Raw genomic sequence first — 144,179 nt, 5'->3', positions numbered from 1 at the left:
TTTATCCAGAAAAGGAAGGGAAGGACATTTTTGGATATCAAAGCCAGAGGTTTAAAGGACAAGTGCATAATTGCCCAATTCCTGCTCATACTATCCAGCTGTCTTTGTTTTTTAATCAACAAATTGATATTTTTCCATCACATAATTTGCTGTCCCTGCTTTGAATTGCTGTGTTTTTGCACTTCACCCTCGGAAGATTAAGATCTGTAATTGGAAATTGTCTGAGAAGCAATATCGTCACTCTCCGTTGTAATCACTTTCAAGAGTAAAGACAATCAGATCATCAGAGGCTTACTGCACTCCGTTCTGTCTCCGCACTGGAGTCACATGCAGTGCCTAGGAAATGGTCAAATTTGAATTAATGAAAGTACTATATGTTAGATTCCCCCTCCCACCGTTTTATAATGTAAGTAATTGCAGACTTCTGTTGTGAGTTAAGAAAGAAATCAGAATATTGAATAAAATGTTTGTCACCAGGGTTCTTAACCTTAAAGCCCAGAGTTTCCCTAGTTCAGTAGAGTCGACCCTTATCCAAAAGAAATTCAGTACCATTTAGCAAAACACAACCACAATGAACACACAGCTGCAATATCTCAATAGTCATTTAATTTCCTTCACTACTTTCATTGAAGTATATACTGTATACTATACAGTTCCCCTGGTGACAACCTACATATTTTTCTTTGCATCTCATATACCTGACTTTTACAAATATCACTGTTGTAGAACATATTACGTGGAAAGTTTTGCTCTCAAGGTCATTCAAGGCCACGTCTCTAATAAAAAAGTGACTCATGTTTCTTCTCAAAAACCTGTTGCTGGTGGATCACATTTTTCCTAACGGAACTAGAGACTTTATTTTCTGCTTTTCTGTGCAAATATGGAGATTCATCTTCTAAAACCCCTTGTTCTTGGACTTCAGTTCTAGTTTTTACAGTATGTTCTATTTTAATTCTACTTTTATATTCTGGTGTTACGTAAAGGCGTTTGACCACTCATTTAAACTGAACAGGTTTCTGTTATCGGTGTTTCACATGCTACCAAGAACATAGTATCTTCTGAAGCATGAAGCAGGTTAATTTTAAAAGTCTAACTTTTTAAAATGCAAATGGCCAGCAATATCTGATTGTAGATAAAGTATGTACCTCGGTGTGACTGCATGGACTCAGGTGTTTTGTGCAAATGTGACTTTAGCACTGTTTAAAATAACAAGTTTTTAACACTTTGTTGGGGAGTGGGTGACAGATGTGCCAGTGAAAACATTAATGTTCCAATTAACTTAAATCAGGGCTTCCAAGTGTCTCAGCCTGTAAGGTCACTCAATCCAGACAGGGGGTTGTACAAGCCTGGGTCAGGTCAGTAGCTATTTCAGTGTTTGGTTTCCAAACCAGAAGAGGCCATTGTGCATAAACTTCCCTCCTGGGAAGCATGTTCCACACTCTCACAACCCTTTGGGCAGGTGCCTCCTGTTCCCAGTTTTAAATGCAAGTCCATGTACAATAGTTTCCACTAAGGTCTACTCTACAAAATGCTTGACTGCAAAGCAAAAATAAAAATTGTGGCTTTGCTGCCCTCCTACTCATGCAGGGCACTGTACTGTATAACCATGATCAAATTAGCAAAGTAAACTTACACAAATGTAATCTCTAGACAACTTGCTTAATGTCACATCACTGAATTAGGCTTAGTTTATATGATTACAGGTCATCTCAATGAAGCCTTAAAGAACTTTAATGGTCAAGACATCAAGTCCTGTTGCATGTCTCCTTGAGAGTTACTCAGCATGTTCTAAAAAGAGCGTTTTGTAAGGAAGCATGGTACTAATTGTGTGGGTATTATGTCTAATTGTAATTCCACAGAGTAAAATTAAGTAGGTACCAGCAGCTTTTGAATATATTAATGAAATGATTTTTATATCTACTGCACAATCATATTATCACTTAGCAATATACAGTCATGTTTAATGTGCAGGTAAATAATTCATGCTATTGCCTTTCTAATATTCTATTGTAGTTATAAATTAGCCTAATTAAAATGGTACAGTTTATTATGCATTTCGGTGACTGAATTTAAATCAAGCAATTAAAGTGTAGTTTTTGGAGATCAAATGTTCTCTCTTCCTAATGATGTAGACTGATGCATAAATTTGCTTTTATTGTCATTTATTACAACAACATAAAGGGAACTATAGGGCAGTAAACCTGGTTTAAGTAAGAGTGGCATGTTAAGGGTTTTGTTCAAGTTGTAGTGCCTTAATCCAACGAAAGGTTTAGCATGAAAACATGTCTATGATGCTGATACACATGAAATGTTTAGCTGGTGGCCTTAAACGTTGGCTTGTATTAATCTAGCATACCTCTAGAAAATCAGCCCATTTATAGAACATAGTGTTGGTATTTTTACAATCAATTGTACAAGTCATGTTTCCTAGGAATTACAGTACTATTGAACGCCCAACACCTTTTAAAGTTAATTGAGACACATGGAATGTCTCTGCAAACTAAAGGGGATGCACACTACAGCTCAGCCATTAGAATCAATAAGGTGAGGCTTTTGAAGAGCCCAGACAGTCAATACTTGTATAAGCCAAATCACCATACCAGTCATCAGTCATACTTTAATTACCAAATAGGCACTTGAAAGAGTTCCTACTCAGTGTCTCTTATCACATATTGTTACTTTTTTGCTTATATCTTCTAATGGGTATATTGACATCATTAAGCAAGCTACAGTTGTCGCATGAACTGAATGGAACAGTGATTTTAATTGAATGCAGCAGCCAACAAAACACAAGCAATACACCACCACAGTAGAGTAATACTGTATGAAGCATTAAAAAATAGATTTTAAAAGTACCTGTCAAAAACATACTATTACTTTTTTTTAAGCCATCAATAGATTGGAAGCACCCTCATTTCACATATTCAATGGACTATGAAGTGAAGAGACCAGATTTGTTTGATAAAGGGATGTTAGGTTGTATCTTGAAAATATATTTTAGAAATTGATGTCCCGAAACGTAATAAAAGCAGTGAAAGAAACAGTGTTTGTTGTGAAAAATGATAATCAATTTGGGGCCTACTAGATCTTTTTTGGTGTGTGTGCTTGAAAAAACTTTTTGAAGATTTAGAACTTCAGGGTGCAGTCATGACATCTGCACAAAACCTTTGAAAGTAGAGCTCTTACAGGTACAATATGCTTCCTGATATCAGTGCAGTAATATCAGCTTGGCACTTTAACCTGTCCCATTTTTACCTGTTTGGACACCTGGAAGGTCAGGCATTCCAAGCTTATCTGCACTTTAGGCTTACAGTAGATGATGGAGGAAACCTGTGAAGGACTTCAACACCTGTGTCATCTGGTGGATGTTTCATACAATTTTATTTTACTCAGTGGCCAACCATCATGAAGCACAATATTGTAAATGAGGTCAAATGAATAATTTAAAGTTCTGTTCCTTGATTTATATTGTACACTTATTTTTGTTACATACGTGTGTTTTAATATTCTACTTGCCATTTGCATTGTTCTTTTGTATTATACAGCACTGACAAATGTGTCAACAAGCGCCTTCAAGATCAGTGTTGCCCATCTTATATCTTAATATATACATTAAATGTCGCCTCTCTGTAGTTCTCTTTTTTTATATGTAACCTCTATAGTTTTTCCTTTAGCTTGGTACCATCTTCAGATTTGACGAGTTTACTAACTACACCAGAATGGATCATTAATAATAAATTAGGAGGCACAGCAGTCCCAGTACAGTCCCCTGTGTCACTACATTAATTACATGTATTAGTCAGTTCTTCCAAAGAGATACATTACACTGAATACCTATGACCTGCACTTTAAAAATCTTTAATGTGGAATTTATCAAAACCATTCTGAACACATAAATACTGTATACTTTCTAGAAATCCATGCTGACCTTCCCATTGTATCCAATTACCAAACAGATAATCCTGTAATTTATTTATAATTTTAATATCATTTTTGCAATACAAGTGACAGAAAAAAAACTTAATAATCTGTAGTCATGTGGTGACTGTAGTCTAAGTCTTTTATCACTCGGTTCAGTGTTTCCTTTTTATAAGTCGGCCCCACATTAGCAATTTTCCAGTCAGTCAGTGTTGCGCATCTCTTGAGCAAAAGCTGGAAGAGTTTTCCTAAAGACGGAATGAATAACATTTCCTTCTCTAAATGCAAAGAGGTACTGATACAAACACATCTGTACCTGGTAGTATGGCCTGCTATAGAGAAGTCTGATGAAAAAACACTTAGATGATTCCTCTGTTATTGGGAAGCACTTGTTTCAATATAGCAGGGCCCTGTAATTGGGCCTCAGAGATATTACTCATTTTTGCTCACTGTGCTCTGTTGCATTTGTGATGAGGTTCCCCCGTGTGAAAGAGAAGGGGAATAAAGCAAGAGAGAAGAATGTTAATGGTGTGAAGTTTCCCAGGAAGACACACTCCATTTGTTCATCATTCCCTGAAAGAGCCTTGGGTGAGGTTTTCATCTGTACTCACCTTTTTGACAGGTGGATCGTGTTAACAAGAACCACATCCCGGCCGGAAGATGTCTTCATGCTGCGGTCGCCCCCGTGCTGTCTGAGCGCCTTGTTGACTCTGCATGCGAAGGACGGAGCAGGAGTGCGCACAGAGTTTGGCTGTGAACTCAAATGCATCCTCCCCAGGATTGTGGAAAGCCCAGAAGCCTCAAAGGTATTGTGCTGGATCTTTTACATCTTGTAATTTAAGTGGCGAATCTGTTTTGTGAGACCATGAAAAATTAATTTAAATGACTGTTGTTGCTTTCCAAAAGGGAGTGAGTGGGGAAAACAAGTTAATCACCAAATGCGTGCCGTTTTATACTTCTGAGCTGAATCTCTCATTGCTTGTTTCTGGACGGTGGTTAAAAAATTAGGCCCACTCTTATTCTGCCCCTTGTCTTTCATTCTTATCGAGTGGTGATCATTATCAAGAGGAATCTGGAACCTAAAGTCATCTGTGCCCACAAAGACATTTATTTAAAGAAGTGGAAAATGCTGTTGCTGAACAAATAGCCCTACTTTGGAGTAACTAGAAAATTGCGTGTGGATGTTTATTTTAATTTTGCAGATCTATTATCTTGTGTTTTTGAGGCATTAGGACCGGCTAAACCCTATTGACCATGATTTGAGCTTTTTTTACCAACACTGCAAAAGAGTGAGGACATTGCTAATGGTGTGTACTGTATGTTAGGTAATACAGAAGAGAAAAAGTAGAAAGCACAAAACTGTGGTGTGAAATCTAAACCAGTGACAAATACAGTATTTGTGTTTTCTTTCAACGCTGTAGTCCTTGTTTGAACGAAAAGTTCAGACATTAGGATGTCAAGGTTTCTGCCTGATTGGATCAAATGGGCTCTATGCTGTAGGGCGGCAGTTCGTGATGATTTGCTGCTCCATTAAATTGGATTTGGAGGCTCTCGCAGGCGCAAGCATGCTTCACTGTGCTCAAACACCACCACAAACCCATCCTCATGCCTGCGCACTCCCACAGCGCCTTTCCTGTGGCGAAAACACCTTGATTTCAATTTAATCACCTTACAGTATATTTTAGAAGAACAACAAACTGTGGCACGTTTCCTCCTGTGAGATGCATAAATCCTAATTTTCCTTGACAACTGCGAAGACACGTGGCAAATTAAAACTCTCAAAAATAATACTTCGCACTGTCTCTCTCAAAAGAAATTAAATTCCCTATTTTAGACTGAATGAGAGATAAGTGATTTAAATTGAGCGGACTACACGGAGGTCCCCAGAGCCAGATAGCTCTTTGGTGGCTTCTAGCTGTGATGATCAATATGAGCGTATTCACAACAGAACCGTCTGGCCGTGTGAAATACAGTATGTGTTAGCTAGGAATCATGTACTGTACAGGAAGACTTGGACTACGACACATAATTACAGTACTACTGAAATACTGGAGGTTCCAGATGCTTCATGTTGGAGTAAAGGGATTTCAGTAGATGTTAAATGCAGAAAATGTGTTCAGTATTCCTAACTTTCAAAGAACACAAAGAACCCCATGCTAAAAGTAAAACAAAACAAAGTGCACAATGTTTCAGTCGCAAAGCTTCTACAGGAGCTGTATGTTTTGTGAACTAAACATGTCTCATCCACCCGGCCTTTCCACATTGTCACAGTTACAGCTTGTATTGTACTCGTACTTGGATGTTTGCCACACATGATTTCTTGATTTTGGATCTCTGACCTCTTTTTTTTCTTGAAAATTCTATATTTTGCTCTGTATTTTATGAAAACACGGAGCTTCATCACATCAAAGTAGTGGGGGTTTTACCACAATGCACAGGATTGGATGTGTTCATGTCTGCTCTGTGTTGTGCTTGGCATGTTGTAAGATGAGCTCTACTGTATGTGTGAAAACCTCTCAATATAAAACTGCAGCTTCATATTTATACTATAGGGAGTAAAGACAGATGATTTTTCATGGACCCTCAACAATAACATGGCGCTTTCTCCCCAAAACTTCCTGCTTCACTCTACCCAGAACTTATCACAAATAAATACAGCATGGACAGATAAGAGAGAGCAGTGATTATGTGATTGAGGACAACAAACTTCGAAAACTGCTTTTTTTGGAGGGTGATTTATTTTAAAATGGTGAGGCTCTGTGTTTTTTTCAATGCACGCACGGTACATTATGGATGAGGCTGCAGTAAAATACAGCCAAAAGAAAGGAAATCAAGATCTCTGCCTCCAAAAAAAAAAAAAACAGTTGAATTTCTCCGAGATTGCTGATAGGCCGAGTAGATCAGCCTCTTGGATAATTCGAGTTAAAATCTCCACGGGGTTTTATCAGTGGACTTCTTGGCACCGGGCTGTATCATTTACTTGCGTATCTCTGAGCCAACAAATACATCTAGACCCCCAGCACTAAAGAAGAGAAGCAGCAGATGCTAAATGCAGTCCCAGGAGATTCACTGGTGCTGGGTCATAATCGTATAAAAACTAGCTGTGGGTTCTTCCTATTGCTTACAGGGGTTCATTAACTAAGCCCCTCAGTTCCTTCAATTCATTTTTCCTCTTCTGTTCCTGCTGCTCATTTATTTGTTTTCCGATCCATTAGGTCAGTAAAGACACTGAATGCTATTTTCATTACCACTTTGGAATATTCCCTACACAACGGTACCAGATAACCCTCTGAGAAATGCATAAATCATCAGGAAATTTCCTTCAGGTTTCTGTAGTCGGTGACTCGTTACATCAAATAAGTATACTTTGGAAAGCTATGATTTTTCTCGCACACTTTCCATGTTTTAACTTTTTGGATGAAAGTACTTCAGCTGAAAATTAAGAAAACCTAGTCCACTGTATGGCATTAACCGACCCAGAGAAAGGCTGTATGCTTGTTTAATTTAGCCCTTTCATTTTAACTGTGTGATTTAAAATTAGTGGATTGCGTTTTAACCTATCTCCTGTAATATAAAATAAATCTTTCTTTTGCACCTGCATCAGGCAGGTAATTTAATTCATGTGGAATTAAATTAATTGCATTGTTTTCTCCTATTAAGATATAATACTCATTTGCTCTTGTTGGTAATTGAAAATATTGTGGTTCATTACATTCCAAGGACAAAATCTCAGCATCCTGGCACTACACTACCTGTGAATTGTATTTTATTTTTAAAAAAAACTGTTTCATGAAGTAGATATTTTGAGAATTCTTGTGGCTTAATGAGCCATTATGGATTGACTCTGGGTATCGTCTTGCCAGTCCCCTGCCAAACCCTGTGTGAGAAGACGCAAACCACAACACCATTCAGGTTGTCTTGTGCAAACAAACTAAAACTAGCTATGACACACTCACATCTCTGCCTCAACTGCCTACTTAATTACTTGTGCATAAAAAAACATTTTTCCCATTGAAAGGGTTTTGTCAAGTGAAGTACCTGGATACAGCTGCTTACCTCAGTCCTTTGGGATCGTTGAAGCTTCTTTTTTGAGCAGACAAGCTATCATCTCCGAACATGAATTTCAAGAATTATTTATTTTTTCGACAACAGCGACTCTTTCTATGATGACAATATTTTAATGTCACATTAAGTTACATTGCAAGCATATTGATAACTAAGGATGGTTTTGCATTTGGCTGTCATTGTCAGCTCTACTCACTGTTCATTTCTAGCACACAGTTGCCAAAACTAATTTACATTTTAAATTTATTGCTGACATCTTTTCAAGCATTTGCATGGCAATTCAGGAACTTACTCAGGAAAACTAGTAAGTTTGCACTTTTTCTACTGAGATAATGGCTTTAGAAAATGCTTCCTATATTATACATATCAACAGCCTGTCTCACATTCTCTCGATAGCCCTGCAGGCAATATTGCATACTGGTTTTTGCTAACTATTTGCCTACAAGCAATTATTGCGAACACACTGCCAGCAATAATGGCTAAGTATGAGCTGCGTTCTAGAAAATCATTTTACTTTGTACATTTACAAAATGTACTAGTTTTACACAGACAACTAATTAGCTTTTTCTAGGCTTTAAGACGTCACCTGCCTCTGTCTAATTAGTGTTGTATGAAAATGAAGATGCACGCTGTCAAATGCATGAGTCTTGGTAAAACAAAAATCATGGCATAAAGTTTAGGAACATGATGGTAAATTAAAAGAACTTTAGATCCAGAAGCACAATTAAAAGGCTACAGGACAAAGCATTACCTGCGTCCAGTTTCTTCAACAAAAAGGAGACTAGACTATAACCAGACCTGGGACAACGGCAGATGTGTTCATGTTAAGGTGTCCCCTTACTCCTGTGTCCTGACCTTTTTTCTCCCAATCCATCACCGTCTCAGCACCTGGGAAACACAGCGTTGTGACAAATCTGTATGTCAGGATGAGTCTTTGGCAGCACAGGTTGGCATTTTAACTAAAGATGTGAACTTTCCAACCTGCTTGCCCTTTGGAAAACAATTTTCCTGGTGATTAATTAACAGGTAGGCATTCCTGTTTGACATAGCAAGGTGGCCCCATTATTTTTCCTTTAGCCTGAAGTTCTTTATAAAAGGAAAATTTACTTTCCCTCAGATTGAGGTGCCTGAGAAATTTTTGTTCTGTTGGCTAAGTGTATTAATGTATTAGTGTATGAGTGGAGTGTCCAGAAAAGGCGATATATAAGTGTAAGGAATTATTATTATTAGCTGTAGCAGTAATACTGATAGTTGGAACAGGAGTGTTCAGCAATAAGATTAAAACATGACATTTGTACGGCTATTATCGTCTCATCCCTGGCGATCTGGTGAACAGGGGTGTTTGGTTTCTGTGAGAATCCTATAATTCTTCTTGGGAACCATTAACTAAGGGCTGTTCAATAATATTCAACAAAAATTTACTATTAGTATTAACGCATTCTGACATAATTAATGCAGTGAAAGAGAAAACAGGAGAAAAGCAGAAAATGAGCAAGAATGAGGTGGACCAGGCAGACTTCCAATAGGACTGCTTTGCCTTTGAGATGCGTTGCTCGGAATGCAGAGACGTCGGCCACAAAGCCAAACCTACAGTATGGGAACAGAATGCAGGTATTTATGCCCCCTGTTTTACAGTCTTACAGCTCGTCTTCTCATGCTGTCTTGCTGCGTGCAGATGGAGAGGGATGACCTCCAGCCTCCAGCCGGTCGGTCTGGGGCTGAATGACAACGTAATAAATACTGATACACCCCCACCAAGCCCCTCCACAACGCAGCCTTTCTCAGGTCCTCTGTGCTGGGAGAGGGGTGGCTGCTTTTAGATACAGTACACTCTGCAGCCCAAGACGGGTTTTCAAAATGATCTTGGGGTGTAAAATAAATCCCCTCAACCCGCTTCTTCTGTTTTAGCTGGCAATAGGATTTTTTGTGATTGTTTACATTTGATGCTTGCAGCTTGGTTAATTTAATGTACTGTACTGCGCAATTAACTGAATCTTAGGCCTGCAGGATACTTAACAAGTTGGTGTTAATGTGTCTTTGATCTTCTGTTTCCCATCTGCTTTCTTCTCCCATAAAGATGATGGGTTTTGCTATAAATAAGTATTTTGACTGTGATGGTATTTTTACATTTCTTTCTAAGGACACCTAGACCAAAAGCTTTGCAAGACTCTTCTCCTGATCTCCTGGGAAAAAAATTGTATATATGAAATGTTTGTTGATGAATTAATATTTTTTACACAAACACAGATTATTTGGAAAAAAATAAAACAAATAATTGCATATTTGTAGTATTATAAATATCAGGTTTTAACAGGAACCTGATGAGAACTGCATTGATATTTGTTAATACTGTTAATTTTTTTTTTACAAAATGCAGTAGCTACAGTATATTTTTATTTTGCCAAGTAGCATTCATATATAGACTTTCTAACAGTGACAGAAGTAGACCGTTATAATAAGAGACACCCAGTGAAGAGTAAAAGGTGTTCTATTACCTGACATTCTTAATGCACTGTCATTTCCACACTTTCGGGTGATGAACACAGACAATCGTTCTGATTTACGTTTTGCTGCCCGTTGTCAGTTTTGCATAAAAGGTCCATAACTCAGTCCCAAGTCTTCCACTACCATTAGGAATCAAAATGAATGGCTTTAGTGCAGGTCAGCCCTTTGGAAACCTTCTGATGGTTGTGTCACAATGTCTCATTTCCTGAAGATCCCAGTCACTTTAGAGAGAAAGGTTGTGGAAACGCTCTCTCCCAGATCGATATGCCTGAAGTTGCCATGAGATTGATTATTAGAAATCATTGCATAAGGGGTGCTTACAGTACATTCATTTCAGAACTTTCAGAGTTCATCAGTGAGGGAAATTTCTTTAATTAAATTGCCTGGCAGCTGCCATACAGGCTCGGCGATTTAATTATTTAAAGTGAGCACATCATCAGTACTATATAAGAAATTAGTTGTAGACTTGCTAAGTCCTGTAAATGTTTTGGGAATTTTACACATCTTTTAATAATGGATGGAACCTTGCTGGGACTATATATTTTAAAATGTCTACATTTGTAATATTAATGCTTGGAATACTTTAAAAAGCCTACTTTTTCCCACTTTTTAAAATGTATTATAGTTTTAATTACAACCTGCACATGTGTGCTGGTCTTGTAGGTTTACTCTTTATTTTGTTTAAATATTTAAATTACTGCATATTGTGGTATAAGAGGTTCTTACTATTTTTTTTCTGTTCATATAAAGACATTTTATTTTAAAGCTCAAAAAGTTTGAAATCTCCTTTTTAAAAATAAAAGACTTTCAATAATCAGTCAAAGCTTTCCACTTTAAGTCATGGCTCAGAAAGCAGTGAAAACTGTCAGAGCATCATGAAGATGGACAATTCTATGCGAGGAGAGATGCATATTACCCAGACTCTTTGTGATGCATGACCCTGATGTGACAAAAGGCTAAATCTCAATTCTTTCTTAACAAATAACAGTGCTATAGCTCCTAAAGTACTGCATCTGTTACAAAGCACCCTCAAAAAGACAATTCCAAGCCACTGAAATTCAAGCTGAATCAGTTCTACAGCCCAGACTCACAGCTGATCACAGATAAAGCCTGCACAACCTCAACCCTAAGAGTCTACAAGAGAAAGAGTATGGCGCAGTGGTTGGTAGTCAGCTGTTGATTTGGAGGATTCTTCATCATTGCAACAGGGTGATTTTCACATCTCCAGGGCAAAATTTACCTTATGTTTTCTGAAGGGCAGCAGCTTAAAACTGCACGGAGGTCAGAAATCTTGTAAAGCTTGTTTTCTCCTAATTTAAACTCTCTGTGTACGTATTCAATTGCAGATGAAGCTAAAAGTAATTCTCTAAATGGATGACAGATTAAGAAGCACTATCACGATAATCCAGCTGACTCTGATTTTGAGGGGAAGGAAGGTTGCAGTCTTATCTCCAAAGCCTAATTACTTTCCGCAGTTGTCACCTATGATGTGTGTAGCATATTGCTAAGGTGCCATTAAACCGCTCCCCTTGTTACTGGGAGTCTAAAAAAACTGCAACATTAGTTAAAATGAATTTCAAATACTCTCACTCAGAGCATAACGTTTGCTTCACATTTGCTCTATCACTATTAAGCACTATATAGCACATGTGCAACTCATGTCAATCGCCTTGTTGTGATAAGACAAAGCAGATTAGAGATGCAGTTAGGCAAAGTGTGGTCCACCTGCAGTATCTTTAACCATAGATAGATGGATTACTGTATGTTTAAAATTTAGGAATGTTTGAGAGCTGTGAAGCGCAGAACATAATCACAAACTAAGAATTCAAGAAGTGCTTCAATGCAGCTTCTGGCTCAAACAGTAAAAGCACTTGTTCAGAGTGCAGGATGAGCTCTGTAATCCAGACATCACAAATCAAGAGTCCAAGAATAATCCTTTTAGAATAAGATTGTAGGGTGACAACATGCAGTAATACTACATTATACTTAATATAAAACATCGTACTGTGTCATACAAATGTTCAACAGAAATACTATGCTATTTAATGCTACAGTATGTAATAAGTACATTTTAAGCATCCTAATCTTGCTATCATGTACAGTAACAAGACACATGAGCTACAGTAACTCTTGTTAGGAATTTATTTGGGAAAAATCAAAAATTAAATTTAATATTACATTTTAGAATTGTAGATGTTTGGAATGCTTTTCTATATCCAAAGTAGAATCAATAAAATGCATTTTCAACAGATAAAAAAATTGCAATATTGTCCTTTAACCAAAACCATTTACAAGAACAGTTCAGCAGCTAGACTGTAAAGCACCTGTCTGAGGAAGCTTTTAATAAATGACTCTTCTAACGCCAGAAAAAGAAAAAAAACTTCTGTGAGAAGAAGAAAAAGACTTTTCTGTGAGAAAAGTTACCAGTAATAAATCTTACAAATCAATATGACAGCCCCCACATAATCAGTATCAATGATTTTAACCTGAAATAACTCCCTAAGGGTAGATGATAAGATCTTATATCCCCCACCCCTGTCCAAAAAAGAACTAAAATGAAAGATGGACAAGTAAAAATATCCTGTAAATTCTGAAGGCTCTCGGCCATTGTAGAGGTAAAACTGGCAAACATTCAGTGAAGTGAAAATCTTGTAAGTGGCTTTTTTTGCTCTCTTTGTGTTGTTTTTATAAAGAACTGCAGTGCTACTTGGAAGGGTGAGGGCATTTAAATGCATATTTAATGCATGAATTTTTCATCTCGAGTGTAATTTGAAACGGCATTGCTAATACTGTATATCTTCCTTAACAATTTTTTAATAATTCATTAAAAATGCCATCATTTTAAACAGGAAATTACATGACCTACCTGCCCTTGTCATTTTAAGCCTGAGAAATGACTTAATAAATATTCCACCGCTGGAGGGAGAGACAGTCATGGCCGCAGATCGAAAGCAGGTGACCAAAGCTCAAGGCAAGCCCCCAGACGACCTGGGCCACCTGTGGCTTCCAGACGACCTGGGCCACCTGTGGAGCAGTAACTGGCTGCTGGAGCTACGATGGAGGGTCTGTGCATCACTGCACAAGCTCTGCAGACACAGATACCTGCACTGCACTGAACAAGAGGACAAACAGAAAACTAAGAGACACCAGAGGAAGGCTGGAATGTGAGGCTGGCCACACCTGGGATCAGGTGTCATTAGGATAGTCCTCACTGCACTGCAGGCAAGCAAAGAGGCTCAGCCTGTCTGGAAAGGCTTTTACTCGCTGTTGCATGCTTCATGAGAACTGTGTCGGAGGACAACACGATTTGCACAGTGCACTGTATACTTTCACTGTTTTTGGCATTTCATTTTGTTGTTTTATCTCTCTAAAGTGGAACACGGACTGCCGATTTACTTTATTTTTTTGCAAGTACTCATTAAGGAAACAGTGTTAAAGAACCACAATCAAATCTTCTCTGTGCTTCATAATGTCACTCTAAAACAACAATATCTGACAGCTTGAATTTCAAGCCATAAGATTCTAGACAACTCAGTGATGCAAACAGAAAATATTTTTGCATATTGTTACTCATGCCGGTTAACGAATGATGTGTATTCTGTACATAACAAATAATTCCAGAAGCACATTCTTTAAATAGTCAAGATGCAACATACAGTATGCTCTATTTCATTTACAAATACATTCTGTATGAGATAATTCAGGCTAATTACTGTAGACTTCAACCCCAACCGAAGATAAACTATAGGCATTGCCTTTGGTTATGCTGTGATGTGATTAGAATCTGTATGAAATGGTGCAGGCTAGATTCAGGAATAAAGTGACCAGAACTGAAACAGCATCAAGATGTGACAAGAAAGCACTAATAGGAAAATGTCCCTATAGGCCTACTGTATATACAGTATAGTTTAAACCCATCACACTATGAGGTTTCTATGACAACTGCAGAGATCCATTCTTATAAACCCCCAGCTGGTAAATAAGGCAGAGAGATAGGTGGATCCCTATATCCTTAATGGAAATGTATATTTGTATTTAAACCGTACACTAGTAAAAATATTTTGTAGTTACTACAATAAAACCCTTTAAAATAAAATAGTTTTCTAAAATAAAACACGTAACATAAAATATCATGATGAAGATACTGTATGATTGAGTTTTGATTCGAAGACAAACGACCATGAGCATAAGCACATAAGAGATGTTTCAAACGACTGGAGGTCCTTTGGTCCATCTAGCCTATTTTTGCTAATTTTAGGGTTTCAGTAAGAAGTAGACATTTTCTGATGGATTTGCTGTGCTTTAGGATGCATTTGAAATGCAGAAAAAATGTTGTTTTGTTGTTTCCTCAAGAAATAAATTTGGACAGATTTTGGAGTTTTTGCTAAGCTGCGCAGCTATCGCTCAAAAATATCAAAAGTTTGAAAACACACATTCCGCATGTGAAATTCTCTTGTTTCTTGCATTTAATGCCAAATACAATGATGAGGAGACAGGTGTGGCGCTTGTCCCTGTGGCTCTGCCAGCCCTCGCTCAGTTGATGCCATGATGACATGGCTCGCGGGACGTCTCTGGCCATCAGTGATTGTGGGGATTGAGACCCGGGTGGAGGCTGTGGGTGGCGCATGTCTAATGTCATCTTTATGTCATGTCTGACATCATCAATGTCATCAAATCCCAGGGCGTTTCTCGGAAAGAGTAGGGGTGTAACCTCGGCGTCCTGGCCAAATTTCCCATTGGCCCTTATCCATCATGGCCTCCTAATAATCCCCATCTTTGAATTGGCTTCATCACTCTGTTCTCCTCCCCACTGAGAGCTGGTGTGTGGTGAGCGTTCTGGCGCACTATGGCTGCCGTCGCATCATCCAGGTGGGGCTGCACATTGGTGGTGGTGGAGGGGATCCCCATTATCTGTAAAGCGCTTTGAGTGGAGTGTCCAGAAAAGCGCTATATAAGTGTGAGGAATTATTATTATTATTATTCTTTGGTTTCTCCACCACATCCTCTCTCTCCTCATCCTTTCCTTCTCGCCATCACTGAGGGCCTATATTGTTTCGTCAGTGCCACCTCAGTTAATTCCTCGTGTGACTGTACAGTCGGAGCTGCTCGCCTTCATTGCCCCCCCCCCCACCTCCAAAGCAGCACGCAGTTACAAGGAGGCGCTCGGGAGCCTGGGAAGTCAGACACCTGCTCACACCAGTGTTTGGCCCAACAGACATCCAGCATCACATTGGTGAGCAGTCTGAGATGTTGTAGTTTTCCCAGCAGTCAGACTTGTCCATGATGCTGGGCGGATGTGCGGTTTTACCCTTATTTATACTACATAAGCAGAAATCCATTACTAGGGCACGTACATCCTTTCTCCTAAACAGAGCAAAAAAATGAAACTCGGCTGTAAGAGAGAGAACAAGAGTTTAGAGAATGTATTCTTTTCAATGATATTTTAAAATTAGAACTCTTTTCTCCTTTTGATGGGGGAATCGATGCAGAAAGCCCTGATAACTGCACAATAAAGTAGTGTTTTCTTTGTTTTTAAGCCAGAATATTATCCTGTTTAATTTTAAACCGATGTGGAGAGTGGAATAGACTCAGATGGAGTGTGTTAGGTACAGTAATCTACTTTCATACCTGTAAGCACCTAGTCATTTCTCCTGCAATATTCTTGTCATAGGTTGCTGTTCAGTTGGAACCTTCATTTTTTCAACTGTCAGAAGGGCAATTATTCAATAGCAGCATTATCACCCTCAAGCCTGATCTTGTCAAATTTCAGAAGCAAAGCAAGTCTGGGCCTTGTTGGTATCGGCACGGGAGAGCTCTAAGGAAATCCCGGTTGCTACTATATGTGGTGCTGATGGACCAGCAGCCCATGACTTCTTCACCACTACCCTGTGGACAAAACTGTACAGTGACAAGGGGTTCTGTGCTGTAAGCAGTACTTCCCTTTGGATAATTGAACAGAGGTCCTGACTCCTTGTTTATTGAAGATCCCACGACACATATCATAAGGGAATGCATGGTAACTCTGATGTCCTGGCTACATTCTGGGCTTGTACAGTATAACCCGACTTCTAAAATCCAATCCACACCAGTGTAATATATTCTGTAACCTGCACCCTACTTGCAGAAACACGCTGCCTATGTCTGAACAGAAATATGCACTGTTATAGGGTAAATGAATCATAATTCTCTTCCTTGTCCATTGGAGAGCTATGAAATTATTTACATACCTCATCGCTTCTTAATTGGACTATTAGGGCTACAGGCCACGTATTGCTATGTAACAGTGTTAATAAACTGTTTCTTACTAGAGATGCAAATTACTTAGATTAATCTCTGGAAGCTCCAATGTTCAGATGCCAAACAAGTATTAAGTATCATGTTAAAAAGGACAGTAGTTACTAAACTACTACTATTGAGTATTCTGTTACTGGTTGGAGTAATAACATTATTTAATACAGGGATCCACACATTCAGTGTTAAAGTGCTCCTTATTCAACATGACATTACTCCAGTCGTATATGAGAAATGATTTAATAAAGTTTGTCATAAACATATGATGTGATCCCACCTGTAGGTGCCGATCTTGTTTCATAGTAAAGTAACACACACTGGTTAAATGGATTAACCAACTTGACACACTTGTTAAGTAACATTAAAATGATATTCAACAACTTTAATGATTTTATGGAGTTCTTATGGCATTATGTGTGTACCTGAGCCAAACATTAGTTCCTAAAATGTTGGGGAATTGAAAGTTGTGCTGAAAATTATACCAATTTTATTACTGATGTTATTAATATCAGTTGTAGTGATCATTTAATTTCAAAGCAACATTTCTCAATAGAAACAAAACATATAAGGCCGAAGATCTACATTAGATACTTGTTCAGAACGACTAACATATAAGTAACAGAATGTTATAACATTAACTTGGGTAATGGAATTAGTGGAGTACCACAGGGATCTGTATAAGGGCCACTGCCCTTCTGTTTCTATCAGTGTTCTGGATTATGGCATAGTTAGCAAAAAAAAATGAAGTTAACAGATTATATCAAAATATTACAACTATCAAAAACTGTAGAAGCAGCAAAGTGATTTAGGCAGAATTCAAGAAAACACCTGGCAGATGTCATAGAATATACTTTAGACTAGTGCGGTGTATCATATCCAGGTACAAAAACATAGACTATAGATGAAAGGTGAGAAACACTGAGTTTGAAGAAGCTGCTTACGGTATGTAAAAAAATTAAGTGTTAATGTTGACACATCATTTTCTTCTGCTAGATACTACCTAGAAGAAATAAAAAGGGCAAACAGAATATGTGGATATGTGGTTAAAAGTGTAGAACTGAAATAAAGGGAAGATAAAATTATACAATGCGGTTTCGAGACCTAATACTGTATAATGTACAATTTTAAGCCTCAAGTTGCCAGAAAAGTGTAAACTAACACAGTATCCTCTGGGGCTCAAATTAATGTCCTACTGTACACCCACACTACCAGAACAGAACTTTTTAAACAGACTAGACTAAAAGGGGACCTGGTTCTAATATTAATGAAAAAAAATGCTTATACAGTATGCTTTTGTCAATGCCAGACCAACAGCTTTAAAATAATTAACAGTGAATCCAGAATTAGAGAACACAGGGATACTCTGTGCAAAGACACCTAAAATTGAGAACGTGTCACTTCTTAACACACAGTGCTGTAGAATTCTGCTATCAGTTAATGTACCTACAAGCAATCAAACATGCTACAGTAGATACACCAAATGGCTTCCTCTTGTTTGTAACCTTCTTTCTGAGACAATAAATTATGTTTGAATTACTCTGCATCTAAAACCCAGGTCCATATTTCAACCAACAGTTCTGACGTCATCCTTCTACAGGAGAACAAAGACGTGATTTTCACAGGCTCTTATACTGACAGTATCTCAGGTGAATTCACTAGCTCCATTACAAGACATTAGGAGACAAGGGGAAGGTACTGCAATCATGGCCAAAAAGGAAAAATATTATCTTGCTTGTTTAAAATAGTTCAAAGTAGGATTTATGAAAACTCTGGTTATTCACATATTTTTCATATTCACAAGGAAAGCCAGTTTCATTGCTTTTACAGGGTGTATCAAAGACAAATTTTTGCACAAAGCTCTGTAAAGTGCTGGGATCTTAATTCACTGAAGCAGAGTGCTCTCCTTTCATCCTAATTAAGTAGGTAGGTTGGCTGATGTGGCCATTGAGGGCAGAGACAGAGGGCACTCCAAAAAACATTTAGAGTTGCCGGCATCTTTTATCTTTCTTTATTTTGGTTCATTTTCTACTGCTAGAAAAGGGTAGGTGTGTGTGTGGAGCCTATTAAAAAACTCTCAGGGAAAAGTTCTTGGATTCTCACAGTCCATGAAAAGGCATTCTTCAAACGAAAGGTGGTTTCTTTCTTCTTCTCTGTACCTTACATATTGCAGACCCGGTATAGCATTAGCCTTTCAAGAGCAGAAAGTTTGTCCTAGATGCAAAAAAAATATCCCCTTTGTGTAGACAAGGTGTCTTTCTTTGCTTTGTATCTTCTCAGATATGCGGTTTTCAAAGCACTGATGAAATCGCTTCAGAAAATAAATGAAATGCATTAATTCATGAATAGGGCCTATGGCCTACAGTATGTACAACTCTTGCTCTTGCTTCCATTTTTCATTTCCTTGAATGGGAAGGCCAGTCTCTACTCAGACACACTTTTTAGTTTATCTACAATTCAAAGGTGGTCCAAACACGACTAAATTTTTACACTTAGTCAAACTACCCTACTTAGTATTCTTTTATAGAAAAGCAGAAAAATGTAGCACTGCACAATGCAATTAGTTTCTTTGTACTGGGATACTGGGATATACAGTATCTAGAATCAAGGGTACTGAGTGAAGCGTCCTCAGTCAATGTAACATCATGTAATTTTATTAGGATTTCCAGGATTTTTTTTTTCAGAGTTACTCTTGGACAGAAGGTGAAAAAGCCTAGTGACCCTAAAATCAGAAGGGTTTAAATAGCCTTTTGAAAACTCAGCAGTGTATAGAAATACATGTCAGTCAAGGAAAGAAACATTGCTGTGCAGCTTTTGTCAGGAGGCTGCTTTCATTATAAGTGATCTTAATCCAGGCTAATGTCTACAAATCTGATGCAATGTCACACCAGGAAAGATCCACGATTCAATTTCAATTTCAATACCCATTTGGGTAATGATCCAGGAAATTTCAATAAAATTATATGGCAAACTTGTGTTGGTGTGAGAGTACTGTAAGTACATATAAGCACACACCAAAAGCTACAGTATGAAAAACATGAATAAAAGGAAAAAAAGACTTTCTGACTTCCATATTTGACTCATCGATTATGTTGAATGACTGAACCAGACTAAAAAAAAATGCTTACTCTGTGTAAGCATTTCTTGCAAGAGAAAAAAAATAACCATAAACAGCACTGAATCCCAGTCAGTGGTCTCTCTGTTTGCTCTAGTGAGAGCATTTTGCACAAAGCAAATTTAGGTCATCGAACAGGTAAGGCACCCACAAAGCTTGATCAGTCAAGTTTGAGTCAGAGGCCTGTGTTGACCAATTTGTCATGTCTGCACAGTCTTCACTTCAGTTTCTGAAACTACAGTACATGGCCAGTAAGGTTACCATTGTATCGCAAAATGGTTCATTTTAGGGTTTGACACAGAATTCTGTATACTGATGCAGCAACAGCAATATCTTCCCCAGTATAAAAAAAATTACCCATAAATCTCAAATCAGGAAAGTCAGCCTGAGAGCAAAAAATTAGAGTATTTATTTCCCACCTTTAAGCAAACTGCCCGCATGATGCTGGGATTTCATTTCTAGTTATGTTAATGAGACATATTTTGAAAACAACAATCACAACAACTCATATGGAACATAATAAGTTGTGTTAATGATGAGCAACAGTTGCAAAACGTCCCCCTGAATAGCCTTTTCTAAAATGAACTAGAGAAGAATATAAAACACTGCCAAAGTCGTGCTGTAAGGCTTGCGATTGTGTGAATACAAATGCCTAAGCACACCCTGCCTACACTGTCTTTATAATGTATGGATCCAGTGTACAGTAAGTTCTAGCAATCTGCATTTAAAAGTTATAAAAACAACACATTTAGCTTTATTTTCAAGAAATCACAATGCACACAGCATGTTTTACTCTAAAAAAGCACTGTCAGAGGCCTCTGGGCTACACCAAAATTCTTTGAATCAATTTAATTATAATGTACTTTCTTTAAGTCTGAAACTTTCACAAGTTCACGTATCAAAGTTTAAGTTATTAAAGGATCAAAGCTATTTGAAGGGGTTATTTAAAGTAAAATGATTTTCAATTGTGAAACATTTGGTGGAAGTCATATCAACTATAACAAAAGAATCCATTTTAAAAATAAACCCTTAATATAGTTTAATTCAAATCATTTAAGTGTTTTGCTAAATCTCGTAAGTCTTTCTCATTCTTCTTAATTTGTGTCCTGATTCAGCAGCAAAGGAGTATAAAGCCCTAATGTACAAGTACTGTATGAATGTACTAATTACCAAACAGGCTACTGTAGAAGGACGATCTTCTCTCCTTTGTAACCCTAGCCTGTGGCTCGGTGGCTTGTTCCACTCTCCCACAACCTTCTGGGTAAACCTTCTAATGCACTTTCACATAGTTTCCACCTGTGTCCTCTGCTTCATGTTTCACTGTTCATTTGGGGAAAAAATCCACTGGGTTGGCTTTGAGGGTATTGAATATTTGTGGTACTGTATTCAAGATCCTCAAAGGCACTGACAATAGTTTTGGAAAACATTTTTGAATATGATTTTGAATACCTGCAGTATTCAAAAGACAATTCAGCTTGCTTTTGCAATCCCCTTACTTGAAACAAGTCCCAAAGCCCCTTTGTAGTTCATTAATTAAAGCCTCGGGATGCTTTGAATGTGTGTTCTTCTCTCTAGAGGATGACAGATGTGTTTCTGTTTCTTCTAAACTGTCCTCCATTCTTCCAGAAGTGCAAAAATTAAACTTAAATTTAGGGATGTTAAGAAGCGTGTGTGAAGAGGGACATGGAGGGTACTGTACTTCGAAATGTACTGCGTCGATTATGGATGGACACACCAGAAACCATTGTGATAATTGTTGTTTATTTGCTTAGCACCCTTACCTCATAATAACACACACAGCACAGCCGCTGTTGCAGCTGCAGTTAATTACCGAGTCACAATACTGCACTCTGGAGGTACTCAGCCTTGCTGCTTGAATGAACCCTCTTAAAGACCGACTTTCCAATTTCAACGTAAAATCAAACTGGCAGAACATATTTCTACTGCAGGTCATAAAGTGTTCAAAGCCGAGTGTTGACACGTTAGACTGGACTTGGGGTGAACGGTTTTGCCTTTTTTTTCTGAACACTCCCTCAAGACCCCTGGTGCCCTTGCTGCAGTCTACTATAGCTTGCATATAGACGACAGAGCATGCTAAAGCTTTGTGCTGTTTTCCCATTTCCAACACTAGAAAATGCTGTAAATGTCTTGTGTTTCTCTGTGGACTTTAAGTAGCCAGGTGAGGCACGGCCTTTGCTGATTTCTTCCGTGCAGTATGTGCCAGATCTTTTAAACCACACTTATTTATAAGCAATGCTTTACCACTGCATATGGGCACATCGCAGGGACCTATTCAATACATTAATGGGTAGCAAGTGTTCCTTAAGGAAGAGATTAAACAGTCTTCGTTAAATATGAATAACCGATACTAATGGCACTTTCAACTTTGTGTCTGACATTTTTATTTTACCCTGATGGTTAGCTGTAAATTTAAAAACATGTAGCCATTAATGTGCTAAACAGAACAGATGCGTCATAACGCTACACAAATCTTAATACCCAGCCGATAAACACAAGATGATTAAAGCAAGAGAGTTCTCCTCAATGTTTGCAGGAGCTGAGAGTGTTTTTAACCCGTATGTTAATGGAGAACTTGTAGAATGTTGACAATGCCGAGAGAGATACAAAAAGCAATGAAAAGACTCACAATACTGGATCTTAGACAATAAGTGTGATAGGTTAACATACAAATATGAATTTGACATGAACATATTTCACTGCAAATAAAAATAAAAGTCTTTTGGAATACTGCTCAGGCTGCTCTGAATGATTTTATTTTTTTTGGATGCCTGCTTCTTTCTTTGTGTCACTTCTCACCTGATATCTTCCCTGATTGCTTCTAAAACAAAGTGATTTGTCATCACTTTAAACTGCCGAGACATAATCCTTGGAGCTTCTTTAAAATACACCTCTGGGTAACCCTTTAGCTTCAGGGTTGAAAGCAACACTTCATAAAGGAGCAATAAAGACTGGCTATTGCTACTAAGCATCCTTTTGTTATGTGGAAGGTTGTAAAGAATTTGCACCCCTTAACCTGAAGTGTCTGCCGTTCTAGTAGGCCATTTCAACTTTTACAGTTACTTATTAATAGTTAATTATCGATAGTGTCTTTGGCACTTATTGTAAATAAGCATTTGTACCTAACCATTTAGTTCACATAAAATTAAATGAAGTTATGGGGAAAAAAAAATAGTAATGCTCCGAAATCATTGATCCATAAATCACATAGCGGCATTTCAAATGTTTAGGATAATTGTGATTGTCACGGATGTCGGAAAGGGCATGCCGTGGAATGGCCAGGAGGGCAATTAAGACCCTATGCGTAGTGGCAAACCGGGGAACCGCCTGGGCTCAAGAGGTCAGATGATGTCGGGTAGAAACCCGCAGGCCATGGAGGAGACGACCTGGTGCTAGGCGGGTCTCAAGACATCCGAACCCTCAATGCTGAGCCAGGAGGAAAGCGTGACCCAGAAATATATAGCCCCACACAAAGACACACCGCAAGGACAAACAAAGGACAGGGAAACTAGGAACAGGACAGAGTAGGAGCGCCCTCTAGCTGTAGAGGGCATGATAGTACCTCCCCCTTCACGGGCGGCTCCTGACGCCCAAAAAACAAATGAGCTACACAGCACTTGGGGGAGGAAAAACCTCATTTAACTGAAAGGAAACCTCTGGGGACCCACGGCTGAGAGCTACCCCCTCCACCAGGGTAAAAACCTTTATCGGGTAGAGGAAAGGAGGGCCAGGCGGGGTTCCAGGGAGCGAGACAAAAAAAAACCAAGTACAAAAGTACACACAACAAAAATAAACCTGGGAGACCAGGGCAACAAATCACACGAGCAAGGAGGAAAGGTTGACCTGAAAATAAATAGCCCCACACAAAGACACACCGGAAGGACAAGCAAAGCACAGGGAAACTAGGAACAGGACAGAGTAGGAGCTCCCTCTAGCTGTAGAGGGCGTGACAGTGATACCCGTGCAAATGTGGGCTCACACCCACCAGGGCTGTCCATACGCAGTATCGGTGGTTATCAGCTCCCTCTGCCTCTGATTAACAGGTCCTGACTAAGCCTCTGCTCAGTGCTCTGTCATAGGGTTTTCCCGAGAGTCTCCACTTGCTTTCTCCAAGCTTTGCTGTGTACTGACCCCTCGCTTCATTCCCCAAACAAGTTCCCTGATCCTCCCTGGCTTGTTTGCATCGTGGCTGCCTGGCTCTGTACAGTACCTTGCCTGTCTGACTCCGGATTTTGGAGACTCCTTCGGATCCTGCCCACTGTTCTCCCTCTTCGGCTCCCCATTTGTCTCCACCTTCAGCCTCGGCACCAGCCGGGATTCCAGTCCATGCCTCAGAATCATCGCACTCCGACTGCCACGATATTACAGTGATATTCTACTTTTTCTACTCTTTTCTCCCTACATTTTAATATGAATGCATCTTACTTTCACTGCACTGTCCAGTGATTTACCAGCCCTTCAGCGGTGTGGAAAAAAATAATCCCTGATCTTTCTATAATCTGCAGGTTTTCATGATGGAGCAATTAGATCGAAGAGAAAACCAAGAGTATTGAATAATTAGGGGACTGCCATACTGTACAGTAGATGCACAGATTAAACAAGCTCTCTTCAGTCTGAACCAGATTGTGAGGAGGTTTGAACGATCTCAATCATTTGTACAAAACATTAGGGGGTGTAAATAGGGTCAACCATGGGGTTTATTTCACACTCGGCAGTGAAAACTAGGACAGGGGATCACAGCTGGAAGCTGAAAGAAAATCCATTTAGAATAGAGAGTCACAAAACTATTGTGTCAGACTACCACACAAGAAAAATGAGATGAAAGGTGTTTTTTTAGGTTTGCAACTTTTCTTCTGTTCTTTACAAGTAGGCTTGCATGTGCAGTACAGTAAAGCTACGTCTTTTCTAAACACATTCATGTTCTCACAGTAGCCCCGTAACATCACTGGGATTTGTTTCTGTTTCATGTTGAAGGTATTAGATATGTTTTTAATTTACAAGACCTCCCTCCCACTAGATGCATTACCATGACTTATTATCATGCAGCTGGGAGAGGAGTGTCTGAAAGTCCAGTGGCATTAACTCTTGAACCTGCGTCACAGTTAATCTGGAATCCGAACTGAAAGCAGGTGTATTGTTGGTTTCGCATCTTTATCTTCCCTTACCAGCTGGATAGCTTCCTGACTCTCAAGTATATTTTCAGCCTTACTGCTTTGTCAGTGAAACTCATGACTCGACATTCATCGCCACTCCGTCAAAGCTAAATCTGCTCAAATTCACATTTTTTTAGGCTAGACATATCAGCTCTTCGTTGCTGTGAATTTCTGTAGAAGTCAAAATTTTCTGAAAAGCAGAATGTACTCTGCCTCTGTGATTCAGTCAACCGATGCATTAACACTAGGTCTCAAGTTTTCAGTCCAGAGTGGGTGTGGTGCTGTGTTTGTGCCGGAGAGCCCTGGCACTTTAAGAGGAAACCACAGCTTGAGCCCTTTTGCCAGTGATTTAGGCAGGTATGTGCCACTGAACTACATTTGGAGCCCTGCCCCATTAATGATTATTGTGGTCAAGCCTTTTATTTTAAAGTACTGTAAATACCAGAGAAAATCCTCAATTGATGTCTAGAGGACACGTCGTACAGTGTTTCACTGCGGTCTTGATCATGAATCAAAAATCAAAGCGAGGTTCTGTACCGATTGAAGGACAGTGTTTTAGTTTAGCAGTGAACAACCTTGCCTGCTGAAAAGATTCATGATCTGGGCCGTGATTCAATCGCTATGGGCTACGATACTCTGTGACTTTGTTAGCTAGGATAACATGAGGATCGGTGCTAAACGAGACCTGCATAATTATAAAGTTTGTAGATCAGGAAAAATCTCTAACAACACATTGTTATCAATGGAATGTAATTTATCTTGTTAGCATCATAGGCAGAAACAAAATGTATCAGTGTCAGTTATCAGCTGACCTCCCTCCCTGGAAAAAACAAAAAGCTTGCCAGACACACCCTCCCTCCTCCAGTGGAAGGTCAACATCATCTATTGGCTTTGGAAAGTTTGACTGATGGATGCATAAATGATTTAATATGATCTATTGTTCTTCTGTAACAGAATTAGGGTGAATATTCTATTTTATGTGGCTGGAGGATGTTGTGTCATGGCGGCGTGGCAGTTAGATGTGTCACAGCCCATAGGTCCTGGGTTCAGTTCTGCCCCTTTGCTCGGTCCCTGCTGAGGTGCATGTTGCCCCCACGTGTGGCGGTCTCTCTCTGGGTGATCCGCTCTCATCCCACTTTCCAGAGTCAAGCTGGCTGAATCAGTTGGTGTTTCTAACTTGTCCCCGGTAAGAGTGCAGTCTCACCTTTGACCTTCTGGAACAGGACATGGGCTGCTGTCACCTTGGTCAGTGTCAAGCAACAATCTCATAGTGGATGGATCAGTGAATGGTTTAGAGTCTCAGCTGTGGTTTCTGAGTCTCCTTTCTGGTGTTTTATAGTCATTAATTTTAATTAAAATAAATTAAATTAATTTTCTACTGGAAAATAGACTATTTATTTTTCATTTGGGTTTGTTGCCCAAAGTGTTGACCAGAACACCACCATTCATTTTATGTGGATAGATAAGAGGATTTACAAAGTAGACATGCTGTGTGTATTTTAACACAGTACGTAGACAGAAAACAATATATTTCCATTGTTACCCTATGTCTAATAACAGGCCACTCTCGACATTTGCTTGACATAGAGTTGCTCTCTATGCTGACTGCTCCTTTGTTCAGGTTACAGCCTATAGTATCAGCTCTTCTGCATTTTTTCACATCTAAAATAGCACATTTGAATCATTGCTTTCCCCAAGACTTGTGAAACAATAGACTGGAAAATTCTCCACTGACATAGGTCCAGATATAAAGTCAACCTTTCTATCAGTGAAAATTCAAAACTCAAGATTTTAAGATTAGTTTAGGTTCGTATTTACTGTGCCTGCAATGAACTGTCGTTCCATCCAGGGTGTACCCTGCCTTGTGCCCATTACTTGCTGAGACAGGCGGCTGTGCATTGGATAGGAAATGGATGGATGGATTTGCCATGCTTGATCCATGCCAGGGTTGTTCTGCTGTGCCCTAGTAAAAGCAGAACAAAGACTGATAGTGATCCTGGTCATGGGAAACACAAGACAACCTGAGTAAAAAAAGGTAATCTGAAAATGTAACTTTGTCAAGAGTCAATATGGTTACAAATGAGGTGAAGGCACCAGGCCTAGCTTTCTCATTTTATTCTTATTAGATCAAATGATATCCAATGATATCCAAGGAGCATTAAGATGACACCCAAGACACCCAAGAGCTAGAGTGAGATTTAGCTCAATGCATTTACAGTAGCTGAGGACCTGCCCCCTGGCCAGGCCAGAACCAGCTGCAGAGAGAGGAGGGACCAAGGGGCAGCTGCACAGGAGGAGCTGAGGAGGAGGGATGTGAAAAGAGAGGGATTTGTGCAGGACATACAATACTGTATATGGCTTTGAGCAATGGGAATGATTATGATTTAGAACACATGATATAAAAGAGTCTTGATTGTCATTATCCCTCCTGAACTTCAGTTGAGAACTTCTATTTCTTGAAAGAAGCCAAAGCATCAGTTTTGTTAAATTGAGAATCGGTCTTGGTCAGTTTTTGTAAGGGGCAACCTCTTGTGGTCCCATTCCAGGGAAAGCTGTTGAGTTTCTAGGATATTGAGCTCAACAGATGTCCACTCTGGCTAAATAATACAGTTAAAATGTCTGATTTGCTGAGGACATACAGTACTGTTGTAGTTATGACATCCTGTTCTGCCAGCTATTATCTGTTGTGCTGGCCAAAGATATAATAAATAAGAAAGGCAATCTCTTCCACAGGATTAAGGGGTTTTACTATGTTACGCCTCAGAGATTTTTAATTTCAGTTTTAGTTTAGTTTTTAAGCTGTTATTTTTTTTTACTGAGGCATCTTTCATAATGGTTAGTGTTGTTGACTTTGTTGTTGAGTCTAATGTCTAGCTTCCACATTGTGGAGTACTGGGGAGGTCACGCAGATTGAGTGACACATTGATGATTTCTGATTCTAAATTTAAAGTTTGCCTTTTATTTCTTCCATATTGTGAAGTTCAGATTTGCCACACAAAGGAGGGAATAGTTAAACAGCAGTTAAAGACAGTCTTTCTGACTGAATATTAAGATGAAACTGGTCCTGCCCTTGACAAGTTTAGGATCTACTGTACAACAGTAAGTCTTGCTGTAAGCTTGTGTGTGAACCTGATCTGCTTTGGGCAGAATTGCACTGCAGAGACTACAGACGTTCTTAGGTATTTCCTCATGTGGCCTACTGTCCTCGTTTACATCAAAACAATTAAACTAGAGCATGCATAAATAGAGGAGGATCCAGTGCACAGATGCACAGTTATTCAATCTTGAAATGACATGGACTGTGCTGTGTTCATATGTTTGCTACCGCTATCTCAGTCCTTTCAGCTCCCTCACAGATGGGTTTGTACAGTACGTCCTGTCCCCGCCTGACAAATCAGACTGTCCATCTCAAGCTAAGTTGTTACTTTACAGGAGCGTCTCTGGCCATGCAGTCATGCCTTTGCCATTCTCTTCTCTTCTAGGCTCTCCATAGGACACCTGCGTTACTATTTGACAGGTGTGGCACCCCGGTCAACCTGGCTGTCTCCCACTGTCCCAGGCCTGGAGCAGGTCAGGCGGCAGGAGAATTCCAGCCACTCACTCCCAGGGCTCTCAATGGTCCTCTGTAGGTTAGTAGGGGAACTATAAGAGAGCTGATGGCCGTAAATGGGTTTGAATCTTCTCGAGCCACACATTATAATCCAAAAGAGCAAGTGGTTTTAAATCGGGTGTAAAACTGTGTAAATGAAGGGGCATGGATGTACAGTAAAGGTGTTTCTTCAGTGCAGACAAAATGAAAATTTCTACCAGGACTAAACAACACACATTCTTTTATTCCACATTCTTTTCCTCCCGAGTTAAACCCACTGTTTAATCATCCAGAGCAAACCAGCAAATGGAGCACGGCTACAGTTTATTAGAAAAGTCTTGAAAATGTCAGTGAGATTCTGACTTTTGAACCCAATTGTCATACATTTTTACCCTTATAGGGAAACACAGGCTTAATAAAAATAACCAAGAGACATTGCCTTTGTGATGTTGGGTTTTGTTTTTGCATCTTGCAGCATTAGAAGAAGAATTAGAATTAGTTTTGTCAGCTCAGTTTTCAGGGTTTGGAACTGGATCTAGGATGCTTAGGATCAGAATCCATGTCGTGTGACAGGAATTTCTCTCCCTTTCACAACCATCGGAACCAATCATCATAAAAAAAGTATGTTTTTATTTTTTAACTTTAATGTCTGAGTGGGGTTTGCGTGTTTACATTTAAAAGGCAATCTGTGAGGCCAGCACTCAGACCAGCTAAGTAGTTATTTGAGTATACTGTGGCAGGATGCTTTAATAAATCATTGTTTCTCCAGACTACAGACAAGGGACCATTCATCCCCACTCAGAGCTCAGACAGGTAGCACAGCATCTTTATTAAATGCTTTTACGAGGTCATAAAAATATGCTGAATCCTTTACAGTTTTCTGATGGTCTCCTGATGACTCCATATGGTCCAAATTCAAATTTGCAGGATGTAATAGTTATCTTATTTTTTAATGCCTACCTGGAAGCAGGACATTAATTTTTCACAACCCTTTGGCGTTGCCACTTCATTAAATTATGGGCACATAGTATGTTTCTATTTTGCAATAACAGCAAGTTGCATAATTAAATATTTTTCAAACATCAAAATGCCTTTTAAGTTTAGCTGCCTTGATGCTCAACATATGAAAGCGTCTAAAACACCAGCCACATCTGTAATTGCAGAAGATGTGCCTTGAGCTTTGTGACTTACTGTGTATATCAAGTTCAGTTTTCAGTCTGAGAAGGTCATTAGTTTTCTTTCACGGAGTGGGGAAAACAGGAAGTGTTAAAGGTCTTTAACATTTTCAACCTCTAAATGGTTTTGACTCGGTGAAAATTGAATCTGACAGCTTGTGGAAGCCTCCATTCCCTTGGAGGCCTTTTGGTGTAATCAAAAATGTTACTGTAGCGCGGAAGAGAATATGAGGACAGCTGTGTTCATGAAGTACTGTAAATACTTGAACAAAAAAGACAGACTGAATGAACTCACTGGCTGTTGTCAAAGAACACTTAAAATGCTTGAATGGTTAAATCTTCCTCCTAAAGGGAGAACAAAGCCCACCCTATGAATCCTTTTACATGTGCATCCAATTTTTCTAATCATTGTATTTTTTAAAAGAAAAAAAAGGGGGTGAAGAGGTAAAATGTTTCCTCCATATTTAGCTGTTCCAACTGTCAGTACTTACTGGAACAGGAGTCGAAGCCTGCCAATTCTGCAATCCTTTATTGAGTGCAATCGGTTATGGTTCTCAGTTCTCAGAAACAGTGCAGTTGGTTTCTGAATTTCAGACTATGAGGAAGCATATAAAGAACTATTGTACAAAAGGTTCTTTTGTTGGTACCATGCGTGACTAAGATTAGAAAACAATTGCTACAATTTATTCTAATTGGGTTTTGTCAAGAACAGTTCTTTCCGGGCCCTATGCAGACAACACAATCCGGATTTGTGAGGAAACACTAGGAAAAAGTCATGCAGGAGACGGGTATGGAGACAGGGGGGTGTGTCCTTGCTGTGCAGGTGTCCAGGGGAAGTGAGTCCAGGGCGAACAATCCAAGACGAGGTCCAAACAGGGAATCCAAAACTGAAGCATAAGTCCATGGCCAGGCGATCCATCCAGAGGATTAAAAACGAGAACTGGGTCAGGACCGGCAGGGGGGAAACAGGAACAGCAAGTTAAAACCATAATGGAGCCAGACGCAGCAGGACCCGGGCTCTCGTGAAACGGAATTCAATGAAGAATGACGTCTGCGTCTGGCTTTTAAGGGGGAGCTGAAGAGGGGCTGGAATAAGGAACAGGTGCAGGCAATGGGACAGAACAAGGAAGGGCTGGAGCGCCCTTAAGAGGAGGAGTAGCGATCGTGACAGGTTTATTCTGATAACTATTCTAATAGCAGAATGAACCTAAACAAGAGGAAATAATCCTTTCACTGACAATAAGACTTTTAGCAAGCTCATTCCCCACAGCAATAGTTTTAGTTCTTGTCCAAACTAAAATACTGATTATGTTGCCAAAAATAACATGATCAGATGTGTTGAGTGTCTGGGGAGAAAGAATGAATAATTCTGTTGGGTGATTAGTGTAACGAGGGAAACTGTGAGTTTGGTCCCAGTCATGTCGTGTCCTTAGTATTTGTTGAAATACTAAGGACAGCAGTGAGCATTATGTTTGCAATTTATCCTTCCTTTTCTCTTGGGCCTATATGTGGCAACACTCATCACAAAGATGAAATCATTTTATATGTAATATATACAGTGGGATGCCAAACAGGAAAATAAATGGATGTGTATAACAGGTCTTCTTGTGCAGTACATAGTGTATACTGTATGGTGTATGGATTTGTAATGAAACTTGGAATGTATTGAAACTGAAAGAATGAATCAGTTTGCATTATTCAAGCAGACACTGACGTACAGCACTGCACCCCAAAGTGGGTGATAACACACGGCAAGCTTCTGTATGTTTGTAGTGACGTGGCTATTTGCAGTGGCTAGATCCTAGAAATGCACTGTGGTTATCAAAAACGCTAGTAACCTTTCCTAATAGGGTTTCTGCACAAAAAGGAGAACTGAATATTAACAGCTACAGCTGGTGCTGTGCACCTTTAAGCTTCCATTGTGAAAGCAGGCAGGATGAGCTTTGTACCTTTAGCGTGTTGTAATTTGTTTTTTGGGTTTCTTGCATAGAGCCTGCTATGTCGGGGAGCTACTGTGAGATTTGAGGGAATGCTGTGTTTTTGATCTTGCTCGGATGGGGTTTGCTATAGCTGTCAAAAGCAGGCGATGGGAATCTAGGGCGCAGGAGCTCTGCTTTCGGAAACCCAGCTAATGAGGCCACAGGAGAACTGAGAGGAGCAGCAATTGCACAGCTGTGCTTTCAGCACACCCGGCTTCTCTAAATTTCAAAGGTGCAGCACACCTCTGCGCACCGCAAAAAGACGAAAATCCACATGTCCACAGGATTCCAAGGCCAAGAAAACAAAAAGACATTAGTGTTCCTTTAGGCACCAGAGGCCTATGGTACAGTACAGTAAAGAAGTCTACAGTCCACAGCACAGTTCAAGCCACGCTACTCTGAAAATAAATGCGATTGTGTTGTTTCTGTCACCCTCTCTTAACGAGCTGCTTCTCTTTTGTTTCACGACTATACATGAAATGCTAGAAGATGACAATTTGGCAGCTGTCCTGGAGTGTCTGCTGCTATGAAGCTGTATCCAGCTCTTTCAGAACACAGCAGCTCAAAGCCTGTTAGCTGCTCTAACTGGGGGGGGGGGGCTTGCAGATGTCTGGGAGAAAGATTATGTGGTTGAATAACAGAGTGCCCTTGTAACTGTGTTTAAAAACACTGTTCCAAGCATCACGGAGGATGTCTGTAGTTGTACCAAGGGATTTTATGCAAATCTGCACCTCTGTTACCCAAAAATAATCTGTGTTATGCAATAAAGCACAGTATTGATTTCTTTAGAAGCAGGTTTGTGGTAATAACTCAATATTTGTTTAAATGTTTACAGTTTACTATACTACTGCTTTTGTTTTTCAGCAGCTTTTGAGAGGGTTTTTTTAGTGGCAAAATATAAAAAATTGTGGGACACTCATTCAAGAGACCAAAGCAGATTCATGTTTTTTCTTTTATTAAAATTAAAAACACAACAATAGAAAACCCAAATGTACACAGACAGTCTTACAAAGCCCCTTGCTAAACTGTTACAAACTGCAAAGCAAATCCAGGAAAAAATTAAAACTATTTCTTTTACTTTTTTTCTTTTTTTTTTCTTTTACAAGCTGTCTATGGCTAGATTTGTGACTGTTCTATAGTACTACAGATATCTCTGGAAGGTGCTTGGATATGACAGCGAGACAGAGGAAGGCCGAAAAGAGTTTCATCTTTCAAGGCTGAGTGGCTCAGAGATGTCCACAGATTTATATTCGGGTATATCTGTCTAGACCCTAGACAGTGTTTTCAGAGGCAATGCATAATTAGTCTCTGCATATCGGGAAAGAAATACAGACATACAGCTTCACACTTGCACACAAAAACAACATTTGTGAATGAATCAATAACGACACAGCAATGTTGCTTGACACATCGTCTTTGTTTTTACAGCATTCAGTCAATACATTTTCATGCTCTGTAAGGTCAAAGAATTTAGTTTGTCAAACCGAACATGGGGACCTGCCAGTCTACCAGTGTTCTGATGGGGACCGCTGTCGCACACAGGCTGAAATGTGCTCTTAAGGGAACCTGACTGGCTGTCAAAGCAGAATGATTTTCAATTACTAGACTGGTGTGAGCAGAATTCAAACAGAAGGTCCTGAAGTAAAGGGCTTAAGCAATATTAACATTAATCTGTGCAGCTACTGACTAACCCATTTCAAAACCTTTAGTGCCCAGAACTTGCATTCCATCTCCTAACTTGCATAGGGTTAGCATGTTTGTAAAGTTCTGTTTTATTCTTCTTGTCTCCTTCTTTTAAGGTTTCAAAGTTTATTTTTCTTAAATCAGTATTCAATCTAAAATCCAAATTACCGCACTCTTTAATATGGTGCACCAGAAGCAAAATCATTGAGGAAATAGATCCTTTCAGAAAATACCACCAACCTTGAAGCAGCTCACACATCTTTCCCCCTGTTATCTGAAGGTCCAAGCCTGCTTAAAATGACTTCCTTTTCTGCCTCTGAAAGTTGTTGTTATTATTGCAGGCTTCTAAACATGTTAGACTGGGAGGTCCAGGCAACAGAGAAAAACCCTCCCTACTAACAGATTCCTCATTGATCCTCAGTATCTGCCTTTGTGATCTACTCAGACAAACACACTTCTACCCCAGCTCTCATGTGAAATCTGCTATTGCAAGTGACACTGCAGCAGTGGTTGTTGAGCTTTATCTCCTTGTCTCTACCAGCTCTCTTGGATGTGTCTGCTAAATGGCCACGATAGGGCACTAGTCCGAGATTTGAGATTCCTGCTTGTGTTTATTTCGTTGACCGTTTCTAGACTCGTACAGGTAGTGAAGTGAATAAACCAATATTAAGGGCACTGTAAAGTTAGCCTGTTGAGTTGTGTTTAATGAGAAAGTTGTGCACCGCGGAGCAGTGAAAATGGGTTGTATTCCCATGGACAGCAGCAGCGGACACGAGAGGACATTAACATCACCAGGGTCCTCTCGAGGACTCGCTGCACATTCTCGGCTGGCACACAGCTGGTGAGTGGGTTCACTGCCCATGCTACCCCGATCCTTTATGCATCCGGATGCAATTTCAGTGCTCCACAGTCCACAGCTCTCACATTACAGTCTTGAACGGGCCGACTAACTTTATAAGCCCCGTGTACAGGAGATTTTGTGGAAGGTGGGAAGAACTGACAAATGTTTCATACTTGGATCTCTGTCATTCATCAGGAAAACCATTCTTGATAGAATGTGAATTCCGGTCTTCACTTGTTAATGCTGTTTTCCACATTTTTTGGTACTTACTGAGATGATAATGATACACTGATTATTGCTTAACGTGACAATGCGACACACGTTCTGCACCAACAGAACCCTAACCCAATGATCTTGTTCTTACAACCAGACTCTCGTTCCCTCAAGAGGGTAAAGTCACAGCAAACCTAAATCCAAGCCCTTTGGGGTTGTCCAAACTCACAGTCTTCTTGATAGAACTCATAACTGAACATTCCTTGTTGGTCAGTGTCCTAACGATGGGTAGATATCCTTTAAGTGAGACATAATTTAAAGAGAGTAATTTTAAAGACAGTGAAAATCTGGTCTCTTTATCTTCAACAGAGAAAAAATTAGGATAACCGTCTGGAAGGGTTAAGCAGAAACATTTCATCTGTACAAACAGTAATACTGGAGCTCAACAAAGCATGGCTAATGTGATGACTTAATGGACTAATAGCTTAGTGGAACAAAGACATGATCTTACGAACAGTGGCAGAGAACATGCACAAATTATGCTTATATGTTGTAGCTGATGTAGGATAATTGCAGTGGATTCTTAGATTTTATGTGTCATTTCTAGACACTAAAAATTTTCAAAGTTCTTATTTTTTGGTAATTTTTTAAATTGTGTACATTGTAAAGGCTTTTTTTTTCAGGCGGTTGTGATTCTTTTGTTTAGGAAGTCCTTAATGCTTGTAGATTGAAGTGATATTATGCATTTATGAAAAGATTACAAAGATAAATGGAAATATTAAATATTCATGACCAGTTTGAGTACTTTAATAATGTTGTGTTTTAGTGCTCAAAATAAAAATGTTTTAAAAATGCTATAAAAAGCACTGTACATACTGTATAATGGCAATGGGAATCGAAAATGCTACAGGTATCAGGTAGAAGGAATTTAGTACTGAGATTGTTTTAAAATAAAAGTGCAAATAGCAGAAGAGAAAGAAGAAAGTCTTCCCCCAGAGGAGATGAGGAACTACAGAAGGGTGAAAGAAAAACTGAAAAGAAAAAATTGATTTTTTTGATTACTTTTGTGGCCAGTGGAGGTGTTTGAGTCAATAGGAAACGGAGCTCTGAAATACTGTCATTATTTGTAAATCATATCGTAGTTCAAGGACGGGGCATTCTACAGTATGTCGAGTTTAACTCCTACCAGGGAAGATTTTTATTAATACAGTTGCCCTTGAACGTTCTCCAGAGCCTGTGCCATGCAAACAGCTTCTAGGAAACAAAACAATGAAAGTGTGAGTGGAGATGTACAGTAAGCTGATGTCTTGTGGAGTTAGAGACACAAGGAATTTGCACAAGGAAGCCCCTAAAACCTGTAGTCGTTTTTCAGGTCTTTAGTGTCGTGTTGCAGGCCCCAGTTTAGCATTTGCTCATTTTCTAATCTTTTTCTATGATTTAAATGCCTTAATCAGCACCTTTAACTGCAACTTGACAAGCAGAAATCTCTGTCTTTTCACTTGTCCACTGATCATTACTACTGTATATCCTGGTACGACTGATGGCCAGACTTCCCACTGCACAATTGTCTTGCAGCTAAATATTCTGTACTGGTCCTGAAATATTGTTAGGTCACTGTGTGCAGGCACAAGTAGAAATAGAACAAGAAACCTTAACACTGGTCATTAAAATTCACCCCATGTAACAGAAATTGATTTGCCTTTTGCCATAGCTATTAAAGATTCACACTCCCTGTAATTCAAAGTCTTAACAGAAGCATCTTAGAGTGTAATGTAAACCACGACAACTTTTAAATTCAGGATTCAGAGGAAAAACGTTAATTGATTGATATAAATGTACCCTGTGTAATGGGTCATGACAGTGCAGACCTCACGGTTCAATTGGAAATGTGTGTTCCATGTTTAAAATATGATTAAGCAAACCTGACAGATCTATCAGATTGAATAAGCTAGAAGGAGCTTGATGAAATAAACATATTGTAAACGTTCATGCAGAGATGATTTTTTAGATTTACAGTATATAGCACTTTTAATCCCAAAGGATCCGAATGCGCTCTGCATACCAGAGGAGACTCTCTTCATACACCACTGACAAGAACACCCTGCTGTAGGGACTGAATGATTTAATTTTATTTTATAATTCACTTTTGTAATCATTTGTACTGGAATGTCCATTAATATCACAGGTTTTAGTGTATCAGGTTTAACTTTTGATTCTCAGATTATTAATATTATATACTTCATTATTATTTATATACAGTATACAGTAAATGTAACTGTACTCTAGAATCATCCCAGCTTGTACCTCTGGTTAAAGTTACATGAAAAGCCGTGTGCTGGCACTGCTAATCCAGCTGCCTGGCATCCCACAGTACAGTCTGAGACACCACTGGGGACTTGGGCTGCCTCAGAAGGGATGGAAGGGCTAGCAGATAGCGATACAACATCCTGATAAGAGCTGGTTTGAACTGGTTTGGAGGGTACACTGGGGGGGGGGATATTCTACTCCCTGCAGGTTGAAGGAGGTGACACAGAGTTGAACATCCCCGTGTCCAGGGGTTGCTATAGAGACCTTCCATATATTATCTTAGATTCCAGTGATGAAGGTAAAGAAGACTAGGAAGGAGTGATATGGGATGTAAGCCGCGAGGGTAGATGGGAAGATCAAATGGTGATCCTTTTTCTGTACTCCGTAACTTATTAACCAAGTAAGATAGACAGTGATAGTGTACTGTAGGTGGGGGAATAGTCATCCACCCCCACCAGAAAATGTCTTTAATCTCTGACGCTTGCTTTGTGCTTTGTACTTCGTACTTCGAGTTCTACTTGGACGGGTTTTACTTGTGTCGCGGAGCTCCTGTTGTGCGCACATCATGAACAAAGGAAAGAAAATTCCTCTCACTGCCGCCTCTGGTCTGGTTCGCCTGGGACTGTCCTGACCGCCGGCTTGCACTACGGTATGTGGGTGGCACACACCACAACACAACCACCGTTATTTGCATGCAGGCCCACTACACAATCAATCGATCAATCAATGAAACTTTATTCATGAAATGCACAACGATACAGCGTGCAGAAATAGTTGCTGGCAGTGAAATGTTTTTTCTACGAGCTCACTGGGGGGGTAAAAATCACTAAATGAAGGTATTAATTACGTAATAGAAATTGAATGAAATAAACTCAGACAAAACTCAATATAGATAGAGCTGCTATGTGTCCATGGTGTATGCAATATATTATTATGTCCAAGTGGTGCAGCATGCACAATACAGTGAAAACTGTACAGTATGTCCATGTAGCCATTATAGGTGATGTGCTAAAGGAGCTGCAGGTTGGCTATTTAGCAGTCTTATTGCCTGGAGGTAGAAGCTGTTCCGTAATCTGCTGGACTTGCTTCGGTACCGTTTACCATGTAAATGTGTCAAACATTCAACATGTCAGGTAGAGGAGTGTGAAATGGCTTCACGGAGTAAATGTGGAAATGTAAGGCAGCCCAGTGTGTGCGAATCCAGGGGGCAATGTAGCCAGGACACTGGAGGTTTAATGTGTCGCCTGAAGGATGGCTCTCGCCTTTATGTTTAAGGTACTTACCTGTTATAAATGTAGGTAAGCCCAAGCACACTGTGCCTTAATCTGACCCTTGGACCAGCTCCTAAGGGCATGATTCAGGCACCCCATCCAACATTATTGACTACAGGTCTGTCTGTGACGGCAGGTTGATTCACAGGCTGCCCCTTGTGCACCTTCTTCACGTCCTGATGAGCAGGCGATCCAGCTTAAACTGTTAGGGAAAAGTGCTCACGATCTGCTGGGGGAAGATGTACTGCTCGGGCGCTTAACTCAAGCCTGCTGTGAAGGTCTGTTTTCCCTTTTCTTCAACACATCCAGGGAAGGTGATTCTCTGCATAAAAAAGCATGCAATAGTCATGCACAGTGCAGCCTGATAAAGAAGAGCCTGGCATTCATGTGACCTGCAAGGATAGAAATAGTGCACTGCCTGGGTCTGCAGTTATCTGGTCTAGAATTCATTCTGGCACCAGTGTGATAGCCAGCACTAAATTTGTATTACCTTTGTGCTTCTTTAGTAATGAGGTGCACGATGAGGGGAGGGAACTGCCAGCCTTGCTTTATTAAAAAAAGGATAGTATTTCCCTGGGGGGTCTTGCAAAGGTTTTTTGTTCTAAATTTAGCACTCATTTATTCTCATTGATAAATTGCATTCCGTGGAATAATAACGCAATATGCCTCACATTTCACTAACCAAAGCTTTAATTTGCAATGCGTGGGACAGGGATGTATGCTTACACTGTAGCTTTGTGGGGGGGAAAAAAAGCATCAAACTTTTCTGCAAGTAGAAAAAAAAGAAAAGGAGACAATTTTCCAGTTGCTTGCATTGTTGGCTGATGGAAGGAAAGAAGGATTCGCATCTTACAAAAAGGGGAAACAGGCTCTAAATGCAATAAACTGATCCATGTGATTTTGACACTTCACTGATTTCACTGTACTATACAGGAATAACAAAAGGTTGTTAGTTTCACCCATCGGTCCAGCTATTATTTTCTATTGATAATTCTCACGATTTCAAAATCGTGTTTTTCCTAAATAGAAAAAAGGATGTTTGTTTTTCAGTTTCTGCCTTGTAGGAATTAAGCAGATTTACAGGCAGCGTTCTAGACATCCTTATGATGGACATGTTAAAATAATGAATTGTGGTAGCTGAGGATGTCTATTTTTCTTGAAGCAGAAGATAAGCAAGTGTTGTCGTTCTCTAATCTGATTTGCAAAGTTCAAATGCCACTTTAATCAAAGCCTGAGCCTCCAAAATAAACACAAATCAATCAAATGGCGTATGTTTAATCCTATCAATTGTATGCGCAAATTGTGTTTGGAAAGTATATTGCCTCCATTACTTATCTCAGACAGTATAATTATTCTTTGTCTTTAAGGGTTCTCCTACGCGAGCCTGGCGCTATCTTTCTTTGCACAGAGCCATGGCACAATCAGGACTGGGCTCTCGCAGAGTTTGATGAAGAGCGAGCTACTGTGATGCTACTGACGTGTTCAGATGTCACTGCAGCCTTTCAAATCTTCCGGCTTTGCTGATTGTTTTTCTTCTTGAGCGGAGTGCCAGAGGCTTAGACGTGACTTCATTTTGCTTGTGCTGGGCTTAATGTACATAGTTTTACAGCAGGAACTACACCTTCCCTCTTCCCTGTTTTAACTTTTGTGTAATAATGTCCTCAATAATTAATTTCCAGAGAAACTGGAAAAAGTTTTAACAAAATGCATATAGCAAAAGTAACGCTGTGCAGGAATTCACCAGGGGGCATAGTATTGTGGGCACTCAGGTAGACTGGTGTGCCTTTGTTTTCTGTGCAACAGCGCCCCCTATGGAGTTCTCTGAGCTTCTGTAATTTAGACATGCTGTCAGAGAGAGCTGCGTCACTCCTCCAGGTGATGCTGATTCAGCTTTGGATGTTGACTAGGAGTGAGGAAAACACGCAGCATGACATGCCCAGAACACAGCGCTGGGTCCAGACAGCACAGCGCTGGACACTGAGAAGCTGGTGACGAGTCACATGATTCAGGCTTGTGTAGAGGCAGGAGTAAGAAGCTGTCACTGTACCAGTGCATGTGAAAACAGAATCCAGGGAAACACTGGAGCTCAACAAAAGGTGGGGGCAGAGGAGAAGAGGGAAGGCGAAACCAGTAGCGCTCATGTCTAGTGAATAGCTGGGGGGTTTATTGAACACAGAGTCCACAGCTCTGAAACTGTCAGCCATGCCAAGCCTTCAAAAGTAAAAATAGACCGAAACATGAAATCCTAGAATAGCTGCTGATCCCTGGCATGTGAAGTGATCAGTAGGGGTATCAGCAGTGTGGCCCTGTGAGGCAGAATCTTTGCTTTTCTGTCAGAAGTGGGAAGTGGGCAGAAGCGAGCTCAGCTGGGGGACACGGCCACAGCCGACTGTGGGGACACTGCTGCTGGGCGCACGCAAGCTGCTCGGGCAGAATTGCCCCCCCTCCTCCTCACAACACCCTGCTGAAGCACTCACTGCCCCGGCCTGTGCAGCGTCTTCAGCAGTGGAGTCAGGAGTCCTTTTTGCTGACCTCTACTGCAACACTCTGCAGCAGAGGAAATTAGCATTTTAGCAGTTCTCTTTCCTTCAAAGTTATTTTAAGTCGGGGATTTATAACAGCCGGAAGCTTAGTGTGAAAATAATAACCTCCTCAGTCCTGAAGTCTCCCTCATATTTATTGTTCTAAATCACCTCTGTTCTCTAGCCCACAAGGGCTGTGCTGAAATTCCACTTAAATTTGAGATTCTTACCTCTGCAGTTCCTTAATTTCACATGTACATATCTTAGTAATTACAATGGATCCCCAGCCTGAGGAAGATAATCCAATTTTTCTTTTTTTGACTGCAAATAGCCCTTTTCATACAATTTCATGGACATTTTAAGGAGTGTTCTCACACAGAAGAAATCAGAAGCCCAGTGAACATAGCAATTATTGCAAACATAACATTTCTGTGGTAAAATAAGGACCTTCTAGTGTTTCCTATTGTGGTCAAGTCTCAGCCTAATTACTAACTCCTAATTACTGCATTTACAATGCAAGCTGTATAACCAGGGGGTAAATAAGGCTCTGGAAGGTTTCCTCTGAACAGCCAACTTAAGATACTTTTCTTCCAAAGTCACACAATTCATGTTGTGCAAATAGTTGATGTTTTGCAGTAGTTAGCGAGTGATTGAAACTGTTGAGAAGAGCAAAAGTCAGGAAACATCAACAAACACAAAAGATACACAGAACAAAATACTTCAACTACAAACAAAACTGAATTCTAAACATCCAGACACTACCAGTAAAGCAACAGCAAGTAACTTTATTCATGTTCTAGTTTAAAATAAACTCTCTTGCATTCCTTAAAAGAGAGTAACAGGGGTGGTTTTAAGAGCATGCAGATGTTATTTGCTTTGAAGAGAGTGTCTAAGAGCATAAAGCATTTTTCCTACAGTATGTAGTATTTTATATGCGTCTAGAGGAGATTAAAATTTGTATCACGTCTATATAACTAAAATATAGCTTTTTTACTACAAGTAGGCAAAACTCACAGATCACTCTTCTCTCCATTCAGCACATTGGGATGGTGTGAGCCAAGCACACAGATCAAAACTAACTGGTGCCAAATATTAAAAAAAATATTAGGGGATTTCACCAGTCTTTACAGTAATTTCCAGTACTGGTTATTCTGCACTGTTTTTTTTTCTAATTGGTTTTGTTATTGTAATACCTGGTAGCGTTTAATTGAAATGTTCTGAAATATTTCAAGGTTTCACTAAGTCGCACACCACCACCACACAGTTTGAATTGTTGTGTACATGCTGCAAAAAGCCCCAGATCAAAGCAAAGTTGACTTTGGCTGCAGTCCGCCTGTGTACTGTAGGTGGCACCTCAGATGACTGCATTCTATAGCCATACCTTGATCGACTGCAAAGGGATGCAGAATTTATTGAGATGCAAAAACATGCATCATTCCAGACTCACTCTGAACTGAGATAGCGTAGACTAATTCCTCTAAAATCCTTGTCCTGCAGGGGCTACAATTCTGATTAACATGTCTTTTACTCAAGGGCACATGATGCCTCCTACACTGAACATTTCTTCACTACAATAAGCGTTTTTATTGCTTACAGACTAATGCTTCACTTTTGAGCAATGAAACACTTTGCTTTTGTTTCCTGTACTTTACAAATGTGCATGCTGAAGTGAAGAATTTGTTCTCTGACAACCACAACCACTGTAGTGGACTCCAGACACTAACACACGCTCTCAGATTTGTTAAAGAGCTTCTCTAAAATGTAGCAGTTTGTTTAGACTGCGCTCAGCATTTGTAAGCTTAATAAACAACTGTATGACAGAAGATGCACATTATTGTACTTGGAAACTTCACAGGCGCCAAGGCACACAAGTACAACACAAGTTTTGAAAAAGCTTGCACCCACTGGTATTGCTGACATAAACAGAAAGAACAGTCTCCATTACAGTTAATAAGAAACCCATTCTGACTGTGCGACTTAATTATTTTCTGCCTCAGCTCAGTGTTTTCATGTCTACTTTAATTATAGCGAGTATGTCTTCTTTAGTTTAAATTCTACATGTGAAAACATTTAGCGTTGTACTTAAGAACCAAATAAGCAGCAAACATCTATTCAAAAACAAAAAAGAAATGGGAGTAATGACAATAAGAGGTTCATAGCACTTGTGGCAGAATCTGGCTTGAATGCTGTACAGAGGGCCCTGGCTCGAATCTGGTTCGTATACTATGACTAGAGGACATATCATAGGCAGAACCCCCCAAAACAGCGGTTAAAAACAGGGCAAGTATGAGTCCGGGATGCTTGAGAGGGTCTTCGCCAGGTCAGTGGTTTGAAGCTGTGATGGGGGAGAGTCAGAGTCTGATGCCACACCTGGCTGGACGCCAGCGGAGGGGCATTAGAACAGGAGGACGCCCATCCCTCTGCCAACACCTGTGCCAGCATGGGCGACAAACAGAGTGCCCAGACTGAGCTCAGACACTGTGTGCTCACAGCCCTGGGGAGGAGTTAGTGTCAGTGGCTGGGAGGGCTCCGACGGGGAAACAGGGAAGGAGGACTGAGGACGTGGAAGACACAAACACCGCAGACTGGGTGCGGAGGGGTTGGACGCCAGAAGACAACACAGCGGAAATCCAGAGAGAGAAGTAAGGAGAGCAGTTGAAGCGGGGAATGTGGGAAGGGGTATCGTGACGAGAAGCTCTGGCCATGCCAGAGACCTGGAAAGGGCTGACATCATCGGGAGAAGAAACCAGAAGAGAAGAGTGAGCACCGTGGTGACAAAGTGGAATCGCTTGTTTTCCGGCAGCACGTGGGAAGACAGAGTTGGAAGAGATCTCTGGTTCGAGGCGGAACAAGCAGGTGACACCCTGCCCTGACCTGAACAGTGGAAAATAAGGGAAGGGCTTTTGAAACCGAGAACATGAGTTTTTTTCAATAAACTAGCTGCCCAGCCATGTTTCCTGGCTTCTTTCAAGAAACAGTTGGATGAGATCCTTGGATTCATTAGCTACCAGCAACCAAAGAAACTGTCTGGGCTGAATGTTTAATTTTTCTGATATTCTAGCACTTTTGTAACATTTTTAATGATTCATTGATTATGGTGAATCTCAGCTGTCGGTCTCTGACTTTTAGCAGGAACATGTTTATTTGGATTTCTTTTCAGCTCTGGACACTGGATTTTCACGGACATGTAATGAACAGACACCAAGGTGCATGAGCGGGAGAAAATGGCAACACACAGACCATTCATTTAGGATTTGTATTAAGTGGGAAATCAGATTTTTGGATGGCTCAATACACAGCATTATACAATACCCCGTTTTCTGAAAAACGATTTACTCAACGCGTCCTTCATCCTTTCTGTTGCTATGGCTTGATGAACTTTAAGCTTATGTACAATAAGCCAAGTCCAACCGCAGACAAGGACTCAGGTGGCCCAGGATGCACCGGTGTCAGGGCCAGTCAGCTCTTTGTGTGGCGTGGCAGGTGCAGGAGAGAGAGCACAATTCAAGACACCACGTCAAGGTCTGGGGCCAAACCCTTCGCCACTAGCAGCAGCACAGGGCATCAGACAGAGAGACGACTTGTGAGCACAGAGACCCCTCCTTCTTGCTGACATCTAGAATTCCTCCGGACATCTCAGGAGTGAGTTGCAAAAACAAGGAAAACATCTCCGGCAGGGTTCACTGTTCACTGCTAAGGCCTTGTGCTTTGGGGGCTTATGTTATGTGCAGTTTGATAAGGCACAGCCTTACACAGCAGCTCCAACAGCAAAGACCATGAAAGGATGTGGTTCCTTTTCCTTGTATAATATAGCAACTGTTTGAATGCCTTCTGTCATATCCTAAACAAGACGTGAATAAATAGCGCAGTATAGCCTCTGAATTTCACAATGTGCCTACATCCACCCTGCAACCCTGTAATGCTGAAGTATTTCCCTCATACATCATTCATGCCAGCATCATTCCCACATATCACAGACTTCAGAGTTCTTCTTTGTTCTGTTTCTTCCCACAGGTGCATTAGTGCCATGCCTTCCAGCGCTTTTCTGCTGGCATTCCATTCAGCTGGAATAATGAGCCTTTAAAATGGAAATTCAATACTAACTTGATTTTTTTAAGTTCCCAAGTAGTGCGCAAATTAGTCTTTTTACAACGTTTCCATTCAAGCAGTGAAAACATTTTGAAAAAAGGCTTCAGCAGCAGAATAGCAGACTTCAGATTTGAGATCTGTTTACCCAGAACTCCAGATTAATTAAATTTTGTAGCAGAACACGAGGGGAAAAGACATACAAATACAGTGGGAATGTTTTAAAGTAATTAAATTACAGTATATCTTTTTTCTTCACTACTTGACACAGTTTATCGGAGATCTCAGGCTAGCTCTTAAGGAGTTATGTTTTAAGTATTTTCCAACAGCTTTAAAGTCTTGGTTTTTGCAGTGGAATGATACTGCTCTTGGAAGACAGCTGGCAATGCTTAATGGGGAATAAATTATCTTACAAAAGAAGATCAACATACAAGACTTCAATTCCTTGTTTTTAATTGTTGCCCCTTCCAAAATGTCAGAAATTAAGTAACCCAGCTACAAACCCTTTTAATATCACTTTCACATGTCGCTAGAAGGTTGTGGTCTAGTAATGGGAGACAATTTGCCTTAGGACAATTTTTAACCAGCCCAATGTCATTAGATTTCAGAAGCTAAGCAAGCCTGGGAACCTGTGTGCTGTTGTTAATGGTGCTGGAGGACCAGTAAGTGGCGCTGTCCCCTCTGAACCAGCAATTCCAAACCAACACCCTCAGTGGGTGCTTCGTAGATTAAATGTGCTGTGAGATGAAACGTTCTATCCATCCATACCATCCATCTTCTAACTGCTTCACATACTGTACTGAGGGCCATGGGGGGAGCTGGAGTCTATCCCAGCAAGCAACGGGCACAAGGCAGAATACACCTTGGACGGCACGCCAGTGCATCGCAGAGCCCACACAGATACAAACAGACGCTCACATCAGGGCCAATTTTCCTAGAAGTCAATTAACCTACAGTACCAGTATGTTTGGATTGTGTCTGTTTTTTATTCGTATCAATTGTGGGAGGAATCCAACACAAACATAGGGAGAACATACCAACTCTATGCAGATAGCATCCCAGGTCCAGAACTGAACCCAGGGCCCCAGCGCTGCAAGGCACCACAATGTTGCCCTTTATTTAAATACAATACATTCTTCTTATTTGAAGCAATATTCTTTTCTGTCATACTAGACACAATTGAAACGATGCTAACATATGTAAGAGTCACTGTCGAGCCTGTATGGTTTTATAACCCATTGTTGTGGATAATTATGAAGTACTCAGTAAAAACATGAAAAAATCTCAAACTGAAAACTAAACATTGTAGCTGCATTTGGTTAACATTATACCACAGGCAGGACAACACTGGAGAATATTTTAACTACATCCCCTGAAGTTTTCAAATTAGCACTGCTCCTAGACTTTTGCATGGAAACTGCAGTTTCTTGTATCATTATCACAGAGTTACTTGATTATCTGGGGAAAGCTGGAATTTTTTTTTAATTTGCAGCCTCCAATACAGTGCACTGACAGAAGACAGAACATGGAATATGCTGACCTGGCTGTTTAGACCTGTGTATTCTGAAGGTTACTGTACATAGCTCTAAAAGCAGTGATCTCTCTTGCCATCTGCTGTAAGTGCAAATCTGATCAGACTGTCCTTGCATAAGTACAGTATATAGAAAACCCACCTGATTTTGCTTCACTAATGACCTTTACAATCTCAGTTTTTACAATCAATTACACTTAACTTAAAGGAGACCAAAGATGAATCACCGGACAAACAGTTAAACTCTACTTAAAAAGTGACAGTAATATTCAGGATATATTCTGCCACACAGAAAGCAAATTATAGCTGAAAGCCCTAACCTTGATTAAAACATTTACCTTTTTAATTTAAAGTGCACTTGCCTAATGAAATGAGGTTGTATTAACAGAAGATATGATAATACAGAATATAAACTACAAACCTGAAACAAAACCACACTGCTCCTTTCTAAGATGAAGTGTCCTTTCTTCATCAGTAGTTTCACAGTCATTCATAGAAATCAAGGAAAAGATGTACAGAATGACAGTCTGTCTGGAGAAAACTCCAGAGTAACAGGGCTTCCCAGCTAACTGGTGTCACAGACAAAAACGTCTCTGTGTGTCTGTGTAATAGACTGAGGCCCTGTTGTAACGAAAGCATTCTTTCAGGACCCTATGCAGACAACACAATCCGGGGAGGTGTGAGGAAAACACGGGGAAAAAAGCATGCAAAGGGGCTGGAAGGAAAACAGGGAGCGTGTCCAAGGTGTGCTGGTGTTCTGGGGGGTGAGTCCAAGGCAAACAGTCCAAAGAGTGTCCATAGGGAAATCCTTGACGAGGCAAATGTCCAGAGCAGGGTGGTCCATCCAAGACAAAGACAAACGGAGTTAAAAACCGGAGCGGGATCCGGCAGAGGGTCGGGGGGAAAAGGGGGGAACGGGACCAGGCGCTCCCGGATCCCGGATTCGGCTGGTACTGGAAACCAATGCAGACCCCAGAAGAGAGTGAGCGTCTGGCTTAAGTAGGGAGGCAGGAACCAGGAGCTTGTGGCTCAGGAATGGGCTTGGGATGGGCATGACTCTTTCTAAAAATAAAGGGCTTTCTCGTCATGAATGGATGCATCCTTTTGTACCTTTTTGTATTTCCAAAAATCCAAATACACAAATCAAGTTCAAACCAAGGTTGAATAACTGATATCAATGTCTGTTATGATCATTTTAAACCTAAACCCAACTGCACACTGACCCTTATCCCAAACTGAACGCTATCTCAACATTAGCTTCAACTATAGCTGTGAAATACAATCTATATAATTACAAACCAGATGATTTCCTGACATCAATTCCTTCATTTAGTTGCATCCCTTATTGAACCATGACTGACGCCAGTTTTTCTTTGAATCTGAGATCTGAAGCAAAGGAATTAGTTGTCAAAAAACTTGGTGGTGGAGGTTTTGCTATTTGCTATTAGAATACGATGAATAAATGTAGTTGTGAAAGGAGGAAATGATTTCAAGGTGACAGACTATTTTATTCTATGTATTCTGGTGACTTCAGTGAAATTGTGGTATCAAATTAAATTGTACATTGAGAAAGTATTTGGATGATAGGATCTGAGGTTATGTTTGGGTTGACATTGGAGCTAGAGATCCCCTTAAATGCAGTTTTCATTAACATTACCGTACAAATTTTGTATGTTTTACCTAGGTGTAAAAATACCAGCTGAGGTAAATTAGTCTGTTTTTTTTTGGTGGGGTCATTCTGGCTGCATGCGATGTTCCAGTCTAACATGCTACCCCAGCTCTTGCAGGAATGGACTGCAGGATACGCTAAGTGAGACTCGGTTCAGAACATTTCTTCTGTTGTTAGAGGACTTGAAAAGTGTTCTAACAGTGTAGCATACTCAGTAATTGCTTTGTACTGTATCTGAAAAAAAATATTGGCAAAGTTCCTTATAAACTTAGTGACAAAGTACCAAGTCCATTATCACCCCACAAGATAAAGCAGAACAATTAAGCAGCTACAATATCAATTGTTTGGTGTTAATTGCATTACATGCGCTGCCCACTTTAAATGCTCGACCACTCTCTCTGGCTCACAATGATTCCCATTATTCTTTACAGGCAAGGTTGCAAAACAACGGAGCAGGAAGAGTGAGCAGTGGAGTAGAGACACTGAGCACACTGCCAAGTAAGAGCACGCAAACACAAGAGAGTAGACTGCTTGCTTTTCCTTCCATGGCACAACACAGAGGCCTTGTAGTAATGGAGAAATTACCAGGCCTGCCCCTTTAACTTTGCACATGTGTTTTGGGTCTAAATTTGGAAGCTGACCAAATGCTGTAATTCAAACTAGCAGTGTGGTGCAGAATTCAGTCACTGAGCAGCTTCGGTTGAATCTGCTGGATAAAGGACTCTGAAAACTCTCCAGGAATTTCCTCCAGCTTGGGCAGGGACTTGGCTACGAGTCTGTTATTGGAAAATCTGACAAGAAGTGCTGCCTGCAGTCTGTCAGGCCAGGCCTCATGCAGCTTTTTAAGAAACACTCAATCTTCTTCATCTTCCCGACACACCCCGAGTTCGTAAAAGCTTGGTAAACTGGTAGAGAAAGAGGTAAGACTTCTGTTTTTCATGCTTTCGTTGTTTGTCTGTTCCATAAGATGCTTTTCCTACTGCGCTTCTTGTTGAGAAACAGTAGTTTACTATCTCTGACATGAAACACAAGGCAGAAATTTTGTGTCTTGTGTGTCCATTTGCTAATAACAGCAGGAGAGTGCAAAGCAAGCAGTTATCACAGGAGTTACAGTAGTTAAACAGCTGTTCTGAATTGGGCTCAGCATGTTACAAAACTATCAGAAGTTGCGGATGTTGTGCTAAACTTGCACTGAAGAGTTTCTGTTTCTGTCTCACAGAGTTAAAGGTTATGTGAAGGAAGTTGAGACCCCTTGAGCTGGGGGAGGATATTGACAGTTGTGAGCAGTTTTCAGACAGGGCTGAGCCAAACTCCCTGAAATAAGAATTCAAGGGTGGCCCTATGTCTTTAGTTTAATTTTCAGTAGGCACTCGATCCAATTTCTTATATCGCTTTCTATTGGCATTTGTTTCTTGTTATCGTACTCCTTTGGGGAGAAAGGGGCTATAAATAATACAGAAGCAAACTGTTTAGTAAGAAATCTCAGTTTCCAGTCAAAGCATTTTAGTCTGGAACAAACTTGCAGTCAGTCACAAAGAAAAGCAAACTTCTTTTTGCATTTTTATGGCTTACAAACGGAGGAAGTTTAGAAACACTTATCAAGCACCAAGCTTGCAGTGCAGGTTAGCGTCAAATGGGACTGTGTGTGTGTGTGCTCAGACACAGCCCTGCGCGTGTCGCGTGTGCCGTTGTAGGGGGGTGGATGTTGAAGTCAAACGCAGCTGTTTGAAGTTTTGCTGCCTGACCCACCTCGAAGTGAGAGAAAAAAAACAAACTGGTCATGGTCACAGAACACGTTTTAATTATTTTGTAACGGAAACGACATTCCTCTTTCCTGTTGACCCAGTCTATTCAATGGAACATGCAACACAGTTCTACCTATAATCAAGCTCCCTTAAACATCAACCTAATGACTGAAGAGGCAAGCTGTGGGCCTTGGTTACAGAGCTCCAGACTTGCACAGGGGCCTGTGCTCCTCAAGTGGACACCCACCCTCTCCCTCCCCCACACACCATGACCCAGCCGCACTGTCTGCCTGACTGCCTGAGCCATGCTGAAGTCAGACGAAGAGAGACTGAGGTGCTTCTGCTTTTCATGTTCACTGCTGTTCCACTACAGTATGTACAGCCTCTGCGCCAATGGGGGGGGGTTGATAAACACTATCTTAGCTTTTGTCTCACTCTATAGACAGCATTAAATAAACAAGGGCCTGTAAGAGTGTTTACAGAACCCTGAGATGTGGCTGTTTGTTTTGCAACAGTGCGAGTTCTGTTGCTTGCCGGCTCTTTAACTCAGACGTGGCACTTCAGAGGAAACGTGCTCTTTCTGAGCCTCACTTGCAGGTTCGCTGATGTTTTCCGTCTCAACAGGAGCTTTCGCCTGAAAGGACTCCTCTATTGGATGATGTGATTAAGTCATTCTGCATGTTGCACAATTAAACTAATTGGCACAACAAAGACATCATTAATGAAAATACGTACGTGTGGTAATTACGTATGGTAATATACGTTTTATATTACCACAAAATGCTCACTCAAATTGGGAGTAATACAATAATAAACTTTATTTTATATAGCGCCTTTAAAGGTGGCTTCTCAAAGTGCTTTACAGAATGAGAACAACAATAAATAAAAAGAATACACAAGATAAAACACAATTACAATATAATCATTGAATCATATCACATCTACAGAATATCACAGTAGTAGTTCTTTTGCCAAACATAAGCACTGGGTCTATTTCTATAATGAAAAATAAGACTTAATTATTATTATTAATAATAATATTAAGATCCATGCTGTTTTTGAGTTTAATGGAGTGTACAGAGAAAAAAAAGGAATTCTAAATTAAAAATCATCTTATCCTGATCAAACAAGCATGCCATTTTCTCTAATAACAACCGTGGGCTTACCTGTGATTATACTGCTATACTGCTTGGTCACATCATTTCACGTGTGACACTCACATACAGTGCAGCAGCTTTGGATAGTTTAGCACACTTACGTACCAACACTTCCTAGCAGAATGACGGCGGAACAGATGTGGAAATGCACACCAGGACTGGGAATTGGAACAGACGCCTCAGCAGGCACAGCACTGTTTGAATGGACAGCCTTTCTGTTTCCACCGGAAAGAAAACAAAACATAACCAGGAGGTTTGGAATCTCTGATTAAACAACAGATTGCATTGATCTGTGGTTCTCTGGCGTCAGAATGGAATGCTTTCACTTTCAGCACGGCTATGCGATTGCGGAGGGCACAACTCACATGTTTAAGTCTGATGAACTTTTATTTTGTCCAATTATTTGTTTAAGCCATCAGTAATCTCCTCTTCTCAGCTTCATGATTGTCCTAAGGCCAAAACACAGAAACCACACATATTAATCCACATACTGTACTAGCAATTTTAACGAGGCATTAAGCAACTATCATCATCAAAGCATAAAATACACAATGCAATATTAAGATTTAACAAATAATCTGCATTACCAGCTTCTCTGTGAACATGAGATACTGTGAAGGTGTTTAATATTCAAAAGATTTCTGCCCACATCCACTGCTACTCAGAAAAAAGAAGTTTCTCAGAGACCTGGAAAATGCACAGGCTGTCAGTTATATCTTTGAATTTACTGGACACTTTTAGGTTTATGGGGGTTGTATTTTGATAAACATAAGAATATGTTTAATTAACCTCAAAAGTAGGTGTTCCACAACAACAGGGCCTCAACCCAGAGTGGAATGTGCAGATTTCAACACCCTATCTTTATTTCTATGGTCAAAGAAGTCTCTGTCCAAATTTAATACATATCATCCCTTTGATATTATCCCCATGAGCTGCTCTCATGGTTTTGAGGTTTGCTTTTTATGTCTTGTTTATTGCAGTTTGTCAAAAAAATAAAGAATAAACAATGCAGTGAGGGTAATCTTAAAAGAAAGCATTCCGATTCAGAGAATTTCCTGCTGCCTTCACTACTGTCTTCAATAAAGATGGTGAGTCAGTTTCAGAGGCAGCCATGTGTGCCCAGACCATGATGTCACCCCCACTTCTTCTGGGGGACAGGGGTTGTTATTGTCAGTCAACATGTAGAAGCTACAGCTAGCATTTCCAGACTGGGAGGGTGCAGCACATAAAAACAATATTAATAAATCCAGTAAAATGATTGATAACAATGTATCCAAGCGATTTGAAATCTACCAGATGACTATCTGTCAGAGAAAGAACTCGAGTACATTCTTTACTTAGCACTTATTCGGATAAGGTCAGTACGACATTTAAGCTCTGTCTAGGTAAACACTAACGATCAAAGCTCTGTGTTGCAGACACAGCCATCCTGTCAATCTGTTAGAGATGCAGCACTCTCTCAACAGAGGCCTCTCACAATGGTTATCGCATTCTTGTTATTGGAGAGATGATGGAAAGGCACGTGAACGGGATAAAAATGAGAGGACCTTTATGGTAAAGCAGTGAATAAACACAGACCTGTCCACCTGAGAGGCCGGTGTATAAAATTCTGCTGTGGTACAGGCACCATGCATGGATACGCACAGCACCTGCTAGGTGAGACTCGTCAGGGTGACTTCACTGGGATTGCACAAACATCTAACATCATGCAGTATACGTTAAGGGAAAAGAGCGATACTATTTTCCATAACATGATCCTGATGACTTCAATGGTAATTTCCTAAGAAAGCCACATCACCACTGTCGTTTAAAACACCCGATGCGATCTTTTTCTGTTTTGGTCGCTGGCCTGAAGCAATCCATGGATACGAACATTATAAAACACAATCAGACTTGCGTTTGAACGGTAAAGAAAGCCGTTGTCATTTTATCAAAAAATACCTCTCGCTATTTCGAAGCAAAAACTATATATAGTCTATGTTTAGCAAAAACAGTAGAATACAGAACATGTTTCTAGATTAAATATAGTTGTGAACAATCGTTATAAAAATATTACTGATGGTGATCCGACATGCTCTGCAGCAGTGGCACAGACAAGTGATTTTGGACACATTGTCAGAGTACTGTATGCATGGTTTACCTTTGAATGTTTTAGTTAAGTCTAAAGGTGTCACTTGCAGCTGAATATATATAAAGTTCCATTGGAAAGGTTCACCAAAAGTAGTTTTGCATGGGAGAGTTAAGCAAATGTATACATTTTCCCCAGCATCAGTGCACTTCTACTTCACACCAGACCCAGAAGTGAAAGTATCCTGAAGGCTAGTTCCACTTTCTGCACTGTGTGACTCATCTTTCCCAAATAACTTTCAAACGCCTGTCAAAGAAAATGGGAAGTGTGTGACATTAATCTTTCTTTTCCTATGAAGAATTTAAACAAGTAAAGGAGGTGGGAAAAGAAAGATTAATACATGACGACTAGTAATGATTATTTGGGTGTTAGACCACGTTCTCTTTAAGATAAGGGAAGATCACAGGGGAGAAACTGTCACCTTGAGGCTGTTTGGGAAACATTATTAATCTCTTTAACTCCAGTGATACAGAGCAGAGGTGTCAGAGGGAACCGAATGGATCACATAAAAGGGGGCTTTGTGAAGATGAAAAGAAGCATTTAGCCATTAGGCTGTGGACGGCCTTTATAGCCATAAAATTGTAAAATTCACAAACAGGCAAGGTAAAAAAACACAAACACCCTACTACAGTTTGTAATTGGATTTAGCATAAATGGCTGTGCAGAAAATTTAGACTAAATTTAGACGAAATTTGGACTACAATGTGAAGAGTATCAGCTGTGTGCATATTTAGAACAGGGTATGTGAATGTTTTTAAATGCATTCCTAAATGTGGCACCACAAACTAGTACTAGTTGTTTGGTATATAAAAGTCAAAATTTCTTGGACATGATATAAGGTAATTCCCCCCTTGTGTTAAATAAAAAGCACTTCATATTTGAGTCCCAAACTAGGAAGTAATTCTAGGTCCATTAACAGCTGAGCATTGCAGTAACATCTGTGCTGGACATGTCCTGTCCTGTAGATCCACAGTCCTTAGGGCTCTTTGTCTCTTCAGTTGCTTCAGCCTAGAAAAATACCAGTGTGTCATCCAAAAGACCAAGCACCTAATATAGTCACTATATTCAGTTAACTTTAGTAGTTTGGTGAAATTCTAATAATGTTTAAATCAGCTGGCAAATAAAGAGCTTATTTAATACTCTAGAGTTAACTTACCAGGCTGAGGAAATAACAATGCCTGCAGAAGATCAGCACTGCCACATCCCTCCTCACTCACAAGGAATGAACCAGGGGGGCAGCTGTTAGGGTGCAGTTTGGGTGGAGGGAGGGGTGTCAAAAAGATGCAAGTTGTGGACAGCCAGAAATTACTTATACAATGGAGAGCAGAAGTGAGGGATAAGAATTTCTCTTAAATAAAACCATTTATGAGCACAGATATGATGAACATAAGAGCAACCATAAGCAAAAGTTTTTTTCCCCACCTAGCACGTTTTTGGTAATTAACGATCCAAGAATCTGATCCAGCTTTTTCTTGAAGGAAGCAGGGTATTGACTTCAATAACAATGAAAACCAGAAAACTCTGTTTCTCTTGAGGGCCAGCTAATCACTCACAATCATTCTTAAGCTGATCAGTTAGGCTGGGGCTGAGCCACACAACAAGAGGTTTTTCTTTTCTTTTCCTTCCAAAACCTTTAATGAGTCAGTCATGAAAGAAAACTACGAAACCTTCTAGAGTGTGAATCTTAAGGCCAGTCACCTCCCAACTTTCTGGACCTGGGGACCCCTGGGTAGGCATTTAAGACAACTCTCAAATGATGCTTAACCCATTTCCAAGAATTCCCGGGAATGTCAGAAATGCTTTCAGAGCTGGAAAATAAAAAAATATACTACACAGGGCAGAGCCAGGAGCTCTCAGCAGTTTGTCTTTTACTTGTTTCAATTAATACCACGTGGGACATTTAAACTTTTTTTCAGGTAGAACAGGTGTTTCATGCAAGCAACTTTCCCACTGTGGAAACAGAAAAAAATCCCTTCTTCAGCAACTGCTGTCTGTCACTTGTGTCCTTCCCTAGAGGGTTATAACTGAAACCATGTTTCCAGACTCCTCCTAGCCTGTCACACATCGTTGGTTGAGTTATCTTTGGGGACTCAGTTCCATTCTTCTCAGCCTTTTGTAAACTCCAGTTTATGTATTTATTTTTACCAGAGGCTTCTTCTTCACAAGGTTAGAAGGTACACTGGTTTATTTGAAAGATAATTACTCTGGCAGTGGTTTCAAGAATTCAGGCATTTTGTTGGGTAATTGTTCCAGGGTAGTGCGAGTTTGTGTCAGTTTATTAAAGCCAGTGTTTCAGGATAACCATGACAGAGCTACAAGATGGCCAACGTACAGTATAATTAATTGCTGGCCTATTAACCTTGGCAATAAAAAAATGCAGTAAAATGTATGATGGCTGGCAGGCCTCCAGTGTTTTCTATGATCATAATATCTTCACTTTCTGTGTGAAAAAGGAATAAGGGTGAGGATCAGCTTGGACTTTGTGTTGCACAGACTTACACAATCAAGAGCATAAAAGTTTGTGCATGTTAAAGACATCTAAAAAAAGCTTGTGAAACATAATTAACACATAAAAAGTCCATTTTATAAAGCTCTGTCTTGTCTACCTAGACGTCACTGCTTTGCGTGATGTACTGTCCTTCTCATGTGCTCAGTACTTCTACTCACATGCTCTTTAAAATAAAAAGAACAGAAATCTAGGTGCCAGTAGAAAACATATTGTTGTGTATTTTACAACAGGGGAGTAATGACAGGGGTTCCCAGTCCTGCTCCTGGTGATCCACACCTCCTGGTTTTCCTTCCAGCCCAGCGCTCAAACATGCTGGAGTCTGCTTGTTAGCCACTGTGTTTCGGAAGAAAAATTTAAAACCCTAACTTCTGAGCATGAAAAAAGTTTTAAATATTCCAATAAATTTGTTAGTTCAAATTAAGTGCAATTTGTGAGTTCACTTAAGGCTTCAATTGCAGCCCGTAATGAAGCTCAGCTGGAATGAGAAGCAGCAGGGGTGCAGGCCTCCACGACCAAGACTGGACATCCCAGCAGCAGGGGACAGATATGATTGATGGAGCTCAAGGACGCTGGTGAAAAAAGACCTTCCACCATTTGAAATAAAAAAATGTAGAATTTAAAGGAGAAATTGCAGGGAAGTCTTTGGAAAGTGAGGCATTTCTCTACATAAGCTTTCCCTTTTGAGCCTTGCTTGTTCACATGCAACTAATCAAAGATCTTCAGGAGAAACTTGTGCAAATTAAAAGTCATTTTGCAGACCTTGTTTGTTCTGCATACTAACCTACCTTCTTGTACACTAATTAGCTAATTAGCAAACTGCACAACGAGCCAGATAGCCTCTATGCATTTGCGGCCTTTCTTATTTTGTTAATACAGAACGTGACACATAAATTCCAAAAACGCAAGTCAATATAAGCTAATTCTTCAAAAGGAAAGAGTGGAGATTAATTCCACACTAAAAACAAGAAGCTAAACACCAGGTTTCAGCTGTGGGGCCTCTTCAGATAAGGGAGGGGGTGAGGAAGGCACAGGGGCGAGTAAGGAGAGTGAAAGAAAAACAAATGAGTGAAAGGGGGTCTAAAAATACTGAACTCCAGGGGATAATGAGAAGACAGAAATCTGTAAACAAATGATGAACGGTGTAGAAAGGAATAAGTTGATCATTAAGTGCTGGCGGAAGGTGTGAACCTGGTTTAGGGATTCGTTCGGATGGATGTCTTTAAGAGTCTGGAATCCCTGCAAAAAGACTCAGAGAGGTCAGTGCAACCAAGGCCAAAAGAGGTGAAATGGGAAACTCCTGGCTCGGTGAGATCTTTGATCCTGGCTCTTCTGACGCATCCCCTGAAACACCCGCCCAGTTCTCCACCTGCTTCGGCAGTGCACTTTCTGCAAGAGATGCAATCAATAAGGTTTTCTGGACAAACATTGACTAATCATTGTCAACATGAATAGAATTACACAGAGGTGCATAAAGCATTTACCCTTAATTTAATTTCAATGTGAATTCAAATTCAATTATCTGCTTATTAAATGATAACACACGAAGAAGATGAGGAGGAGGAGAATTATGGAAACATTTTCTTTATAAAGACCGAGATACACTGCAGTCATTCTGAATTGTGGAAGATTAGAGAACTTGGGTGGGAGGCCTGTTCAGAAATTGCTTTTTCAACCTGGCCAGTTTGTCTGTTGTAGAACAAAAAAGTCTATAACACGAGCTGGGACAATTATTTTTTCTTCCCCTTTGTTAATCAAAGCACAAGGTAATTACTCAAAAGCAGTGATATGGCTCTGTGCTAAATGTGAAACCTGCTAGACATTTCAATGCACATAGCCGGCTCTGTGTCACCGTGAAGGACTCCCTTGTTCTTCAGAGGCATGGGTTCATTTGTTATCAAGTGAGAAGGTTAATTAAGTGTACATTCCTATCTTAACTTTACATGTGGCCTCTAACCTCTAAACCAGGCCCTGATTGTTAAACAGCCCGTTAATGTGACACAAATTGCATTATAAAAGATCTTCTCTTCGCAGAGCCTTGCTGTGGAAAAGACACGGAGACTGGAAGTACAAACTGGGGCACTGGGACATCTGTTCTGTGTGTTGACCCTCTGACTTTACAAAGGTCTGCAGAGTCCCGGTTCAATCTTTGCCTCTTCAAGTCGAACTGAAAAAGCAGTAGCCAGTTTAAGCAGTAACTTTCCCTGTTTGGTACGTCATTGTGTGTGAGTCAATTGCTACAGTATATCAATTAAGAGGGAATGGCCAAGACACAGCAATGCTTTTGTTATTCCTATCCAAATCTAGAATTTGCTTTCTCTTTTCCATGGACAGGCTATGAATCCAATGGGACTCAACTGACAAATATTTTTCACTAGAAACAAATCTTTTGGTTATCAAAGGTTAGTCTTTTTAGATATCTTTATATTCCTAATGAGCAAGAATTAAAGAATGATTTCTTTCCATTTTTATTGTTAAAAAACAGGTTACACATTTTGCCTGAAGTAATAATTGAACAGTAGAAGAAAGACCATTTGCCACACAATAGCTTTGTTGTATGAAAAAAGCCATGTGAGAATACAGAAACCATGACTGCATAGATGGGTTTATATATTCAAAGGTCTCTTAGGAAGACACTAGATACTGAAATCCTTTGAAACACTGACATTTAGATTTAGTTTTTTTTGCTTAATGTCACCAGGGGTTTGTGATTACTCCAAATTTATTATTACTCCGATTTTCAGGACAACAGGCCTGTGCAAAGTTAATCATTACTTGGTAAAGGTTAGTTTTCAGGGTCCTCAACAAATCATGTTGCAGTGACTGGTAATTTACTTGAAGGAGCAAGTGCCAGATCCCACACTGAGAGAACGGAGCAGGAGACACAGAGCAGTGCAGCAAAGCACACCCATAGGAAAATGGCAATGTGTCAGGTGGACGATGCATTGAAAACTGGGCAGTGCGCAAGGTCAGCCACTTTCTGTACAGCAGGTTTTACTGCAGTTTGAATCATGTGAATTATTCTGCTTCTTGTAATGTGCAGTGTCTTTTTTTTCTTTCCAGGCAAGCAATTAGGAACCATCATTAGAGAATGCTATCATAGTATCGGTAGTGCAGAAAGGAACTGAAGGTTTATGACACAGTGAAAGCACTTCATCCTGAGACTTGTGATCCCAGTACTTTACGTCTAACCTGGTGTTTAATCTTCCACGTTATCTGCTATGGAGTGAGCTGCAATGGCAAAATGGCTTTTGTGCATTACCCCAGGGAGTGAATGCAGAAAGCTCTCACTATTTAGAATCTCTTCGGATGAAAAGAGCTCAACAAATACCATGTACAGTATAATCATTATCATTTCTGAAACACTCTGTAACCTGGTTTTGTATTGTTAAATGAAATGCCTTAATTATAGTTTTAAAGGATCTGTTGGCTTTTTCCAATACTGAGTTATTATGAGAGGATTCTTATCATTTTTAAGCATGTTCAGCAAAGTGGTGTGGCAGTTAGTGCTTCCACCTCACAGCTCTCGAGTCTTCGGTTTGATTCAGGTCTGGGGTACCTTCTCGGTGGAGTTTACATGTCCTACCACCATTCAAACAGGTTTAGCTCAGGCGCTCACCCACAAAGCCATTTTCCAACCATGCTGCAAAGCATGGAAGGATATGTCCAAGGGTGGCAGGAGGGTGAAGAGTCACCGCTGAAATCCTGAGATGGGCTCCCTCAGGGAGGGTTGTGTGTGAAGGTCTGTACTACAATACTTGCTCTTCTCTTCCTTGCAGATGACCCAGGAACAGTACACTCATAGAAACAATGTCCAGAGCTCTGAAGAACCTCATGTGTACAAAGTGGGGATTTACGGATGGAGAAAGCGCTGCCTTTACTTCTTCGTTCTCCTCCTTATGATTTTAATCCTGGTCAACCTCGCTCTGACAATATGGATCCTCAAAGTCATGAACTTCACGATAGTAAGTACTGCATGACGTCTGCCTGAGGGTGGTCAAGGATGTTCGGCTACACAACAGGAGGCCTCTGTAGGGTTCTTCAAAGGACCAGACTCCCAAATAGCCTTTTAATAATTGCCCGCTGGGAGTTGTAGCGCATCAGGAAACTGTTTCAATTGTGCATCACAGTGGCAGCATTTATTTTCTTCTTTTTTTTTCTTTTGTAAATTGTGCTGCTCTATGTTGCAGGCATCTACAGTATATGAAAGCAAGGATTTCTCATTGATCTTTGGCATTACCGAAGTCTAAGCCCTAGCGTTCGTTAAAGTGAACACCCACACACGCAGATGAAATGTGATCACTTCCTACAGCATGTTCTGTGCTTCTGTCACAAGTGTCAGCCCTCTGTTTCAGCATCGACATGTAGCCCTAGTTCGATGTGCAAGGCAAAGCTGCTGGATATGTGTATATGTTTGTACTTTTGTACCAGGTGTTGTGTAATGGTTGCATTATCTCTGAGACTGTTCCTTTTAAACGCAGGAGTGCTATCCTTATGTATTGCATGCTTACATGAAAATCTTTTTTTCCCCTCCAATATTCACATGCGTCAGCTGGGGTGCATTTGTCTTAGTCTAAATGTCACATATCTAAGTATTGTAATGCATACGGCCACCATTGCGGGTTGTGAGAACCGGCTTACCAGCGCGGTGACGTCACCGCCCTTCCCTGTGAATAGCAGGGACCGCAGCCGTCGGGCTGATGGGAGATTTCCCTTTGGCTCAAGTGGCTGGGTCCCTGTTGAGTGACGCCGGAGGCCCGGGTTTGAGTCTCTGACGGTGGGGGGCCGACCTGAGGTGGCAGAGGCGAGGGCGCACACCCACATGAACCCTGGAGCGCTACAGTATTTACTTGCTCTGATTTTCACCGTGAAGCCACAACATCGCTGATCCATTACAGCCCTTTCTCAGGGGTTTTTCTAATCTATTGAAAAATTAATAAGAGGGTCAACAAGCTCTTCTTGTAAAGCTAGTTCAGCTCAGAAGCTCCCCCAGTCCTGGCTGGAAAACCTAAAGTCTCTTCCTGTAACAATCAGTTCTTTCCGGACCCTATGCTGACGACACAATCCGAAATAGTGAGGAAACACTGGGGAAAAGTCATGCAGGAAGACGGGGATGAAAACAGGGGGGGCGTGTCCAAAGTGCGCTGGTGCACGGGGGAGGTGTGGCTGAGGCAAACAATCCAAAAGTAATCCTGACGGGGAATCCAAAAACACAGGCATAAGTCCACGGCCAGGCGATACATACAGGAGATTAAAACCAGGAACCGGGTCGGAACCGGCAGGGGGAACAGGAACAGGAACAGAGACTTAAAAACATGACGGAGCCAGACGCATCAGGACCCGGGCTTGCATGATATGGAAATCAGATGCAGAGCCTCGATTGGCGACTGCGTCTGGCTTTTAAAGGGGGACAGTAAGGAGGCTGGACCAAGGGACAGGTGCGGGGAATAAGGCAAACGAGGAAGAGCTGGAGCGCCCTTAAGAGGAGGAGGAGCGATCGTGACACTTCCTTTCAGTGGAGTTCAAGAGTTGTAGATATATTTGGAAATTCATACAGTAGGTTTACCAGATCTATCTGAGGTTCAGACTCAGAGGCAAGAATGGGTTTGGGCCTTATTAATTAGAAAACCTCATTATTTGATCAGTACTGTTCCTTGTTTGCAGGTTTAGCATGTGTTGTAACCTACAGGATAACCTACACAACAGCCTTTAAGCTCCTTACTTGCAACAATATATTGTGTGGTTTACCCCATTAACCCTGCAAAGACTCCAGCTCCAGTCTCGTTAAATATTGGAATCATTGTACTGTATTTACATAGTCTGCATAATGTCATGAATACACTTGAAATACCCAGTCCCTGTAATTGGCTTCAAGCACAGCCTACCGTAACTCCTGAAATGGATAAAACTGTGCATTGAGAACCTTGTTTTCAGGATTTCTCTTCAGAATTCGCCAAATTATGTTAATACACATTACATTTAGTGCAGTTCTCTTACACTGTGTATTAACAGGGGTTCTGCTACACCTCAAACCTCAATGCTAATATTTCTCTTAAACACCATGCAAAGAAATTGCCTCTTGAATGTAAGTTCAATGTACTGTGACTGAAATGTATACGTTTTTTCATCACTGATAATGCTACTTCAGTATACTGATAACACTCCGGCTAAATCAAAATTCAGTCTCCTTATTGCCTAGTAATCTGCAGGCTACCTGTGATATAGCTGATAAGAGAGGGAAGAGGTAGAATGTGGCCTGTCCACATGAATAAAATATGAGAATGACTTGATTTCCCACAGAGGGTTTTAATAATAAAAAAAATCTACCTTATGGTCTATCAGAGTGTTACTTATAGCATTTTAATATCCCGGTCCGTTTGGCAGCCTTCATTTTTCGCCTCCAATTTTTTTTTTCCATGAGAGCCAAGGCAGGACTGCGAGCTGCATGACTTGCATTTATATATCGGCTCCATAAATAGAAGTCTAAATAAAGCCGACCCGCGGAAGAAGAGAGGATGTCTCGTCGGGTGTAGGGTGTTGGAGGTGTGGATACAATGTCATTGAAACAGTGCTCTGGAAAGTCATAAGATGACTATGCTAGAGGGCTGGGGGCTGGGCGAATAAAGTGCGATTCTGAAAGGTACTGCGGATTTAGGAAGCTCGCAACAGTGCTTAAATAGGATTCCATTACAGTGGAATGAAAACATCCACCAGAATGTCTTCTACCAGCTCCTTCAAATCCGTGCTCGTGTGGGAGCCGGACGCTATCCCAGAAAGCAGGGCACACCCTGTAGGGGATGCCAGTCCATCGCAGGACAGACGGACACACACATACTGTACACACACTGTACTCCATTCTCCCAGTAGCCAATTCACCTACCAGTACGTTTTTGGACAGAGTTAGTAAATACACCCACGTCTTCAAGTACTGTATATGGTTACACAGGAGGGTTATATAGTAGTAGCGGATAAGGTGCAGTAAATTAAGTCACTTTAAAATTGATTTGCATGATGGATGCATGATCACTTCCATTTTTTCCAGCTTTGTGATGCCCAATTGAAAGTGTCATTCCTTTATTTCATGGGTTGAACTGGACTGTACATAAAGGACCCTGAGTTCACAAGGTGCACTTTACACATCAAGTGTGCATTTGCTCAACAGCAATACAAGGTCCAATTTAATTCACTTTTAATTTATTATTCCAAAATATACAACAATATTTCAGTTTATAGGTTCTTCACAACTTGGTCACTATTTCATATTCTTTTAATTAAATTTTCTTTTTTTAAAAGGCATAAACTCTACCTAAATTGGTGGATGTAGTGAGTTCCCTCTTACCTGCAAAATGCAAGTGTGATTAATGACTCGGTCTGTCTTGAAAAACCTCCTTTTTGTTTTGCTTAATAAATTATTTATAATCTTTGAAAGAAAACCTTGCTATTTTTCACTCGATCTGTCCTGTTGAAATATTTAATCTCAGAGGTCTCAGAACTGAGCTTTGCTTATGGAATAGAATTCTATTAAATGTAGTCTTCAGCTTTGGTCAGAGTTTGGGGTTTCTAACTGAAAGGCTGTGGGTTCAAATCCCAGGTGAGATACTAATGTTGTATCCTTGAACAAGACACTTCACTGTTCCAGCAAAAAAACAGAGTTGTATAAATAGGAGTGAATGCAAGTTGCTCTTGTTAATGGCATCAGCCAGATAAATCAGTAACTCCCTGTAGAAATTCTATAGAAATCAGTTGCAGCATGCAACTGTTATTTTTGTCTTTTAGCTGAACTAAGCAACTTAAACAGCACACACACCACAGAAGAGAATGTCACGCTGTTTTTTCTCTGCCTGTCTCCACAGGTACTGAAACTCAAAACATTTAAAAACACTCGGACATTGACAGCAGACGGGAAGTTATTTGGGGTTGGTGTGGAGGGGGTAGAATTGCACACAAATTAATTAACCTCCTAGGAAGAAAAGAATAAAAGTCTCATCACATTTGTCAGGACACAAGCACTATTTCTCATCGCTATTACATCTTGGGTTTTTTAATGAATATTTAGGATGTTATACTATATAATGAAAAGGGGTAATATTCAATAATATAAAGCACAGCAGTGCCAGAGCCAGCCTAGTGCTAGCGAAAGCAAACAAAGGGCTTTCTCCCTGCCTTTTCCTGGTTGGCTTACCTTCATGCGCTCTTAAGATTTAGGGCATGTCATCTCTGGATTGAAGCTGCATCGCGTGAAGTAGTCGCTGTATTTTATGATGTGCTGAAATCCCCCTCAGACTAGATTGGAATCTCTTGATTCTTGTTAGGTGGAGGCAAACACAGAAATACGGGAGTCACTTGGTATATTAAAGCTGTCTTGAGGCTGACCATTGAAAGGCAGGAGAAGAAATAAAAAAGAATCACAGATCATGAAGACAGTGAACGGAAAGTCCCATTCGATTTACATTTTATCAAGTAGCAGACATGCCACTCACATTCCAGAGAGAAAACAGCCACGGTAGTACTTAAAAACACAAGAAAGGTTACAGATGAGAAGAGGCCACTCAGCTCATTTAACCCATTTGCTGGTTAATAGCTAACTGATACGGGGTTCTCATCCAGACATTTTGTGAAAGACATCAGGGTATCTGCTTCAACAACACAGATGGGTAGCTTGTTTCATACTCCCACATCTCTTGAGGGTAAATCCTGCTCTCAATTGTAAATGATCTTCCCAACCCCTAACCACAGTGACAGAAGATATAGTTACAATGGCCTCTGTAGCACAGCTGCCTTTTTGTCACAAGCCAGAAGTCTACTATAAAGAAAGAGCAAAAGATTGCTGGATTTCCGGGGTGAATATTTTGCAACTGCAGAAACGCTGCATGTAAATTGTAATGGAGGTTTTCCACATTTGGTTTGCTGATGAACAGAAAAGCAGTAAGGCTGTGGTGCCAACTTAAGCCCACGCTTTTGTTTAAGTTGTATTGAACTGGTATCCTGTCTCGGCTGTAGTCCAGTTTTTGTGCCCCAGAATAGGAATTAAATAGGAACCTTTAACATAAATAAGCCGCTCTCTGATAATGTATGGGCTGAGCAAAGATTCAGTGCTAAACCTCTGTCAATCCAGAAGGAATCTGCTGAAACAGGAAGAGAGAAGTCTCTATAATAGGACTGCCTGCAGGTTGTGACTTTACCCCTACATTAACGGCCATGCATGCATTATGACACACAGGGATTCACTCCTTTTTACCCTCTTTATGAAGTGTAATAGTGTAAGACTTGGCATTTTCTTACTGCATCTGGCTGCTTCATCGGGGTGGAGAGGTGGCTCTGTGGCTAAGGATCTGCACCTGTGGCTGGAAGGTTGCTGGTTCAAATCCCACAGCCGGCAGAGGAATCCTACTGCACTGGGCCCCTGAGCAAGGCCCTTAACCCCAGCTGCTCCAGGGCTGCTGTACAATGGCTGACCCTGCGCTCTGACCCCCAGCTTCTCTCCCTGTCTGTGTGTCTCAGGGAGAGCAAGCTGGGGTCTGCGAAAAGATCATTCCTAATGCAAGAAATTGTAAAGGGTTAATAAAGTGATGTGATGATGATGAGGTGATGTTCTCAGCCTGAGTCTTTGTGAGCCCTGTGGTCTTTCTTACCAGCACCCCTTTACGTACAGTAGAACTGGACGATTCCCGATGGAAATCACACGCAGAAACTGATCGCAAGCCGGGCACGTTTTCCACCAGCAAAGGGGAAAGTCAAGCGGGTCGGAGGACCGCTGTCCTCCTTCCCTCGCGCCCGGTTTGGCCCTGCTTTGTGGGGAGGTCAGGGGAGCGCTGGCGTCCTTAACCAGGCGCGGCGGCTCTGCCAGCGAGTGAGAGGCCGGCTCTGACGGGGTCAGGGGCTGTGGCGGCCTCCTCCGCGATCGAGGCGCTGCCTGGCTGCTCCGGGACGTGGATCACTGCTCAGCCGGGGCTGGTCTTCGGTCTGGGGGGCCAGCACACGGTCTGTCAACCGTCGGACGCTCATGCCTTTGCTGCCATCCAATGAATTTCATCTTCACCCTCTGCTGAGCACATAGCGGTTTGTGGGATCAGCTTAGTGTGCATTAGAAGTCTAAATGTTTTCTCTTCTTCTCCGGGTGCCCGAGTTAAATGACAGGTATTTGGCTTCACTACTAGTTTTGCAGGATGGCTAGTGTGGAACTTGTCATATTACTCCAGGCTGAAGTTACTGTAACATTGAGATTTAATGTGTGCTGCCAGTGGAGAACTTTTACGCGTGATGGTTATATTGTAAGACTCTCAGAACAGTAAACTGATGCTGTTACTAAGCTGGTTGAAACTGTTATTGCTATAAGAGACTCCAACTACTGTGTCCTAGGCTTCCTGGTGCTTTTGTTTAGTATGTGAAGAATTAATTGTTTCGTTAGTTACAGTAAAATTCACTCTGCGCCAAGTTAGTGGATATCGAAAATATTCTGGTTAAGAGCTACAGTATACAGTATGTGATTGACTACATTTGTTTGTTTATATCAGATTTCCCACTGTAAAACGATATGCAATCATCTCAGCAGATTCATAAAAGTAAAAAAAGTCCTAGAAAAAAAAAACAGATTTACAACTCTATATAGCTCTATATCTACCTGCTGTGTTTTTCTTCGAGCTTGGTAAGTGATTATTCTTTATAGCTGGGAGGGTGTTGAATTAACTCAATTACGTAATTAGTAATTAGTTTAATGAAATAATCATGAGAACAGATGGAATACAAGCCAGATAATGTGTTGACCCTCAAGGTACTGTAAGAAGTCTGAGAATATCCACCTTTCATTAAAAAAAATGATCCATACCAATGAGATACATTTTACAGCAAAAAAAAACATGAAGCAAACCAGTTACTTCACACACAAAGCTCTGTGTCACAATGTCAGTCACGGGGATAGCATGCCACTGTCCCGCTCGCGGTGGCAGTAGGCTCGCAGAGCTCCTCCAGAGTGGCTCATCTGTCTCTCCGTCTCCCAGCCAGCTCCATTTAGTCCCCACGGAGGCCAGCTTCCCTTGCCTGTTAGTTCTGTTCTAACTGGGGGCACGATGTGACAAAAGGGCACCACCAATTGTCCAGGCTGCTGAGTGGCTCAACCAGTATAGCCTCTTGTCTGCACGCGGCAGTCCGGGCCCCCCTAGCCTGTACCAGTCAGGCAGCTGTGATATGGAAAAGCCCAGCAGTGCTGTTCAATTACCCAAAAGCTTCTTGGAATGGGCTTGGGTGCACTGGCAGCTAAAAGCAAAAATAACCCATCTCGTAACCACCATATTTTTCAAACAGCCCCCCCCGGAGCGATGTCCCTATTATGAGTCATCGTCCTTGGCACAGTGAACGTTACATGGAGATGAACATCACACATGGGTGACTTCGCTGGCAGCAGGCAATCTTCTGGTGTTCAGACCACCCGTTTCCTAATCCAGACCCAGGGATAAGCTACAATAGTTTCATTTAAAATTAAATTAGATCAACAATCCGATACATATGTACCCTAAAGCAAAGAAAATGGAAGAGTTGGTAATAAAAACAACTTCTATATTGCAGAGAATTCTTGCTGATCCCAATCAGTAATCCCTAGAAATAAGCATAGAAATAAATACTGAGAACTATTTTTTCTCAGATGAGAGAAGAATGAATGAATCAATGAAGGCTACTGTATGCACATTTAAGAAATCTGAAATCACTACAGTATATGTATTTACTGTATCTGAACTCAAGTAAGCAATGTGAATTCAAGAGCAGAGGACTACTGAAAAGCAAGGACATTGATGTTTCTATTAGAAACTACAGTCTGTCTTTTCCCCGTTCCACATGTTCCATCTTTGTCAGGATCATTCTTTGTTGTGTTAACTTGGAATCTGCCAACGAAATTCTGTTTTCAAGCGCTCGATTTTCTCACACAAAGATGCGTCCCCTGTTTAAGCAACTCAGTATTCCGTCTGGGAATGTCACCAATATAAATCTGTCGGGTTTGATCTGCTCTCCATCTTGTCCATCTCAGCATGTTGATCGTGGGTGGAATTGAAATCTTCAACGTGGAATAACAGTGAGTGGTACTGTAAGAAATCACAGCCAGGTGTCGTGTAACCTTACACACACAGTACAGTTAGTGTATAGGATAAAGTACCAACCTTTTATTATACTTCTGTTACAGCTATGAGATGGTGATGGGATTCCTCTCAACAGCACGTGTTTTTTTTTGTTACACACAATTGCCTAGTCCAAAACAACTCCTTAACATAAAAATATTTAGTCGTACTGTACTGTACGTAAAGGCTTTGCAATATTAAAAAAGGTTACCTCAAATTTGTCATTTTCCATTAACCATGCCAAAAGCAATTGCTAATCAGACATCAGCCCTGCAAATGCAAAAAACAGGCATGTTTGTATTCTGTTTGTAGTATGAATGGTGGCTGAGAACTTGAAAGCAAAAACGATAAAAAAGGCTTGTTTACATTACTGTTGATGAGCTAGAATATCATATTTCATCCTGATCTAAGTAAATATAGAAATAAATAGAACATTTTCTTCTGAGATAAGAGTCTGGATCAACTTAATCCTTTAAGCTGAGCTATCAAGGTTTATTGGCATATTCCTTCTTATCTGTTCCTAACACACAGGCAGGTGACACATCAATTAAGGAAATGCCTCCTGTCAGATTCCCCAACATGTAGAAGGAGCTCTTACTGGGCACATTTGCAGTATGGATGCAAGTCATAGTTTTATTATTGTAACGCTGCATGATCATTCCAGCAACTCGGCCCCTCCTCCAACAGGTACCCGAAAAGAGCAGAATGCATGCAAATGATGACAGAGAACTAAAGCTGAAAAAAGTACACCAGCTACAGAATTACCGTAGGCCGTGCATTCGAGGAGCACTCTTCCAAACGTCACATTTACGGACTCCTAAATTGCTGCGCGTTTGCGACGTGTGAAAGCATCGCGCCTCGCTGTCCCCGGCTAAGCAATTAGGCACCTTGATCACTGCGCTGGCTTTCAAAGGTCAGGCTCTGAAAGAACGGATAGAACTGGGCAGTGTCTTTCTGCATCGCCCCTCTGTGATGAACAGAGGAAACTGGAATGCCAAGCCAGCAGAGGACTGGGCGTGGCGGAGTGGGCGCCGGCTCGGGCTCCTGACGTGGTGGCCATCAAGCACAGGGGGGCTGGGGGACCCAGCGCTGTTGCTTCTTCCTCACCGGCTGGAAGACGAACCTCCTGTTGGCGTAATGGATGACCAGACGCAGCGCGGACAGGAAGGGAACCTGTGAAGTAATCACCGCCAGTCAGTCTGAGCCGGGGCTGTGAAATATTAATGTCTTGCTTGATCAGTCCGAACAGAGCTCTCAATCACTCTTCTGGAGGCCAAGGCAAGAGGCTGCCAAAAACTTGGAGGGTCTTAGTTAACTCGCTTGCTGGGGGGGGAGGGGGGAGGAGAGATGTCAGGACATGACATTTGCAATGGGAGAAATACCATTCCCTTCCCAAGCTGGGTTATTTTTTATCCTGCACATGAATGGGGGATGATATATCTCCTTGTGCGCTTGCCAGATCCTTGTGATGGCAATCAATGCACAGCATCCTTTTTCCCTCATTTGTTAAATGCTGATGCATGATCACTTTTATACCGATAGAGCTGTTCTATATCAACATCTCAGAGTGACTGAACAGCAGTCTATTAAGGGTGGACATATTGATTTTAACCCCTCCACTGAACTGCAGGGTGAGTCTTTTTCACCCTTCCTGATCAGAAATGTGGATATGACCAAGGATGGCTGTGATTTTCTGTTCACACGTGCTTTCACCTCTCAGATGAGAGATTTTGCCTGTAGCAGTATTTGACCTCGGTCTCGGCCAGATCAAACCTCAACCCGCCAGGCGATTGTAAATGGCAAATCCCTATTTGACAGCAGCATTTGTTAGCAAGAAGCCTCTTCTCCCATCTCAAAGAAATCAGCTTCCAAATGATGGGTGTGTACTGTATTTTCCACCTGGCTGCTGAGAGGGTGTTTTGATTTGGTCTGGGATCAAGGCAAAATGGGTTTCCCTTTACAGGGCTAAAGTCTCTTAAAGGCAAGCAAAGCATATGAAAGAGAGCCATGTGAATGTACTTGCAAATGTATGCATTGAAAAAAAGAAACATAAAAAAAACATTTGTTGTAGTTCACTGGCCAAAATACAAAGACCCCCTCACCCAGTGTTCCCTCTAATCTTTAATAGCCCATGTGCACAAACATCTCAAGTTGTGCAAATTCTTTCCCCAGTGACAAAAACTGGAGCGCACTAAATTGAGTGTATGTAAAATTGTAAACCTGAAATTATTTTTTATTAATATAGTCATTTTCATAGAAGCATAGAGATCCAAAAAACTGGGACAGCGACTCAACAAGCCCAGTCATGTGTGGAGCCAGCATGAGCAGGGAGATAGGAGACTACGAGAGCAGAGATATCAATGATCCAGTAGCAATAATAATGCACACAGCCCAGCTGGGCCTCTCGCAGCCAGTCTCGTGTGGTCAATTCAGCATTTTCCAATTGACGACTGTGTTTGCTTTATTATTATCACATTTTCTGGAATTAAATTTTTTGTGCGCAGTTCAATTTCTTTGTGCGCTGATTTCATAACCTGTGTGCACACGCGCACGGCTTAGAGGGAACATTGCCCTCACCACCTAGAATGGGACATTTACCACCACTTACACAGCTGAGAGGTGCAGTACAGTCGCCTCGTAATTTACGTGGGTCACAGCTTTACGGGGTCAGATGCAGACAATAAAAAAATATATTGAAAAAATGCTTTATTCTCTTGGTCAGGCACGTCTACAAGAGCTAGTGAGCCCATCCAGTAGTCTTTTTTACTTATATTTAAGATCTTGAATTACTGTAAGGGGTTTGTAGGGCTTTTTTTATACGAGTCTTAGGGTAAAATGTGACTATACGGGATTTCGGTTTTACGTACTACTCAAAACCCCTCACCTCCGTGTAGGTTACGAGTCAGCTACTAGCCGCCCAATCCCAGACGACTCTCCTAGCTGCACGGCTTGCCGTTGAGGATGTAGACGAGAGTGATGTTGTGGGAGACCGAACAGCACAACCCAATGGTCCCTCCAGTTTTCAACAGGGCGGAGATCTGGGGAGAGTGATGGAAGTCTGAGTCACCCGAACAACACACTGCCTGCCTCCGAGAGAGTCGATTCACTTGACTGGTGGATTCCAAACCTTTGCGCCCTCCATGAGTTGTATAAAAACTCCAAGGACACATCGAAGTTAATATCCACCAACATTTTTTCTTTCTCTTTGAAGTGGAATCGCATCGATCGGAATTCCACATATTGTCGGGTAAACATAATACTCTATAAACAGGGTGAAAACAATTTTTACCATAAAGGTCAGCTTCCTTTGTACAGGAAACAAAGGATGCTCCATTCACAAAAGGGACTTGCTGGTCTGTATGGTTAACCCTGCCCGTGGTGAGAATAAGATATTCTGACATGACATTTCTCCTCCAGAAGCAAAATGCCATTTGGCATTTTCAGCACTTGTAAGCAGTCCTGCTGGAACGTGAGCTGAGAAAGGGCAGAGTCATAACGAACCCTGCTCAGTCAATTGGAACAAATTGGAGTACATAAAAAAAGTTTGAGCAGGGAAATCTGAGACCTACTGCATATCAAAGGGTCGAGGGAGAGAGGAAGAAATGGGAAAAAGGATTGAAAAGCAGTTTTGTGAGCTGTTTATTAACAGCCTAAGACTCTATGAAAAGGAAAAGAAACTTAATTTAAATGTTAATGATGAAGAAACCTCAAGGAATGCTTGTCTTTATTGGAGGGAGTTGCTGGGAGGGGTATTCGATAGTGTTATCAGGAATTCTAAGTCTAGAACGGGCCCAGAAGAAAAAAAGGAAAATTAAAACTTAATTAAGACCTAGAGAGTGATGGAGGCACACACTGCTCTAGTGGGGTCTCAATCAAACATCACACTTTCTGACTTTTCCCCATGCCAAGCTTCCATTGAACTCTGAGATGTAATAGAACAGTGCATTGCAGGATTCTACAACAAGGTTTAATGCTTATTTAGGCCAGACCTTCACAACTGAACTGAACAGTATTATCGTGTGTAAGTGAGCTTACAGAGCTGTCAGTTGTGTCAGTTTACCTGCAGAGATGTCTCAGTATAAGAATGCTTAGACTAACAAGACATTATAGAAATAAACCCCCTCTAACGATACAGATTATTGGAATGCCTTAAGCAAGAACTTTTGGAGTATCTATGGCTAATTGTAAAATATGCAACATAAGCAAAACATTGAAACTGACTATTTATAAACATAATATGCCAGCAAGCTGTTGCACAGAAATACAAAAATATTTGATTAGCTTGCCCAGACCCTGAGCACACTGGACTCACTTCCCTTCAACTTCGTCTCTCTATAAATGTACAAGTTCATAAATGTACAGTAGTGTACAGTATGACTAAAATAGCAATAATACATTTAGTGATTTTTAATTTAGTATGAAAGACCACTATGTAAATAAAATGGTTTAATTTGTGGTATTATAAGAGCAATCTAAAAAAATACATTTTTGTATAGTCTTTGAACTTTGCGATCTTTGATATTATTTTCAAAAGCACCCATTAGCTTAAGGTAACAGTCTCTCACAATACAGGCAACAGGACCTGCTGGCCTCACACTTTTCTTCTCTATTGGTCCAACTGCTGTAATGCTTTACTTCATGTGTATTTGTCAGAAATATATTGACGCAATTTCTTACAGAGTTAATAAGAACTTAAGCACTTTAACCCACAATGTATTCATGGGCTATTCATATAACCCCCTTTGCCCTGTGATTCAAGCATGAAAAGTTACTTGCTCCAAAGTGTCAACAACAAACTTTTTCATTTACATAGTACGCATTATATCACTTTTTCCTGCTCAGATTTTCTTCTCCTTTCAGATATTATCATCCATTACAAAATAAAATATACACCCCAAAAAATACTTCCTGTACAACAGCCAGCATCTGGCTTAGCTAACAGACCGTATTTCCGGTTCAACGCTGAAGAATACAGCTTTTGTTTTTCTTTTGCTTAGTGAGGAAGTTGGGCTCCTGGGACTTAATGCCATTCCTAGGAAATATTCCCACTAATTTCCAAAGAAAAGCATGCTGTGGCAAGGCACTTAATTTACTCAGCAGTAAACGCTATGTAGAGTAACATGGAGAATCAGGGTATCTATACTATGGCAGGTTCTGGGTTAAACCTGGACTATTACAGTAATCAGACAATTATAGAGAATGATGTGGGCTTCCACATTGCCTTTGCATTTACGCACACAGCACTGCAGTCCCCTCTGTACCTAATCTATTAAAAATCATAATTAAAGGGAAAGGTGCCTTCTGGTATTCTGAAATGCAGGTACAGTAGATTCTCTTTGTGTATTATAAAAGGAAAATCTGTCACTGAAAAATATGTTTTTTTCATGTTTTATTGTTTATTTGTTAATAAAAACAGCAACCAGAAATGATAAATGAAACAACCCCTTTTCCCATCCACTGTATAACCCCTCACGTTGCAAAAGATTTCTGTATTCCCACGGTGCGATCGGAAGCATCCTTCCTTGGGCTTTAGTGCTATTGCCTTCCTCTTCTGAGCAGGAAAAAGACTGGCAAAAAGTTTAGTTAAGGATTCAGTTAAGTGAGGAGCTCGGTTGGAATGAAAATCAGGCTGAGGGGATCCCCAGATCCAGGGCTGAGATCCCCCCCCCCCACTTTTAGTAGGGATTTTAGGGGCTTAACTTTCAATAGTGAAAAGGCAGACCCCCCACATGTTCAGAGATTGAAAACAAAGCGATTGAAGTAATGCATGGTGATGGGTCTCAGCTCAGACAGGGTGTCAGTAAAATAACAATGGGTTAATTTTATTGATTTACTGTAGGTTTTATGACTCAATAAAAGAAATTGTAGGAAAAAAAACAAGCTTGCTTGAAATAAGCCTGAAAACTCAGCATCTCGTTCTCACATCACTTGCTCCAACCTCTGTGAGAACGCGCAATTAAGTAACAACGACGCTGTAACTAAATGTTTTTTTAGTTTTTTTTCTGAGAAAATGACAACAGTGGCCACGTGCAAGCCTCAGCAAAGATGCAATGAAGGAGGTCAGTTTTGTTTTAAGCAATGTTAGAGCTGGGTGAACTTTATACCTTTCCCCTACTGTAGTCAGAGCTTAACAAGGGCTAGACCTACAGTAGGTTTTCAGTCTTTTGTTTAATTCTTTGTTCCAGTCGGATTGAAGTCAGTTCTACTGGTCACACTCTCTTATTTCTTACTGTTCATTTGCTGTAGATTTGCAGGTAAACCATCAAGCCAGTCTAAGTAAAGAGCTGGAGTGAGGCCAGAAAGAAGAGCAACGCTGCATGTCAGGGCGAGAAGAAGTATAGATCTTCTTCAATTGTTGGCAATTAATGATGGGCTTTAAGATGTCTAAAAAAGATAATAGTACAATTTGGACTTCTGACACAAGCTGTTAATTACCAGGCCAGAAAGATTAGGACTGATGAGATCACAAGGGTTGTGCTGAAACAGATATCAAACACTGTCAAAGGTGGCTGATTCAGCACTTCAGAATGGTTGCTTGGGCTATTTCCTGTTATACTGCTTAATATAGCGTTAATAGAAAGTCTATATTTACTGACAGTGATTGGTAACAAATGTTCAGCAGAAGAGCAGTAATGAAGCTTTCCTTGAGCTTGAATCAACAGAGATGAAGAGAGGCTGCAAAACTTGGTTTTCAGGTTAATGGAAGGAAACGATCTTTCTTTTTAGTTTTAGTTTTACTTGGAAACCCAGAATTGAAAAATGCAGTTTTCTCTAGTTTAAAAAATTAGAGACAGAAAAAGACAGAACGGACTCAATTCTTTTGATATTCATCTCAACATACATACAGAACAGCATAGTAAAGACAATGGCTTCTGTTCTTGTCCTTGAATTGTTAAAGGCCCTTTGATGCATAACATCAATTCATATGGTGGAAATTATTGTAAAGATCCAATAAATATCCAAGAATATCCAATAAAACACATCTGGGAATGAATCAGTAAATTCATACAGCAAGGTATGTAGGTTCATCACAAAATTTAGATCAAGCTTACTGCCTCCAAAAAATTTAACAAAACAGGGATCTTGCAGAAGCAGAGTGTCAGGCGCTCAGGCGTGTCAGAACCATCAACAAACAGTCATGGAGCCCCCAGCAGTCAACAGCAGCGAAGAGGACAGTTCAAAAACAGGCTTGTGTCCCTTGTAGAGAACCCAGGTTCTAGATGTCCAATTAATGTCCTCACAGATGTGCTGGGCAGGGCTGAGTCTCTCTAATGGCAAAACCATCATATCAGATTAGATGGGATGGCTGCAGTGATTAGCATTTACCATGAAAGCTTTCACCCAGTTATTGTTATTGGTTATACTGCAGGTGAGGACTTCAGTCAGGTTTTAAGATCCTTGACAGACATGTGTGCAGTGAGCACAGGGGGGTTTACTTTACGATCAAGAAGGAAGTGAGGAACCAAAGCCACAAGCTGAAAATAAGGGCAAACACACGAAGGGCTGAAATAGGAGACTATCTTTTCGACAGACAGCTGCTGGCTCCCTGGAATGATGAGACTTTTAGATCACTAAACTACTAACAGCCAGTCAGGCAAGATATATCGGGGGTACTTCCCTTGATTGTAATGTTTCTTATGTTCCTAAATGCCTGTCAGTCTCTATTCAGTATAGAACTTCAATTGCACACTTTGTCTAGCAAGCAGGCGTGCTCATGTTATCACCAGCTGTGCCTATTCACTTTATACTTTATTTTAATTGTTTTTCAATCATAAGATTTGGTTGTTTTCTGAGCTTTAGGGGTAATACAATAAGCCCCTAAATTGTCTTTCTTTAAATTACAAGTGGTTAGTAAAATAATTGAACTTAATTCTCAATATGGATCCCTTCTCTTCCACTATTTTGTTCTGTGGTGCAGAGTCTATAGCCCATGGACTTGCACAGTGCTCTGCACTGGCCCTCTCTGTGCCTGAGAATCCACTGACCTCTCAGAGGGAAATCTACTGCTTTCTCATCGAAGAGCACACTTTTCATGCAAGTGTACAGTTTAGATAAAATCTCATGGTTTTAACAGTAGACTTACATGTAGGATGAGTATTGATAATGCTATATTTTTACCTTCAACTTTTATTGAAGGTTTTGATCACAAGAGCACTGATCTGCTCCATCCATTTTTCTCTGAGAGATACTATACAGTAGATACAACCATCCCACATATTTCTGAAACATTAAGCTTGGTTTTGTTCTTAGTACCTCATGAGGCAGTCACAGTGGTAAGACCCTTAATGAAGTTACTGTACATTTTATATAAAGTAACACTATATTTACTGATGCTGGGTGGAGTTAAATGCAATTCTGTAACTGCAGAGCTTATGTTATCCTGCCTGTAATACTGTGCATGTGTGAGCAGTTATCCACATTTACAGTATGTACAATACAATATTTGTGTATGTGTGTAATACTGAATTACACACTGGTTGTGCACTCTGTGTCACTTCACAAACACAAGCATCTGTATCAGCAAACATGTGCTTTGTCAAATGTTTCAAGTCCTAAATTAGCTTATTGGAAAAGTGGGATTGGGCAGCTGAAGCAATACACAGCATGTCCTTTTGCATCTTTTCATGTTGGTTGCAGAGACACAACGTGATCTGATGAGTGTTGATCAGTCACTTAATATTTACTGTAGGTTGATGAGTGCATTACATGTGCACAGGAAAAAAAACAGTCTCATCTGTCTGTCATTTGGAAGACTCCGATGTACGGAACGTTTAAAGATCAAAATGTGATAAACTGCGCATTAACAATTCTATTCAATCCATTTCACAATATGTCACAAATACAGTATCTCATGAATATCTCTATTGAGTGATGTTGTAGTAAAAAATAATAGTAATTACTTCAAAGATTAACTTTCACTTCTTTAAGTTTGTCCTTGGATTGTTCTCATTTTTTAAAATTAATGCTTTTATTACTCACCTTATCATAAAAGTTCAAATATGGCAACAGTAATGATGAGTTTTATTAATCATCAAGTTGGATTAATCATTTTTTCTCTTTATATAAACTCTCTTTTTCAGTGTAAAAAGCCAGGGTGATTGTTTAAGGCAACTTTGTAGGATGGTTTGATTAATGGGTGCTTAGCACAGCAAATCAGTGTAGGCTGTTTTATTGCATATTAAATGGTTCCCTCAGTTAATGCAATCAAAACGATACCCGACAGGCCCAGTCTTTCAGAGGCTCAGAACCACCTTCACCTCCAATAAATATTAAGTGCACAGAGCAGTAACAACATTATGGAAATGTTTACTAGAAATCAATTACTTTTTGATGCTGCATAAACTGTGGCACACAAGCCGCGATGTGCTAATTCCCAGCTGAGCGCGGCTTGAGAGGAGATATACTCGGTGCGTGAGGAATATCTCGCAGCACCTTCTGAATGATTCATGAGATGCGCACAGCGTCTGTGTTCCAGGTTTGCCATGAACAAGGTTTTGTGTATTAAACCTGCTGTGCTCCTCCTCGTGGACAGCCAGCAAGACCATGGGCAAGAAAGCTGTGAAAAACATTGGGTGGACAGCTTTACTTTTATACTTTTACCTTACTTTATGGGAACAGCCTTTAACTCTTTTCCACTTGGAGGAAGAAACACTTCTTTTAAGTTCAAGTTCAAGCTTATTTGTCATTCCAGTCATATACAAGTATACAGTGAAACGCAATATCATTCCTCCCGGTCCACAGTGCAATTACAGGAAGACACTGACAAAGACAATGTAGACAGGACTAATAACACTAATATTAATAAAGAAGATTGTGCGAACTGAGACTGTGTACACCGGAACGGAGGCAGGGTACACAGCATACGTACTGTATATACATAGTGAAATTTAACTGTTACAGAATAGTATAAAAAGCAGTATTAGCACCTTGGTGCCCAATCGCAGAAGCTAAGCCTGGCTGGACCTGGGCGGTTCTAGGATGGGGGCTTCTGCTGTAAGAGGTGTTGGTGGACCAGCAGGTGACGCTTTTCCATCTGGACCAGGTTTTCCAGACTAATGTCCCCCTCAAGAGCTGCGACATGGTCACCCAGATGGGAGTTGCTCTTCAGCGCTTTATAAAGTGGGGCCTTTCCTGCAATACACACTTTTCTACTGTGTATATATATCTCCTTTGAGACCAATCACAATGGATGGTGCTACACCAACACAAAATTAAATGAAAGAGAAATAAACTATCCCAAAGCACTCAGTGCCTTTGACAGCAGTCTCTCATACATTAAAAAATAAGAATTTGTTCGTCTATTATTTTAAATAAATCAATCCAGCAGAGCAGCTAAGTGTACACTCTAGTAAGTCAGCTACTGTTTGTTTTTTTGTTGTTGTGTTAAAGGCTTAAAAAATTAAAAGTGCACTTGGGTCATGTGCACAACGGTTCTGTCACTGAGCTTGAGGGGGTGTGAGATGCGCTGAGGAAACACACTACAGCGGAGAGCCACACCTTGCAAAGAGCCCACCCTCTAGTGTGTTTCTCACACCAGTAAGAATAAATATCCGCAACAGGACATACAATAAGCTCCATCCATCTTGTGTCCCCGGCTGTTACTTACAGCACTCGGGCAAATGGGCTTTCTTCCAATCATCCCTCGAGGGAGGGCTGGGAAAGCATCGCTTTGCAGAGCAGGTGACGCATCTGAACGGGGGATTAGGATGAAGAGCGATGGGCAAATCCGTAAGGAAGAGAAAGAGATTCAAACAGTGAATTAAAAGGACTGGCGCCAGTCAGGATCATCATTTGCAAAAGCTGCTTTAACTTTAAAAGGTTCGTGGAAATATGTAATGGACACAAGTTCTATTGGCACGGCATTGACTTCAAAGCCCTGGCAGTCAGAATGAGTAAATATTTTAAGCATGTGTAGTTTTTGTATGTTATCTGCTTTCCTTGGTGACATTACAGACTCCCGATAGAAAAAAAAGAAATGAAACTCTTTATTATGGACTGTCAAGTGGAGATGAATGTGGTTCATATCCTCCAGGTCATCAAAGTCTTGATCTCCATGCGGAAGGTGCTTTTCATGGGCAGGGAATGAAAGTGATTACAAAAAACCCGTACTTTCATCTTCTCCTACAATGGATATTTTTGATACACCTCATAATTTGTATCTGAGAAGACATTAACCTTTTATACCTTTTGATCGGAAGAGCTTTTCTACAATTATTCAGGAGCAGTTTTGTTTCCTTATACAGTAAGTGTAGTATTAAACCAAAACACACATGTATTTTAAAGGAATATATGAATCCTAACCGCAATCTGTTCTCTTCTGCTACAGGATGGAATGGGTCATCTACGAATCACTGACAAGGGTCTGAAACTAGAGGGAGATTCCGAGTTCCTACAGCCTCTCTATGCCAAAGAAATTCAGTCAAGACCAGTAAGTACAAAGAATCCCTTTCTAGAAAGACAACTCTTCCACAATAATATCAGAGCTACTAAAAGCACACACAAAACACGCCACGGGAAAGATGGACTTGGACAGATCGTTGATTCATAATGAATGACATCGCCCACAAGAACGCATGCTTCGGAATGTTCCTTGGCTTGACCCGATGGGCTGAGGGCCAAGCACCTGGCCATAGGATTAGAAAGTCAAGACCCCCAGCAGAGGGAGATGTTTACAAGGGGCAGCTGCACAGGTGGAGGTGAGCAGGAGGAGGAATGCAAAGACGAGAGGTGTAATGGGGCATTCTGGGCTTTTATGGCAGCGATGCCACAGAGGATTACTAAGTCAGAGATGCAGATGTGATGGAGACCTTGGGGACCCATCCCTCCAAAACTTTTGTTAAAAATTCCATAAAAACATGCAGCAATAGACATTTTGGTAGTCTAGTAAAATCCGAATTAAAGTTATGTGGTGACAAAAGATTATTAGGATAACGCAGTAGTATAAACACTCAGAGTGTTTCTGAATTGACAGTTAAAGTTTTTCCTAATCTGCAGCGCTATTTGTTTCCTCCAATAGTTGTATACTGAGCTTCTCATATTCCTCTTGCTGTTGATTTGTTTTCTGGATAAGAGAAAGGTTATTAGCCATACAGTACAGTGTTTCACGGTATAAAAGCTTAAACTGTTTCAGGCATATAAACAGGACATTCTTGGGCCTTACCTTAAATACATTCATGACGAGGTAACATATCCAGTTAAATTCGAGAGTATCATTTATTTTTACCATTACTTACTATAAAAACACTTTCAGTGAAAAAGTGCAAATGGAGTATAATATTATCTGTAATTTATACACCAAATATTATCTGTCACGGTTAATCGCAAAACAATAGCTTCTTGCTATCTTTAATTAAGACGTTAATTGGAGCATGAAGGATTACCTTTGAAAGTAAAAGGGATTTGGAAGACAGAAAGATGCATTAGCTATGATTTGCATTGCAGTTTCAACTGGAAAAGTAATGGAATTTATCTTAAAAAATGGGGGTCACCAATGTGCTCAGCTGTGGTTGAAGACCTGCTTTGTTTCTTAAATGAAATTGTCTTTATAAAAGTTGATAATTTATTGCTGACAATTGTGGGAACCATCTGTTACCCTATAAATCATAGAATAACACAGGCTTGAGATTTAGGGAGCAGAACTGCTCAGCTGTATTCAAGCCAGTTGCATTTGCTTGTGTGCACGTGTGTGTGTGTTGACAGTATTTGTTTTTGACATTCTTGTCTTTGGTAAAAAAAAAAAGGTTTTATCCAGAATTAAGTTACCCATCTTCAGTAAAGATCTAAGAACATTTTGCTCCACTGGAATATATGGGTCAGCTGTTTAAAACAACATCTTTTCTTTCTCCTACAATTGCAAAGCGCTGGTGTCCAAAAGAAAAATAAAATGTCTGTGACTGTAACAGAAATAAGATTGAACTTAGCACTTGCCAATACCTCTAACAAGACATAAATGTCAATTGTATATATACAGTTGCATATATTTTATTCATACTCATACGGAAAAGTAATTTTCTGTAACTGTCCTTTTCACTTCTAAAACATTACAAAAAAAAAACATTACACTCCAAATCAATTTAGGCTTTCGAAACCATTAAAGTTGGATTTATGTAGTGGAAACACTTATTGAAAATGCTAGAGAAGTGGCTTGGCATTTGCTTTTCAGTTTCAGAACTGATGCTGAAATACTGGACGTCAAATTCATGGACTTAAAAACGTAAGGGTATGATTTTAAAAAGCAAGCTGAAGCCCTCTGACGCTGAACATGCTGTAGTTGTTCCCGTTCGGCACCTGGGCTTCTGGAATACTGTTTTGTGTGGCAGTACTGAGCCACATGATTTGCTCAACAGTACAAACACAGATGGGGCTGCGTGGCTGAAATAAAAACGCCCTACATTTCTTATTTCGGCATTTAATAACCTACAAGGATTTCATCAAAGGTATTTATGATGCTCTAGCAAACAGCAACAAAAATTAACAGTGACTTACAGGGCTGTGTTTTTTTCTGAAACGTGCTACGGTACTTCCTCTTTAAAGGGTCCTGCTGAAAAATAAAGGCACAGCCGTGACCAGAGGTTTCTTGTTGTCATAGCCTTGTCTACATCACTGATTAAAAAAACAACGGCAATAATCACACTGTAGGGGCAACACAGGCACTAACTGCTTCTGCCTTTACTTGCCTTTATATATTATACTGCCTTCTGCCTTGCCTTTATAGCTGAACGTCGGTATTTCATGTTGCAGCCTCAACACCAAAGACCCCTAAAAAAAGAACTGTTGCCGTTCTGTTCTATCACTTCACGATATTTCTAGCTGATCTTTTTTTTTTCTTACCAGGGTAGCCCACTGTTCCTCCAATCCTCCAAAAACGTTTCCATAAACATCCTCAATGGAAAAAACCAGGTTGTAACACAGCTTCTCACAGGTAAGAAAAAAAACCCCGGTAATGATAAAAGATAAGAGTAACGTTGCTTTAAGGGCAGTCATTCATAAAGGTCTACAAATGCATTCTAACTAAGCATTACTGCAGTAATGACATGTTTTCTGTTTCCTGATGATTTGACCTTAGCCATAAATAAGTATGTAATTGCAGATTCCCCCATTTTGGCACAGACTAAATAATGTGGAGAACACTTTGAATTGAAAATGAAACCCTAGGAGACCACTATATCTGTATTCAATGGAATTCACAGAATTTAAATGAAACCTGTTCTATTAAAGAGCTTCTGTCTTTTTAGATTGATGGTCTCTCTTACTTTGTTTTATCCAAAAACATGCCCATCTGTAATTATCCCCATGTTTCAAATATCAAATGCCCAAGTGTTCAGTTGTTATGAGGTCGCAGTTGTACACCCCTTTCTGCCTGTTCCACGTACTTCTCCCTCCCAAAAAATTCCTTCCATTGAGTCGTACACGTTACAGACCAGGAACCGAATGATGTTTTTTTTTAGTTTGAAAATGACTACTCATCTGTCATGTAACCTACCTCTGTCAGACACATCATCCCTCACCATCCTCTCCCCCCTTTCCGCACACGTGGCTGAACTTAAACTGCTAGTCCGTCCCAATACCCTTCATCCGCACACAGTGGTGTCCTGAGCTCTTCCAGTTAACAAGCGATTTGGCCTCTTTCCCAAATCATTAGTTCAATTAGGTAAATAGCATCAAAACCAGTGCGCTCCGTAGCCTTTGAAGGCCAGAGCAGCCCACCCCTGCCCTAATGAGTTTTAATAGTTTGTACAGGAGTTATGCCTCAATGACCCGCCTAAGGACATGTCGGAGCTGAGCAAGTTCCTCAATATTAAAACTCGCTTGCGGTGGGATTGCTTTCTCTTCCTCGGCTGCCAGTACATGGTGTTCAAGGATATCAGCGCGGTGTAATGTCCTGCCATCTGAAGATGTTTGCTGAATTAAAAACATATTTTTAATTTCCTAGTCCTCAGACCACGGAGGGCTTATACCGAGACGCACCAAAACACGTGCTGTCGGAATCACCACCGTGTCCGAACCTGATTGTATTTTAATGCCCTTTTAAAAACCACGAAGCACTCGCGTGGCGCGAACCGAATTACATTCGGAATGAGCTCTCTTTTATTATTTCCTGTTTTGCTGTTTGTAAAGAAGCTTAATTGTTCATTTACATTTTGGCAGGAGCAGAGTGAGCGTGATAGACAAACTGCGTTAAATGTGCTAAAAGCATGCAAAAAAAATAATAATATTTGAATCCGCCGAGGAAAGCTGCAAACGGAACAAACAAGCTGCAAAGATGGTAGATGTGTTGTGTGCTCGGTCTGCTGTTCGGCAGTCTTTTTCAGACGTGCAGCTGGGAAACGGTGTAATCTGACAGGTTAGCAGGGTTGACCTCATCCTGTAGAGAGAGCTCTTCTGGGGGATTGAGCACCAATATTTTAATTGCAACAACGCAAAAGACAACGGGAGCACGCACGTGAAAAACAACCTATCCCACACGCCAGCCAACGACTTGCATTTTGTACTCTTCACCTCAAATAAAGCAAAACGCGCTGGGGGACCGCAAACGCGATTATAATTGAATCGAACACTATCTGAAAAGCTTCAAGGAACCTTTCCTTATCATTTTCTAGACTCCCTGCCTTGGCTGCATTAAGGCTGACAGAGCAGTGGGACGAAAGGCTCCTTGTTTGCAACCCAAGCCAAACACTTAGTCGATCCCACACCACTGTGACATTTTAGTTATTCGTCTTGATTACTGGGTAGGAAGACTAAGTGGGTCAGCGAGCGGCAGATACCCGTGATCTTGGAAAAAGCTGAGCTAGAAACGCTGAATGCCAGAATCATTTCCGCTGTGGAGTTCAGAAGCTCTGGTGAAAGAATGACTTCTACTCATCCAGGGAAGGCTTCCCCCTGACAGGGAGCAGACCGAGGAATACGATGTTTTGTTTCTCCTTTGAGGTGACAGGTAGAACAAGCATGAAATTTTGTTGGCATTTACAACATTTATATCTGTGTGCCTGTGTGCGCTTTCAGGCTCCAGTGGGGTGGAAGCAAGGAGCAAGATGCTGGAAGTAAAGTCCAATGCTGGGAAGCTCCTGTTCTCTGCTGATGACCAGGAAATCGTCATTGGTGCTGAAAGGCTGCGAGTTCTAGGTGAGCAGACGTCGACACCAATTGGCCAGCTGTCTGGCTGCTAGCAAGTCATAACGGAGACACGTCACGATCTTGTACGTCTGTAAGACTTTTAAACACATAATGGGTACATATCAATGATCCACTCAATATAGAGTGAGGTCCACACTTCAGTGTGTGGAGGGCTGGTAATCGGAACGGATTTAGGGGCGCCACTTCTTCACAGCACCTTCACAAAACTTAAGTACCCGGATTAACACTGTCATGATTTGTGTGGCTGGAGCACGAAATGAGCATTAGGATTCAGCCCGTGAACTACAATTTCATGTGCCAACAAATTATACTGTATGTCGCGTGATCTGCTAGCCTAGTGCAAAGTTTCTGAGAAGCTACTGTACTGTATGCCAGCACTCAAAGTAAACAGATAGGATGCCTGTTTTTCTTTTCTTCTATATGTGTAGACAAATTAAGTTGCTCTTCTCTATTATATAAATGCACAAGAGTGTGCAGGAAAGAGAATTGTTTGCATGTCTATGCAGGTTGCTGGGCACTACCTGTACTGTATCTCAGAGAAGGATGGATCAGGCAGCGTTATTTTTGCCACTACTTAAAAGGGAAAAGATGACAATATCTTGAGAGTTATTAAGGGCAAGATTTTTAATACTATGAACAGCTACAATGTCAGATAAAGACCTGTGTGGGTTTTAAATTGGTTGTAATGAAGCTCTTTTTGTTGTTTTGGCTGAGGGGACAGCATGGTATAGCTTAGTGTCTAGGTGTCTGGACTCATGACATCTGGGATGTGGGCTGCAGACACTGCTGTTGTACTGTACCTTGACTGAGGTACTGTACCCTAGTCGTTCCATGAATGGGGACAAGGCTTTGCTGAGGATCTGTGATGGACCGGCGTCCCATGCAGGGGGTAGTCTTGTGCTCTTTGTTCACTTACCACCATGGGAATTTGGATAAGCTCTGGACAGGCCTACATACTTAGTATACATTAATCAACCAGAGCGTGAGAGCAGGAAACACTTATTTACCCAAAGAGTTGTGGGAGTGTGGAACAAGCCCCCTAGACATGTTGTTAAAGCCAATACATTGGTTTCTTTCAAGAAAGAGCAGGATGAGATCCTGGGATCAATTAGCTACTGACTTCCAAATGGATAGATTAGCGAAGGGCCCACTCTTTTTTGTAACCTTTCTTGTGTTCTTACAGAGCGTTTTAACATTTGATCGCCATGTATTGTTCTGCTACACAGCCAATAACATGGTAATCTAGTCAAAAGAGATGCCAATGTCATTGATGTATTACTGTATTGTAAGTGCTCACATGATGTATACTATCTGTTCTCCATTTTGCCTGTATTTTACTAAGAGTTTAGTAAAGTTTCATACAGTAAGTAAAGGTAGTTTTAACCTCAAGTATAATAATGATATTTGTGATTGATCTGTTTCACCTAAAGTCTCCTAAGCTGATTTTACAGAGATATTACTAGGGATTTTCATCACTAAGCTGCTTCTCCATTTTCAGACAGTGTTTTGTGCTTTTTTCTGTTGCTTCTGCCTTGGAGCTACTGTATGTTTTACCTGTACTTGGTGAGTTATCTGCCTTACATATTCAGCAATTACCTTAAGAGAAATGTTAGTACGCAACACATTCAAAGAGCAGGTTTTACCACAAAACTTTGGCCACATAGAAACTGAAATCACATACAGTACTGTAGCTACAGTTTTGTCCAGCAAAGCCAAACAAGGCACAGTCCTTGTCTGAGGTTTCTATTGTCCAGTGTATTCTGACTTCAAGGCTTTCGTGTGATTTTGGATATATAATTGAAAACTCTCTGAAGAACTGGCCTAGAAAATTGTGGTTTAAGGGGACATGAATATTAATGTTTTTAACGATAACCTTGATGTGAGGAAAATATCCAGAAAGAGAGTGGTGTCTCTAATCTCATCTAAACAGATCCCCAGTCTATATGAATCAGCAAGTAATTTCAAACTATTATTAACCTTCTTTTTTCAATGTCCTTTTGGATAAGCTAATGAATGCAAATAAAATTCTTCTTTTTAATGGGCAAGCACCAGTTTTATAATTAGAAGTAAGAATTTGTAACAATAAATAAAGTGAAAAATTACAAGCTACATAAATGATTTCACTTAAGGGAACTTCATGCAGTTAGCGTTGGTGCCACAGAGTTAATGAAAAGCCTTTGCAGTAGAAAACCTAATTAGGACCAAATTACTCAACAGTGTAAGTTTTAAGTAGCAAAACATTATAAGCTTAATTAAACGTGCTGATATTGGAGGAGGATTTCTTGAGCTGTGTAAAAGCTCATTCATTCAGAAACGATGTAAGATGCTGGCAAGTGTCTTTTGAAATGTTTAGCAGGGGTAGAAGAATTTGGTGCACACACTCAAAAGAGTCATCTTGCCCAGGCAATACAGAAGGCTACAGTATGTGAACAGTATGTGAATAGTAAGTACTGCAGAGCCAATATCTGGAGTCTCCCCAAGACCTTGGAAAACAATCGCACTACAGCACGTGAGAAGATCTGATCTGATCTGAAACCCGCAGCATTTAATCCACTTCGGTCACCCAAAAAAATGTAATCCCAGCAATCGCCGCTTCACGGAAAATGCTGTGATAACAAATTTAATGAGTGAAACGATTACAAAATATGTTATTTATCAGGGTGCAAGCTTAACTTTGAGGATATTGCAGCTGTGTTGAAATCCCGGACAGACGCCGGCGTCCATGACTTCCGGCCACGATGGAAATTTTGTCTTTCACTGGAAAAACATTTCTGTATATACAATTTCTGTAAATAAGATGGTTTTAATTTTCTGGTTTTAATTGTGCATGGACATAAGCTGAAATAAGTGTTAGATATTAAAGAAAAGGTTCTGAATATGTATTCATTCTGTATTTGGTCTTGGAATAAAAAAGGGACTATTTTATTCTGCATGAATAAACTTTCCTTCAGCATTAGATCTGGTATCTAGGGTATTGTTTTATTTTTGGATAAAAACCTAAGCACTTAAAATTGTTTCTTGGACCATTTGATCGAGGCTGAATTTCAGTCCCAGAAGCTACTGTCGACTTCTTTTGAAGCGTTTACTCAGAATCATGTCTATATTTATGTCCCAAAAGACCATGTAAAGCTATTCTCATTTTATTACCTTTCTTTGTGTCTGCTGAGCTGTGGACAGACAAGAAACCATGTGATGAATCGATAAGAATGCTTTTCTTCTTGAAATCTAGTGACCTTTTGTGAAGTGGCCAGAGCTTGGGTTGAATTTACACTTCAGCCCACCCAACAATTTTAGATTCCAAAAGTGTCATTTTGTATCAGATTTTGGTGTTCCAAAAGCATTCCTGTCTCTTCCCAGAGCCAAATATTTGTTATGGAACCACAGTTAGATCTGATTCAATCTGAGCCTTGCAGTGGGGTTACTGACCTAAATCAGACATGCAGCTTGCATCATGAGATATAGTGTGTGCATTTTCTTTTAATTAGGACCAGTTGTTTGTGTCGGCAATGGAGAAAAATACCACACCTGCAGCAGGACTGTACTGTACACGGATGTGTCAGTGCCTGGAGAATGAGATGGTTAGGTTTAGGGTTGGTATAATGTTTCCTGCTATTGTTCATTAAGCTAAAATAGTTTTATGACAGTAGGATAGATACAACAGTGTTCAGAACAAATAGAAGATAAAAAGTTTAATATTTTTACTTTCCATACTTTGCAGTTCAACTCCAAGCTTTAGCTCAAGAACCCTGTTAAAGCTTTAAATAGGCACTTAACTTGACCACTACAGTACATCTTTGGATCTCTTTCTCATTATTTTGTACAAATTGAACAATATGCAAAAGATTTTAAAGGAAGCTTGGCAAGATGATTAATTCAATTAGACAAGTTCCTCAATGGAATTAAGTTATTTAAATTTTATTTTATTCTAACACAATTATTCAAACTTCAAAGAAAAGTTCTGTAGATATGAAATGGGTTCCTTTCATGAACACGTACTGTACAGTGTTGCATGTGCCTCTTCAGAAGATACTGACAAGCCCTGTGGAGCTTTTGAAAAGTTGCTGAGTTTTAGTTCAGCTTTAACAAGCCAAAGTACTGAAGGCCACACAGATACATGTTTATAATAATAATTTGATAATTATTTTTCAATATCGCAGAAAGGTGAAAAGTGATAAATGGTGGAATATTAGAATATTAGAATATTAGAAGTCAGAATATTAGAAGTCAGAAGACAGAGCTGAAAAAGGCAAAAACAAGGAATATGTTTTTCTGTTTACGAAGAGATTCTTAGAATTTCATGATACATCGATTTAATGCTTATTTCTTTTAACTTTATACATGATTGAGCACATTGCTAATGGCATGTCTGTGTTAAAAATGCTCATCATTCTGAGCATGTAACTCCAGATCTCAATCTTAATCCAATTGAAAATTTCATATCTCTTGATTTGTTTTACGAAGTTTAACAGAGTAGCAAAGACACACTTTTGTAGCTAGTGAGAGATTTAAAAAATATCCGTGTGGTACTGTCATCAATTCAAATCACAAAGGAAATTAAATCATATTTAAGCAATTGATTCCACTATTTTACCTCCAACTATTTTAAAAAAATCAACTTAAAACTTAAACTTTGAAACTATGCTGCATATCATTAAAATGAATTACATAATGGCAAGAGACAGTGCTGATTTCCCATTGGTCAACACAGGATTTGGTCTCTGATGTCATCCTGACATGAGTGCCGATTAGCCTGGGTACAGTTGTATTCATATGCCTCCAAAGCTGCCCGTGACAAGAACTATTTTATATAACAAAAAAGTGTGAAAAAATGTTCATAGAAATCAAAACAATCTATATTGTTGATATTGTTGTGTTTATTGTTGGATTGTACTAAAACGAGCCGTTGGAAATTCGAAATATTGCACTCCAGGGTGCGTGTCGTGCTGGGATAATGTCACATCTGATGCGTTTGACACATTCAGGCTGCAGGCCCACAGTCACTCGCTTCTAAAGGAAAGTTATACATCCTTCCTTTAATAGCAGGCATCATTATTTATAGGCAATTCCATTTACACAATCACATAAAATATATTGAAAGCTTATTTAGTTCAGTACTGGGGGCGTAGTTCTTTACAGAAACAAGTGAATGACTAGGTTTTCAAATACTTGAATTACAGTACATCCCCGGTTTATTTTCTAGGTTTCCTCAGGCATTAAGAAAAATGTGAAATATTAAGATTAATTAATAAACTGCTGAACCTTGCAAAACATGTTAATATCATCAGTAATAAGTCAGAAAGGCCCACACTAAGCAGGCAATAAATTTGGCATTTAAACATTACTGATGACTGAGCACATTTTGAGAACAAAAAACATACAGTACATAGCAATGAGATTTGCTGTAGCCATTAGTTAAAGAATAAATTCCCATAATATATTTTTTCATTGTGGGTTATGAAGCTAAAGTATCCAGTGTTTCATTATGATCAAGTCCCTGACTTTAATGCTGTAATTTCTTTATTTCATTAAGATCTCGTCAGTTGGTTCGCCCTGTTCATACAGTATATTTGAATACAAATCACAAAATTTATTTTTCCCTGACAAATTGTTTGATATCGCTCTGGGTGACACCGATGGAATCAGATTTACCTGACTGGTAAATTGTTTTCCAGGCTGGTGCTGTTCAGAGCTGTGTCTTCTGTCATCATTACAAAATCACTTCCCACCTCTAGCCTGGAGACAGGAAATTACACTTCATTTAGGTCCTGTTCTGTGGGCCATGAATATCTGTGTGTGTCCAACTGACAGTTGCTGAGCAGTGCCAGCACGTTACATATTTTCATAGAAATAAAATTCATTGCCATAAAACCAAATATCCTAGCTCAGCTGAAAAAAAATAAATTCGTGCTTTACAGCCTTCTTTCAAGTTTAAGAAAACCACACAAGAAATCCTGAAACCAGGCAGCAGACATCTGTAACTCTTACTGCCTTTTATCTGGCTTAGACAACTTAATTCCACTTGAATAACATTCCTAAAGTAAAAATTAGAGTCGATTTTATGAGAATCAAAGAAAGATTTTTTTGCTTCAGTATAAGGCTCATATCTAGTATTCATTATTTTTCCTGGTTAATCAATCATATAATTTCATGGTATGCATTACCAAGAATCTTAGCATTTTGAGTGCTTTAGTGTAGGAATCTGGCTCTCCGTTTTCTAATGCAATATCCAGATGCTCAACAACTTGTATTGTATTCCTGCACTTAGAAACTGATACAGCTCTCACTGAGAGCACTGCCAGCTCAGAAGAGCCCAGCAGGACCCATTGGTCTCTGTTATGCAACAAGCACGGCCTCGAACCAGCACCAGCTGGACCCCAAGACTTACCTGCTACTCCGAAACACAGGCTCACCTGGCTGAGCCAGTGAGGACCCTCCTGCTTAAGTGCTTCTGGGGCTTTTTTTCAATGAGTCTGCTGTTTTGCCACCTACTGTACCTTCCAGTCGGCAACTGTGGGAGAGGAAGGCACAGAAGAGAAAATGCCTTTGCAGGCCCTTTCATCAGACATCGAACTGTTTTCAAGTTGGTGCAGGAGGTCCAGCTTTCTAGTTCGGCTGTCAAGAAGCAGGATAATTTAGTGAAGATTGAAAATGGCTCCTATTTGCAAGTGAGGAGACATGAGGACAACTGTGGTGCTTGATAAGATGTTGTGATATTTAATACTTAATTTTTAGTTAATCATAATGTCAGGAAAATGAAAGAATGTGGATGTCTGCTAGTTCACTTGGCTCAGTCTTTGTCCTTTTTTTCCACAAGAGAACGGCGGTGAAGTTCGTTCACATCAGGCACATAATGGCCTTCTGCCTCAGATATTGGAAAAGGGACGAACAGGGTAATTGCCTTACTGCCGAAGGGCTTCGATTGACAGACAAAGCTGGAAACTTAATTAGATGACAACTGAAACTCAGATGAGGGCCGCAAAAATACAATGAGAATGAATAAATTAGAGGAAACCAGAGAGACCTGCCTCTCATACACAGAGAAGTGTGGTGCTAAATGCACTGAGGACTATGCAAGAGACGTCCAAGGCATTTATTCCCTCACAAATTAAGTGAAATGTCATGAATTAAATTAAAAATGTAAATTATGATAACTTAGAATTCATCTGGAAAAAACAACGCACTGCTCAGTGTCTTTAATGAAGTAATTGAAAGTTTATTGGCTGGGGCAGACAATATGTCTAAATAAGTGCTGGGACAAGCTAATTGCTCATTTTAACACACATCCATTCACAATTGTAGCCCAAGATGTACAACGAATAATACAGTTACTTGATGAATTTATTTTTTCTTTTTGCATAGTATTTATAATTAAAGCTTTTTAATTAGCCCCCATTATATCCCATTGACACTCTGCAGCAGAAGCTAATTTAAACTGAATGTCACAGTTAATAATCACAACAGGGTTCAATTTGCTGTCAGGAGAGAAAGAAAAGGCTGAAATGTGCTCTGCTGAATAAGATGCTGGAGTTGGAAATTATTTTGTATGTTTTGTGCTTTTACACAAATAGTATTGGTAGTTTCGTTCTGCTTTACAGTATTTAGCTTACAAAAATGTAATTGCAGATTTAGGAAGACAAACATGAGATTTGCAGGTATACTCACACATGCAGTAGCTGTTTTGATTTTAATTAATTGACAGGGAGGTCAGGTCTGGAGTGGACCTGTAACTTTAAAGGTGATGAGAAGTAGCAGCTCCCATCAGAAGATGGGCAGCAGTTTGTGTTCCCAATTTGTTGTTGCTTTTCAGGTTTGGGCAGCAGTCTGTCATCTACAATTCAGATGCATGGGCTCTCCCCCAGAACCTCCTAGTGTGATTAGGGTCTTTTTTATCAATATGCCTTTTCAGGTGCTTTTTATTCATTGGAGAACGTTGAATGAAGTCCGTTGGTCTAGCATACAATAAGAGTGTGCTCCCTGGATTTGAACCCATGACTCACTATCCCAGAGTCCTAACCACTACTCCACTTCGTTGTCTTAATTGACATGCAGATTTTATACAACGGCACAGGGCCCTTCTTAATGCATAGTTTCAAAGGGCACAGAGTGGATTTCAGCAAAACCCTGAATTGCTATTGTAATCATTTCTTCATAGTGTGCAATGGTCTTTGCAATGTCCCTTTAAAAGTGGAGTAGAAACCCGACAAAAGATTTGTTTTATTCTACCGGTTATACTTCACAACTTCACTTTACTGTGCGGTATAAATGAAGTGTTCCCTGGTGGACAATCTCTGTTGCGAACTTTTGATAATAAGCCCGACAAGGCAAGCATCTTCTTTAGAGCAGCCAGTATTGTACAGTAAAATGTACTTTGAAAGAAATTGCAAATTACATTGTAGGACTGCTGCAACTCCGTCCGTTATAGAAGACATGAAAGAAAAAGATGAAAGAAGAGTATAATGGTTTAGAAATAGACGTCCACTTACATTTTTTTCTTTCTCCCTTTAACTCAACAGTGCTGAGAAATCTAGAGCATTGCAACTTTTATTATTATTTCACAATAACATTTGCTTTAACCTGCTTATATAGAGCCATTTCTTTTTGACACAGCATGAAAAAGTTTAACAGTTCAAGCGGCGAATTTTCTAAAGTTTGTCCACATAAGCTACGAGAAAGAAAAAAATCATTCTTATCAAAACGTTCCACTTACAGTACTTGTATTTGTTTTCATTGTTATGTAACATTGGTGGAGACAGATGTATCTCTACATCTCTTTCAAAATATTTCAGTCTGGAGTGTTTCATTAGTTAATTGATCATGGGGGGTTGCCATGAGTTTAAATTAATTGAAAAATTTTGCTTACGTTTGTTGTGCCAGAGGGTTTGGGAGTATATTCTGATATATAAAATATTATGTTTTCCTTTGGATAAAAGTAATAATCAGTCACATTTATACGGGGCTTTTACTTCCCCAAGGATCACTTGTATGTCATGTATGTTTGTATGTCATGTATGTTTTGTTTCATGCATGACAGCAGCATTTCCACCGTGTAGTCTGATCTTGGCAGATCTCAGAAGCTCAGCAGGGCAGGGTATGGTCAGTACTGCCCTGGGAGATCTTGCAATCAGGAGTCTCCAAGCATCACCCTGGGCACTCGCCTGCCTGCTGTACTTTGGGAGTAAGTGGTAGCTCCATTGGATCAAAAACCAACACTGGGTGTGTGAGCCCAGCCAGTGGCACTATTCTCTTTTGATCAGAACCCACTTCATCACTGGGGTTGAGTATCTTCCTGGGTGACTCACAGCCTCGGTTATCTACAAGCACCCCAAAGCACAGCAGATCAGGTAACAAAATGACAAACCACTTGAGTAAATTCCCTGGTTAAATAAAGGGGAGATTTTAAGGAGGTCAGATTGTACAGGCCCGGACAGGAATTTAGCCTGGACACCAGAATTAGCTCCCCTACTCTAAAGAACACTGCCATGGACTTTTTAATGACCAAGTCTTCAGGGCTTCATTTTAAAGTCTCATCCGAAAGGAAGGCCCCTCCTGCAGCACAGCGTCTGTCCTCAGTTGCCATACTGGGTCAATGGTGTGGAAATTCTGGTCCAGATCCACCACTGTGTCAATATTGGCACAGTCTGCCTGGAAATCGGTTTCTCTCTGGACAAAACCGTGTGGGAGTAGTCAATGATTATTTACAAGAGAAGAAAAGTTGAGCACTTGAGAAAAAGTTGTGAAGAAATTCAGGCAAAAAGGAATATCTTTACCATGACAACACAGGTAATTTCCATATCCAAGCCACACTGGGGCAGAGCTTATCTGTAGCGTTTCCATGGAGTTAAGCAGATGAGAAAACACCCCCTCACCCCCTGAACAAGACACTGCTCCCGACAGGAATGCTGGTCCCTGACTTATACAGCGGGGCAGACGGGAGCAACTGGGATAAAGTACCTCGCTGAAGATACAGCAGCAGACTGCAACATGGACTCGAACCCACAACACAGTGAGGGCAGTGATCTACCTAATACACTACTCAGCCCCTGAGTGATAGTAATATTTATTTATATTATTTTTATATTTCACTCTTTCATTAGAACAGTCTCTGCTAATTTCAAGAAAAGTATTAGTTCAATGAATGACATTCTGCATTTGCAAAACAAGGTTTTGGCAGTCTGGGCACTCCCTAGAACTGACGTTACAGGAATATTTTCCATTAAGACAAAACACTCACTGAATGGCAATATGGTATTCGATTCACACTCCTGAAGATCAGTGAGATTATATCTTCTCTCCTCTTTCCATTGGATGTAGGGGATGCTGCAGAAGTGGGTAAATATAACAGGGAAGGCTGTAGAAGCCTTTAACAAATTATAGAGAGCTGAGAGATAAACCTGTCTTCGCTCCTCTGTGATATATAGGGCGACACAAGGGAAACATATGTTTTTAGAGTATCACGGGGGGAGAAAGAATCACGTCCATCTTATTAACCTTTTTGATTATGTGTTTCCATAACTTAAAGGTCAAGATTAAGCCTTTTTTTCCTTTTTAATTAAGAGCCTATATAACTCCCCCGGCTTAGGTCTAATCAGATCCAAACACCAGTGAATGAATCTCCCAAGAAAGCCAAAACCTCTTGTAGGAAGAGAGAATAGGGGAAAGCCGTCCTGCTCCTGTCTTTATATATCACCTGGCAGAAGTGCGCAGATGGAATAACACCTGACAGGCATGATCACTTCTATCCGAATGAATACATTTATGATTTGTTCAACCGTACATATCCCACCCAAAGGCAAGCTCTGTAGCTGAATGAACGTGAAGAAGTCATTTTCGCTACAAAGATTGGGACTTATGAAATGATTTCATTCCACAGACAGCACTTTAATGGGATGATAGATACTCTAATTATGTGAACTTAAACATTAGAAAGTGATGTCAAAATGTTTTTCTACATCTTGTGTTTTATATTGAATTTATGTGAGTTTATGCCCCAGATTTTTCTTAAAATGCAGATGTCAGGTCTAGTCTTTCCATGCAGGGGTAGTGCTGTTTCATTTTCCTTTAAGCATGCTCTGCACAACAAATATAATTTTCCTGCTAGAGGAATCATTTGTCTAGTACAACAATGTTATTTAGAATTTATTGCACCACTTAGGCTCCATGTATCAAACACAGGATATTCCCACATAACCTCAAAACAGCTTCTTAATCCAATGAGACAAGCAGACAGAAAGGATTGTTTGTGGTTCCTTATCTTTCTCTACATGTTGACCCAGAGTGCATTATTAAAAATATTTAAATAGGAAACATGTGCTTATTGATCCCAATCCTAGGAATTTCTACCAAACACTGCTGGACCTCTGAGTGCAAGTTCTGTTCTGTAAGGATCTGGGATTTGTGTAGCTCATTCCCATGCTGTTATTCTAGCAGTGCCACCTCCAGTGCCAGTGAAGTGGGGATGGCTTGTGGGACAGATATTCCACCCATTTCCAATGGGACTGAAACCTGAGGATTTGGGAATCGGAGGGGGGAGGGGATTAATGGAAGTCTTCCTCTTTCTCTTCACTTAACATGCCTGTCACTGAGAGAGCCAATTGGTTTGGTGAAGGGGTTCCCAAACCAAGATAGATCCCAGCCAGCTTCTTTCATCAAAGAATATGTTCAACAGGCAGCTGTTGTGTTTAATAAGCTCTTCCTTCAGGAAACTGCAGCAGGCTCTACGATCTGCGTTCAGCTTTCGATTGCAATTTTATTCTGTTTGATGACTGAGCACGTCAATTCAAATCTTGCCAGCTTTAAAAATCTAATTTCCTTCCAGCAAAGCCACACAAAAGCAATTGTTTTTTCTTTCTTTTAATGAACTGTCTACTCTGAAGCCCTGACCTGAGCTACTTTGTGCATAGACTCTGCAAGCCCCTAGGGTGAAGACGTCTGCTGTTAAGTTGTAATCGATACTGATGCACAAAGAGTGGGGAAGTTGCCCTGCGTGCATTTGTACACATGAGGCACGTTTAGGAGCACAGCAGGAGAGAAACAGGTCTGTGGCTGCAAAGAGAAACAAGGACAGTTCCATTCACCTGTGATAATAATGGGAAACTCACAGCTACTCTCACTCAAAAATGAGGAATTATAAATAGGCTTGTGCTGTGACACTCTTGGGATCATATTTGAATGATAAGGAATCTCAGCAGCTCCTCATTCCTACCAGATTTCAGCCTTGTTTATCTATAAGTAGCAGGCTGATCATGATTTATTTTAAACCTCTGGGTTAAGCACATACAGTCTTTGTCCCATAATTGAAAAGGTTTTGGAATTATTTATTTTTTTCCGTCTATTGCTGCATGCCATCCAACCAGATCACTTTGACAAGACAGCTTGGGCAGGCAGGGAGAAATCATTTTTAACGATTCTGCAGATAATGGCTGTTACAGGAGCACAGTACTGTGATTTAAACAGTCTCACTCAAACACGGGATCACCTGATACGGCCTTTACAGGTGAGATCTTGTTCATACAGTATGCTCTCTGTGCCCGGAAACCTCATTTCCTGACTGTCTAGGGAAAGTGGCTTAAGAACCATGTAGGCATTGCTAAGCTGCATAATTATTGACTAATCAGCCTTGCCGTTCTCTTTAGTGTGCATTAGGTTGGGGAGAAAGACTAGCTTCCTGAAGCAGGGTGAAGTCGCCCCCCTCAAACAAGCTGATACACCCAGACAGGGTAGAGATGTTCATATCTTGAGTACAGTTACCACGCGTGCTGTTATGACTCCCCTAGCATAACCACTAGGGCAGTGGCACAAGCAGTTTGCTGATTGGCATTGTATTCTGTTTAGATATCCCCCATCTCTGAACAAAGCCATTAAGTGAATCTTCAAGATGCTCCACAACGCTTGTGATACACCCAGCTGTACGCTTCATAAATCTCTGATTGATCAGCAGGAATCAGAGGGTCGGAGAGAGGACTACATAATGGAAACACATTGATAAAATCATTTCTGAAGGGCATTAAGTGGAACTTAAAGTAAAACTAAAATGGCTTTATGGATTTTCCACTCGATCTGTTTATGAACATTTATTGCTTGTACATTGCAGAATGTGGCAGGGATGCACCCCCTGTTTTCACAGACGAAAAGATGAAATACAAATAAATATAAATTATTTTCAGTGCATAGATGACATGTCAATAAATATGAGATGCTGATGGCGGCCGTATTGATTAAGTACTCCACATGTACAGTAAGTTCATTAGGGTGTGTATGCTGCCATATGAGATGCTACAGATAGATGCATAGCTACTGTATACTACCTCCAAGTGATGAAGCAGCAACAGTATTACTGAAAGGTTCAATCCTCTGTTCAGATGTAAATTGCTTTCATGTGTAATGGACAGTCATTAGCCCTGATGCACAGAAAGACTGTTTTAGCATAGTTTCTATAGGGGAGAAAGTCCTACTTGTAGTTTTTCCTGCTTCAGTCTGTACTTTTGGGTTTTTTTTTCCCCCAGCTGATCTGGGCATCTTAATGACTTCAAAATGGACCAAAGTCACCAACCAGCAATTCTGCCATTACGCATCGTTCCATCATCTTTAGGTATACGATCTGAGCCCTTACAGCCCACCTGGCCCTGTTCGGACCTTGCAATTCAAGGGGCAAGACAGACGTTCTTCTCTTTTCAAATGCGTCCTTCCTGTCATTCCCCGAGTCCATTCAGAGATACACCAGCAGTGCAGCTCCAGGACCCTGACTGTGAGCAGTGAATTAATATACACGGGTGGGCAGAGAGGCTGTCGTACCACAGCAGTACAGCTCGATCATTGCATGCACACAGACTGGATATTTCCTAAATGCTCTTCTTTAAGACATACTTAAGACCTATGATCCAGACACACTTTTACTTTGTATTTATTTCTGTTATGCACCAGGCAGGGCGAGGGGATTTGTGTCCCAGGCCTGCATCTTTCCCAGCTTGTTGTCATCTGTCCCAAGATGATCTCCCTTTTGGGCTGCCAGTTTATGTGCTTTCCTTGGATCCTCTGTACCCTGTGCGGTTAGGACCCTCTAGAGCTCTGCCCTAGTACTTGCCCCAGGGGTAAATCTGTTTCCATAACAGACCTCATCTTTTCCCTGACAACATGTGGGGCAGTGTGATCTCACCGTGCCTGATGAAAGTCCTATCTCATGGGGTACACCGTGACAGACCGTTTTCTTGCTGTAAATAAACGCACCGTGTTACGTTGTTACTGTATATTTACAGCCAACGTTCATCTATCCCTTTCTTTTAAAAAAGCTAAATTCATACCTACAGTGCATCTCCCTCAGCACACTTTTAGAAGAACATATTTACCTGCAGCTGCACTAAGTGTGTGGCGTTTTACCTTCATTGCCATGGCAATATCACCGGCCATTCGTCTTGTGCCGCGCAGGAGGGAATTGTCTGTGCAGTGCTGTGGGATGGAGTCAGTTATCCCTCCAGACCTCAGATGCTCTGAAACCTGGCAGCAGGGCAGAGTGACAGACCCGGGAGAGAGTCCCTGCGGTGCTCTTCAAAGCCGTCACCCCCCACACACAGCTGCAGACAGAGTCATTTCTGGCTCTCGCTGCTACACCAGGCAGCCTGCCTGCCACACCTGCCCTGCCGGCTTCAAAGCACAGGCTGAGGGCTTCACGGCTGACAACATCTTCAGCGAAGCTCATGAAAGGCAGTTTGAGTCATTTCTATGCTGATCTTCAAGCGTGAGCTTGTTTTTGTCATTTCTGTCATGCACTTAACACTTTTAGTATTTCGGAAAATTACAACTTAATTATATAGCAGATAAAATACTGTATATTTCTTCCCTTTTTATTTTTATTCAGTTACTTCCCATCTCTGGAACTCCAGAGTGTTGCTCAATGCTCAACGTGTGCATCATGTACTGTAGTAAACAGGGATTTCCATCTATTTCTCTTTTTATGAAGTCACTTCCTGTCCATGGAACACAACAGTGTACAGTGTGCACCACCAACATAAAATTCAACTGCCCCCTTGTGGCAGTAAGTGACAATGTGCTGAATCAATCAAATTTAATACACATGAGAGACTCCACTTCATGTTCATATAGTACATTTTAATGAAAATTAATATTTTTCTTAAAGAGCTTAGAGCTTCTATTGTATTTAGAAAAGCAAAGGCTAGATTGTTCTTTGTAAATATCACCTGTTCCCTTTCATCTTTTGTGTTTCAGGCTTACAGACAATGCACACAATAAAACACTGGGCTTGGTTGTTAAAACCTGTTAATTGTTCAACACAACTGAGCAGTTAGCAATTTACAATATGCTTTCCTCCTGCTAAAAGTTAATAGCATCTCTCCCTGCTGAGTCAGGACTCAGTATTGTATTTCAAAATGCAAATACAAGCTTAAAATATTGGTTTCTCATTTTTATTCATTTGTATCCAAACCATCATTAAGTGATGTCATGATGAAGCAATAAATAATTTAATTTACTAAAACATGTTAGTAAAGCTGAACTAAACTAAAGGTATTTTCTTGCAAATAGACTCATACCACAAAGAACAGGTGTCAGGCATTTCATCAACAAAATAATTAAATTTAATTGGTAAGTGCTTTGGAAAGCAATTTTTGTAACAGCAAAAGTATAAATAAAAAGGAACTCTTTTTCTGGGTTTTCCTCGGAATAATGAACAGGAGTACATTATTTAAATTATTGATCGATCCCTGTGAATGATGGGTTTTGTTCTTTTATCTATGATTTTGGTTCATGAAGAGTTGGGCATTTTGAGATGTCAAGATGTAAAGGGCAGTCACTGACTTACTGCTTTAGGGACTGAAGTGTGTGGGATAACTCAGACCCTGGAGTCCGAGAGGGCTGCTTCAGGTGTTGAAGAACAGTCTGCAAGTTCCATCCAGTCTGTGCTGTGAAATCACAGACTGAAAGTTACATCAATCTTTCATGGAATTACTTACTGACTGTAAGAATGTAAGAATGTGGTGGACTGGGACCAGTGAGCATTTTCAACTCCTCGGACGAGGTTTGTGTCCCAGACTTTGACTTTGTGTCCCAGAATCCAGTCGACTGACAGCCATAATTTGCTTGTGATTTCAGGTGCTGAAGGCGCCGTATTCAGTAACTCCGTAGAAACCCCTCAAGTCAGAGCAGACCCCTTTAAGGAGCTCAGGTAAGCATTCAAGAGTACTGGCTCTTCCCAGCTTTGCACTCAACAGCTTAAACACTAGAACTGCAAATCACAGAATCAATTCAACCCTTTGCAGCAAATCCCCAAATCTTTTCCAGATTCCCCAGAAGGTACCCAGTAATAGTACTTGAAGAAACAGTGAAATATTTAAGCTTTTGAAATGTACATGAAATGTGTTCAGTAGTTATGGCTTTAACATGTTTAGGATATAGTTCCTTAGGTGCTTTTTATCATCCTTCTGGAGTGGTGCTCCAAGTTTCCTTCTGGAGGACGCTGTGGGTTCAAAGGGTCATATTAATAGTTCAGATCTCAGTACACACTACAATTTTTAATTCTTGGGAATATAAAGCACTATATAAAAGCAATTTGTTATTATGGAATAAAAACTTTGAATGATCTTTGACATTCCCAAACCTTTATAATCGCAAAATCTGTATCTGAATTTGAAAAAGTACAGTATCTATTGGAATGAACCCTAATTTTCATATAGGACTGTGGAGTTCTGGATATTGACATGAAGCACAGCTGCTCAACAGACTTTTACCAAAGGGTTTCTTTAAAATGCTACATGTCTTTATACTGGACAGGAAAGTTTAATTTGGTTTATGGACTTTTAAATCAAATGCTGATTCCAGCTCCTGACACAGATGATTGCGTTTCATTAGAAACAATGCTCAAACAGCTGCAAAATGATTAAAAAACAGCTTTGAAAGCATTTTTTTTGGATGCATGAGCATTTGAGATTCAATGCCTATAATAGGTTTGGCATGTTTCTTGGAGAATAACAAACTGTTTTTTCTGACTTTTTGCACATAACGTTGCAGCTAACCTGCAGCAAAGTTCTGAGGTTCCCAGGTTTCATGTTGCAGGTAGAAATGCTTTGAGGTGCATGAAGGACGTAGTGTTAACTGTGTCATTCCTCTTAGGTAATTTGCAGGGAATCCCAGGACGCATGCGTCCATGATATTGTACATCCGAAATGATAACGGAAATAAAAAGTCTTTTATTAGCTGAAAGGGTAAGACAGAGGCCAGTCCAGCACAATCCTGGTGCAACCAAATATATGAAGGACTTTTTGCACTGAAATGTTTGCACCCCAACCCCAAACCAGTCTTCTAGCAAGATCGCCTTCAGCTGAGGTTGTGATGGGTTTTGAAATGCACATTCTGCTGTTTATCGAGCGGCAATGTGGGGATTATTCTGCTTTAGCAACATGCCGGAGGTCTGTCTCCTGCTCCTCAAGGTGAACACACATTTCTGGCTGCTGAGAGAGCCTATTCTATTTACTAGGTACTCCTCATATCCTAGAGTAGCTTCTTGACTTTCTTTGGGGATGTGATGGCATCTCTTGATCAAAACATTTTGCAGAATCCTTCTTTCCCATACTTCCCCTCAGGCATTATCCTTGCATAATATTCAAAATCAGAAAGAACATTTCTGTTTATTTTAAGGAGTAACTACAAGCACGTTTTAATTCTGGGAGTAAAAGAAATACAATAGCCTGTCTGACAAAATAACAAGATTATGCACAGTGTGGCATAGACTAAAGCAACATTGAATAAATTCCCTGCTAATTGTCCCTGATTTAAATCTGGGACAAGTTAGTCAACCATGTTGCTGAAGCCAATACCCTGAAGTCTTTCAAGAAACAGCCGGATGACATCTCGGGATCAGAGACCCTTAATCCAGAACTGAGAGTTGTGCCGCTGCTGAGTTGAGAGCACTGCTGTGGCAGCGGAGTCATGTAAGAAAGCGAAGAAATTAGTACACTTCTTTGCAAGAGAAATGTTTGGCACATGGTTTGGAAGCTTGCAAATCTTCTCCTTCAAAATGTGTATTTTGAAACACAGACAACCGCAAGCTGAAGTTAAATTAAAGGCCTTTCTTCTTCATGTGATTCCAGGCTAATAAGATTGATGCCTGTTTTCTTGGCATCGTCTTCCCTGTACAGGCTCTCCCTTTGCTGATCGATGCTCAGATGCTCATCAAAATCTAATTAAAGTGGATTCTCATTAACTAAAACAAACATGTGAAGTACAATGCCAATACCAGAGAGAAAGGGTGCTGGCAACGAGATTATACTTATTTGGTAGGCAATGCAAACTGAGGCTGAAATAATGAACAGTAAATACTGTGAATGGATTGGCTACCATCCTGAATTTTCCACTTCTATCGAAAGACCAGAGACTGCAAGACCGTGTCTTCCAGACTCTCGTGACGACACATGAAAAAGAAGTGATGGGCCCACAACGTAGACAGATGAGGAACGCTAAGTGATTCTTTTCAAGACACAGAAAGAAATAGAAATCTACCAGGGGAGGGTATCAATGAATTAATGGAACAACATTTTAATAAAAACTATAGTGCCATTTAAGGTGACAAAGCTTTCCTGTGTCCTGAATCTAGATTGGACGCAGGAATGCCCCTTGTGCTCACACTATTGCTTTCACAATTTGATCCAGTATTAAAAGAGAAGCAATAACAAGAATTCATGCACCTATCGATGAGCAAGCGCTGCTCTGTGAATTTCTTGCACATCCTCGAGATAAGAGCAGCAGAGCTTTGCAGTATTCAATCAGAAGTGACTCGTTGGTGTGTTTTCTTGTTCTGCTCCTTGCTGGGGTCTGTAGATGCTCTATGGAGTTCAGGTTCTGTATATTACCAGTGTAATGGTAAACATAAGAATTCTTCATTTCTTCAGCCAGATCCCTTTCATCTACTGGTGTATTTAGCAAGAAAGGCGCTTTTTGTATATCCCTGGAGAAAACCTACTGAATAGTAAGAATATTAATGATAATAACAACCGATATTTGTCCCCTGCGTCTCATTTTGTGGGCATCAAGAGATGCAAATCTTTTGAACTGCACAGCGGTCTCTTGGGAAGCACAAGCCATTCATTTTTAATGAAGGAGCCTGCAGTTCCTCTGGTTGTAGGAATGAGCAGTGATCTTTCAGCCAACATGGTGGTGGAGAGGGAGAGATGATCCGCAAGATTCGATTTACTCTAGTTACCAGGGACAGGAACTTCAATTCAGTCGTTGTGCACGTCCGTGGACAAGGGATTTGCATGTGTTGAACATGTGTTTCTCAGATGTGCACTACTTTCAAATTTCCTAATAAAACCTTCTAAATAAAATTCTTTAACACAAACATAATTTGTTTAATATACGTCGGTTAAGAGTAGACAATAGTAAACCCATACATGAGCAAAATACATACAGCAGAGAGATACCAGATTCGTTGAAGGTGTTTTTTGACCAGTGATGCATCTCTCCAGTCCCCAGAGGTCCTGCACGTCTTACAGAGCACATTTCAATTCAGCAGACGTCTTACCAAAATAACTTGTTTGATGAATTAAGAGAATTAAGATCAGAGGCCGAATGGGCGGCCAGAGTATCTGGGTGATGTCTTCTTCCTTTCACCCCAAACCTCTGCAGTCATCACTCTAACAGAGACAAGGTGTGCATTACAGTGGGGAGCAGACTACGTGTTGCACATACTGTAATATAGGTCCTTAGAAATATCCACACCTCAGAATGCCAAGGTTGCAACATACATGTGTGTGTGTTCTACCAGCACAAGTAGGCAGAGCATGGATGATGTTACCCAGTAAGACGTAAAAGGGTATGTTTTTTTCTGAAATTATTTTTGTCACTGTTCACTAATGCAACTTGGGCGTACCTGTATAGACTGCAGGGTTTATTTAGAATTGGATATGTATTTAAAAATGTTCATACTGGTTTTTAAATGTGACAGTCTATTGATTAGATAATTTTGGACCAATGAATCATTTTGCAAACTGTGACAAGCAGTAACTGTCCTTGATTACCTAAACTAGAACTATGCACTCCCAATTAGTGATAAATGGAGCCTCCGAAAACACTGGTAACTGAAGCAAAGATCGGCTAGAGCTTAACTGGGGTGTGACTTTGGATCACAATGAATCAGATGAAGCAAACTGCCCACCAAGTGCAAATTGCAAACCCAGGAGATGATTGTGACTGGCACATGCCAAACTCAACTGGAATGTGAAAGTAACCTGAGAAGAGGTAATTAAAGTAACAAGGGTGGATCTAGTGAGTCCAGCAGTGAGTAACACTTTACCTTTCAAGTGGTCATTGCTTGCATTGTCCACCCTGGTTTGATTTTACTATTTGCTAGAGTCAAAGGTAGTAAGACACTTTCGCCATTTGTCTGAGTCTGAGGGCTGAGGGACAGGCACTAAACCAACAATGGGAAATGTAAGAACAAAACAGTAGCATGTTATAATGGTGACATACAAAATTTAAAACAGCTGGAAAAATGTTATATACTGTACTACAGAACTTAAGATGCAGTATATAAAACACTACTTATTTGTGTGTATTTACTTCATGTTTGTCTTTTCTGACTTACTGTATAGTTGAAAAGAAAAAGCAGAAAAACTGTAGAACTGGAAGCGTGTTGGCTGAAAGCTGCTTTTTACTGTTCTCAGCCCCACTGACAGAGGGGAATGTCTGGATCATTGATTTCTGTTCCTCCAGTCAGATGAGCTCAATGATCACCCAGGCTAATAATTGTTATCAATGAAGTCATACCTCCCTCGCTGGCACTCAAAGAGCAGTGCAAATGAGATACACTGAGCTTAATATCACAAGCAAATTGGTTTTAGATCCCTGCTAGAACATATCTTCTGTGTCCTGAATCTAAACTCAAAAGGCACTGCTTAAATCGCTGACATATCCTTTATTGGCTCTCTCATCGTTTCCTCCTGGTTCACAGAATGGAATTCTGGGGTTCATTTGAAAAAGTGATGGATTGCTACAAAAAGAATAAAAAGGTCTTTGAGTGCGATTAGCTTGCTAAGACATCTAAACTCTGCTTTTACTATTGGACTGTAGGGCAATTCCAGTTCAGTACAGAGTCTTTAATTGTATTGTGAGGATGCTTATAAAAAGTCCCTGCTGCCAGTCCCAGTGAGTTACACATTTTCAAGGAACCACTTTGAATACAAAATATTTTAAGATGCATATTTCATGGATATAAATATATTTAGAAGACATACATATTTTTTAAAATATTGTATTTTTTATATCAGTCTCAAACATATGTCAGAGATCTCAGTCAGTTACTCTTTTCTCATTATCTGTTAATTTACAGATTTTTTCAATACATCCAGAAAGGTCTTACAGTATATACTGTAATTTGCTTTCACAAATCATGTAGACATCCACAGTGGTAAATTTAAGTGCCCCTTTAAAGAAAGTAATTTTCTATCTAGGGTGGGGAATGTAACCAAGTGAGATATCATACTTGAACTTCAGTGCAGCAGGCTATTTTGTCTACAGTATGTTTAAATATCCCTGTTTTCAACAGCAACACAGGGTAAATATGCAATGCTGTACCTAACAGTATGACACATTCCTATACACTAAGTGTACCTTAACCTCAGCCTGTGAAGCATTAGGCAAATTGAAATATTTTGAAGCATGACATGATAGCCCCTGCATCAAACAACTGTAGCGGCTTGAAGTTCTCCAGCAAAACCTTCTAGTTAAACTTGGTGAGCACTTTTTAAAAAAAACACTTAGGCACTTTTGCCACCTGTTCTTCATATACTGTACAGTGAGAGCACATTTTGTAATACGCATACTGGGCTCTGATTTAAAACTACAGGAGTTGTACTTCTAGGCAAACCTCAATACTTCCAAATGCCTGAAACGTCTGTGAATCATAGCCTAACCTTAGACTCTCATCTGTATTAACGCATGCACAAAGCAGCTAAACCTACAAGAAGTAAGTTGTAGTCAACCCACAGACATTGTATTGATATTACATACAAGTCCTATTACAAAGCTAATGGGAGCAAGCACAAAACCACAAAGCGAACTGAAGGCAGCAGGCTCTAAGTTCTAAGTTCTAAGGTTCTTAAGGATTGTAAAAATATTTTAAATCTTTAAACCTTCTGCCCTTGCACAGCCTTCCAAATATCGTTATCGCCCACACAGACAGGTGAACAGAGATTTGTATATCTGTTATCTGGATATAACACATCCCAGAATGAAAACCACATTCTCTATTACTTGGTTTCACACCCTCTTGCAATTGGAAAATGTTATTTGCGCTGTGTACTGGGGTGTTACCCAGTGCCTTTATTTTATCCTGTGTCATCTGTGGCTATGCTACCTGTGTGCTTGAATTCAGAAGCTGCCTGAAGACATTAAATAAATGTCATTGCTATTGTGGGAATGGAAATAGCCCCAGTGGTATTTGCAATGGGGTCATAGCTCTTGCTCAGCCTGAAAATCGCTGCAGATTTTCAAGCCAGTTCCCAATCTGATATTCAGTTATGGCTCTAAATCGGAGCACGCTCGGTGAGTGTGCAAGGAAGCAGTGTCTTCCCTGCCCCGCGGGGACCATCGCAATCACATAAATCCTTATTGCATTCCTTCCACAATCAACACCTGTAACAATTAAGAGGGACATATCTCTTTCCATGAACTCTTTCTTAGATAGGGCGCTTTATTTTGTCATTGATTTCTCTTGAATTCATTATGGAGGTAGAATGCTATTTTATAAGCCCCACTGACTGTAATCATTTTGTTGGCAGACTTATTTTAATAAATGTTTTAAAAAAACAGATCACAGTGGAAAGTTCTCCTGCTGTCTGTCAGAATCAACAACAAGGTCTTACTTGTGTCATAAAACACCTTCTAACCAAACAAACACTTATGTGAAGGTGTTAGGTACTGAAGATTAAACTGAGCAGATGAAAATGTATTAGAATGGCATTAGACACAGCTACAATAGTTTGTGTTACCTGAAACACAGAGATAGGGGATGAAGAAAACATCTAAAATTTTAAACTACATTATATGCAATATATTATCACACTATAATGCAATGGTGTACTTGAAAATACATACAGTATGTATATATTTCTAATTTATAAAATTAGCTTTCTCTAAGTCATCTATTAAGACTTAAATAAATAATACCAACAGTACATAGTATTAACTTTTCAATCACAGTACTTTATCTGGAAACACAACACAAAAACTATATTTCATTCATGAGTTACCTCTGTTGTCATTTTAAGCAGTATTAAAAGCTACTGTATTATGACATTTTTCACATTTGTCTTGGCTAACACTGTGTTAGTACCTATGTTACCTTTTCTCCTTGATAATCTCATCAGAGGGTGTCATTTATCCCTTTATAGAGCTATGGCAAAACAGAATCAATGAAAATAGTACTTATTGTGTTTCTCAAGCTATTTCCAGCTGTCTTTTACCCGGCTGTTTTCTATTGCTTGTGCACAGCAGGTAGGGGCTATTGCCGTACAAAAGCTGGACACATTTAGGAAGATTCCAAGAACTCGTGACAGAAAGAAATGTTTTTCATTTCTGCAATATGTCCGCCTTGTCAGAGACCAGTTTCCAAATTACACCCCCTCCTTAACAGCGTGTGGAACAACTGAACAGAGCCCTTGTGAAAACAGTTCGTGTCTGATCTGCCACTGACAAAGGATACAAATCATGTTTCGTTTTATCCTATTGTTCTTCGTGCACACATGGAGATGAATTTGATTTTTGAAACTGACAGATGGATCTGTTAGGTGCCATTCTGAATCTAAGCTGCAGCACAGACCTGTCTCTTCTCCTCCAGGCAAGACAGGCATCTTAAAAACAGACGATTCTTACTTTTTTAATGACACCCGGATTCATATCACACACAGTGCTTTGATAATTGATGTGAAAAATAATTTCCAGGAAAATGATTAAATCTGTTTTAAGCTTAAACTGAAACAATTTTACTCCTTGAGCTTTTTGAAAGGAGTATGGTATTGATAGAACTGGTATGATCATTATTAGCCCTAGGGGGTTAGTTTTGCATTTTGTAGTTCCTTTATATTTGTAGGCCGCTTTGGAGAAGTAGAAGGATGTATTGATTTTTGTTTTCATGTAGTAAAATAACCAGAAAACAACTAAAATGTAACAAAATATAAAGCATTATATTTAATGTGAATGAATACACAGTCAGTCCAGCTATAACTTGTTTTTCTAGAACGTGAGGTGGATAGATTCACGATTTGTGTTTTATGCCTAGTATGTTGAGCAGGAAATTTCACCAGCTGTGATGCTGTTTGGTGGTGAGTGTTAACTATTAATTCTGATGGTTTAAAATGGTTATTTTTGTGTACTTAAGGTTAAACTATTGCATAAAGGGTGCTGAATAACACGATTAATACTTTATTTTAGTTAAAATAGGTTTAACGTTTTTCCTCCAATGGCCCCTCCCCCACAAAGCCCCTCCCCCCGGCCCCACCCACACCCCGCAGGCCCCTCCCCTTTCCGTCATGTTTCTCTTGCTTGTATCTAACTGGCTTGGCGAATTTCAATTTTTTTTCTAGCTACAGTAATTATTGATACCAATTTGTTAATGTTTTAGCTAAGAATTGTTTAATTTAAGTAAATAGTGCTTTCGCTTACCGGTTCTCCCCAATTCAGATGTTTCATTAATGACAACGGACTAACGTACAGTATGTAGCTACATTATGTCAAGATTTTATTTTTGTCTTTATTCACTATACAATTAACACTTAGAGTTAAAGTAACACATTATACTTACAATGTAGCAAATATTGGTATCTTCACTGCTATCTGCAGTCCAACTTAATAATTCCCATGAATGCAATTTTCTATAATGTGGAGATCTGTAAAAATCTGCAGAATGTGATTACAGTACCACATTACTGTATAGCGTTCATTTTTAAAAATCAAAGCATGTGGTGTTATTCTGCGACAAAGCCCCATTTTTCTCATTTCACATCCTCACAAGCTCACATTTGGCATACAGCATGAGCATAAAAAAGGTTGCATCTGAGAGGAGACAATCTGACTCATGTAGCACATTTGATTACTAGTGGCTACTGCAATTGACTGGAGGATCCCAACCAGCCTCTTTTTAAAGCGTGTTGAGATGTCCAAATGTGTTGCTCAGAAGCAAATTCATTACATTTGGCAGCACACCTGTCTACTTGTCTGTCACCTTCAAAATCATAACATAACATCACTTTATTAGCCCTATACAATTTCTTGCATTAGGAATTAGTCTTTTCACAGACCCCAGCTTGCTCTCCATGAGACACACAGACAGGGAGAGAAGCTTGGGGTCAGAGCGCAGGGTCAGCCATTGTACAGCGCCCCTGGAGCAGTTGGAGTTAAGGGCCTTGCTCAGGAGCCCAACGGAGTAGGATTCCTCTGCCAGCTGCAGGATTTGAACCGGCAACCTTCCAGTCACAGGCGCAGATCCTCAGCCACAGAGCCACCGCTCCGCCCTGATTAAAATCAGTAATCCTGCATCTTCTAGGTCCACATCTGTACAGATCCACCTTACCACACAGGCCTGAGGGCTTCTCCTGTAGTCAACAGGGACTGTAAATGAAAGACGCCACATCTTGTTTCAATAATCTTGCACTAATGGGTGTGTGAGGAAGCTAGTGATTGTCTGAGGCATTAGTAAAACTCTAGCGCGGGTTTAAGAGCTTTCTTTAAGAAAAGTTTTTTTTGGTAAAAAATCATCACGATCCTGCCAGAGAAATCCTGGAGGAGATTTACAAGAGGTGAAAGCTCACAAAATGGAATCGATAAATGAATGTGCCCCTAGTAGAGGTGAACATCGCTGAGGCTGATTTAGTTTACCATTTTTTCACTTTCAAATTGAATTGATATTTTTGTCATTCCTACATTCCCCAAAATGTCTATCTTCCTGGCTGGAGCTTGAAGTTTTACTCCTAAATAAATATCTTGAATCTGCCGCAGCAAAAAGTGGGAGGGCTTGTTGACCTCATTTGCCATGCTCTGATTCTAAGAGAAAATTCAATATTTTGAATTACACTGAGAGAGAGGAAACTTCCCTTTAACTGATATAAATGAATTCATTGTGAAGGAATTGCACACCTCCTGTGTTTTATGGAAGTCTAATCACATATAAAATCCCTATCAATTCCAATCCCCAAGGGTACAAGAACATTGATCCAAAAGGTTTAAGATTAAGCTGGGTGATCGTTCCTCAATAATGGGGATGTTCTGTTTTAGTTTAAACTTTATCTAAAACTTGAATAATAATTTAACATTTTGTTCATAGTAATACTTCTTCAAATGACTTTACATGATTTTATCTTTTGGAAAGGCATTAAATGGATATATTCAACCTCCTTGCTCAGATCTGGGTATTTCTATATGTTGGAGCCTGATCATATTATTAATAATAAATATGGGTGACACTTTCATCCAAAGCAATGTACATTTGTACCCATTTATACAGCCGGGCATTTTACTGGGCAGTGTGAATGAAGTATCTTGTTCAAAGGTCTAACAGTATTTCTCCGCCTGGGATCCACGTCCTTTCAGTTATGAGTTCAGAGGAGGAAGAAGTACTGTAATTCTGGTCTCTACAGAAAGGCCATGTTGTCATGCAGGGCTTGTTTCATCTATTTTTAACTGGTCAAGCGCGACCAAGACAGGATGAATTCAAGAGAGCCGGCACTGTGTTCAATAACAGAGTCTCAGACATGGCTCCCTGGGATGGATTAAACTGTGTCAGAAGAAGTGCTTTCAGGCGCTGGTAAAACAACAGCACAGGGAGCTACTATTAATATTAATGTGCGTTCGTATAGTGCTTTTCATTCCAAAGCTCTTCTCAAATAAGAGGAGATTCACTTATTCCAGCACTGAAGTGCAGCTTCCCCAGGCAGACACTCAACCCTTCTGTCCCACCACCAGCAAATGCAAGGCAGAAGCGAGAAATTCACCTACTGAATTAAGACGAGCTTTAGGAAGGCCAGACTGTACAGTCCCCACGTGGAATTTAGGGACTACCATCATAACCATCATTAGGACCTTGGTTTAATGTCATCAAAAAGATAACAACTCCTAAAGCACAGTGTCCCCAATTTGGCTCCTATTTTCAGCGCTGTACACCTCTTTTAGACATTATCTGAATTCATTTTAATGAGGAGGATGTTTCCAATTTTCCTCGCAGCCAGGTCAGTCCCTGCAGCATGACGGTTTGGAGAAATAAGCTCAGAGTTTTTTCTCACGCCAGTGCTGTGGTGCTGTGTGTGGCTCATCGTGACTCTCATGAGCCCTTCTCTTTTACACTCATGAGGGTCCTTTACTTTACCATTTTGTATCTTTCGCTCAGAAAACAGCATAAACGCAGTTTTTTTCTAACCAGGCATGCTTCTTCTTGTGGAAGCTGGATATTGGAAAGTCCTGACACTGGTATTAAGCTCTGCATGGTGGCTGAGTTTTCATTTAGCTCAGCTTGGTCAAAGTCGATTGGGTCCCAGCAAAGATCAGAGCTCCTGCGGCATTTTGTGTCGGCTTCAAACGGTCTGGTGCCTGTGGAAGAAATCTGGTGTTTTTAGTGCAAGTGACACTTTTTATCTGCTTGTTCCAATTTGTTTGTGGTGTCTGATATTTCTATGCAATTCCTTGGTGTACCAGGAGAAGTAAAACTATATAATTTGCCATGCGTTAAACGGGACAATGTAGTGCACATCATAAGGTAATGACTACTTTATAAATAGAGTGCTAATTACAATGACACAGCCCTATGGTAATACTGTACATACAGGGTATGATCGGCCACAATACTCTAGAGTGTTAAACAGGGGTTTTTAAGGAGTAAAGTAGTTTACTAAAGTACAGCAGAGATGGATAACACTGGATCAGGACAACCATATCCAGCACTAAATTAATCAATTTAAGGATCACTTTTGAGTTTTTAAGTACACTAGTAACTGAATTGGCCCAGTACAGTAAGGAATGACCGTGTTCTTGAGAGAAACAAACAAAGTTTGTGTTTTAATTTTTGAAATGATGCCTGAACTAAGCATGTGAACAAAACGCCCCTTAAGTGATCTTAAGGGTAAGACTTAGTCAAAGGGCAACCCATATTACCTGCTGTATTGTGAAACTCCAGGACATGGGCTGGCCAAACCCAGTATACACCATAGTGTAGCAAGGTTTACTTCAGTGTACTGTAATATACTGTAGTATGATGATTCATGTTTGCTTGATGGAGATTCATCTTTCTACCCTGTGTCACACAAATCAGGGATCACAAAGTTGGCCATCAAGCATGTTTGGAACATTATTCTCATACAGCCTTTTTCATGATGCGTCAAATGCTTATGAATGACAGTGAAAAACAGTGTGAACAACACCAACAGCACCCCAGAACCCCTGAAGCAGCCAGTGAATAAGACCTGTCATTTTTCAATCTTAGTTTGTAAATAAAAAAATTAAATGCTCCAACTCTGAAATGAACAAAACAAAGTGCAGGCAGGCAGGAATGACCTTGCAAATCTTTCCACCTTAAAAGCAAAATCTAGGAGAGTTATCTTATTCAAAGTACCTGCATACATTTTGAAAAACTAGCTGTGTCAGAAAGGCTGGTACACAAGAAATGGATTTGCTTGGTCTGAGCTTAGTGTTATGAGAATATAACAGCTTCCAGCTGTTAGCTGTCATGGTGCAGATCAATAGTTCAGTTCCTAGTCATGCTGTGCTTAGTCAGTTGACAAAAACCATCAAGTGAAGGAAGAATAGATATGTTTGCGTTAATAAGAATGTTTTATCAAAATACTCTTGTCTTGTAACAGTTGTTGCCTTGGTGTGACTCACTGTAAGGGGGAACAATACATCTTTGACTTGACATACTGTATCGAATGTCTTGGACTGTTGTTCCAGTTTTGGTGAAATGAAACATAATATATGTTGTGTATGGTACTCAAATATTAAACAGTTAATAGAGATTTAAAAATAGTGAAATGAAGACATGGGTGAAAGCACAGCCTAGAAACATAATATGGTTTTAAATGCATATTTAAAAGAATAATGCAGTTTATTTCATTCAAATGTTTTCAGTGTTTTTCAAATGGAATGACAGTGCTTTGTTTATTGCAGGCTAGAATCTCCAACGCGCTCTCTGTATATGGAGGCTCCGAAGGGTGTCCATATTTTAGCTGAAGCAGGAAACATCCAGGCGACCTGCAGAAGCGAGATGAGACTGGAGTCTAAGGATGGAGAGGTAGGATGGTCAATAGCCAAAATCAGGCGTTTGAAACAGAACAGATAAATGGCATCTCTTAGTCCCAGATTCTGTTCTTGAAGCACGGCAGTCTTACCTTTTTAAACTTGTTTCTTACCCTTCCACAACTTGTTTCTTCCCTCCCAAACCCTTCTATGTTTTCCAGCATCTCAGCTTATAGTTCAGAGACAAGGTAATGTGGCATTGCTCAATACTAAAACAGTAATGCTGAAACAGATGCACTCTTTCTTCATGACAGACAAAATTGTAATAAGCATGCTTAAGACACTCAGTAACTTCACTCTCAACTACTTCACTCTCAGCTTATCTGAAAGATCCCCCCCCCCACACACACACACACAGACAGACACACACGAATTAAACTGATGCTAAACTTATCATTACAATTTAGATCAATTAACATGCTTTAACTCGTAAAAACACAAGTACGATCCATTCCCTATTCATCAAAAGTTATACCATTAATTCCAAAATGCTGAAACCATTTTCATCTGCATCAGTTTTTAAGCTTTGCTACATACTGTATTTCTCTACCTGTCACCTGTAGGATATGCCTAACATCTGAATTTACAAGAAGTCACCTTTCACTGTTGGCCAGACTTTGTCAGTGTAATTTATTCGAAAGGCTTTCCCTGCTCTGAAACAGTGGTGCCCTAACCACATGAAACAGCTTTATTTGCCTGAGATCTATAGGAGATAATATGGATTGATTTCATGTAGTGATGATAAATCACCTCGGTACATTTCCTTTTTTCCCATGGTTCCAGCAGTGTGTTCCAGAAAAAGCTTTTTTTTCCTGTAATCACATAAGAAAGCAGGACTGAGCGGCAGAGTTTACGGTGTACAAAAACAAATACAGCACAGAGATTAGCTTTCTTCTGTCATTGATCTGAATATTGGACATTTTATCTAATACCAAAAGAATTGCAAATCTGAATATGATATTAAGTCTTATTGATCAGTGATTTGCATTATTTGATGCTCTACCTTCTTATTATTATTATTATTATTATTATTATTTCTTATTCTTAACTACCAGCCATGATAATCTCTTCAATCTTGCACAAAAGAAACTGCAAGGTGATGTGATTCTGATGCTCCAAATCAGAGTCAATACTAGTCTAAACAACAGACTACTTCGAGCTTCACAATGGCAGGAGGATGAGAAATAAGCAGCAAGATGGAGCAAGATGGAAATTCTTAGGCATGTTTCTATGCAGAGTTGTGGGAGTCTCAAATACTCAACATTAAAATGTTGAATCCAGTACTCTGGGACCCTAGAGTTGAATATTCAAAACATCTTCAAGATTAACAATGGACCCAGGGACAAAACAGGATGTTATATACCAGACAACAAACAAGAGACTCTTCTTTACATAGAACATTACAACAGTCAAGAACAAATTCACTAACCAGGCTGTTCAAACTGTTTCTATGGGACAGAAACTTAACCTCTTCGTAATAGTTTGGTAGGATTCTTGGATTCTTCTTCTAATAACCAGGTGAGCAAGAAGATATGAAAGATCTTCTGAGTTGAGAGAGTGTGGAACAAGCTCAATGCTGTTGAAGTCCAAGAAACAGCTGGGTGAGATCCTGGGATCAAGTAACTTCTCACTACCAAACAAATGGCCTTCTCTCATCTGTGAGGCTTCTTATGTTCTTATATTGTCTCAATGTGTTCTTTCTTCTATATTCTAAGGAACAGGGTTTTCAGATGGATTATCTACTGGCAAAGAAACAAATTGGACTCGTCTTCTCTGTAATATTTGTTTTGTCACCTAGCCCAGGTTGGTGATAGTAAAGCTGCAGATGAAACACAAGTGACAAGTGTGAAGGGAATTGGTTTAAAATAATCTGTTTCTCTGTTCTTATCACTGCAAAAAAAACATCCATCACATTTTTAGTGAGAACCGCAGTGGTCATGTCACTTCATGGTCACTTCTCTTTCTTGTATTGCTGCCTCAATTAGTTAAAAGCTTCACGCATTGCAGAGCACACTGCCTTCCCTCGTGGTTTTTATGGCAAAATCTGCTCAATAACAGATGTCCTGAGATGTCGTCTGCGGTTTGTGCTTGAAAATGTTCCAGGTCATTTGGTGAAAGTGCTTCCCTGAGGCTGTTGATAATGGTTCTCCTTACCTTTCAGGAGTTGTTGATTTCCATTTGGATCTGCGTTCGTGCAAGTGTTTTCCAGCGTCCCTAGAGAGAGTAGACTATTGTAATTATACCCTATTATACCCTATTAAAAAGAGAAAACAATAATCAACCGTGCCAAGAGAAGCAGTTGTTTAAAGTTTTGTTGTAGTCACATCCTATGACCAAAACCTCATGTGTAGCCTCATGGATGCAGACAAAAAAATATCATCTCCTGAAAGGGAAGGTCTTACAGTATGGGGACAGTTTGTTAGCACAAAGTGAGAAGGAATAGAGAAGTCGGTTTTGGCAGTAGGTCAACAGCAGTGATAGTGATCCTGGTCCAACAATATTAATGTTAATGTTGCTTTATTAGCCCTATACAATTTCTTGCATTAGGAATCTGTCTTTTCGCAGACCCCAGCTTGCTCTCCATGAGACACAGACACACAGACAGGGAGAGAAGCTTTGGGTCAGAGCGCAGGGTCAGCCATTGTACAGCGCCCCTGGAGCAGCTGGGGTTAAGGGCCTTGCTCAGGGGCGGCTCAGGCCGGCTGCGGGATTTGAACCGGCAACCTTCCAGCCACAGGCGCAGATCCTTAGCCACAGAGCCAAAATGACCCATGCACGGGTAATACCATTATGTAGGGTCCCCGAATATTTTGTCAAACAACACATACGGTATAAGACAATATAAGGTGCTTGTTGTTTATTTTTTACATGCAGCGTGTAAAAAAGATGTGGAGTGTGAAATAGTGATGTCGTTTCTGTGTGTCATTGCTGCAGTGTTCACCAGAGCCTGCAGCTCCTAAACCCAGGGCCACATTAAATCTCTGTGGAAAGGTAGTGAGAGTTTCATTCTTGTGTTCATGTGTGAATCATCTGCATATCCTCTGTTGTTTTAATCAACTCTCCTTTCTTTTTGCAAATGGAACAAAAGGTATAATGTCAAGTATCACGGGATGAAAGATCAATGTGGATCAGCTGAATTCTGCCATATGATTCATCTGCTGTATTAGACTAATGTATTTAGAGATTTTGAAACAGGTTGAACAAATCTGTTGACAGACAAATGTATTTGCATTGCATAGTCTCATATGGGCAAAGCTAGGATAGCAGCAGATTAGTCATTGACTTTTACCTCTGGGTTTCAGATGATATATAATAAAAGCTGATATTGCTCTCTCAGGTTGCATCGCTATTTACTGTATAAGCTGAGAAATGTGCCTAGTCATTTGAATACCTATTTTGAACAGGTAATGCAGTTTGAAATGCATTGTTGCTTCTAATTAGTTCAATATGTTGCTTTTTTGCATTTCTATCTCGACATCTATCTGTGGTGTTCCAACCTTCTGCCGTACTTCCAACCGAAAGCATTGCATTACATTGCTTTTCCTTGACTAGAATTCATCATCTGTGTTATCTGATGAGAACTGTAGGTCTTGGACATTAATCTTTTTTCTCTTCAAGTAAGTGAACATGTCTCAAAGACATTCAGTATATAAGGTAAGTCAAGGCCTGGAGACTATTACACAATACATAAAGAATTATCCCATTAATTTGTGCCCTCCCTCCTTCTTTTTTCAGATAACACTAGATGCTGGCAAAATCAAGTTGCCTAAGCTTCCCCAAGGGACGTACTCTGCCGCTGGTACAAGGCAAAAGGTTTATGAGCTCTGTGTGTGTCCTAACGGGAAGCTGTTCTTGTCTCAAGCTGGGACTGGCTCCACCTGCCAGATAAGTACCAGCGTCTGCCTCTAGAGACCAGGCAACCAACGACACAGACATAACGGAGGCCTAGTGTGGCTCCAAGCTGGCTTCATATGACAAACAGCAGAGAAATCCTCCTGAAAGATAAAAAGACACACAGAAACCAGCCCTGTGATGGGCATTCTGTTTGACAGCTTTTATCGACTGCTTTGAAGACTGTTTCAGTACAAGACTGACTAGGGTGATCACCTTTAAGTGGAATTCCTAAAAATATGTCCTCTCTACCTGGCCCCTGTACCCCCACCTCCTCCCTCCTCTCCCCCAGTTCCAGAGTTGAAGCTTTACTGTTGACTGTATGCCTCACCTGTTGCAGTACACAGCATTTCACTGTGGTTCTGGCAAGAGGGCAAAAGTGTGACCGATGTTGAAAACAGAGGCAGGTCAAAGACTGGAGACGATCCAGAGTGACGGGATATTCTTTTTTCATTAATACCCTCCCAAAAAATATGTTTGAAAAATTACTGCATATGTTTTAGCTGCATTTTATACACAGCTGCTGCTAGGAACAGAAATTGTTGCAGAGCAAGAATGGAGCAATAACTGTAACTTCATTCTGACGCCTGCTAAAGTGGCAGAAATAGTCTAGCTCCCAGAAACCGTCACTCAGAAACTAAAGCAGGGAGCCACATTTTCCTAGACAAAGTGATTTTCCATAGTTTTAGTTAATGAGACAGTATGTGCCCTTACTGCTGGACATAAATATTTGAAACTAAAAGAGAGGTTGCCAAAAAATAAAAATGGTATTGATAACACTCTGTTATTTTTGAACATATTTTTCCAGTTTTTGACAGAGACATTGTCTCTTTTGTGAGTGATAGAACATACCTGCAACCTTCACATCAACATGGATGAAGCCTGGAGTGTCAAAAAGACCACAATACATCGGTCTGTTGACCTCTAGCAGAAATTATTTGTTGAAGAGTCCTAGTTCAGATAAAAGGAAACACTCCTTTATTTTAATACAGCCATTGACCTAATTTTCTCAAGATGGCCCATACTTCTTCTACAGAACATTTGTAAGTGAATTTTCATTTTAACCAAAAACCTAAAATTCTTATAGCTAATACAGTTTATGCTAATTGACAACAATTTAATTAAATGGTAAATCCGAGTTTATGGTACACAGTGTCTTGGTGTAGTATAGTTTTACATAAACACAAACAAATTATTTTGTTCTCAGGAGTGTAATAAAAAAAAACATTTGTCATGTACTGTATTAAAAACTTATTAAGAATAGAAGATGTGGCTTTTTGTTACTATAAAATCATCAGGCGAATCAAGCTTAATGGGCAGAGGAACTTCACTTTGTTTGGTCCGAATTGGTGTGTCTTGGTCATTTGCAGTATGTTTGTTCTAGTGATAGATGTACTGTATAGCGCACAATGCAGAAAGAATTATTACGATTCATTGTTTTATGTAGGTGGTCACCCTACCAATTACTCGTACTGGGACAAAGAAATGACACCCACTCTGTTCAAGGAGGGGAACTGTGCCTAAGCCTTAATCCGATGCACTTGTGGCAAGGAAAAGCACATTGCTGAATTTTTTCAAAGACGTGCGTGTTTTGTTTTTCTTATGTGATAAATTATGGGAATGCAACGATTTTAATCAAGCCTAAACTGCAAATAAATTCTACAAAACGCTTTCTATATAGTCATAAAGGCTTTTACATACAGCAACATAAGTTACTGTATGTAAACACAGTAAGGGCCCAATTTTCCCTGTGGGCACCTAATTCATTCAATAGAGGAGAGGGGTGTTTACCCACAGCGATGTTTGTCAGAGCCCACAGTTCGGGGCAGACGTTTAGGGGTGTTTTCTCTTGAGGAAAAAAGATCATTAAATTTTGTACGGTACTGTTCAACTGTAATTAATAACATTCACCTGCATAATATTTTTATGTTTTTATAATTAAAAAAAGAAAAACATTGCATTCAGATTTTAAATAACACACAAAACCACATGTATTTTGAAAATACAAAGCAGAGGAATCAAAGACAAGACAGAATTACAGGACAAGGTCTAGTCCTAAGGGGCATGTACAGTGCTTTATATTACTGTTGTTGAAATAAATTCGTTTTGCTCATTTTTGTGAAATGGTCATTCCTTCATAAGGAGCAGTAAACATGAAAGCTAAAGTCTGTCTGTATTTTGCAGTTTTGGAATGAAAGTCTTTGCATTCCCAGGGTGAGACTGTGTGAAATGGGTTCATTAAGAGTTTGATTTTCATGTTTTTGTTCGGCTTTAAGTTCATAGCAACAGAGTCACAGACCAAATTACTGGAGGGGCTTTCATTACCTTTAAAGAATTAATTAAGCAGGAATCCCAATCCGTCCTGGAGAGTTTATAATAATTACTGTATTTGTTGCTCTTTTGTCATATATGTATGTACAGTATATCTTGAGTACATGATGTAATGAGTTTCCTCCCAAAGTCTCACCTGATTAGATATTATTTAGGATTCAGTACTGTATATTGTGTGTAGGATGAAAAAATACTCCTAGATTGAACGTGTTATCAAACACAATTATCATTTGATCTAAAATGGATTTAAAAATCTCTGTGCAAAAGTGGTGAACGGGTGTTTGTTGTACCTGCCCAGGAGGTATGTGTATGTGTCTGCAGTACCTTCACAATCCAAAACAAATAGAGCCCTGGTTTGGTTTGGCAGATCCCAGCACGGAAAATTCAATCAGTTCAGGGAAAACACTCCACTCATCCATGTTCTGCTCCTTACAGCCTTGTAATGGCTCATTTTATCCAGGGCTCCAACAGTGGCTGCCTTTACCTCAGTACATGTGGTTTATTTGCTAAGTACTGCAGCCGCTTCCCAGCAGAAGGGCTGCAATACTGTGCGAATGTACCAAAGCATCCTATTGTTTCCGCAGTCTGGAGTCATATAAGATCCAACACTGCAGCTCCAAATTCCATAAAAGGGAACAAAAAGCAGGGCCACAAGAGCCAGGAATGCGCAAAGCACTGCTGAAGTTTCACATTAGTCATCTTCACAAAATACATAGAATCCTAGATCAGACTGCAGTATCTCAGTCCATTATGCTTCATCTGTGATGCTGACACAGTAAAAGATCGTATTCTGAAGAGGTAATGACCCAGAAAGATTTGCCAAGGAGTGGCACACTCACATTTTCACATTTGCGTTGATTTCATGGTGATGAATACACAATGGTTAATAAATTCTGTAGTTCACCTATTTTATATGTACTAAGAAATAAATAGCAGGTTTTGAGGCGTTTTAATAAATAGGCCTGTGTTCTAAGAACAGAACATGAACAGAATTAGTTTAAGTGTTTCTATGCTTAAAATGTGGAAAAAAAATCTTTTATTGAAACGTCATATTTTATGTGCAAAAGCAATGGAGTTTTTTGCCAGCCAGAGCTTCGGTCTCTTGGCAAGTTGCACATACAAGTCTGAAATAGCAAAAAACTGATTCTTACGTTATGCGGGCCCAAATCTTTGGGTCCATTCACTTCACTCACTTATCCACTAAATTGTTTAATCAGCAACACTGAAGGACAATTTGCAATTATCTAGGTAAGTCCATAAATTTGGCCAACTTATCAAGATTAAGACTGGAGTCTGCTGAAAGATTCATCATTGCTCTTCACGGCTAATTGCGTAGCAGCAGAGAGAAAATCTGAAAGGGGCTTGAAAACCCATTTATCTCCACTAAAGCTGCAAATAATGGATTTGTTTGTCCAGTTCATAATGATTTGTGAGCACAGTACAGTTCACAGCTGCAAAGAGTTTTCTTGTGCTTGTCAAACAACTCAAGGAAACTCAAGATTTGTGCTTAAGGATTCTGGATGTTAACATACAGTAAGACAATGCTATAACAGTTATGAGTTTGACATCTCTCATGCCCCCGATAAATTTAATTCTAAGAATATTTTCATAGCGGCTCTGATACCGTTCCTGTGGCATTCTGTATTTTTATTATTAAAGGCATATAACACCTACCATAATGCACTGCAATTTCCCTCACGGGATCAATAAAGTATCTATCTATCATCTATCTATCTATAATCTCTGCATGTCCTATCACAGTGTGCGATTTCCTTCTAGTCAGAAGATGACATAGAAATTGCGCAGTCATTAGAAGAAGTCATGTGGAACCAAAAATTAATGTATTTCAAAGAAGATTCCTAGCCTAATTAAGCTCTGGAGAAAAATGATTGTTATTACTGCCTAATGTAAGGCCCAGCTATCCTGTCTGAGGGTCAGGCGGAACAGAACAAGGTTTGAGACTGAGTTGGCACATATCTTCATAAGTCTCACAAGAGTTGACTCTTAAAGTCGTTTCTTGCCAATTGGTCCTCGTCTTGTGACTTGTCAGTATTTTCTGTCTGATACAATTCTATATCCTTCTAGAACATTTTGCTGCAGATGTCGTATTAGATGCTACAACCACTGCAAATCAGCTTTGAAGTCCCAATCCATACCATTAAAATTATATTTTATTAAAAAGCAAAAAGGCAGTACATAGTAAATTTCGTTTCCAAAGAATTAATTTGTGATTTGATGTAATTCTGATTTGCTGAAATACAAAAAATCAGATTCTAAGAACCCATTAATATATTGTGACATACAGTACTAATGGACTTACTATTGACATATTAATGGAATAACATCACAAACAGATGCTGTATAAACATCATTACAGGTACCATGTTAATACAGGTCAGTAAACAGGCTGTGGATAGCCCCCTCCAGTGAAATAAATTAAATGAAGTGGACTCGATACAAACCTTTGTGTGACCTCTTTGCTACAGTTATAGGGTTTTTGAAAACTTTTTTTATTTGCATTATTAAAGTCCGTGGGTGCAAACAGAAGATGTTTCATATAGAACTTTGCAAAAAGTATCTCTGGACTGTTTGAGTATATTTGTTAAAGCATGTTTTGTTCATTAATTATGTGTGAGAGTGAACTTTTCCTTAATTTCTCAGCTCATGGCCTTACACAAATGTGTTAAATGTCAGAAGGGATGTAGAAACTCAAATTCTCATTGGAAACTCCAGAAAGATGTACAAACACACATGGAACTGGTGAATTTGAAGTTAGGTCTTTTCAACACCTGCCTGTAGATGAATACATATCAAAGTACTCGTCCATCAAATGTACCTTTCAAAAATACCATGTACATAAAATATATTAAAAATCAACAGCTTTTTCCACATGAGAAATTCATATAAGGAGTCCTTTAGGACCAAAAGTGTGGTACAGCTTGTTCCCTCTGTGTCTCAGTGCTGTAGTAACTGCTGTGTATCTATTAATCTACCAAATGAATGATTGTGAAGTTAAGGAAAAATGAAATGTTTGTTGTGAGTTAACACATTTTTGCCTGGCCAAGAGATCACCAGTTTTAACTCCATTGAAAAAATTAAGATCCTTGCACATTCTATGCAACATAAGAGGAGAATTACAAGCATTGTGATAATGCTGTGGAATATGTCAGTAACTATTTTAAATTTATTATACTTTCTGTATAAAATTTGTATTTATGAATCGAGTTCCAATCTTGTAAACTGTATTAATAAAATTATTATTAAAAGCACAGCAGGTGTCCCAGTCTGGCTTGCTTTGGATGATGCAGGAGAGGTGTATTTCCTTTTCCACAGGGCACTAGGGAACAGCCCAAAAGCTCTGGCTTGTACGCAGGAGAAGTCTGACGGGGGAGAGGAGCTGCAGCGAGCCTGGTCACTAACCACGAGGCTGACACTCTTCCTCTGCCGATGTGTTGCACCTCTTCAAGCCCCAGCAGCTGTGCCAGAACAAGAACAAAGCCCAGTGTAGGCATCATGGACCGGTATCACAGCAATTGAAAACGCTGTTTCATTTTTTAATTAAGAAAGATGAGAAAAGCGCCATTCGCCGACAGAATGGCACTGAAGGCAGTAATGAGCAGTCTGGTACATCTACTGTAGCAGTTTCATATTATTCTCCAGTGTGCATGTGGGAAAGGAGCCAGAGGACAGAGTGGAGAGATGCAGTTATGTGCAGCTCACTTTTATACACCTGTTTGCCTCCTGGTTAGCTTCAGGAAATGATGTCAGAGCTGTGTCAGAGGCACCAAACCCTAAACCACAAAATTTGTCGGAAATCCTTCTCAGCGATTTCATCACCCACATTGTTTTCGGGTTTCAGCAGGACAAGTGTAAGACAGGCAGGGTGCACTTCTGAAAGTGTTTTGTTTCCTTGGTTTTTCCAAACATCATTTCTTCCCATTTCCTGTTGAAGCTGTGTTAACAGGCTATAGAAAGGAAGGGAAGAGATCAGGAAGAGGAGCGACCATACACAATCAAATTACGACATGTTGTTATTTCGAATTCAGAATTCCCCTTTTGGCTAATCTTCAGCTTCTTGCTTTGGAAGACCTGGTTGCATAGCAACCAGATTACAAAATTAAAAAAGAAAAAGTGAGTATTGTGAAACACATTAGTAGTCTGTTATATAGCCCTTATATAGTCTGTTATAGTCTCTTATATATATATATTAAGTAAGCATTGTAGGCTTTTTTAATCCTTTAATGAGATAAGTGATTTTAGAATATACTTTAATTTGCAATAATGAATAGGAGAGTTTTCTGTTTATAGAGTGATGGGTAGACAGTACTGAAGCTTCTTTTGAAACTTGTAATATCCTGACATACAGCATATCATGTTCATTATGACAAACACAGTCACAATGACTGCTTGCATCCCCTGTCTTTCCTCTCTGTGTAGGATTACTTGACTGCTCAACACAGTGTTCAAGTTTAATACAAACAATAGCTCCAATCAAACAATCAGGGCAGGCAATAGAAGTCTACCTGTGGAGTTTTTACATGCATTTATACCCAACCTCACAATCTCCTGAGTGATGAGTCACCCCAAACCCACATCACACCACTGTGCCACCTGAAACTCAAACAATGAAATACAAAATGATAATATAATGCAGTTATTTCTAAAGGTCTGTAAAGCAATAACATTCAAATGTTTATTGATGACTGTGTTCTTTACTTTTCATTGTTAAAATGTGTATATACAATACAGTATATGAAAAGGCTTATTCACATTTGTTTCCCTTTAAGATGCCTATATTTACAGTACGTGGTTGATAAGCACCATATTGATTGTGGCAAAGCTATATCAGGATGCGTATTGAGACATGAAGACTAACGTTCTTTGGAAAATATTGAATACTTTATAAGAAAGGCTATCAAAAAAAGTCTGCAAATACTGTACAGAGAAAATGGAAGTCATGCATAATCATTAACAATGTGTCCATATTGCTGTGTAAAAACACAGATATGCTTTTCACCATAAATAGAAAATCACCTTCAGGATAAACCCATGACAGTAATATCATACTAGTGTGTTAAAACTGACCATCAAGTATCACAGAACCCTGTAGAAATCTGAGAATCATTTTCAGTTTCATGATAAATTTAAAAATGAATTGATATGTCCTGTATCAGGATACTTTTCAACACCATAAAGCTACATCAGGAACCATACAAGTGGTACTGGGTACAGTTCACCTCTACACCGGGGGGACTCTTGGGTACAGTTCACCTCTACACCGGGGGGACTCCTGGGTACAGTTCACCTCTACACTGGGGGACTCCTGGGTACAGTTCACCTCTACACTGGGGGGACTCCTGGGTACAGTTCACATCTACACCGGGGGGACTCCTAGGTACAGTTCACCTCTACACCGGGGGGACTCCTGGGTACAGTTCACCTCTACACTGGGGGACTCCTGGGTACAGTTCACATCTACACCTGGGGGACTCCTGGGTACAGTTCACATCTACACCGGGGGGAATCCTAGGTACAGTTCACCTCTACACCGGGGGGACTCCTGGGTACAGTTCACATCTACACCAGGGGGACTCCTAGGTACAGTTCACCTCTACACTGGGGGACTCCTGGGTACAGTTCACCTCTACACCGGGGGGACTCCTGGGTACAGTTCACCTCTACACCGGGGGGACTCTTGGGTACAGTTCACCTCTACACCGGGGGGACTCCTGGGTACAGTTCACCTCTGCACTGGGGGACTCCTGGGTACAGTTCACCTCTACACCGGGGGGACTCCTGGGTACAGTTCACCTCTACACTGGGGGACTCCTGGGTACAGTTCACCTCTACACTGGGGGACTCCTGGGTACAGTTCTCCTCTACACCGGGGGTACTCTTGGGTACAGTTCACCTCTACACCTGGGGGACTCCTGGGTACAGTTCACCTCTACACTGGGGGACTCCTGGGTACAGTTCACCTCTACACCAGGGGGACTCCTGGGTACAGTTCACCTCTACACAGGGGGACTCCTGGGTACAGTTCACCTCTACACTGGGGGACTCCTGGGTACAGTTCACCTCTACACCGGGGGGACTCCTGGGTACAGTTCACATCTACACCGGGGGGACTCCTGGGTACAGTTCACCTCTACACCAGGGGGACTCCTGGGTACAGTTCACCTCTACACCGGGGGGACTCCTGGGTACAGTTCACCTCTACACTGGGGGACTCCTGGGTACAGTTCACCTCTACACCTGGGAGACTCCTGGGTACAGTTCACCTCTACACTGGGGGACTCCTGGGTACAGTTCACCTCTACACCGGGGGGACTCCTGGGTACAGTTCACATCTACACTGGGGGACTCCTGGGTACAGTTCACCTCTACACTGGGGGACTCCTGGGTACAGTTCTCTACACCGGGGGACTCCTAGGTACAGTTCACCTCTACACCTGGGAGACTCCTGGGTACAGTTCACATCTACACCGGGGGGACTCCTGGGTACAGTTCACCTCTACACTGGGGGACTCCTGGGTACAGTTCACCTCTACACTGGGGGGACTCCTGGGTACAGTTCACCTCTACACTGGGGGACTCCTGGGTACAGTTCACCTCTACACCAGGGGGACTCCTGGGTACAGTTCACCTCTACACTGGGGGACTCCTGGGTACAGTTCACCTCTACACCGGGGGGAGTCCTGGGTACAGTTCACCTCTACACTGGGGGACTCCTGGGTACAGTTCACCTCTACACTGGGGGACTCCTGGGTACAGTTCACCTCTACACCAGGGGGACTCCTGGGTACAGTTCACCTCTACACTGGGGGACTCCTTGGTACAGTTCACCTCTACACCGGGGGGACTCCTGGGTACAGTTCACCTCTACACTGGGGGACTCCTGGGTACAGTTCTCCTCTACACCTGGGGGACTCCTGGGTACAGTTCACCTCTACACTGGGGGACTCCTGGGTACAGTTCACCTCTACACTGGGGGGACTCCTGGGTACAGTTCACCTCTACACTGGGGGACTCCTGGGTACAGTTCACCTCTACACTGGGGGACTCCTGGGTACAGTTCACCTCTACACTGGGGGACTCCTGGGTACAGTTCACCTCTACACTGGGGGGACTCCTGGGTACAGTTCACCTCTACACTGGGGGACTCCTGGGTACAGTTCACCTCTACACCAGGGGGACTCCTGGGTACAGTTCACCTCTACACCAGGGGGACTCCTGGGTACAGTTCACCTCTACACTGGGGGACTCCTGGGTACAGTTCACCTCTACACCAGGGGGACTCCTGGGTACAGTTCACATCTACACCGGGGGGAGTCCTGGGTACAGTTCACCTCTACACCAGGGGGACTCCTGGGTACAGTTCACCTCTACACTGGGGGACTCCTGGGTACAGTTCACCTCTACACCAGGGGGACTCCTGGGTACAGTTCACATCTACACCGGGGGGAGTCCTGGGTACAGTTCACCTCTACACTGGGGGACTCCTGGGTACAGTTCACCTCTACACCTGGGAGACTCCTGGGTACAGTTCACCTCTACACTGGGGGACTCCTGGGTACAGTTCACCTCTACACCAGGGGGACCCCTGGGTACAGTTCACCTCTACACCAGGGGGACTCCTGGGTACAGTTCACCTCTACACTGGGGGGACTCCTGGGTACAGTTCACCTCTACACTGGGGGACTCCTGGGTACAGTTCACCTCTACACTGGGGGACTCCTGGGTACAGTTCACCTCTACACCGGGGGGACTCCTGGGTACAGTTCACATCTACACCAGGGGGACTCTTGGGTACAGTTCCCCTGTATACCTGGAAACCCTAGGATACAGTTCACATCTACACTTGGGAGACTCCCTGATGTAACTCATATTGAATCTACAGTATAAACTAGACAACAAAGTGGGTAATAGATTACAGAAATAGGCATTTTGCTTGTTTTCTTGAGACGCTCTAAGAAATGTGACTTTCTCAAGTTACAATTGTAGGCAATACTGTATTACCCAAGGAATCGATAATGGAGAACAGGGTCAAATAATAAGCAAATCAATAATGGATTGACTGTGGTGGCATGAGCCTGAAATCTTACATAAGCATTGACAATACACTTATCCCACTATGTATTTCCACACTTTACTTTAATGATAAAACAGACAAGGCTTTTCTCCAGCTCCTCAAAGGTATTTAGTTTTTTTTAGCTGTTGAGCTGCAGCCTGATCAGAAACATGTCAGTGAGCATTTTGTAGCTGAGAGGTACAAGCCAACAAAAGTTTCCTTTCTCCTGGCAACAACTTTCTGGCTTAACTATCTCAATACCTTTAGAAATAAAAATCACACCCAGATTTCAGCACAATACTTACAATATAATACACTGACACAACCACACACATTCTACATATCCATGAAATTAACATTGAAAAGAATAAAAAGGCAGTGTTGATGGTATTGCTTTCCACTAAAGTCATGCAACTGCCTCACCAATAAACTCTGTTCATGAACCTGTAATGAAGCGTTGGTCAGGACCCTGTGGAGGGTTTACGATCGTGTGTTTACATTTACGATGTTGCTTTGTTTGAAATGGGTCTACAGGTTTTAGGATGTACAGTACAGAGGATGGTTCCTGCAGGTAGTATCATTTTCTGTTCTTTGGAAAAAGCATAATCTTGTTTGCAATTTGGATTTCCTTTTATATTTTTCGGACACTACTGTGTGCTGTGTTCTTGTGAAAAAGATCTTAGCTCAAGATTGAGAATTTTTTATAATATAACCCGTGAGCCGTTTTACAGCACATTCATTTTACCACAGAGCCCTTTCCTGACTAACAGAGCAGGTACTTATACAACAACAGCAGACCACATGAAAACATAGGAGAGGAAAACAAAAAAACCCACTTAAAGGAAAGAAACCTCTGGGGATCCCATGATCCTCCAAGCAATGTGTTTGAGGTAGATTAATTATAACAGATTGTGAGTAGTTTCTGTAAAGTCCAGGGCTGATGTTCTGCCCTCCTGGGTCTGTTCTCATGGTGTCCCAAGTGAAGTACCTGATGTTTCCTGGGTCTGCCATCGCAGGTCTTGAATTTCGGGTTCTGATGTCACAGGCCATTGGGACATGCACACTCAGGGCACAGTGCTTTTCTGCCTTTACCGCTGGCAGTCAATAACAGTTACGGGGCCCAGAAATCCACTGTGGAAGCTCACTTAATAGCAAAAACCTTTGGTTAACCTAGTTGTTTGTTCACACCGGTCTGACCACAAACCAGACTGCCCATTTTCTGAGACGTTTATTATCTCCTCAATCACCTGCAGTGGAATGGCCAACAGCATTTCCTCACATAGAAAATCCCATTCTCTCTTCCTCCTAGTCGTTGTCTCTTTGCAACTGCTCATTCACTCCCCTTCGCTTTCTGCAGTTTCATGAGGAATGGCGACACCCTATAAAAAAATGCTTTAAGGAAGGATCATCAGAAACGTTTGGTTTGACCTGCTTGGTTGAGTGTCAGCACCCAGCCGCAGGACGAAGATGTCAGGACCTCCTGCAGAGCGAGCAGTGAACCCAGGGGAGGGAGGCAGAAAGGACGAGTGGAATAAAGCAAGGGTATTTCCAGCTTTTTGTGAAATGATGTCATGCAGGAACTTGGCTGCCTTAATCCCACCTGTTTTATTTCAGTACAGTGTTCGGCCTGAATTCCCTTCATTAGACTGCTTTCCTCAGAAGCTCCAGGGAGCTTTCCCCCTGTCTGTCTACCTGGAGAAAACAGTACGAATTAGTCCCCGAGCAGAGTCAGTGGGCAACAGAACTAAAAAATAGTCAATTTACTTTCCTTTCTGATTCCAGACACTTGTGTTTGTTTGTTTTTTTACCCCAGAGTGCATCGACCAAGGCAACATGTCACCTGTTTCTTTCACTCCAGTGAAACGAGAATCTTTGCCATTAGCTGCCAAATCGATAGAGCATAATGATTTTCAAACCCCCGTCAAGGTATTTTTGTGTTTTTCAGACAAAGGCTAAGGAAGGCACACAAATTTACACAGAGTACAAAACTAATTGCATTTTTCTGTTTCGTATGTTTGTGTGAATTTTCATTTTCAATCACACAGTAAGGAAGTGCAGCTTTGCTACTGTACATACTTACTAATGTCTCACTGACTGCCTAAGCCACTATTAATGCTTTTTGGAACCAGGAAGGAAGGATGCCTTTTAATCCCTGAGCTACAAACGTAGCAAATTCAGACAAGGGCCACATTCGATACATCTGGAAAATCATTTTTTCTTTTTTCCCCCACAATAGTGGCAGCTATTACCTGTACCCACAATCCAGGGCAATGTTTTTAAGTTCCAAGACGCATTATTTCCAGTATTTACTGTACAGTACATGCAGGGTGGAGGACTAACTCTGGTGTGCCAGTATTAGTAACTCTGGTGCTGTGTATTAGTGGTGATAGTCACAGGCAACAAAATGGAGGTCTGACCATAGAGAGGTGGAACCACCAGGTGTGATGGCGTTATTCTCTGATAACCGGTTGGAACAACGTTTGCCAACTATCTGCTGTATACTGTATGTGCTTGTTATTATGACAAGTACAGCAGACACTGCAGTTGTATTCCGTTTATTCATGCCACATTAAAAATGTTAAATAAATGTGGGTGACTGGAGGAACTTGTTACTTTGAGGATGTTTATTACTTCATTGTTCTTCGGTGTGTGTGCGCGCATTGATCTAAAAGTTATTGATGAGCGAGAGGAAGTTCTAGTAAAAGATACGCCAACGGCAGCCCCGTCTCTTCTTGTTGTTTTTAATGTAGTTATGTAAGTGAACAAACAAAACAAATAGGCGACGAGGATGTTTCTTAACCTGTCGACGAAAGGACGCACCAGCCTTGCTGTAGGAAAGAAAGAAAACGGACAACGGATTGCCGAGAGAAACGTGAGTCTTTGAGTGGGCTAGCTGACCTCCCACTTATTTGAAAGTTTATGTGAACGGTGACTATTTATTAAAAGAAAATGTGGGGTTGCATTGGAAATAATGACCGAATCTGATGGTTCAACGAGGATTGGACCACGTACATTGAAAGAGTGGGACATTATTGTGAGGCTAAAGGCATAGCGGCGGGTGGGAGAGTTGCCCTGTTATTTAGTGTCATTGGAGCCAGAACCTAATGCTTGTCACGTCGTTTGGTAACGCCGGCAAAACCCTCGGAATAGACATTTAAAGAAATTGCGGATGCACGGCAGAATCATTTGAGCCCAGGACCATTGATCACAGCGGAGAGATGTTGATTTCGTAAGCGAAACTAGTCGGTGGAAGCACACAGAAACGGCTGCTCACGAAGCGAAATTCAACACCCGAGCGCGCTTTGAATATTGCAATCTCGTTGGAAACGGCTGCTGAAGATGCATCCGAATCGCGACAGAAAGCAGCTGAGGGCTGTTGTCTGAATGTGTGGTTTAAAAAAAAAACAACAACAAAAATAGTTAAAGTGAATTTTTGTTTAAATACTGAGAAAGGGCAGCCTCGTTTGCGCTGTGGCAAATCCTCACACGACCCCAGTGGTTGGTTAGTTTAAAGGAAAAGACTGTCGAAACTGCCAGCATTGAGAAAACGTGTAGAGCAGAGAAAAAGCGATCAGAACAAACGATGAGAGAACGGAAAAGGCATTAAAGTACATGAAGTGACTGAAATTGAGCAAGACTCACCTGCAAGTGATGTAAACTCAGTTGAGGCTGATCTGGGGTCCCTGGAACTGTATGGTGTTAGGGAGGATGACAGGAAAATCGTTTGCATTATACCAGCAGTCGCTGATGTAAAACTCAAAATGGAGCTGGACACAGGGTCAGCCCTTTCTGTGATTTCTAAGGCAGGTTACAAAAGACTGTTCGCCAGGCTGCTATTGGAACAAGAGTCCAGTAATGCTTAACACTTACACTGACTGGTGACACCATCGCCTCTTGGAAAAATTAAAATAAGGGGGTCGGGGGGGGGCTGCATTGTTAGGTGGTGAGTGGTTGAGGAAGATTCCACTCGATGGGAGCTCCATCAAGGGACTAAATATAGGCTCTTACAGTAGCAACCCCACTGAATAAAGACTTTCTCAGTTGTTGGCCGATGCAAAAGGTACGTTTAAGGAAGGCATTGGCACCTTGAAGGGTATTAAGTTAAAAACTGATGTTGGAGATGGCTCGCCCCACATTTGACATGGCACGTCCTGTACTTTATGGGATTCATCCAAAGGTTACGTACTTGTTTCATGATCATTTGTTTGTATTTTAAGTTTATTGAACACCCGTCTCAAGAAGTGGAAGAGACTTGTTCTAACATTTTCATGTTAATATCTAGGGTACCGATTATTATGTCTACAGTTGCATTTTTTCTTTGCTTTTCTGCCTGTCCAGCTTTGGCTACACGCATGTGTAGGCTGTAATCCAGAAACAATTTCCTCAAAGCAAAGTCCGTGCCTGAGCTGTTTTACAGCATGCGATCTGCTCGAAGCACTTCTTCCATGATGATAAAATGGCGATATAATTTAATGGTATATTACTGGTACACATCAGTGTTATTTTTCAACAACCTCAGGAAACAGTTTACGTAACTTGAGAAAGTTAAAAAAAAACTAAAATAAAAGTGATTATTCGAGATTTGATGTTCTACAGGGTCATTTACCCAAACAATGGGTGATTGGTTTATGTTAATGGTTAAGATCACACTCTCTTTATTTCACACTCTAGGAAGCAAGCAGATTGTACTGCTTTATCCAAATGATATTTTTTTACCGCATATCCAATGAAATGCACTTGTTTTAAAATGCCAGCCATTTTCATTGCAGTGCTTTATACCGAGGTAATCACTGTGTGGCTCTGCTATTTACTTCTGTTTCAATAATACCACTTTAACACTTGAACTGGATCTGTAAAGTGTTATTATCGCAATACCTAGTGGCATCTCTGAACATTCTGGTGCACAAACAGAAGCCTCTGGAGAAAAGCAATTGATCTTAAACAAAAACACAGGCAGGGGAGTGAATCTCTTTGTGGTGCGGAGAATGATCCAGACAATTCAGAAGAAAGCAGAGCTAGGAAGGACTTGTGGAAACACCTCTCTAAACACTGTTTTTATAAGAAAGGTTACAAGTCTGATTTGCCTGTTTTTAACGATTAAGTTTATCTTTCAAAGTCCATCTGACTATCCCATGTTGACTAGAATCTTATTTCTATATAGGTAATTTCAGTCATGAACCCCTAAGGAACTCCTAATCATTAATGCAAATGTATGTAATGTATATAATAGGAAATCCATCAAAATTATTTCTATGGCATTCTCCAGAACCCTCTTCTTACAATGCCAGCGTGGATTAAAGGGGAGCTGCAGTCCAATTTCTCAGCCCGGTTATTCAATCTCAGTAACAAAATAAATGCATTGGTGTTACAGAAAAAATGTCCAAACGTGGAATTAAGCATGAAATTGTGAACTTTGTGAAAGTACTGTAAGTCACCATGTTGTCACAAACTCGCATTCGAGTTCCCACAAATAGCGAAATTATTTGGCCCTTCCTGCTCACTAGTCTCTGTAATGACTAAAGTACTGTGATGTACGAGCGTGTAAAAACAGGTTGTGTGGCAGACGTTTCACCGCAGAAATGTTCCAACATGATCTGCATGAAGAGTTAATGAGTAAGTAGTTTTTGTCAGCAAAACCGAGTTGAAATCAAGAGCAGTATTTCTATTGGATTCAAAGAGATCACAGGGCCATTCACCTCACCGGGAGTTTTGTTGCCTCGTTCTGAATCACAGAACATGGCGCTGCACATACCTGGATATTTAATCTGTTTTGTGGTGTAAATTGGAAGTTTTACATGTTACTGTGTACATTTTGCTTTTATTGCGGTTTGAAATGCGCTCGTCAAGGCTTATTCTTTCTAAACCCAAAATAGGAAAATAGCATTGCAGTTCATCTTTAAAGAGAGGGGCTCTCTTGAAAACATTGTCTATTCTAATGAATGGCCAGGTGCCCTGTATCCTGGGGAATGTGCTGTCTTATCTCAGTGTATTCAGGAGCTCCCAGGGCATACGACTGTCAGCCAAGCACTATTAGAGATGGGTGGAAGAAAGTCCACACCACCCTTGTTTCTCTGTGAGAAGCTGCTGTCACAAAGGTCTCCATCTGTACAGCAGGTCTGCTGTTCTGCTGCTGTCTTGCTCTCTTCCCATCTGGTCTGCATGGCCTTAGCAAGGATCTGGGCTGACAAGGGCCGTAATTCCAAATTAGTGCAAATACAAAAGTGAATCAGAATGGCTTATTCTAAATTCAGATAAAGAATCAAGGGACCAGAAATTAAATCTGTCCAGAGTTACTGCTGAATTTCTATCATCAATCAAAACCCTCCCGTCCTTTCTCTTGGCTGTAAAACCAGTGGAAGACGAGAGGAGAGCTAGATGGTGGTGAACAAGGTCAGTGAGGTGATGGATGGCAGAGATACAGGGCTGTTGTGCACTAAAGAAAACTAATTACCAAGTACTTTTCAGATGGATAAGAGCTGTTAACTTAATTTATGTACACAGGCTTCCTATAAAATTGCATTTCAATACTGACCTGTTTCTCACTGAAAAAATGTATTAACTGCACCTCATTACAGAAAAAAAGCACTGTTTAGGGTGAATGAAACTTTATGACATTGACATGAATTTATGAGCTGACTAATGCCCACTAAGCTAATTATGCATGACCACACAAATAGCAACTAATTGCATATTTAAATAGGGTGTTTTTACACATTATAAAACCATCATGCAGTAAAGTTCAGTGCTTAAGTTAGGCACTAATTTGAGTTTAAACCAATGGACTGCAAATTATTATATACAAACTATGAAGCTTTTCAACTGGAAAATCTCCAAAAATTAACACTGCATGCTCCTTTTTAAACGAGCTGACATGTCTCTCCGTTTCGCAGCATCCTGCATTTCTATGGGATTTGGTAACAAACAGAGAGAGAAACAATCGTGTGTGCCTAGTGGTCTGAATAAGAAAGACTGCTTTATTCCCCCCTCCATGAGTCACACAGACAGGGAGAGAGAAGCCTGGGGTCAGAGCCATTTATACGCCACCCCTGGGGCAGTTCTCTGTGCTATCTCTATATGTGCTCGTTTTAACAATAACCACTAAGCCAAAGATGGCTGATAAAGACCAATGCTTTAATTTTCAAAGTTCAAATTAGACATCAGGGACTTGAGACAAAAGAAAGAATTTTGTGATTGTAATGAATCGGGATTAATGATCTGTCTGTAGTTTCTCATACCGTACTATTTGTCAGGGATGGAATGTTCCTCTCCTTAAGGCCAGGAGTCCTGCAGGATTTAGGGATTTATTAACTAGTGACAGATTAGGACCTAAATAAAATCAGGTGACTTGATTTCCTAACTAAATTAGTTGTTAAATTAAGTTAAAAAAGATCAAAGGTGTAATTGAAACCAGCAGGTCCTGCAGCCCTCAGGGACTGGAGTTGGATGCCATCAACCATGTTTTCAGGCGACTGGGAGAACTGGTCCCCTGTGCCTGGACCTTGCCATTTCTTTTCCTCTCCCTAGAACCTCCGGAGCGCAGCGGAACCATGGTTAATCTTGAAGACAGGTGACATTTGGGTCAATGCTCTTGTCCGTTGCTTCTTAAATTGTTCCCAAAGTCAGTTATTAAAGAATCGTATCGCCTTCAACAGCTGGGTCAAAGACAGCTACTCCTCCAACCCTCTCTCGCTCAAGGTGTCCTCCCACTTTCCAGAGACATGCAGGCTAGATTAGGTGGTGTCTCTAAGCTGTCCCTGTGTTTGTCCACCCTGCAGTGATCAGCAGATTGTCTCCTGTGATTCTGGGAGGGGCTCTGGGCTGCTATGAACCTTACATAACACAACCTTAACCTTGGGAATTAGCATCTTTTGATAATGGAGGACAGATACAACATGAGACAGTGTTTGATTGCTTGATGTAAGGGAATTGACAAGTAACAGCAGAAGTTACATTTTTCAAGTGTCCATCCAGTAAATTGAAGTATTTGGAGGAGTATTTGCTATTGTTGTTGTTGCAGTGTGAGGCTTCTTATTTAAGGGTTTGCTGCTGGAGGAAATCACATGACCAGTTCATCACACTCTGATGAGGTTTGACCCCAGAGAACCTGACGGAAAAAGTGAAATTTGAAATCAACTGCACTGTTTTAAGAAAGCACACCACTGAAAACTTGAAAGATGACAAATTGAAGGCTTGGTTTATTAGCCAGTTTAGTTCTCTGGTTTTTCAGTTTCTTTGGTTTTGACGCCTTCAACAGTAGAGAAACAGCTGAGCCTTTTTTCTGGACCAGCAGGATCTACTGTACCTGGGCAGCATCAGACACATCATGACCCAGCAAATCAAAGGTGCTTGTTAAAATTGATTTTCCCCCATGTCTGCCTTCTCATCTATTGCTTAATCCAAACATTGTTTTGAAAAAAAAAATAGCGTTGCTGTCAGTCTCACCTCTGCACAGTGTAAATAAATCAAGCACATGTCCTCTGACTCTTCTTCTTACAAACTGTTCCTGGAAGAAACAAACAGGTTCTAAGCTTCTCAAAGATAATCATCAAGCAATCCTTGTGTTGGAATAAGAGAACAAATTATTTTATTAAGATTAATTTATCTAAGCAATATTAGTATCCCAATGTGAAATTCATGTTTTTCTTTTTATTAATACAGCACACTAACACTAGTGCGTTAATTGAATTCAGATAAATGTCACTTGCCTCTCACTAGGTTGTAACATTTTATTTTCTTTCCTATGAGCCATGTAGTGTCGACAGGCAGGCGGGGACCGCGACACATTTAGATTGAGTCAGAATATTAGAAGAGATTATGCGTGAAAGATATTCGTATCGGGGGAGAAACGTTTGTGTCTGCTGTAGCTACCTGCAGAGGCTTTGATAATACATGATGCATTGCAGGAGTGGAAAGAACAGGCATCTGTCAGCATCCAAGGCTGACAGGCACACAGGAGCGCAGGAGCGCAGAAGAGCAGAGCTGGAGGAGAGATGAAAGCTTGACGCAGCCAGTGCTGCTTGAAGGTCCACATACTGAACTAATGAGCAGTCAAGCCTCACACCTGGTTCGCCTGCAGCGCACAATTACCTGATTGGTTGTGGCAACTGCACTTTTGTGGCTCCTGATAATTATGCCATGTGCACAAAAAAGATCATTACGAAAAGTATCATTTGAGGCCAAATTATAGCAATATAAATGGAGGGCTGTCATATTCTTTTTATCCATTTGGCCTTTTGGGTGATGTCTAATGAGAACTAGTGTAGTATGCAGATTTGTATTTGTTTCAAAACAAAAAGCCTATAGTTTATTTTTTTTTTACCTACAATGAGGCTACAATGAGACATTTTAATATAATAATTTTGTGCTTTTAGAGGGCTTTTAGACTGAAATAAAAAGATTTATTAAAGGTAGGGGAAAAATATCAGTAACAGCATTATATTTTTAGGTATATTATAGAGAATGTTTTCAGTGTTTTATCATTTTTATTTTTGTTCTCTTCTTCAAGATGAACTTTACTGGCTTACTTTGCAATTGGTCCTAAATAGCAAAGTTATTCGTTTGTTATACCATTTTTACAGTAAAGCTCTCCTCACCCTTTCTTCATGGACATTTTTGTACCTGCATGCAGATAACCTGCCTACCTGGGGCTGTCCCAGACATGAAGCCACCCATGTTCACCTCCCAGCTGTCCAAGGCTTTAGGAATGTCCAGGGTTTCCCAAGCTGGTAAGCTTCTCCCCCAGGATTGAGACCCTTGCCATTCAGTTTGTCCCCGGTTAATGTAAATGTCCTGAATAGATTAGATAAGGCAGAACAGCTCTGGAAATTTAATTTTCATTTCATGACAATGTCAAAACGCTTTGTGTACAGTTTAATCTGGAGGAGAGCCAACCTGTTCAGGGTGCTCACTTGCAAAGAGCTCCCTCAGCTGGAAGCTCTTAGTTTGTACAGCCTACAGTACATGACCGTGAAACATCCATCCATTTTCAGAATCCATTTTACTCTTAGAGGTCTGTGGTGAGCTGGACTTTAGGTGGCAGGCACACCTTGAACAAAGCACCAGATCAACACAGGGCACACGGTGAGGTAGTAAGAGGTGGCTTCGTGGGAGAAATTCCATACAAAGCATGGGAGCTGACAGGATAGGCCCTGCATGCAGATCACCATGCCTCTGGGCTAACAAAGAGGTTTATACTGTATGACCAGCTGGGAGAAAAAGGGTTGCAAATCCCTTGTAGACTCCAGGATGTAAGCAGTGGGTGAATGAGAGCTGTACTGAAGGGAAGTTTTCACTAGTAATAAGTAATGGATTGAGCTGGCCTACCTTAGGGTTACTTGAGGAAACAGGTGCTGAGAGATGGCCCTGGGGTGGACGGTCAGGCTCAGTGGGGTAGAAGTGTGCTGTGCAGGTACAGGGTGGGCCAGGTGGCACAGGGCAGATGGGAGGTGCTTTTGATTAAAGAACAGTGGCCTTGGAAGAGTTAGTGATGAGGCTGGGAAAGGAGGGAAACTAGAGGCGGTCTCCGTGAAGAGAGATGTGTCGCAGTGTATATTGAAGTGAAGATTGAAATGGAGTTTAATGATCCAGTGTCTCTAAGTTACTGATTTTCGTGGATGTTGCAAGGGGGTGACGTGGCATTATAGAGTTAAATTCTCCAGTGCCTGCTGATGACAAAAGATCACTCAAGACTTAAGCCAATGAGTATAAGAAGCCAGGGGTAACCAAGTGAATAGGAAAGCAACAGTGTTGTTTTGTAGCGGAGCCGAGTATAAAAAGCAACTGCATGAGAGAAGATTGACCGTGCAGTCATCCCTGAAATGGGACCAATGTGTTAGATCTAGGATCAGAGGAGGGATCTGAAAAGCATTTTGTCCTTGCCTAGAGCAGAACATGAAGAACAAGTGACATGCTGGCAGTGCCAAACATCTGCGGCTTACTGTGCCAGTATTGTCACATGTTAAGGGTGGCAATATAGAGATGCCACTTAACTTGCACAGTATGCGCTGGCATAGCAAGCAGGGAACTGGGCAAGCCATGCAAAGTCCTTACAGACAGATTTAAGATTCAAATCTTGGAGCTGAGCGCCCACAGCACCAGCCTGCCACCCACCACAGAACACTTACCGTCTTCTTCAAGAACAGAAGAATCTCTCCCATTTTGCTTGTTTGTTTACTAGTGGTATATGGATACCATCCAGCTGTCTCTCAGCTGGTCTCACAACTGTTCCCTCAGCTGCAGTGTAGCTTGTTAACATTTGCCATTTAAGATCATAGTTTCTGATGTTTTGGGAAAGAATCTATGAAACCAATAATGGGTGCGAGACAGAGAAAGACTTAAAGGCATTGTAGAAAAATGGGCAATAAAGTTATATTTTCTTTAGGAAATGTGACCTACCGCATCTTAGAACATCTCTGACTGTCGGTCTTTATCAGAAAACCAAGTACCTGTTAAATTACTCAGCAGCTGTACTGTGCATGAAATAATTGTGATGGACGCGTCTTGATATAATTTTCCCAGGGGACAATATCGGTAGGCTCCAAATGAATGTGCCTGTGTGCCCAGAGAGGTAGGGAGGGAGAAAAAATTGTGCAGTTTTCATAGCAATCTCAATCAAGCAAGTCTAAGAAAATGTTTGACACAGAAGACTGAGAATATTTTTATTTATAAATGTAAATTGAGTGTTTATGTGCATTACCTGTCTATCAGTAAAACATCTTATCTTGGCTTGGCTTTCAATGATGGCCAACAACCTCTTTCTTTCTGTTGTGTTTGTGATATATCTGTATCTACACCAAATACCAAAAGGAACATAACCTTATTTATGTACGTGCATAATGCATTCTGCATTCTGATTAATTGGCATTTGGGAAAATGGGCTCTGGTGTGAGTGTCTGTGTGTCTGCCCTGCGATGGACTGGTGTCCCATCCAGCGTGTACCCTGCCTTGTGCCTGTTGTTTGCTGGGACGGGCTCCTGCTCCCCTGCAACCCTAAACTGAATGAAGCCATTAGAAAATGGATGGATAGATTTTTGGCATCAATTTGATTAATTGGCAACTGACCATGATACACTTGAGAGACTGGTGTAGAGTGATATGCCATGAGGTGATATACAGTAAGTGGCTGAGTGCCAACCTTGGTAGCAATCAAGAAAAGAAAACAGAGAATGGAACCAATATGCCTTACTCATGAAGAGAATGATGCCTTCATGACATATGGTGTTATTTAACAGAAATTGTAAGGAGGCCAAATTATAATCTCACTCTTCCACTCTCCTGTGCATAAATACTCGCTGGCTGCCCACAACCCTGTGCCTGAGAAGTTCACAGTCCACACTAGTGGTGACAAAAGTGGAATTAGAAGATAGCAGAGCTCATTTGGTATTCATACAATTAAATTCTGCATTAGCTTGTGTGTGACCTCTAGACAGAACCCAATATTTCCGTGAATTTGAAACCTCATGAATAACTTCTCAGGTTAATGTCATCTATAATACTGAGCCCTTCACTTCCGAAGCAGTGGTTTTTATAGATTTTAACCTGCACTTGCTTTGTTGACAAGTATCTGCGCCAGCGCCCTGGGTTCCAGTTTAATTTGTCCTCTATAAAAGTGATGTTTGGTTTGACACACAGGAGTCCTTTAGCTGGCAAAACATTCAATCTAAAACTGAATCGAATTTGCCTGAAATCAATCTGAAGAAGAAATGTGCTCAGAAAGAAGAACAGACCTTGATGGCTGCTAGGGTGTGTAATTTGTCGCTGAATTTATGGGCAGAGGCACATCTTTCAAGGAGAAATTAAAAAGTCAGCATTAGACCTGCTCTAGTAAACTCAGTCCAACATCTAGCTGCCCCAGGCCACATACCGAGTCCTGGAACTCTGTGGCAGAGGGTTCCCAGAACTCTCAGGATGGGAAAGATGAACACGATGCTCCAGTCAGATATGTCACCATGTTCCCACCTTTTACTTTTTTTTCAAAATGTCTCAAAATGTTGTCAGTAGCTTTATGAATTCAAGACCCCCACAGCCCTAGGGTCTTCCTGAGTGGCCCGTCCAGTGCAGGTGCTCACATACATGCGGGTGGCGCTCTAGAATCGCCCATGCAACACGGGATCATCCCTGGGTGAACACCACCAAGGGGTAAGTTGGGATGAGTCAGCTCGGCTCTCAGCGGTGCAGTGACAGGCGGCTTCTCGTGCAATCAGCACTCAAGCCATGGGACCTGCGGCGTGTTAAATCACAGGTGGCCGGAAGGTTGGGGCGGGGGGGAGGGGTGTCAGAGGAGTCCTCCCGCACTCTCTCATTCTCCTGTGTGCGGATGTGAGGTTGATGCTTTAATGATCTAGTAATGAGCAAGTGCTCTTTCAATACATGCATAGTTGGGTAGATTCCACCCAGTAAGGAAAAGGTGATAGCACTTCTTTCCATTTGAATTGACAAATCAAGTTGTAGGTGTTTTTATCGACTTTCTTATTATGGCTGCCGGACAAGTGCATTTCTAGGGGCAGCTCTGTGGACCAGCAGGCAGGGCTCTGGATTATAGCTGGAAGGCTACAGATTAAAATCCCAGGGGAGACCCTGCTGTTGCACTCTTGAGCAAGATACTGTGCCTGAATAATACCCTGCTTTATCAATGGGTGTAGATGCATTCAAGTTACTTTGAATAAAAACACTGCTTGACTAAATTAATGAATTTAGAATTGTTTATATGTGCATGTATTTTACCATATCTGTATGTTTTCTTCACTACTGAATGGTAGTGAAGCTGGAAGTTAATTGATGTTAAGATATAGGTAGGGAAAATTTTCTTTCTGTGCAAAATCACCTGTAATGTTATGGACATATCTTTACACATACCCTGCAACCTGAAGCCATAAGAAGTATTACTATTATTCTTCCTCTTTCTAATACAGTAGAGCTTGTCAGCAACAAAATGACAAAAAAAGTGATTTCAAGTGGAGGAAGGCAACATCAAATCAAAGTCAGAAGGCTATATTTTCTGACATCTAATTACTGTTATCTGGATAAAGCATCTTCAGAACACTGATAAAATTTAATAGGGCCAGCATGAGGTCTTAAAATGCTGGGTTTGTTTTACCAGTAGGGGGTGCAGTGTGATTGAGAAAGTTAAGTTCATAAATCTGAAACTTTTGTAGCACCCAGCTTCAGAGTGAATGAGGTCAGTGTTTGCAACGGCTGTGATGAAGGCAGTTTGATATGCTTAATTATAACTCCAGGCTGCTAGACCACAGAGTAGTCCCAAGGGACATGTTCAGATTGTTTTCACACTGTTAATAACACCTTTTTTTAATAGAAAAATCAACCTCATGCTGCTTGAAAATGCTAATAAAAAGGCATATTTAAACTGAGGTTGCATGCTCATTTCTGGAAAGCTACATTGCCTTCTTTTTTATTCCAGTTCATCCCAAAGGATCCCAACGCAAACCAGAGGATACAAGTGGAAACTACATGAAAGCGCATTTTAAAACATTTAATGTGAGAACAGGGGGTGCTTCTTCCCGCGGAGGGGGAGTGTGGAACAAGCTATCCAGGCAACTGGTAGAACCTGATGCCCTGGCTGCTGTCATGAAACGGCTGAATCAGTTAGCAATCGGATCAATTAGCTACTAACTATGAAATGGGCTAGAAGACCACATGGCCTCTTCTGATTTGCATCCGTTCCTTTGTTCTGATACACGGTAGAGGGCTCCCATCCCCTTGCAGACAAGGCCATTACAGTAATGAATCAAATGAATAAAGATTCAAATCAGTGTTTCCAATACCGGCTGAAAGATCCCCTTCGTTCAGAGCAGAGATGGCTCAAATGATTTTCCCTGCTTGGGCGGGACGGTGTACTGTATTAAATGTCCGAAGTTAACCTGGTAATTAGACCAATTAAACTTGTAAGCACTAGAATGGAAGTCGCGTTTGTTCAAGCCATTAGAGAAACAGATGCCTGTTTTGCTGTAGCTGCAGGTGATGATGACATTCTCCTGAGTGTTTCAGCAAGTCGTTTCTCCTCATGCCGGTCTGTCTGCAGTTGGCGGGCATTTCCTGCTGGGTAAGAAAGCCTCCCCCCCCCCCCCACAGGAGCCACAGCTGCTGTTGCTACATGGGCATATTTATTGTGCCTCCTTTGGAGGCCAAGGGCAAACAAGGCCTTTGATTGATCCCGTCGTGTCCAGTAAAAATGTGTGGCGTCTCCCCCTGGGCAGAGAGATATCAGTGGGAATAGCAAGACCTGACATGCAGAAATGTAAAAGACAAAAGCTGCAGTGAAGAAGCCTGCAAAGGCAGTGGAGGAAACAGTCCATCAGCCTGCCTTGAGACCCATTTCACAGGTAGCTGGGTTGCCTACAGTTTGTTAAAAAAGGACACTGCCGTAAAAGGAAGAAAACTGAAGCTGCACATTGAAACAAGTTTCACAGAGACCCTGACTGAACCAGATTTTATTGTCCTAATCGGTTCCTCTTCACTGGCGTTTTCTAGCTGTGGGTGACGTCAAGTCCTGTTCTCATCCCTTCTGGAAAAGCAGATACTGTACAGTACTGCCGTGCCTCGCGCTGCCATAAAAACCACAGGCCTTGGAGAGGGAGACACACAGGACCCATGCAGGCTGCACTACTATTACGCACAACACAAAAAGTTGTATCACATTTTCTTTCCAACCAGTCCATTTAGTAGTATGTTACTAATTAAACAGATTTATGAATAAACAGAAGAGATCTGATAGTGTTCAATCACACAGTTATAGCAGCAGTGTGTTCTGGCCTTGCTTACTTAGATTACTTACTCAGATTATCTGCACTGCTGGCTATAAAGACAGGAATACTACCTATGGAGCTCCTGAATTTATTTGCCAGCTCCATTACTGTGGCTACAGAGTCTTGCCTTATTTCAGCAAGTCAAGCACTTCGGATTAGACCACTTGGTTTCAACAAAATATTTGTCAGCTTCAGGCTTTCTTATGGTGTCACAGAAGTAACTGTAAAATGCTTATTCAAAGTCTTCACCTGTTTATTTTTTGCTCCTAAGATTGAAGTGTTTAACTGCTTTGATGCTCAGTTGATTTAAGAATTTTTGTAATGGATCCCAACTAAAATAAAGTCCAGCAGAAATAAACTGCTGACTGTAGGCAGCAGATTTATCATCATAGTAATTAATGCAGGAAGAATAAACCAGCCTTGTGCTTTATGACCTTTGCGTCCTGCGCAGAGGAATAGTATTGATGTTAGAAGGTAAACCTTCTCAACAGTGGGATTCTCAGCACCTCCAACTAAATAACAATTCATAATGCTTCCCTAAGGAGTATTTATTACATTTAATTAGTAAAACAAACACTTGCAGTCCAGATGTGATTGGAGATTGGCAGAAAAATCAGTTTCACTCTGTTTCAGTTGCTGTGGTTTTTTCCCTTGGAGAAGGACTTGTGTTAAAGGCTGCAAATCATTTGGAATATCCTTTCTTTTCTAATAGTCAATGGCTTGTAAATTGTTTCTCCATGATGGAAATCTTTATTCATTCCAAGAGCAATCAGTGTTAAATGTTAATTGTGATTAAAATGTTTTGGCGCTAGTGAATTGTAAGGTTATGAAATTCTGACTGTGCTAGTACAAGAAAATGACAAGGCTTTTGCCCTGCAATACCTCCTGTAATGAAAAGTCATGTGGCGGCATAAAGAATTCTAAGCAAATTAAATATTTATTCATTATTGAATTACTCACCTACGTGCGGATCAGGCAATCAATGCGATCTAGCTATTTCATTTTAGCTAAAATAAATATACCTGTAGCAGTCTTACCACCTTGTAGCCTGGTCTTCTTAAATTTCCAAAGCTAAGCAAGGCTGGGCGTGGTTATTACCGAGACAGGAGACCTCTAAGGAAAATCAGGTTGCTGCTGTAAGTG

The 144,179-nt window shown here is 40.6% G+C and overlaps 1 protein-coding gene across 2 annotated transcripts; it reads left to right on the top strand.

Annotated features, from left to right (window-relative positions):
* The first annotated feature begins 48,672 nt into the window (after positions 1 to 48,672).
* On the top strand, positions 48,673 to 122,473 carry sgcd (sarcoglycan, delta (dystrophin-associated glycoprotein)). Of its 2 annotated transcripts, XM_088932730.1 has the most exons (9): positions 57,634 to 57,675; positions 57,799 to 57,866; positions 59,244 to 59,429; positions 78,898 to 78,999; positions 81,405 to 81,492; positions 83,574 to 83,693; positions 99,807 to 99,879; positions 112,854 to 112,977; positions 116,718 to 122,473. In XM_088932730.1, exons 3-9 carry the CDS (start codon positions 59,244 to 59,246, stop codon positions 116,889 to 116,891), a joined length of 867 nt encoding a protein of 288 aa, XP_088788856.1. In that variant the 5' UTR covers positions 57,634 to 57,675; positions 57,799 to 57,866; the 3' UTR covers positions 116,892 to 122,473. The 2 variants fall into 2 exon arrangements, with proteins under 2 accessions (XP_088788855.1, XP_088788856.1); XM_088932729.1 differs by lacking the exons at positions 57,634 to 57,675; positions 57,799 to 57,866 and adding an exon at positions 48,673 to 48,848.
* The last annotated feature ends 21,706 nt before the right edge of the window (positions 122,474 to 144,179 follow it).

This window comes from Atractosteus spatula, chromosome 14, assembly GCF_055471065.1.
Source record: "Atractosteus spatula isolate fAtrSpa1 chromosome 14, fAtrSpa1.hap1, whole genome shotgun sequence".
Taxonomy (NCBI): Eukaryota; Metazoa; Chordata; class Actinopteri; order Semionotiformes; family Lepisosteidae; genus Atractosteus; species Atractosteus spatula.
The sequence above is the reverse complement of the archived record's forward strand: the minus strand, read 5'-3'. Positions and strand labels throughout refer to the sequence as shown.

Coding starts and splice junctions, on each gene's coding strand:
- sgcd (XM_088932729.1), top strand. CDS start 59,244: ATGACCCAGGAACAGTACACTCATAGAAACAATGTCCAGAGCTCTGAA. Junction 81,493..83,573: donor TGTAACACAGCTTCTCACAG/GTAAGAAAAAAA, acceptor GTGCGCTTTCAG/GCTCCAGTGGGGTGGAAGCA. Junction 99,880..112,853: donor GACCCCTTTAAGGAGCTCAG/GTAAGCATTCAA, acceptor TGTTTATTGCAG/GCTAGAATCTCCAACGCGCT.